This window comes from Mytilus edulis, chromosome 3, assembly GCF_963676685.1.
Source record: "Mytilus edulis chromosome 3, xbMytEdul2.2, whole genome shotgun sequence".
NCBI classification, from domain to species: Eukaryota; Metazoa; Mollusca; class Bivalvia; order Mytilida; family Mytilidae; genus Mytilus; species Mytilus edulis.
In genome coordinates this window covers 74,188,272-74,332,450 of record NC_092346.1, presented here as the reverse complement: position 1 = coordinate 74,332,450, position 144,179 = coordinate 74,188,272, and the positions used below count along the sequence as shown (strand labels likewise).

Here is a 144,179-nt window from a genome sequence, read left to right as displayed (position 1 = left end):
ACGATTTGTCATATGTTTAGAATCTATACTCCTTAGCATGATGAGAAGAGACACGCCCTTTCCTTGCCTTCTTCGTCGTTCGTGGACAAGGTCTACTTCCCACTGACACCATTCACTTTCAGCAAAGTTGTTTGACATAACAACAATTACTTTACGACATTTACCCATGTACTTTTCAATATTTCCTGTTACAGGTTCTCCGATGTCAAAATCCCTATGATGAATGCAAATTTTCATACCCTCTTCGTTTTCGAGCTTTTTAACACAAACGTTATGAACCCAGTTTCTATCTGCATCACAATACACGATGAATGCGTGATATTCATAGTCTTCACAGTTATCTAACTGTATGTAACCAGATTTTTTGTTTTTATAAAATCTACATAAATATAAGTAATTCCGAATATTCGTTTGACATCTGTACATTATGAATATAACTAAAAACGAAAGTATTCCTGCACCCGTAAGAAGTGATATCGTTATGATTAATGGGTTCGCTTGTTGACAGTTATCATCAGTCGGGTTGTAATCTTGTAAGGGCACGCCTCTCATGTCCCCAGGCAGCTTACATTTATAATATTCCGGATAACCAACCAACAATAATTTACTGTAACTTATTTTTGATTCAAAATTCGTCCGTATCCAATCGCGAAACCACATTTGATCGCAACTACAAGAAAAATAGTTTTCACCCAAATCGAGCTTATCAAGCGAGAACAACAGACTTGGCGGGAATGTTGTTTTATTGACAACTCGAATCAAGTTTGATCGTAGATTTAATATTTTTAGTGACGAATTGGTTCCAAACACTCGATTACTTCTGTTCCATCCCTGTAAAAGGTTTTTCTGCAAATCTAGAATTTCCAAGTATTTCATTGTAGGAAATGCATAATATGGCAAAGAACGCATTGATGTACTTTCTAGCCTCAAAATCTTCAGTTTAAGTAGTGGACGAAATATATCTCGGAAATAATTATACTGGTTTCTGGTTGGCAAATTGTTGTATGACATATCTAGTTGTTCTAAATCAGGACATTTCATAAATAAATTCTTCGGGTTATAGTTGTAGTGTATTCCTTTGTTAAACTGATAATGGTTTCGTGTAAAATAGAGAAATTGTAAAGAAGACACATTGAAAGCATAGTCTTCTATTGTTTTAAGTCTGGTATTCTCTGAAATGTACAATGTATTTAGGCTTTGTAGTTCACTGAATGTGTTACTTTGCAACGTGCGGAAGTTATTAGCATCAAGGTTTAATATCTTGAGGTTTCCTAGACATCTAAATGAAAAGCTATCCATTTCAGCAATTGAGTTGTCACTTAAGTATAATTTCTGAAGATTAGGAACCATGGTCTTATTTCTGGGACCACACCAGACAGGAATGTCACGAACAAAGTTACTATTTAGATTGAGAACTCGTACGGATATTGCATTTTCTAGCGTTACATTTTTAATGGAGTTCCAAGCAAGATTTAATGTCTTCAGATTAAGAAGAAATAAAAAAAGTTTAGAATCTATACTTTGAAGTTTGTTTCTGGTCAGGGAAATGCTGAATGAGGTCCTGTAGCTGTTGATGAACGGTAAAAAGAAGTTCGTTGGGAGAGTTCGCCATCCATTCCCAGAAAACTGAATAAAGGACATTTGTCTCACAGGTAAACTGTACAGAGATTGTTGTAGCATAGTAATGTTGAGATTGGGCTCTTTTGAAATATCAAGCGTCATTAAATACTTGAATTCGAGAAAAGCGTTGGTACTAATGTAGTGTATGAGATTATCAGTCAAATTGAGTGTTACAATTCGATTGTAAGAAGTCAGATTCCTGAAAAAGTATTTATCTAGATATGTGAAATTGTTCTGAACAAACTTGACTGTCTTTATGTCTGATGGTAACCTTGGAATATACCGTAAATGACGAGCATTGCAGGTTGCTGATTTAGTCTTGAAGTTACAGCTACATGGGTACTTGCATTGAACTGTATCCATATCCTCACTTGCTATAATTACTATTTGGAGGAGGAATATCCATTTGAACAAGTTACTCATTGTTTCTACAAAAAAGAACACAATAAATTAGCATTAACTGATGCAAGCAAACTCTTTCTCTAATTGACAATGTAGTTGCTCTGGCGTGTATTTATCAAACTTACCTTTCACGAAATAGTTTTACGGACTCGTCATAAGATATCTTTCAATTCATACGATTTAAAATGTATTTGTATGCTTATCGATTGGCCACGAAGTGCAGACTTTTAAGAGTAAAAACACATTTTATTGTAAATAAAAAAGTGATTTACTTTTTATGAAATATAAATACATTAACGGTTGAGTTTTCAATTGAAGGCCACTTATGCATACTTCTACAAAGAAAGTAAAAAATGTTAATATGATATAATACATGTTTTATAATCACATACCGTAGTATCGTCGTCCGCACACCGTTCTAAATATCGAGATAACCTTTTAACAAATTATTATTAGCATTTAGTTTAAATGGTAGGATTTTCCAGTGTCCTTGGTTTTTTGTAAATCAAACTGAGAGAAAATTACCTATCTTGGCAAATTAAAAATGCATTTCGTGTCTTAGTTTTTTTGTTTTGTTTATTTAATTTTTGTTTGTTTTGTTTGTGGTATTTTCCTGTTGCTTTAAATCTGTTTTGTTTTAGTATTTTATTCTGTTTGTAACAGTTGTTGTTATGTTTATAGTATATATTCAAAATATAGAAAATCAATGTAGAAAATTCATATAGGATTTAAGTAATGTCCATTTTCTTCTGTCAAATAATAATATATACAAAGGCGGATGTAGCCCCACTCCCCTTTTCTGGAAATTTGTTTTGGCTGATTATATAGGGCCGGATCACTGAAGCATGACCGGGGCGCCCCCACTCTCAGGCAGACAATGGGCCCCTCGTAGGCAGTCCGTTGGACCCCACTTATGAAAATTCTGGATCCACCACTGATATATGCATCTGGGGAGCTTCGTGTTCATACTCGCATCTTGATTCTTTCGTTATAATGCATTCATATTTCATACTTTTAGGTAGAACAATTTCTTTTGATTAACAATAAAAGAATCATCAATGGAACACAAAAATATAGGTATATGTTTTATGATAGTAGCCGCCCATTCAAATGGTTTTTTTTTTTTAATTTAAAGTAACTTTTTACGCGTTAACAATATTTGCGAATAGAAATTGTCATGACACAATATGTAAAATATAAATAGGTTTGTAAATATCATAGAAGGCAAATACAGAATATGTTTAAAAGGCTGGTAGGCCTATATGCTCTTTAAATACCTCAGTTAAATATAACTTGAACTTTAAATCCTATTTTCAGTTTCATTGATTGTTTCACTTTCGGAATTGTGTCTTGTTGGGACTTTTATAGCTTACATAACGGTGGGTTTTTGTTCATTGTTGAAGACCGTACGATGACCTCTATGTCACTTAGTCTGTAATGGATAGTTGTTTCAATCACAATCATACATCTCCTTATCTTTATTTACTCTTTTTTTTGTACTTAGTCTATGGCAAAAATATATGATTTTGTTTTTAGCTGTAACTGGACTAGACATGTAAAAGTTGTCAGTTTGTCTCAATACCTATAGTGTAATGGAATGAATCTTCTTTAAAAATAGTATAGTATTTTAAGATAAGAAAGTGGTCGATCGTGCAAGTTATACAAGAAGAGACAGGAAGTACTTCAGTTTTAGAGTACTAGAAGTTGAGTCCAATGTTGATTTTATGGAGTTCTTGTTGAGTAGGTCGAGTGTGTATTTATCTAGAGGCAGTTAGTACCGGTACTAACATCTCGGAGTGCTTAGTTCAATGTAGGTTTAAGCTGGTTTATTTTGTTCCAGAATACGTGTTTTTGGAAAAGGTTTAGGTAGTGTATTCCTCGGTGATACCTGGATTATATTTCAATAATGTACAATTGTAATCATTTGTGTTTTGTACCAGGCGGGCGTCGTATCCTCTAGGTTTTGTGAGCATGTTGTTAATGAAGCTGTTGGCTTTGGATGCATTAATTTTTCCATTGAGAAAACTTTATTTTAAAGGTTATTGATATGGCACAGTATCTAGATATTTGGGTAATGTCTTTATCAGTTCTAATAAAATTGAGAATGGAAATGGGGAATGTGTCAAAGAGACAACAACCCGCCCAAATAAAAAACAACAGCAGAGGGTCACCAACAGGTCTTCAATGTAGCGAGAAATTCCCGCACCCGGAGGCGTCCTTCAGCTGGCCCCTAAACAAATATATACTAGTCCAGTGATAATGAACGCCATACTAATTTCCAAATTGTACACAAGAAACTAAAATTAAAATAATACAAGACTAACAAAGGCCAGAGGCTCCTGACTTGGGACAGGCGCAAAAATGCGGCGGGGTTAAACATGTTTGTGAGATCTCAACCCTCCCCCTATACCTCTAACCAATGTAGTAAAGTAAACGCATAACAATACGCACATTAAAATTCAGTTCAAGAGAAATCCGAGTCTGATGTCAGAAGATGTAACCAAAGAAAATAAACAAAATGACAATAATACATAAATAACAACAGACTACTAGCAGTTAACTGACATGCCAGCTCCAGACTTCAACTAAACTGACTGAAAGATTATGATTTCATCATATGAACATCAGGCACAATCCTTCCTGTTAGGGGTTTAGTATCATACCATCATAACATATATGAGAAGAACATAACCCGTGTCATGCCAACAACTGTTTTTAGAATAAATGTGTTTAGTTCCGATGCAAAGACCTTATCAATGACTCAATATTAACGCCAAAATATGCAATCTTTAATGACTTGACAACAGTATCGTAATTATATCCCTTCTTAATAAGTCTATTCAAAGGTTTTGTAAGTTTCTGAGGTGAATACTGACACCTTTGTGCTTTATAAAGAATATTACCATAAAAAATTGGTCTAGTTTAACTTATAGTATTAGTATTATGTATAGCTGGGCGTGTATTTCCAGTATGTTGTTGGTGCTTGTTCTACTGCATCATTTTGATGTTGTGGTTACTAATATACATTATTAGACTAACTTTCAAAAAAGTAGTAAAAAATGTATTTTAAGGGCAATTACCCCTACAAGGAGTCTATTTACTGATTTGCAGATCATGTCTTTATTTCTTAATTTTCTTATTTTTTTTTCAAGATAATTGATGTGAATAATCATAATTTAAATGGTTCGACCCACAGGCACTTGTCTGTGTTATATTAAGTTATATAGGATTTTTATTTCTGAGACAAGTGTCTGTGGTTCGACCTTCAGTTTTCTTGAAAACTAGGCACCAAATGTGTCATTTGGTCGACTCCTGATCCTAACCTATAAAACTTATTATTGGGATTGAACCCACCCCAGCTGACGAATGGTAAAGTTCATTTTCTATTTTAATACCACCTGATGGAGTGTTACAAATGCCTCATGTTGGATTTTTCAAGAAAATACAAGCATTCTGAGAGTATTGCTTGGCAATACATAGTTCCCTACGGGTAAAAATTCATTATACTGGAACAAAATGCTGACTAGTTCTATAACTTGTCATGGTGTTAACAGAAAATACCAAGTCAATATCTTCAAGCACGACTAAAAATGGTATGGGATACTGGTTATATGAGTGAATTTTTCAAGTCCAAGGACCAGGGGCGGATTCAGCCATTTTAAAAAGAGGAATTCCCAACCCAGGACAAAAAGGGGGGGTTCCAACTTTATGTCCCCATTCAAATGCATTGATCGTCCCCCCAAAAAGGGGGGTTCCAACCCTCGGAACCCTCCCCTGGATCCGCCACTGAGGACCATAACTCTGCACAAAATTATCAGACGGAAACAAAAATTCAAACACGATCTGTAACTTGTCATGACGAAACTTTATACCAATTGCCAATCAATATCTATAAAATTTCAACAACTAGTATCTACACATTAAATTCTGATTCGTAAACTCAAACGAACATAAAATATTTATCAAATAACCACAAACTCTTAGGCAGCAACCATTTGATATTCTGGGGGTGCGGGGGGGGGGGGGGGGGGGGGGGGCTATGGCTTTATTTTCTGGACAAAAACAATCTGTTTTTTTCGCGACAAGTAGAAAAAAATTTTTTCTTTCAATTTTAGCATTACATGTAGTGGCAGTTGAGGGTGAAACAAACAAATTTTTTTTCTCAGAATCAAAAACAAATTATTTTTTTCTCCAAAAAATGGAAACAAACTTTTTTTTCCAAAAAAAAACATAACCCCCCCCCCCCTCCCCCTAGAAAATCGAATGGTTGCTGCCTTACATGTCCTTACATGGAAGACGCCACTTGCAGAGACAAGTGCTATCGAAACACAAAGAACGGGAAAATAGCATTGAATATTTATTTGAATTTCTTAATTTCGATGAACAGATAACTGTGCTGGAAAGTCTTCTCTAACGTAACCGTTCTTTTCGCTGTCCGATTTTTAACTTAACCTGTTATGCTTCAGAAAAATCTTAGCAGAAGTACAGGTTTTAGCACTGGCTCTTGTATATGAGAGACGAATCATTTCGAAACTTGTGAATATTTGACTACTTGCTGAATGTTATTCTAACTAAATATTAATCAAGGTGTATGTCAGCATCTTTAATATAACTATTTAAAGAAATTTATTTTGTTAAATAATATACCAATATGCATGTCTGAAATTCAGCCTAATAGCTTCAATAACAATCAGTATTGTCTAAACATTCTCCCTAGTGACTTAAATAATAATATGCTTAGTTACTTAAATAATAAACAGCCTAGTTGGGTCATCAACAGCCACCTGCCAAGTATCTTCAACAACAACCAGCCCAGTGTCTGTAATAACAACCTGTCCAGTGTTTTTGAACAACAACCCAACAAGTGTCTGTAATAACAACATGTCCAGTGTTTTTGAACAATAGCCAGCCCATTGTCTTCCAAAACAACATACCAAGTGTCATCAACAACAACCAGACAAGTGCCTTTAATTAAAACTGGCCCAGTGTTTTCAACGACAACCACCTCAGTGTCAGTAATAACATCTCCAGTGGCTTACACAAAAACTGATCCAGTGTCTTCAACAACAACCAGCCCAGTATCTTTATCAACCAGCCGAGAATTTTAACAACCAGCTCAGTGTCTTCAATAACAACAAGCCCAGTGTCTTCAATAACTAAACAACCTGCCCAATGTCTTCAACAACAATCAGCAGTGTTTTAATTAACAACATACCCTGAGGCTTCAACAACAAACCTGCCAAGTGTCATCAACAATAACCTTCCCAGTGTTTTCAACATCAACATATCCAGTGTCTTGAATAACTACCAGCCAAGTGTTTGTAATAAAAACCTGCCCAGTGGCCTCAACAACAACCAGCCAAGGCACTGCAAGTGTCTTCAACATCTACCAACCCAATGTACTTAACACCAAGCCCAGTGTCTTCAACATCTATCAACCCAATGTCCTCAACACCAAGCCCAGTGTCTTCAACGTCTACCAACCCAGTGTCCTCAACATCTACAAACCCAATGTCCCCAACACCAAGCCCAGTGTCTTCAGTATCTACCAACCCAATTTCCTCAACACCAAGCCCAGTGTCTTCAACAAAAACTACCAAAGAGTCTTCAATAACTACAAGTCCATTATCTTCAGCAGCAACCTGGCCAATGGCATCAATAACAACATGCCGAGTGGCTTAAATAACTGTAACTATCAACCCAGTAGCTTCAATTACTTAATGCCGAGTGTTTTCAAGAACAAGGCAAGTGTCTTCAACAACATGCTGCTCACTGATGTCAATAAGAACCTGCCCAGTGTCTTCAAAAACAACCGACCCATTGGCGTTACAAACAACCTGCCCAGTGGCTTCAATACCAACCTGCCCATTGGCATTTATAACATGCCCATTGGCTTAATATAACTATCAGCCTACATCTTTTATAACGACATGCCCAGTGGCTTTAACAACATCATGCCCTTATGTATTATTAATAATATGTCCAGTTGCGTCAATAATAACATGTCCAGTGGCTTAATTAACTATCAGCCCGTTGGCTTTAGTTACCAATTTGCCAAGTTGCCTAGTTGCGTTAACAACGACCTGACCATGGGCGTCAATAAGAACAAGCCAAGTGTCTTCAACAACAGACTGCCCACTGGCTTTATAAACAACCTGTCCAGTGGCTTCAATACCAACCCGCCCAGTGGCGTCTATAACAATCTACCCAGTGGCGTCAATAATAAATGTCCAGTGGTTTAAATAACTATTAGCCCATGGCTTTAACTACGACATGCCCAGTGACTTCAACAGCATCATTCTCCTTGGCATTAATAATTGTTTTGCCCAGTTGTGTCAATAACAACATGCCCAGTGGCGTAAATAACAACATGTCCAGTGGAGTCAATAACAACAAGCCCAGTGGCTCAATTAACAATCAGCCTTGTGGTTTTTATAACAATTTGTCTAGTGTCTTCAATATCAACACGCCCAGCTTGGTCAACAACAACCTGTCCATCGGCATCAATAACAACCAGTGGCTGCACTAATAACCAACCAAGTGTCTTCAACAACAACTTGCCAAGTGGTTTTACAAACAACTTGCTCAGTGGCTTCAATACCAACCTGCCAAGTGGCGTCTATAACAACCTGCCCAGTGGCTTCAATATCAATTTGCCCAGTGGCGTCTATAACAACATACCCAGTGTGTTAATAAAAACATGCATAATGGCTTAGATAACTTCAGCCATGGCTTGAATATTGACGTGCCCAGTGGCTACAATGTCAACCTGCCCAGTGGCTTTAAAAACACGCCCAGGGGCGTCAATAACAACACGCCCAGTGGCGTCAATAACAACACGTCCAGTGGCGTCAATAACAACACGACTAGTGGCGTCGATAACAACACGCCCAGTGGCTTCAATAACAACACGCCCAGTGGCTTCAATAACAACACGCCCAGTGGCTTCAATAACAACACGCCCAGTGGCGACAATAACAACACGCCCAGTGGCGACAATAATAACTCGCCCAGTGGTGTTAATAACAACATGCCCAGTGGCGTCAAAAACAAGCCAAGAGGCGGCAATAATACCACGCCCTGTGGCGTCATTAACACACCCAGTGGCGTCAATAACACGAAAGGAGGCGTCAATAATAACAGGCCCAGTGGCGTCAATAAAAACTCGCCCAGTGGCGTCAATAACAACACGCCCAGTGGGGTCAATAATAACACGCCAAGAGGCGTCAAAAATAACACGCCCAGTTGCGTCAATAACAACACGCCCAGTGGCGTCGATTATCACGCCCAGTGGAGTCAATAATAACTCGCCAAGTGGCGTCAATAACAACACGCCAAGTGGCGTCAATAATAATACCACGCCTAGTGGCGTCAATAACACGCCAAGAGGCGGCAGGAATACCACGCCCTGTGGCGTCAATAACACGCCAGGAGGCCATAATAACAGGCCCAGTGGCGTCAATAAAAACGCCAGGAGGCCATAACAGGCCCAGTGGCGTCAATAAAAACGCCCAGTGGCGTCAATAACAACACGCCCAGTGGCGTTAATAATAACCCGCCAAGAGGCGTCAATAATAACACGCACAGTGGCGTCAAAAACACGCCAAGAGGCATCAATAATTACACGCCCAGTGGCGTCAATGACAACATACCCAGTCGCTTAATTAAGTATCAGCCTAGTGGCTATAATTACAATAGACCACTTTCGAGTTCATCCGTCACCGGAAAAAACTCGTCAATTATACGCGCTTTTATCACCGTCATTTGTGCGTTTTGGGGCGTCGTCACTTCCCTTCCAATGTTGAGCGAGTGGTTGGAAAACTATAATTCTATATTATACGAATTATTCGGCAAATTGAATTCTCAAAATTGACAATCAACACTGCTGTCATTAGGGAATTGTCAGTAAGTACCTACAGAGCAACCATTATTTCTAGTTTATCCTGCACAAAGACGATCACTAAGACGCTTGATGAACGTAAATAGTGCAGGGATACAGGCGACCCCCTCTATCTGGTAAATGACGTCATAAAGGCGTGCATAATTGACGAGTTTTTGCCGGTGACGGATGAACTCGAAAGTGGTCTATTTGGGCAGTGTCTTCAATTACAACACACTCAGTTCCGTCACCAGCAACATGCCCAGTCGCTTAATTAGCTATCAACCCAGTGGCTTTAATTACAATTTTTCCAGTGTCTTCAATAATAAGACGCACAGTTGCGTCAACAACAACCTGTCCATTGGCGTCAATAAGAACTAGTCAAGTGACTTCAACAATAACCGGACAAATGTCTTCAACGGCAACCTCCCCAATGGTTTTACAAACAACCTGCTCAGTGGCTTTCCAACTGTACATTGGCTTTACAAACATCCTGCCCAATGGCTTTTACAAACAGCCTGCCCAGTGGCTTCAATACCAACCTAAAAAGTGGCTTTACAAACAACCTGCCCAGTGGCGTCTATAATAACCTGCTGATGTGGCGTCAAATCACTACCAGCCCATGGCTTTAAATACGACATGCCCAGTGGCTTCAACAGCATTCTGCCTATTGGCGTCAATAAAAACATGTCCAGTGGCTTTAATTACAACTTGTACTATGCCTTCAATAACAACACGACTAGTGGCTTCAATAAAACCCGCCCAGTAGTTTCAATAACAACATGCCCAGCGATTTGAATAACTATCCGCCAAGTTGCTTATATTACGATATGCCCAGTGGATTAAATGATTAATAGCCCAGTGCCTTAATATAAATATCAGTAGATTTAACAATCAATCAGCCCAGCGATTAAGACAAATAGTTACTCAAAAAGTACTAAACCTAAAATAATTATACTAGTATCATTCCCAGTGGTAAATTAGGCAACAATAATCAAATTGAAACTCTTGGTTACTGTATTATATTTTAGCTAAAACTCATGATAACTATATATTTTATTTGCTGCACATGTCAGATATCTTTTCATCCTTTACTAACTTTTTTAATAGTTAGTACTCATTAAAAATCTGATGTATACTGAACTGGATACCATGAAAAGAAGAACTGAATTATTTATTCCCAAAGTGTTGTTTAACTACATGTAGATAAAAAATGATCCCCTTTACAAATCCTTTCTCTGGATTAGCTTCTGAAACAAATTCAGCATTTGTATATAGTTCTTGTTAAATATAACAGTATAACTGGTTGAATCGTCATAAACGGGATAGAATAACCATTATCAATGCAATCATGTCTAAAACGAATGAATTTGTATCATTATCTTTCAAATATATATATGTGTTCTTCTCATTTCCCTAAAACAAATCATGAAGAGGGATTCTTTTCATATTCAAATGACATGTACTGAATTGTATCTAAATGTTCATTTTATATAATAAATTTTTATATTCAATATGATGAAAAACCATACATTATGTAAACAATACTTATCACCTTGATCTTTTTAAAAAACGCTCTTGCTACTTGTGCTACTTGGTGCGTCAAGGTCCGTGTTTATACAGCGGACCATTCACATAATTTTCTTCTCATCATCGGAAACCTAAGCAAGCTCATCCGACAGGTATTCTTTGACTGTAAATCAATCGTAATAAACTTGTTCCACTTAAGAAATTGTTCAAGGTTATTGTCTGCAATTTTGGTTAACATGTCTCTATCTGTTATGTCAGTATAAAGTCATAGAGGTGACTTTCTTCACGTTCACAACTTGCCATATTACAAAAAGTACAAGTTGAAGAGAAACTGACAAAATGGTACTGTACATTTTGACTGCAATGGCTCGAATGACTGAAGGAGGTAGACCTAGGTTAAGGGAAATAACTCTTAAAATCATTAGTACGTTTGTGTCAACCATTTTCAAAAATATATTCTAATTAAGCTTCTAGGTTACATAGATTATTTTCAATCTGTTTCAGGTGAATGCTTAAAATACACTGATGAACTTGAATTTTACAAACGCTTAACTGATTTAAAGAGTTATCTCCCTGAACCAAGGTCTACCCCCTTAAAGCCACCTGAGTTCACTCGTGCATGAACTCAATATCCCAATCGAACCGACCTTACTATACTTAACCAAACCAAGTAACATGTTCGATTTTGTACAACTTTGATAAATACATATGTAATGTAAGGAAGTATATACAATAATGATTTTTTTATTATAGCATTGAGAAAATTAGTTTATACAAAGGGAGATAACTCTTTTTTGTTTGTTAAATTATTTGGAAGAATTTTGTACAGAAATTTGGTTTAAGATTAATGACTCCATCTGAGGCCCGTCAATTACGAAAATTTCAGACTGAAATATTATCTAAGCAAAGACCACGAATAATAGAGATGGGCCATTCTGTACATATATCAAGGGGAAACTTCGTGCAAGCAATATTATTTAGTTTATAAGAGAATTTGGCGAAAATAAAACCCAAGATTTTTGTAGAAAATCCAGACTTTACAAAGATTTTTGTTATAAAATGTTGAACAAAGATTACTCATTTATTTTAATACAAAGATTTTAGTTATAAAATTTTAAACAGATTATTCAGTTATTTTTCTATGATCAGCTAGAGTTTAATTGTTTATAAAAAGTCATAAACAACCTTTAAGGTTCATGTGGACCCTTTGAAAAAAATGGCTGCATTTTCACCTCAAAATTCACTTCGAGTACAAACAAACCTAAGCACCTCACTGTCCTTGAAAAGCTTTAAAGAAGATGATAACATTAACAAACAGTTGAATTTCGTTTGATATGGTCCATGTTTAAATCACCAATTATTGTCAGGTACCCCACCCCCCCACCCCCACCCCCACACACACACCGTTTATTTTGACACCTTCTTGAGGAATGAAAAAAAGTGCACTGCAAAATCCTGCCAAGTTTTAATTTTTCCAGATGCACAGGTTTGTCTGTACGAGTAAATTTTGAGGTGAAAATGCAGCCATTTTAGCCAAAGGGTCCACACGAATCTTAAATTCCAAAACACCTCGTGCCCAGGAATTCTAGTTATCCCGTACAATTGTAAACTCGTACCACTAAAAAAATACTCGTACCAACTTATTCAAATGCATTTAAATCGTGTTTAATGATGAATATATACTTTACTTTCACTCAATACCTCTCAAGTCTGTAAAATGTATATAATTTGAAAGTACAATGACCAGTTTGTAGCAAATGTTCTTGGTCTATTGGATAGAAAATACCGTGGCAGATTTGCTCCGTCTCCCTTGAATAGACTCATGTTTAAACTTTTACTGACAACTACACGGCCGACACTCGGCTAACCGAGAGATTGGTCGGTTAATATATATTGAGTATGCGGCTATATCGGTGGTTGGTCTGTTAATCGGGTTGGCTAAAGTCTGTTAATCAGGTGTTATCGAGAAAATCATTGAAAGTTCAGCATGTTTCATTGTATAACTTTCGAAATATATTTTCATCATAAAAAGTATTCATGTCTAACAAAACAATTCAATGTACTGAATTCAGTGGTGTAATTATTATTTTTCTAGCTTCGATGTACGATCTATAAAATGAAAAGGCGGGTTACTCATAAAAAAAATTTATACACATTTTACACACATAAAATGTACACAAAATGACACATTGGATAAATTTACTTGCATTCAATATTTTGAACATCGAAAAAAGAAAGGCATTATGTTTGTTAACCATATTGATATCATTGTGAGAAAAATCTACACGAAAATCTGTATTTTGGTGACATAAATCAATCTTTATTTAAACCTGGTCTGTTAATGGGTCGGATGTGTAAAACCCGGTCTGTTAATTGATCTGTTAAGAGTTATGAATGGCTGGCAATACAAGTATAGTTTTATTGCTATATGGGGTGTTATCGGATCAAATGGGTAGGCTCAAGAAGAGCGGCTAAAATATACGAAAACAACACATGAGCAATGAAACATAACATATACGGAAACAACACATGAAATTGAAAATTGATAAAAATGGTTTCAAAAAGTGTAATATTAAAGTAATATTGATTTCATCCAAGAATGATCGCATATATCATGTTGATTCTATATAATTGTCATGAATGACACAAATTTGTCATCTACATTGGTAACCAGTATAAAATCAGAGATAAACGTCGTAATGTAACTAAATTTCAGTAAGTAAAATATATTGGGATGACAAAATATGAAAAATAAAGAAAGAATAATGAGTAAGATAAATAAAATGTAGAAAAAAATGACAAGAATACAGAAATAAACAATACCCCCAATCCTGACCCTCATGGTATACACGAGAATCTGGATGGAAACGCAGAATATAGAATGATAGATAAGGACAGTAGAGAGTGATACATTGCTAAAAACGAGAGAAAAATAATACTTGTTTAAGAATAAACACATGAAACACCGATGGCTGTTGATACATTAACGGATTGCGATGTACTTATATTGGTGACAAATTCTAGAAGTTTACATGCGGACAACTATGGTGGCAGGTTAATGCCATTTTGAGTTTTCGCCTTTCATATTCAATGCCTTTTCCACTTCGCGATGTCGCGTTTTCGCCCTATAGAATATGAAAGGCGAAAAACGGGAAAACGCGAAAAAGCGAATGAACTTCACCGGCCACCATAGACAACTGTAGTTCTCCTCTGCACTTATGTAGAAAGGAACTAAACGGAACAAAATGAATTGAAACTTAAAATAACCAAATGTAGCTGCATTCGCTCCTTCCCGTTTACTTCTTTAGAGTGATTTGTAAACAACATATGATTAAGTAATAGAAGAAAAGAACAAATTGGATGATACTGACGAATTAGGGTTTAACGTCCAGTGAACAATATCATGTTCATATGTGAACAAGGAACACGTTATATGTATCCTGTGTTGTATTAGAAAGACACTTTCATTCGGAATTGATAACGTGATACTTCGAACAGACACAAAAATTATTGCTGATTGAAAACGTCAATAAAAAATTCATGCATATTCCAGAGACCAATCCATATCACGCTTTATTGAAGTGACACACCCTTCAATAAAATGCAAAGAAATTCAAAATAAAAATGCTCATTCTAGGATACTGTGGCACCGTATTGTCATTTTTGTTTACTTAGGAACATCTCATTCTTAAATTTTTCAAGGGGAAAATATAAAGGTAGCAAAATTATTGTCGTGGCTAAATAACTCTTAACTGACACAATTTCAATTGTCCAACCCATTAACAGACTTTATTCCCATAATTTTCACTAAAACGTGGTATTATTCACGTTATTTTACAATTATGAAATATTTACTAATGTTAATTTATTTTTTAGAAACACAGTACTATTTTTTGTCCTTTAAATGATATCTAAATTTGTTTGTTTCGCCTTTTATTAAAAAAATTGCTATGCGTATAAGCATAAATACTACATACTTGCGCGACGCCTTTTAGTTTTACTGAAAACTGCGCAGATTAAGAAATGTTTTTACAAGTGCAAAAAGTACTATGATAGATATCATTTTGTCAGACACTTTTCTTTTTTTGATTTGGTTCTTATAACATGCCAAAAATCTGTATATTTAATAGAGTTTAACATTAAATTAAGCGTTTTACTCTTAACAGACGTATAACCAACCCGATTAACAGACCAATCGCCCATATAGCCGCATACTCAATATAGATTAACCGACCAATCTCTCGGTTAGCCGAGTGTCGGCCGTGAAGGGGAAAATATAAAGGTAGCAAAATTATTGTCGTGGCTAAATAACTCTTAACTGACACAATTTCAATTGTCCAACCCATTAACAGACTTTATTCCCATAATTTTCACTAAAACGTAGTATTATTCACGTTATTTTACAATTATGAAATATTTACTAATGTCAATTTATTTTTTAGAACCACAGTACTATTTTTTGTCCTTTAAATGATATCTTAATTTGTTTGTTTCGCCTTTTATTAAAAAATTATTAAAAAGCATAAATACTACATACTTGCTCGACGCCTTTTAGTTTTACTGAAAACTGCGCAGACTAAGAAATGTTTCTACAAGTGCAAAATGTTCTATGATAGATATCATTTTGTCAGACACTTTTCTTTATTTGATTTGGTTCTTATAACATGCCAAAAATCTGTATATTTAATAGAGTTTAACATTAAATTAAGCGTTTTACTCTTAACAGACGTATAACTAACCCGATTAACAGACCAATCGCCCATATAGCCGCATACTCAATATAGATTAACCGACCAATCTCTCGATTAGCCGTGAACTATTTGATTTAATTTTTAATCATTCCAAATCAGTAACATTGAATAGATTTGGGTACTTCTCTTTTGTTGTTAAAAGGAATTTTTATTTAATGAAAATTTATTAATTGCATTTCATATAATATATAGGTCATTATCATTCTTCTTATAAAAATATGTGACCTGCAATGTCAAGATTCGATTCTTTATTTCTCAAACACCATAAAATTACAATGTCAGTTATGCTTCGCTTCAAGTAACAGATAAAGGAAATGGTACCTGAAATCATCTCAGTTTAAATTGGGGTTTGTGAAGCTTAGACTTTCGTTTTCTATATTGTGTCTTGTGTGTTGTTATTTGTCTGTTTGCACGGTCAATTTATTTATTGGACATGGCGTTGTCAGTTTATTTCTATCTATGAGTTTGACTGTCCATCCGGTATCTTTTTTTTTAATGCTGGTTCTAATGGCCAGTAGACGTAATGGAAGTGTTGGCAGCATTATATTGTCAGTTTATTTATTTATAAAAGATATTTTAATGTTTTGTATACAGCTGAAAAATACATTCATATTTTTGTCCAAGTTTTAAATAAAATCCAGTATAAAATTCAAGTACATTGTAATTAAACTTCTTTTTTTTTTAAGTTTACCAAACAAGAGGCTCTCAAGAGCCTAAATCGCTCACCTTAATTCTTTTGGTTAAATCTCTCATCAATGATTATTTTGGCTTTTCAATTTTATTTAAATGTTTTTTGGATCGTCCTATTTTCTTCAAAAGCCAAAAAAAAATAATCATTTTCTCCTATGTTTTATTTTAGCCATAGGAGCTATGTTTCTTGACATACAAGGAAATAAAATATAAAATTTATACTAGATACTCTGAAACTCATTTAGCCTAAGTTTGGCTGAAATTGATACAGCAGTTTCAAAGGAGAAGATTTTTTAAAGTAAGTCAACATGATGAACAAATTGTGAAAAAAGTTTTTAAAGGGCAATAACTCCTTAAGTGGTCAATTGACAATTTTGGTCAATTTGACTTAATTGAAGATCTTACTTTGCTGAACATTATTGCAGTTTACAGTTTATTTCTATCTATAATTATATTCAAGATAATAAACAAAAACAGCAAAATTTCCTTAAAATTATCAATTCAGGGGCAGCAACCCAACAACAGATTGTCTGATTCATCTGAAAATTTCAGGGCAGATAGATCTTGACCTGATAAACATTATTACCCAACGTCAGATTTGCTCTAAATGCTTTGGTTTTTGAGTTATAAGCCAAAAAATGCATTTGACCCCTATGTTCTATTTTTAGCAATGGCGACCATGTTTGTTGATAGATCATAACTTCGGATACAATTTACAAACTAGATACCCTAAGGAACATTCAGTTAAAGTTTGGAAGTATTTGGCCCAGTAGTTTCAGAGGAGAAGATTTTTGTAAAAGATTACTAAGATTTACGAAAAATGGTTAAAAATTGACTATAAAGGGCAATAACTCCTAAAGGGGTCAACTGACCATTTCTGTTATGTTGACTTATTTGTAAATCTTACTTTGCTGAACATTATTGCTGTTTACAGTTTATCTCTATAATGATATTCAAGATAATAACCAAAAACAGCAAAATTTCTTTAAAATTACCAATTCAGGGGCAGTAACCCAACAACAGGTTGTCTGATTCATCTGAAAATTTCAGGGCAGATAGATCTTGACCTGATAAACAACATTACCCCATGTCAGATTTGCTCTAAATGCTTTGGTTTTTGAGTTATAAGCCAAAAACTGCATTTGACCCCTATGTTCTATTTTTAGCAATGGCGACCATGTTTGTTGATAGATCAAAACTTCGGATACAATTTATAAATAAGTTACCCTAAGGAACATTCAGTTAAAGTTTGAAAGTATTTGGCCCAGTAGTTTCAGAGGAGAAGATTCTTGAAATAGTTTACGACGACAGACGACGGACGCCAAGTGATGGCATAAGCTCACTTGTCCCTTCGGGACAGGTGAGCTAAAAAAAGAGTTCCGATTGGTACGAGTCACAAAAGTCGAGCACACCCTAAAAGGTGAACTTTGAATAGGTCCAAATTTTTTATGAATAATTTTGTGTATAAATAGTTTATAATTAAGTTTCAACCAATATCTACATTATAAACTTGTTTTAAGGATATCATTGCTCTCACTGCATGCAATAATCTTCGATTTTCTATAAAATTTCCATCTTTAGCATTGAACCTGCGCAAGGGTACATAATCCTTAACATCTCTACAACTTGTCATGATAAACCTATATACAAAATCAATATCTTCAAGAACGAAGGAAAAGTGTGGAAACTGATTTGTTTGCAAATCTCCAAGTCCCCTTTGTCGATATGGGACTAATTCTCGAGTGAATTGTTTTGATTATGAAATACACGGGGTACATAATTAAAGAACCAATTTCAACCTTATTTTAGCAACCAACTCTTGGATGTTTTCTCCTCTATCCAAATTGTCTGGAAACGGCCTTTTCTGCACAGACTAATTTCTGTGCAATTAGGTCTCATCGGCAATCACACCTAATCTTTTTTTTCATATAAAAGTTGAAACAAAGGGCGTCTTCAACGAAAGTCAGCACGTTTTTAGTTTTAGCTGGGACTATTAGTAGGTGTTAGTTCGGTTGTGTTATCTTTTGCCGATCTTCATAATTTTTGTACCAGTGTTGAATTTCATTTGTAAATCGGTAATTTTGTTTTAAACAGTTTCATTATAGGCAGTGTCTGCGCGTACCCGCATAGTCAAAACGTACCCACATCCGGTTTTATAATAAAATGCAATCAAATCGGGAATTAAACGTAAAATATATACAGAAATTATCGCAATTAGTGAAAAAAATTGATCAACTACTTAGAAGTTTTGTAGACATTTAAATATATACTAGAACACACCCGCGAAATCGCGGGCATTCAGAGCGTAGTTTAAAGTATGTAAAGTGTTGTTGGAAGAATTTTGTGAAATATTGAATGACTGTAGAATTTCAGCAAAATTGTCATAAATCATAGGTTATTGGGGACAGGAATTTTTTTTTTTAATCCCCCCTCCTTTATTTCCAAAATTCCCAATGTGTGGTTTTCTATCAATTTCAATATGAATATACATTTAGTATGTTATGAACATTTAAGTAAGGAGCCTGTGCTTCAGTGGTTGTCGTTTGTTTATGCGTTACATATTTGTTTTTCGTTCATTGTTTGTACATAAATAAGGCCGCTAGTTTTCTCGTTTGAATTGTTTTACATTTTCATTTCGGTGCCTTTTAAAGCTGAGTATGCGGTATGGTCTTTGCTCGTTGTTGAAGGCCATACGATGACCTATAGTTGTTAATTTCTGTGTCATTTTGGTCTCTTGTGGAGAGTTGTCAACATGGCAATCATACCACATCTTCTTTTTTTGTAATCAATGAATTTTGTAAAAGATTTAATGACTGGAGAATTTCAGAAAAGGTATCAAAAGTGCACATGAATAATTTTAGCGCTTATCTGTATATTATGAACATTCACTATATAAATAAAGTGTATTTACTTTCAATTCTAAGTTTTCTAATCGATCCATGGTGGTCATTGATATAGTATACAGACCCTCTCTATTTAATAAACTCTGTGACCACCGTGGATAGTAAACTTGAAAAGGTAGCAGATAGAATTCTGAAAATACACTTTATTCGTAGTATATGTATGTTCAAAGTATACAGAAAAACGCAAACCGGAAGTATAATCTGACTTAAAATTTTGTCCAATGACGGGACAATATCCGGATGCCCTTTTTCTCGATTTTCTCCCAAAATAATCATATGAATGGATGACAAATGCAACTATGCACTGTACCTATAGGACACAGAGGCGTGTTGATTAATTTATTGTGGAAAGAAGAGAAGCGACACCCAAAATTAGGTCTTCTCGTTTAATAGTATAGATGTGAGTGAACAGTTTTTCTCAGTTAATAAATATTCTTAAAATGGGAAAAGAGTGATATACAATGTCGAATTTTGAAATTGAAAAATTTATTAAAAGTTACTTAGTAACCCTCTACATAAGCAAATCAAAAGTACTTTAAGAACAACATATTAAAAGATGCAATCTTAATGATGTCAGACGTTATAACGATAAGATGAGTTCAAACAATGAAATATTTCATTCGTTTTCCACCTATACATGTTAAGATAAAAAAAAAATAACGACGTCAAGTTTTGTCTATAATTGTCTATCCTGGGTTTTTTTTCACTATATGTCTTGAAATTTCTTTTCTCTACACTGTCGTTCAAGAAACGAGGCGTTTTAAATGTAAAGATTACTTTGCATTTTTTAAATCAACACCGACTGATTCAATATTCATAGGGAGAATAATTTAACGACTGATTTAAGTAGCGGTAACAGGATAGACATGAACCTCCTGTACGCTGATTGAATTTAGTTTGTAGATAATCTGTTACATACAATGATAAAGAAGCTACGATTTTTCGTTAGAATTATAATTAACGTTCTTAGAAAGTCCCTTTTGCGGATATCAAGGCGATCAGAAAATCGGAAAAAAATTGTTTGAAATGTGTTTTTCTGACAATGTACGCACACAAATACCCCCAAAATCGGCCTTAAATACAGTTTAATCTTATCAAAATAGATGTAAGGTGTGTTTATTATTAATGTTCTGAATCACAAATCCGACAAGCTTTCATTTAAACCATTACAAGTCAACTGAAATTTCCATTAGAAATAAAAAATTTTAGCATGGGTGTACTGAAAATTCGACATTTTTTGAAAATGACCCATATATATAAACTAAGTAGTTGATCAATTTTATTCACTAATTGCGATAATTTTAGTATATATTTTACGTTTAATTCCCGATCAGATGGCAATTTATTATAAAACCGGATTTGGGTACGCGTAGCCTACGAACGGCAATTTTGCTATTCGTACCCACATGCGGGTACGCGCAGACACTGCCTTCATTATACTAGAAGATATGTAAGGACCGTGCTATAATGATCCTGAAAAATAATGGCATGTAGAGTAAAAGACCCAGTAAACCGATAGCAGCGCAAGCCCAACACTGAATTGGTACAAAGTAGGGTTCATATTCATATTAAAATGTTCTCCCAATTCCTTAATATGCATTTCATTTGCCACTACCACCAAATATAATCGACCTATTAGAGTATCAGAGAAGAAGAATAAATCCAAGAAATTTGATGTTAACAAAAAAACTGGTCCAGGAAGGTCGTCTGGTGCCACCTGAATGATTAAGAAACATGACCATTGCCTAAAAAATTCCAGCAGTATCAAGTGATTACCAGAAATATTCTTCCTTTCCATGAACCATCAAAGATTGGAACACACTCCCTCCTTGGATTGTATCAGCATGGTGGCAAGGCTTAAATAAATTGAAATAAGGGGGAGGAGTCTGTATATGCACTGAAATCATTCCATAATATTCAGTTTGTCATTTGTGGCCAATATCTGGTATGGTAGAAGGTCCAAATTATATAAGCTCTGCGATATGCACACAGTAATAGTTGACCTTTTACTTGTAGTTTTTAGAGAAATAAACAAATAACATTGATCACAGAACCATGAAAATATTCTTACTGCTGAACGAATAATTAATGGGAGATGAATGTGAAAATACATTACAGGGTATAATCATTTGAAACAGGCTACAATCTAAGATTTGAAGTACCGAGATTTTTTCAACTCAATGACACAACAGAGCAGATATATAATATCAAATTGACTGAAAACAGTTTTAAAGCCACCTCATCCTAAAACAATTGTTTTGACAGCAAATTTAACAATCCACTGTTTTAGGGAAATGTTTAAATCTAGGTAAATACTTCAGATTGACTAAGTGAAAGCAAAGTTTAGTTAACAAACCATTTCACTATGCAATGTATAGTACATCATGACAGTACATGTATGTTTTGCAAATGATACCAACACAAGACTCCTTTTCTTTTACATCAGTCTTTTTTTTTTTACATTCATGATTTACAGAATAAATACAGCTCAATTTTTTAAGAAAAAAATAATAAATATACATCCACCTGTTTGGTAACAACACTGTCACAGATATTAAGAAACAAATAGTACAAGCCATCCTTTTCCAAGACGGCTATTAGTAAGTACTTGTGAAATCATTTCCACCCTCCCCAAAAATCATTTCTGTTGTCACACATATTTTCCAAGGAAATTTCCTTGTACACTTGTTGATTTGAACATGAACACAATTTTTAATGCTGCAACACTTGACATTTGTATATTTTATTCCTTGCATTCATTTTCCTTTTATCCAAATCAGTCAAATTTAAATACAAGAACATGACCTACAACCTTATACAAAAAATTGAAAAAATGACTAGAATTGAAGTGCACAGGGTAGCACAATGCTGGTATTAATGAATGGAAGCTATGAAAAATGAAGAATGGTAACAAATCCTTCCATCGGTTACTTCGAGGTCATCATCGTTACGAACTCTGGAAAAAAAGAGAAAGAAAACATAAGTTTATGCAATTCAAGAAACTAAAGACTCACAAAAACTAAATAAATGTGTTACTGATAATAGCTTTGTACAAATATAAATAAAATCCTACATGTATCACACTGCCTGGAATCTATAAGATGTGAAAAGTGATGGCATGTGTTATTTTGCCCAAGTTAGTATTAGCATAGTTACTTCACAGAATCTATCATCTTACTCTCAAATTAGGGACTTATAAATGAGCTATTCAAAATGTCCTTGTCTGTATGATCTTATACATAAGTTTATCCATAGAAATTCATAAATATTGTATAGGCATTGGTCTATCAACGATTTTGTTGCGGTTTCATTAATGTATGTACTCCACATCTTTTATTCATCACCCCTAACCTACAGCCTTGCATTGCATGAATTTACAGATGTCACCTTAATAAAATTATGGCCAATACGGCCAGTTAGAGCGAAAATTTAACGGCCCTACTCAATTAAAATATGCCCTAGTAATGAAATCTATATAAATACACACCTTCATAATTAACTTGTCCATCACCATCTATATCTGCTTCACGAATCATTTCATCTACTTCTTCATCTGTTAATTTTTCACCCAAATTTGTCATTACATGTCTCAATTCTGCTGCACTAATGAAACCATTGCCATCTTTGTCAAACACACGGAATGCTTCCCTGATTTCTTCTTCACTGTCTGTGTCCTTCATTTTTCTGGCCATCATTGTCAAAAACTCTGGAAAGTCTATTGTTCCATTGCCTAAAAAGAAAGAAAAATCCAATAGACATCTAGAGAGAAACCAGTCAGTGATTTGTGTCAAGCTCTAATTTGTGTAGCCAGAAAACAAACTCAGTTGCTGTATTTTTAATATTATGAAATCACATCACAAAAGTATCAAATTTTTATGGCATATGATATTTAAAATGAATAACCTTTCATGCAAACAAATTGAATATATTATCTTACTTCCAGTACCTGTTAAAATGAGGATTTTTCAAAAGATTCCTATTTTGGCAAAATAAATTGGCTACTTTATTAAAATATGATTAACATAGCATTTATTTTATTAAAAATGTTAATTGTCTTCATGTCAGAGATTTTTTAGTAAAATTTCTACAGCTGCCATAGAAATTGATACTTACAACAGACCAAAATATGAAATTAATAGGGAATCTGTTAATGTGACATAGATAATGCACTTGCTTGTACATGATATAAAGGGACACAACTCAAGAGCTGTATAAGTGACACTACCCATATTGTTACTTCATCCGAGTTTTCTAGTAATAAGCCTTGTGTATAAGTTTCATAACATTTGGTTGATGCAAACTTGTGTACGAGAAGGCCAACAAATGTTCATACATATGAATATAAAAAAAACCATGCTGGATCACCCCCCAAAAAGTTCCATTTGTATGAATATATAGAACATAATTTTTTATACCATCAGCATCAACTTCATTGATCATATCTTGGAGTTCAGCTTCGGTTGGATTCTGTCCCAAGGACCTCATAACTGTACCAAGTTCTTTAGTGGTAATGGTTCCATCACCATCTTTATCGAACAAGCTGAAAGCTTCCTTAAATTCTACAAAATGGAAAAAAAATATTTATTCATTTATCATATTTATAGATAAAACACAAGTGGACTCACAATATAATACCATACAATTAAAAAAAATATGCAGCTTGTCTACATGTATTTAACCATCTACATTTGGTGTTAAGTCCCTTGTATTAAATTGTTCTCAACCACAAAAACTAAACGTTGTACATGCATGCACTTCTAACATTTGACAGTGAAAATTTACATTATTTTATTTTATAGCATTACAAGCAATGTGTCTATCTGGCTGCAATGAGGACAAAAATTAATTAATGTGCTTCAGTTTCTGTTCAAAGGGGAATAACCAACATTTTAAAAATATTGGACCAAGTTTTAAATTGTTTTACAAATTAACATTCATGTCATTGTTTAATTCTATAGGTTAACTAACCACAGGCCCACCAATCTAGGTTGCAAAATCACCATTAGGCCTCTAAAACATCTAATTTTCATGTTTGGCCTTAAGCTTGTCACTTATACATTGTGGGTTCAATGATCAGAAATTAGAACAACCATTACATTTGTGAGTCAGTTCCTGAGATGCAATGCAAGACAACTGCACCACCACCTACATTGTACACTGTATACTATGAAAAATGCTATATTCTGGCATATATACCTGCGATTTGTTCTTCTGTAAGCTGATCAGCCTGAAATTTAAAACTAGAGGCTCTAAAGAGCCTGTGTCGCTCACCTTGGTCTATGTGCATATTAAACAAAGGACACAGATGGATTCATGACAAAATTGTGTTTTGCTGATAGTGATGTGCTTGTAGATCTTACTTTACTGAACATTCTTGGTACTTAGAATTTTCTCTATCCATAATAAACTTGGACCTTTAGATACAGTGAAAAATATTATGTAAAAATTTACAAAAATTTACCAAATTAGTGAAAATTGTTAAAAATTGAATAAAATGGGCAACAACTCCTTAAGGGGTCAACTGACGATTTTGGTCATGTTGACTTATTTCTAGATCTTATTTAGCTGAACATTATTGCTGTTTACAAGTTATCTCTATCTATAACAATATTCAAGATAATAACCAAAAACAGCAAAATTTCCTTAAAATTACTAATTCAGGGGCAGCAACCCAACAACAGGTTATCCGATTTATCTGAAAATTTCAAGGCAGATAGATCTTGACCTGTTACACAATTTTACCCCTTGTCAGATTTGCTCTAAATGCTTTTGTTTTTGAGTTATAAGCCCAAAACTGCATTTTACCCCTATGTTCTATTTTTAGCCATGGCGGCCATCTTGGATGGTTGGCCCGGTCACCGGACACATTTTTTAAACAAGATACCCCAATGATGATTTTGGCCAAGTAGTTTCAGAGGAGAAGATGTAAAAGATTACTAAGATTTACGAAAAATGGTTAAAAATTGACTATTAAGGGCAATAACTCCTAAAGGGGTCAACTGACCATTTCGGTCATGTTGACTTATTTGTAAATATTACTTTGCTGAACATTATTGCTGTTTACAGTTTATCTTTATCTATAATAATATTCAAGATAATAACCAAAAACAGCAAAATTTCATTAAAATTACTTATTCTGGGGCAGCAACCCAAAACCGGGTTGTCCAATTCATCTGAAAATTTCAGGGCAGGTAGATCTTGACCTGATAAACAAATTTACCTCATGTCAGATTTACTCTAAATGCTTTGGTTTTTGAGTTATAAGCCAAAAACTGCATTTTACCCAAGGTTCTATTTTTAGCCATGGCGGCCATCTTGATTGGATGGCTGGGTCACTGGACACATTTTTCAAACTACATACCCCAAAGATGGTTGTGGCCAAGTTTGGATTGATTTGGCCAAGTAGTTTCAGAGGAGAAGATTTTTGTAAAAGATTACTAAGATTTACGAAAAATGGTTAAAAATTGACTATAAAGGGCAATAACTCCTAATGGGGTCAACTGACCATTTCGGTCATGTTGACTTATTTGTAAATATTACTTTGCTGAACATTATTGCTGTTTACAGTTTATCTCTATCTATAATAATATTCAAGATAATAACCAAAAACAGCAAAATTTCCTTAAAATTACTAATTCAGGGGCAGCAACCCAACATTAGGTTATCCGATTTACCTAAAAAAATTCAGGGCAGATAGATCTTGACCTGTTACACAAGTTTACCCCTTGTCAGATTTGCTCTAAATGCTTTGGTTTTTGAGTTATAAGCCAAAAACTGCATTTTACCCCTATGTTCTATTTTTAGCCATGGCGGCCATCTTGGATGGTTGGCCGGGTCACCGGACACATTTTTTAAACTAGATACCCCAATGATGATTTTGGCCAAGTTTGGTGTAATTTGGCCCAGTAGTTTCAGAGGAGAAGATTTTTGTAAAAGTTAACGACGCAGGACGACGACGGACGACGGACGACGGACGCCAAGTGATGGGAAAAGCTCACTTGGCCCTTTGGGCCAGGTGAGCTAAAAAAGTATAGAAAAACTTGATTCATCAGTTTAAATAAATCAAAATGAGAAAATTTAAACATACATGCAAGAAGTGGTATGATTGCCAATCAGAGATGATTCTCCACCAGAGTTTAATTTAATAAATTTTATAACTAATTCATGTTGTATGAATTGTCTATGTTGGTTTAATATTATGTATTAGCACTACCTGTTATAACTCAAGTTTCCAAACCAAACAAGTTGCAACTCCTTAATAGGTAAGCTTGCCATAGAAACAGCTTATTATTATATTTTCGAGTCTTGATAGACCAAGATGGAATGTTGAAACCAACAGCCCTTGTCAATGATATGGATCAATCCCTTCAGATGAAGTATATACATGTAAATGATCAATCTCCCAAGTTGGTGAATACTGAGCTTGTAGTAAACAAAATGATGAAGTTGAAACTTAAGGTAATCCAAGGAAATCTTCCATTTTATGAATAAATGCATTTTTCTTTAATTTCTTTTGGTATTCTCTGTTCGACTGGGACTAATACTAACAGAGGAGGATTTAGGGAGGGCCCCCCCTTTTTGGAAAAAAATTTGGTTGCTTATATAGGGAATCACTGAAGCGTGACTGGAGCGGCCCCCCACTTATGAAAATTTCTGGATCCGCCACCGACTAATGTATTGTTAAAGGTCCAGAGTGTTTAACGAAGAGTTGAAACTTTAAGGTAATCCAGGGATAACAACAATATGTATACACGATCTTTTGTTTCAATTTGAATTAATGTATTTTACCTGGTCCTTTATGTGATTCCGAGTCCTGAAGGACCAACAATTATTTTGTTTATGTTTTAGGCCCAGGTCCTGTGTGACTTTCTGATTTGGCATACTAAGGCCTAAGCAACCAAAAAATAATTGCTCTTGCAGTCTTGGCTCAGGGATTAATACATGTACATTTTCCTTGAAAAATCTATATCACAGAGTAATTATCAAAAGCTACAACACCTTTTACCTCAATTAACCTCAGGTCAACGGAGCAGTTGAAATGGAAAAGTTTCTAATTCTTAGACACAAATTCCAAAAATTATATGGAGCAGGATCTGCTTAGCCCACCTGACATTACCCCAGATTTTGGTAGGGTTTTGTTGATGTCTGTTTTCTTTGTTGCGTTTTGTGTAATTTTTATTCCTTTTATTTCATGTATGTTTGTTTTCTACTTGGGTACGTGCAACTGTCTTAAATGTTCATAACAAAAAAAGGGGGGGGGGGGGGGCAATCCTGGTCTACAGAGTATGTGCATCCAACTAAAATTTGACAAGAACCGCTGCCCGCTCCTTTTGTGTATTCCAAAATAAGTCAATTTTGTATTCTTTCAATAAATCATTAAATGTCTCTAGATTTTTCACTAATATTCTAAACGAGAGCGGCGCGAAATAATTAAAAATTGCATGTACTTGTAACACTATTTTACACGAACTTCTATGTAAATAAAATTGCACGATTTTCTTCCTGACCTCCTTCTTTATATTTGTCAAATGAAAAATATCTCACTATCGCTTTATTTGTTTCCCCAAAAAAATATTAAGCGGATTGTATCAAGCACTTCATTCACAACTATAAAAGGTATTAAAATTATTAAACGAACGCATTAAAACAGAAACTACAGGCTAAATCTATTAAAACAAATATATTTTAACACAAATTGAAATATTTCATGTCTCGATGTCTCATTTTACGCACTTACCATGATAGATTGTGATTTTTGGCAGACGAATCTTCTTCCTGACGATGTTAGAATCTGCAAGTATCTTTTCCGGTTTCACCTATATTTATGCAGGTTACACGAGTAAGAGCTCCTGTTACCTTTAAATTAATGTAACAATGAGTTAACTTTGACAAATTAGTTATGTGTCCCTAAAAATATATTTAAATCCGAGTTTTAAGTTGGGACTACTTTTCCAGCAGCCTGTTTGATTTGAGTATCCCTCATCGATTTCTCGTCGTGATTATTATTGTATATTTGTTACGATGAATTTGATTGGTTGAGGTATACCTGCATTGCGACACTTGCACTGCGGCAGACGAAATTTTCAAAATAAAGAAAAGCATTGTCCAGTTGGGGAGCATTTGGGGTTTGATCAATCATTGGCATTTAATTAGAATGACGACTTTATATAATGCGTCATTTTTCTAAAACAAGCTTTAATGTCTCATAATTTCGACTTTTTTTTAATAAAACAAGAGGCCCATATAAACTTCTTGCGGCCTAGCTGTGATGGGGAAGGGTAGAGGGGTCCTGATCCCGGAATCCCGGGCTTACAAACATGAAATCCCGAGGTCCCGAAATGGTCAATCCTGAGCTTAAAAACACCCGATTCCGGAGTCCCGATAAAGGTCCTATCCCCCATCTGTGATGATCAAAATGTGCATTTTTAAAAAATGCGTTGACGCCTTCCTAAAACAAAACCATAAATAAAATAGCCTTTCAAGGCGTCATAATTATTGGACTTGTTGTCTGAGGGGCATATAATATATGTCTACATCGACCGTACAGGCCGCTGTAACTATCCTGCTCAGTCATTAGTTTATTAACCCTTTCACTGCCAAATTTTGGGTATTCAAAAAACACTTTACCTCTTATGGGGAGGGGAAGGTGGTTCTGATCCCGAAATCCCGGGCTTGAGAACATCAATGAAATACCGAGGTCCCGAATTTAAATAAATTTAAATCCCGAAATCCGAAAAAAGAATTCCCGGATCCCGAAATGGTTAATCCCGCAATCCCGAGCTTAAAAGCACCCGACCGCGGAGTCCCGTTAAAGGTCCTATCCCACTCTCTTATGACGTCCACACATTTGAAAGGAGTTCAAATATACTGATAGGCTTTACGGCATAGCATAGATGTAATGGGTAATGGGTATTACATCTATGGGCATAGTAGGGGTTAAAAAGGCAAAATTTACGCCGATCGCCGGAATAGATGATTCGGCTAGGGGTGTGAGGGTCAGATGCTCTGGAAACAAAATTACGCTAATAGCTGCATTCTCAGCGTTTCCCGTAGCTTTTCTTAATTAATATAATTTAATTTTAATTTTCCATAAAAAAAACGTCAATTTTCATCATAGATAGATAGATGACATAGATAGATAATTTTATTAACCAATCATGGTGCGCGCGCCCAATGTCTGATAGCATCGTATTTTCTCAAAACATTTTCTTAAACAATATCTGGACATCGAAAGGCATGTAATACACATTGCCACTCCGTATTGTACCCAGCCATTTGATACTTTTACTAAATATCCGTGTACTAGATATTGAAGAAGATGTGGTTTGAGTGCCATTAATGAGGGGGAGGACAGGGGGGTACCCTTCTCCCTTATCCCACCCCTCTTCTCCTTTCTCCTACCCCTGTTCTCCTTTCTCCCATTAGAATAAAACATCTCCTTTTGAGATATTTTTTCTTGAAATATTAGAAATTTTTTTAAAAGGAGAGATATTTTATTTTTTCTCCTTTCTCAAACTTTTTCTCCTTTCTCCCAGCCTTCCTCTCCTTTCTCCTACCCCCTTTCTCCTTTCTCCCACCCCTTTCTCCTTTCTCCTACACCCTTTCTCCCTGTCTCCCTTACCCCTGTCCTCCCCCTCATTAATGAGATAACTCTCCATCCAATTCTTAATTTGTAAAACTTGGTAGCGTTCCGCGGAACCCAGTGTCTCGCCTACTTTTGCTGTAAATTGCAGGATCAACAAAAATGAGGGAAAAAATCAATAAAAATATTCCGCTTGATACAATGTTTGGATTGTAGGAAGCTTCTGTCCATGTTTGGTAAAAAATCCTGGATAGTTTATGAATCTAATAAATGTTTTAAAAACTTTAACTGCAGACTGCCGGGATGTAATGTTAACTGGAAGAAAAACTAAGTCCATTTATAAGTAAAATACATATACACAGGTACAAAATATTCAAAATTTCCTTCTAGATACTAGCTTTTGATCACAAACAAGCTTCTGTCTTAGTTTGGTACAAATAAAAAATAGTATTAGAAAGTTATCAAAATTTTTAAAAATTTAACCACAGAGTGAATGTGTTGTTTCCTGGCAGAAAAAAAAAGTCAATTTAAAGTAAAATATGGAAAAAATGGATTTGTCATTTTACAAAATTTACTTCTGGATACTATCTTATGATCATAAACAAGCTTCTGTCCAAGTTTGGTACAAACCAAGGATAGTTTAAGAAAGTTATTAAAATTTTAAAAACTACAACCACAGAGTGATGTAATGTTTTCCCGCAGAAAAAAACTAAGTGCATTTATAAGTAAAATACGGAAAAAATGGAATTTCATTTTCACAAAATTTACTTCTGGATACTATCTTATGATTATAAATAAGCTTCTGTCCAAGTTTGGTAGAAATCCAGGATAGTTTAAGAAAGTTATTTAAATTTTAAAAACTTTAACCACAGAGTGTATGTATTTGTTTTCCCGCAGAAAAACTAAGTCCATTTATAAGTAAAATACAGAAAAAATGGAATTTTATTGTCACAAAATTAACGTCTGGATACTATCTTATGATGATAAACAAGCTTCTGTCGAAGTTTGGTTTAAGAGAGTTCTTAAAATTTCAAAAACTTTAACCACAGACAACTTATCGAATTTCGACAGGCACTAGTAAATCAACCACTGCTTAATCTTCCTGGGCACATGGAATCCGTCACATTAAGGGGTTATTGTGTTCAATCTTTTATTTCTAACTTATTATTTTGTGGACTTTTCCTCGACTATTCGTCTTTCTTCTTTGGTGTGGTATTGCCTTGGATTTAAATTTTTGCCCAGAGATATTTTTCTGAATTCTCCGACGGTCGGACATACTCTAAAAAAAAAATGCATGGTCAAATTTCAGCAATATCATTGCTATAACTTACATAGAATTCAACTCATCTGCCGCTGACTTTTTGTTTTTATTTTTAGCGAGTTTAGATACATTAATGTAGGATAGAAATCTTTGTTCAATAATTATGCTCTTTGAAGTAACATCACTAAATGTGGGTCAAAGGCTTTTAGCAGAGACATATGTATTATGTCTCTGGTCAAAGTAACAACGATTTCCTTTTTTTCTACATTTTCGCCTTTATGCATTTCTCTGTACCTGTTTTTTTTTTATGTACCTTCATGATTTTATAAACTGCAGAGGGTTGCTGCATGGTACAAAGGAAATTTTAAACCAAGGGTTCCAAGTAAGTTGAATTCTGATTTGCAAACGCCATCATCGGAAATGTTTCTCAGATGACGACGAATATGTTCCAAGTAACCAATCCAATCCCATTTTCTTCTAATGTTACATCAATAAATCTGACTTATCATAGAGTTTGTACTTGCATGAGCAACACGTTTGTGCCACATGTGAGGGGGATAGGACCTTTATCGGCACTCCGGGATTGGGTGTTTTTAAGCTCGGGATTTCGGGATTGAACCTGTCGGGATCCGGGAATTCTTTTTTTTTTAATTTTGGGATGTCGGGATTTCGTGTTTATAGGCCCGGGATTTCGGGATCAGGAACCCTCTTATCCCCCTCACATGTGGAGTATGATCATCTTGCATTCCGGGATCACCACAGTTTTAGGAGGGTTTGTCCAGTTCAATTTTATAATTTGTATTGTGTCTTTCGATCGTTCTTTTTGTTGTTGCAATGATGTTTGAATATCCCTTTGGTATCTTGCCATGACCTCTATTTTAATTTTGTCAATTGGTGCAACTTTAAAAGGCATTTTGTTTCTTTTCCTTCCAAATCGAAAACTGCTACTACACTTGAACAGACCTGAGACTACTATAGTCTCAGAACAGACTAATAAGGCTTTTGTCAGGATGGTAAAGGTTACTGTGCCAATAAGACAACTATCCATCGAAGTCGCAATGTATAACACGTTAATAATACAGGTACGGCCTTTAACATAGAGCCTTGACTCACACCGAAAAGAAAGCTACAAAGGGCCCCAAGGTGAATAGTGTAAAACAATTCTAAAAGGAAAACCAACGGTCTAATCTATATAACGAGAAACACTTGTGAATCACACCAACAAACGATAACATGATGCACTGAACAACAGGCTCATGACTTAGGACAAGTGCATACAATTGCAGCAGGTTCAGTTTAACAGGCATCAAGTTCACATTTTTAGACAGTAGTGTTAACATTATAACATAAAAAGTCTTTTTTTTAACGTTTGTTTTGTTAGGTAGAGGTCAATTATGACTTAAGGTATAGATAAATGAGGACAACATTTAGAGCCAGTAGATTTCTGAAGACTAGGATAAATCAGAAGAACACAGTACTGAAATTTTCAGATTCTGTTTTTCTGCATGTCAGTAGTTATTCCCTTTAACAAAAACATCTAATTCATTGATTTTAATGCAAACTAAAGTGAAAATGTTCAACTCAGGTTTAAAAAAAAACACCATATAATTCAAGTTGCAATTTAAGATTATTTTCAAATTTTAAAAAAGTTGGTTCAGCAGGTTTTTTTTCATGCTCAAAACATATCAACAGTGTCAACAAATTTTTATGAGACAAAACGAATTTGAAATATAAATTAGAAAAAAAAATATGTCCTTATTACCGGTAAATCTATATATATGGTTATAGAATATCCAGATTCTAGACATATGAAACACCAGTTCTTTTATTCAAAATTAAAACAATTAAAAAAAATTTAATCTAGAATACTTTGAGGCAACTTTTCCTTTATACTTTGTATTTTTTTTTATTAATTCTTAGTGATTTGACCCCTGTATCAATCATAATCAAGATCCCATTTTAATATTTCTGAAGGACATAGCCCAATTTGGTATTCACTTTGCTTCTCTTTTTTTTTTTATTAAGATGAAGGTCACCTAAACGATCAAACTTATGTAGTCCTGGAATCTAGACCTAAATGCAAATGTCTGATGTTTAAGTTTGACTCCAGAACAGGACATGTGATGTCATACTGGTATGTTTAAACGACTAAACCAAAGTTTGTGGAATTTTAATTTAATGCAATGAGTGTGTTGACCATTAGAGAATTAGGTTCAACAACTCTGGAGAATTGGATATCACCTGATATAAAACTTCCCTTTAATCATGTGTAGTTGTGGGTGCTGTCCCTTTGATGTAAACAATTAATTTTGGTTCTGTTGAGTCAAAACATACTCTTGCTGTACTATTAGGCTATTGTGATTAGCCAAATCATGCACAAACATTATGCAAAGTTGCAGCAACAGTTATGTAAAGGAATGCCATTTAAAAAAAAAAAAAAAACACGAAAGTAATACAAGAATAGTCTTTAATTTAAAAAATACAATTGCAAGTTACAACTATTTTATATTTTCATTTAAGTAAACCAATCAGTTTCAAGATAAATATGGTTATCCAGCTCATTTAAAACATCCAATTATATACCTTCTCCTAAAATGATCTTGATCAAACCAAACTAATACATTTTTAAAACGCAAGAAGTCCTTTGGCAAATTAATCTTAAAAGAAAATTTTAAATGTAAAGAATAGGGGATACATTTTTAAAAAGCGAGAAGTCCTTTGGCAAATTAATCTTAAATAATATTTTAAATGTAAAGATTCAAACATTGTACTTAAATACAGCTCATTGTTTATGTAAATATTAATGTATATAAAATAAAAATAATGAATAAATATATATGGTTTATTAAAAAAATTTACAGCACATGCTTCAATAGCCAAATAGTTGCTTTCTCAATGCCAAAGACTGCAAAGATGTACAGATGACAATATATTATATACCTCATGACTAGATTCATATTCTTATTTTTATGTTATTCTTTTTCAATATGTAATTGAACATTTGAAGAATGATTGGATGATTGGATGATATTAAATATGGGAAAAAACTTGCTTCTATCCTTATGATTTAATTACTGTAAACTCAGAAATTATTGCCAGGTTTTTATTATTGTAAAAAAAGCGACAGAATTGTAAACGCAATAATTTAAACTCGCATTTTGAAATATTTTATTTGAATTAAACAGGATTTTTCTCAAAATCGTAATAATTAAAATTGCATTTAAGTCTAAAATGACAAAATCGCAATAATAAATGCACGCAATAAATTCTGAATTTACAATAACTTTATAATCAGTCATGAGTAGAAGGCAGTAGACCCCTTTTGACTTTGATATTAAATCATTGCTAGTTTTGTTCTAAATACAGTACAGGTGTGGATCCAGGGGATTCAAAAAAAAAGGGGGGGAGGAGGTTGTCTGCTGACAAGCCAATATTATGAAGTAATCCAAGAGATACATGTAAAAGTGCATTTATATTTATATTAATGTGGAATGTTTCATGTAACATATTATACACCATGACCAACATAAACAGTGACATCAAAATATGTTTCAATGTCATGAATTTTTTATAGACTTGTCAAACCACATAGCTATGTGATTAACTAAATCAAAACAATTAGATTAATTCTAGTTCTATAGGTAAACATGTTTAATAACAAGGAATGAGTTGTCAAGTTGACAGCAAACTTGGTTTTCTGTATTTTGAAAGATGCTTTTAAGTTTTTATGACCAGTAACATTCTATGTCTATAATCCAATCTATCAAGGACTATAACTCCTCAACGACAAAAAGGAAAATTGTCAATATGCAACTTAACCTCCATTTCGTCAACAGTAACAGCATATTGAAATTTTTAGAGCCCAATGCTTAGAATGATTCATAAGTAATTGCATGGGAAAAACACGTAGTGCAAGATTCCAAAACATCAAGGACCATGACTTTTGAATGGCAAAAATGAATTCATAAGTTGTTGAACAAAAACGACATAAAGTGAAATTTTAAAGGTATTAAGGACCATGACTTCTGAGCTATAAAAATGAAAATTGACAATATTGATTTGACCTCCATTTTATTATCAGTATCAACATATGAAAATTTGACAAGAGTGCACATGCTAAAATGTCATACCCGTTTTACTTATTGAATTTATGTTGAATGTCTGAAACATGAAGGTTTTGTTACAAATATCACATAAATTAATCATTAACAATGTTGTTTGATAATGAGGTCATGGTCAGATGAACCAGACCTTACAGCCATTCCATACAAGACATAGGCGTAGCATGCCGAAAAATAATGGTACGGTTTCTGCAAATTAGAATCAGACATATGGGACACGAAGTGGCCCATCCAGCCTCGCATAGCGAGGCTGCATTACTGCAGGGGATATGGGGGCCGCTCAAGGCCCCCAGAAGCTCTGGCGTTTATAGCGTTAAAATCCTGCATTCTGAGTGTTTCCTGGCACTAACAAATGTTTTTGAGCAGCAGCATTTTTTACAAGACAATTTGAAAAAAAATGAATGTCTGTGTCTTGCAGGTTTTGTAGTTTTTCTATTTTTGTGTCATTTACATAGCAAGATTGTTGAATGAGAACAACACTGTCATACTATACCTCGCGACAAATCATTGTGCAAAATTCATGATTTACAAGTGATTTCTGTCAGTTTATTTATTATAAGATCTTAATATTATTATTTTTAATGATTAAAATAAAACAATCAAAGTGCGGCTAGCAACTTTAGAGCTATAGTGAATAGAAAAATGAATGAGGATCGGGAATGGGTAAAAAAACTATGACAATCCTCACACACTGCATGCATGGGATAAGCTGCGGCCGGTCTGGTAGTCCTATAATATAAGACTTCCGAGGTCCATATCATTTACATTCAACGTTTTTTAGCGGAGATTTTTTTTATTATCAATGTTGAACCCGAATTCGTATAGTATCTATTTTTTTTTACTATCAAACCCCAACTCGGGTTAAACATTGATAGTAAAAAAAATACATGATAAAAAACGTTGAGTGTAAATGATATGAACCTCAGAAGTCTTTTATTATAGGACTGCCGGTGCAGAAACAACGTGTTTTGGGGGATGCAACCTTTTCTAGACCCCATAACACACGAAAGAACTAAAATTGAAAACAAACAAGAAAAACAAAGGCCAGAGGTTCCTGACTTGGGACAGGCACAAAATTGCGGCAGGGTTAACATGTTAAATGTTTTAATGTGAACGTTCACTTAAGTCGACACTAGGGGGTCATCTTGACCTGGTAGGATATAAATATTTTAAATGATCATGCAGCGACTGTCAAGATGAAGAACTGAAATAAATCACTGTGTTCTTGATAATTTGTATCTTGTTTATATGTATTGTGTACGATTTTTTCATATGCACATTTATTAGAGAGCCTGTCGCAATTACCGTGATTTTTTGGACAACGGTTGTCTTGCAAGAAGGACCTGCTTACGCTTCTGGAGCACATTTAGTTGCACCAGTTTTTTTAGGGGTCCGTGTTTCTAATTTGATGTTATAGTTTTCAATGTTGAATGGTGTTTGTTGTCCTTGTGTGTCTTATTTGTTCTCTGGTTTGTCTTTTGTCCCTTGATCTCGATTCTTTTTTAAAAATACAATGTATTTTCTACATAAATTCTACACCATTCCTATAGGTTTTCTAAATAATTGTAATAAACAATGGAAAGAGTAAATCGGCGGTCTCACGAAAACCGCCTCCTAGTGAAGTATAGATATGTGAAATAATGTTGATTTTTTGTTCGGGTTTTGTGTTACGGAAGGGCACTCAAAGAAAGGCACAGTGCAGAAAGGGGTATGAAGCCTTAGAGTTCTTACGAAGTCCCGAACATAACCAATCCCGACTTTTAATGAACAATTCCGGAGTCCCGATAAAGATTATATCCCCTTTTGCAATACGGTATCTTACATTATAAAAAAAAGCCCTCACCTCTGATTTCAATTGACATTATGCTCGAAATATTTGCAACTGTACGTTAAGAAAATAAACAATCAATCAACTGATTTTGAACTTGACTTGTGGTGGTTTTATTAAAAAAAAAACGAGTGAAATCATTACATATATCGTTTACCTGCAAACCTAAGGATATGGCATTGTGCAAACAATAATATTACTATTTCCAATTGTTTTGAGGTTTATATCTACATCATCTGGAATCAAAACTTGCAACAATTAATCAAAAAAAAAAACTGCTGGCTTCTTCGGCCTTGAAAATGTTTCCAAACTGATGCGTTAAACTTAAAGAGCTAGTAACATCATGTGGAGATTTTCCGAATTAGCTGGCGATTGTTGCTGGCTATAGCATTCTTCAGATTATCCATCCGTTTCAGTTTATTCAGTCTGTGTCAGATTGGCACATGAACCAATAACAACACCCAACATTACCCGCAACAGCATCTTTAACAATTTCATTAATTAATCATTAATTGGTAATCAATAAACTGATTACGGTACTGCATGCTCAGTACTTTTAACGTCTTTCTTTAAGAAAACAGGCAGGGGTAAATGTAAAACATTTATTGTATGGAAGTTTGCATACTATTCTAGCATATTTTTTTTTTAATATTTTGATTTTTTTGGTACGGTTTTCCGTACCTGCAGTAAAAATTGGTACGGTCGGAACCGTACCAACCGTACCGTGTGCTACGCCAGTGCAAGAAATATAGGTTACTTGTTGCTTGTATTATCTAATAAACTGACAAAATTACAAAAACTTATCATTGACCAATGTTTTGTGCTAATGCGGCGTAAAGCAACCAACAATCAATCAATCAATCATTGACCAATGAACCATGAAAATGAGGTCAAGGTTAGATGATACTGGCTACACCAACATGTTCACATTACATTAGTTCCATACACCATACATAGCTGACCTGTACTATTAGATTTTGAAAAACTGACCTAAACTCACACCTAACATTGTCCATTGGATGAACTATTAAAGGAGGTCAAGGTCAGTTGAACATGTACACCGATCGGCAACCACCCCCATACTTCACAAAATTAATAACTGTTTATTTCCTTCAGAAAACCAGTTAAAAATATCATAAAAAAATGTCATTGTAGCCAGATGTATGGAACAATTACACATAAATTCACAAGATTATTTTTACAATCCAGTAAATCATATTGTTTTTTGGACAGATATTTTTTTTTCAACTTTGAATACGTTCGGGATTCAGAGATCTGTGGCAATTATGGATAAATTAAAAAACCTATTGAGGCTTAAAAGGTTTTCTCAGTTTCTCTGTTTTGTTTTTTACATAAATGTCAACAAAATCAAAGAACAGTGGATAAATTTTGTTTTTCTTTAACAATAATCAATAAATAAATCAATTAATTCTTAACACCTATAGTTCAAGAGCAAAATTTCTTTTCTAGCATTACAATTTCTAAAGAGGTGAATAAGTATGGATATATTGAAAAGAATCATATATTATATCACAAAATTATAGATTTAAGATCTATATTAAACATCTTTTTTAATAAGTACAGTGAGTATTGACATTGTAGCATACATAACTGAAAAAACTGTAATGCGAAACTTCACAGTACATAATTGTGACTTCTTAACAACAAATAATTACATTCTGATTATCAAAAGCATATATATTAACTAACTAATTGATCTATTGTGTAGGGGCTGTCACAAGGTATGAACGACATTAATCTTTGTGATCTTTGTTGCTTCCTTAATCAATGTAAACACATATGTTGAACTTTGAAACACTCTAGATAAACTATTTTTCTATCTTTCCAAGTATAAACAGTTTCTTCTAATAGTGCACGAAGTGATAATATAACTAACTGGGGCCAATTGAAGTAAGGGGGAGGGGGTTCAGAGTTTAACATGGTGTGCACTCCCCTAAGATTAAAAAAAAAAGATATGGTCATTAAACACGAAAAGATCAATTTTCTTTAGGGTCATGCCCCTTTCAACCTTAGGGACAGATCATTTCTGGACTACAAAAAGAGACTATTTAGGAATTAAAAGGTTCTCGAGATAAATTTTTCTTTGTGCTACAAGGTCATTAAAACAATTTCAAAGAAAGATGGTACATGTAATAAAATATAAATGCTAATATCACAGTCCACCTCTTTAGCCAGAAAAAAACTACTTTATTACAGAAACATAATAAAATTGCCCTCTGTCAACCCATGGATGATCATAATAACCAACTAGTGAAGATGAATTGGAAAACAAATTATGTAAATCCATATACATCAATTTATTTAGCATATATAAAACATATTATTTACATTCTATTTACTCCACTTATTCTTGCTTTCTTGCACAACCTATATTATGAGTAATATGTTACCCAAAACTTAATAACAATTTCTTTTCTTGCGTGGAACACAAGGTTTTTTTAACAATTACTTTTTCTAGTGTGCAATTTATCACAATTTACTATTATAGTGGACAACTTAAAACTAGAGGCTCTAAAGAGCCTGTGTCGCTCACCTTGGTCTATGTGCATATTAAACAAAGGACACAAATGGATTCATGACAAAATTGTATTTTGGTGATGGTGATGTGTTTGAAGTTCTTACTTTACTGAACGATTTTGCTTCTTACAATTATATCTATAATGAACTTTGCCCATTAGTAACAGAAGACTATATTTGGTAAAAATTTACATAAATTTACCAAATTAATGAAAATTGTTAAAAATTGACTATAAAGGGCAATAACTCCTTAAGGGGTCAATTGACCATTTAGGTCATGTTGACTTATTTGTAGATCTTACTTTGCTGAACATTATTGCTGTTTACAGTTTATCGCTATCTATAATAGTATTCAAGATAACCAAAAACGGCAAAACTTCTTTAAAAATTACCAATTGGAGGGCAGCAACCCAACAACCAGTTGTCCAATTCATCTGAAAAATTCAGGGCAGATAGATATTGACTTGATTAACAATTTAACTTCTTGTCAGATTTGCTCTAGATGCTTTGGTTTCATAGTTATAAGCCAAAAACTGCATTTTACCCCTATGTTCTATTTTTAGCCGTGGCGGCCATCTTGGTTGAATGGCCAGGTCATCGGACACATTTTTCAAACTAGATACCCCAAAGATGATTGTGGCCTAGTAGTTTCAGTGGAGATTTTGTAAAAGATTACTTAGATTTATGAAAAATGGTTAAAGATTGACTATAAAGGGCAATAACTCCTAAAGGGGTCAACTGACCATTTTGGTCATGTTGACTTATTTGTAGATCTTACTTTGCTGAACATTATTGCTGTTTACAATTTATCTCTATCTATAATAATATTCAAGATAATAACCAAAAACAGCAAAATTTCCTCAAAATTACCAATTCAGGGGCAGCAACCCAACAACCGATTGACCGATTCATCTGAAAATTTCAGGGCAGATAGATCTTGACCTGATAAACATTTTTATCCCATGTCAGATTTCCTCAAAATGCTTTGGTTTTTGAGTTATAAGCCAAAAACTGCATTTTACCCCTATGTTCTATTTTTAGCGGTGGCGGCCATCTTGGTTGGTTGACCAGGTCACGCCACACCTTTTTTAAACTAGATACCCCAAAGATGATTGTGGCCAAGTTTGAATTAATTTGGCCCAGTAGTTTCAGAGGAGAAGATTTTTGTAAAAGATTACTTTAATTTACGAAAAATGGTTAAAAATTGACTATAAAGGGCAATAACTCCTAAACGGGTCAACTGACCATTTTGGTCATGTTGACTTATTTGTAAATCTTACTTTGCTGAACATTATTGCTGTTTACAGTTTATCTCTATCTATAATAATATTCAAGATAATAACCAAAAACAGCAAAATTTCCTCAAAATTACCAATTCAGGGGCAGCAACCCAACAACCGATTGACCGATTCATCTGAAAATTTCAGGGCAGATAGATCTTGACCTGATAAACATTTTTACCCCATGTCAGATTTGCTCTAAATGCTTTGGTTTCTGAGTTATAAGCCAAAAACTGCATTTTACCCCTATGTTCTATTTTTAGCCGTGGTGGCCATCTTGGTTGGTTGACCGGGTCACGCCACACATTTTTTAAACTAGATACCCCAATGATGATTGTGGCTAAGTTTGGTTTGATTTGGCCCAGTAGTTTCAGAGGAGAAGATTTTTGTAAAAGTTAACGACGACGGACGACGACGCCGGACGCAAAGTGATGGGAATAGCTCACTTGGCCCTTCGGGCCAGGTGAGCTAAAAATCTATTCTAGTATGGAACTTTTTCTATTCCAATGTTAAACATTTTCCAGTTTCTTTTTTAAGGTGTAACACCACTAATTCAGACCCGGCCAGAAAGCAGATACCAGAAAGTAGTATATATTTAACACAAAATAGCTCCTACGCATGAGTGTAACTTTCATAATATGTAGAATATTTAGGTATTTTTGGTATCAAATGAAAACTGAAGGACTGGTGATCATTGTAAAACACTTTTGGACTTTTGATTTTGAATATTAAAAAAACTGCACCAAATTTTAAAAAGAGGGTACATTTTGTGTGTTTGTCAGATCTGAAGTACCTGTTTTGGTACATCTGAAGTTTTGGGAACCAGTTCTTTCTTAAATGCCATTAAAGGTATGTTGATTTTTTCAGTACAAGACACCATAATGTGTTGCTTTGACATGAAATGATTGCCACTTTATTTGATCTTAAAACAAAAGAGGTGTGCCTGCTTGAAACGGAGGAATTTAACATAGAAAGCAATGGGACCATGAATTAGTGGTGTACTTCCTTAATAGTATGCAACTTATTTTACATTTTTCTTTTCTAGTGTACATCTATTATTCAGAATCATCTACCGGTATTCTATTATGGGACTTTATTCACAATGGTACTGGTCAGTGTTTATAAAATACCAATGAGTTATCCTGTATAAAATGTGCATTTCAAGGATACATGGAATTAATCTAAACTTTGCATGTGATTTTTTAAATTTAGCTTATACAGGGCAGATTCTGTGGAGAACTGTCACTTTTTTTTTAATTGTACAAAAAAATGCAAAATCCCACATAAGAAAAGGTCCAAAACTGGTCAAAAACTGGAAATCAGAAAACAGAAGTCTTGTACAACTATTTTTCAAAATCTGGAGATTTATACAATGACAACTTTTCATGATACATTTTTAAGATAATTTGAAATAGATATATAAGAGAGGGGTGGGAGGGGTCCTGATCCCGAAATCCCGGGCTTAAAAAAATGAAAATCCCAAGGTTCCATCCTGAAATTTGAAAAAAAAATTCCTGGATCCTGAAAGGCCTGAAATCCCGAGCTTAAAAACACTCGATCCCAAAGTCCCAATAAAGGTCCTATCCCCCCTCATATAAATATTCAACTATAACAAAGCACAATAAATGTGTAAATAGAAAAATCTAATGAACAAATAAAGATTTACAAGGGGTTTTCTTGTGTAATTTTGCACCTGATATGATATGTGAAAATACTAAAAAAAAATATGTATTCATGATCTATATCTTCCATCTGAGGTCTGCTTGTTTGGCTTTGGTTATAAGTCCCAGGATTCCATCCATTTGATGTTTCTCCATAGACTTCCCTCTTCCATTGATGATGGACCATACATCCCATAAGATAATGGATAAAACAAGTAAAAGCTGAAAAAAAAAAGAAAATGCTAAATATCAAACTACTGAAACAGAAAATAATATTCCAGTGACAATTTATAATATTCCTCCAAATTAAAAGATTGAAATTTTTCTCATATTCCACAGGAGCATTTGCCCTTCCAAGGCACAAGGACAGACAGACAGAGAGATGGTCTGAAAGGGTGAATTCTATAGCCATATAGCCATCTAACCTGCGTTTCCACAGTGTAAAATATCAGAATTTTTAAGGAGTTTAATTTAAGAAGACAATTGAAACTTGGTTGTCCTTGTCAGTATTTGGGACTATCAACAAAACAATTACAGATATGAAATGTACTTCACACATACAATGTACATTAAAGCACCTTTATCACAATAAATAAAACCAATTTTATAAGGCACCTTTAATGTAGATAGTAAATCTAATGTTTGTCATGCACTTACACATGTTTGAACTTGAACTAAAACCATTGATATTTTTTATAAATTTTAACCACAGATATCAAATGTTAGATTTAGTGGATGTTGTTGTCATGGAAACAAAGCATGGATTCCTATTTATTTCAGCAAACAAAAATACCTTTGAGTTAAATAGACACTTCCTTATTTGCAAACATACTGATTTGATAAAAGAGAAAAATAACTGAATGCAACAGTATGTAACCATTAATAAATAATATCTGTTATAGCTTTAACTGTGAAAATATTTTTATTATTGAACCAGACAAGAACACCATCAATGGAAAACCTTGAATATCCAACACCATACTGATCAAAATAATTAATCAATTCAAAGTAGTGATATAGGTTTATATATATGTAAAAATTAATTATCTGTAAAAATATTGATGGCAGCCTTTGGTTAGTAACAAAAATGTTTGCTAAGCATTTAAAGGAATCAATTTTCAAACCACATGTGATTTGTGATGTCAATTTATTTTGAAAGCTTTTAGTATAGTAAACAATTGATTATTTTATTTCATTAAATTCCACTGTTTAATATTGATTATAAAATAAACAAGACAATTCTGTTGATTACACATACAACATGGGAAATGGATATTAAATTCTGTGTGTCTTCTGATGTGTGAAAATCTAGAGTGTTTTATTGAAAGAGAACAACACATCATGTTTTATTCAAACTTCAACATAGACATGTTATATAAAATAATCAATTAGAACGACCTGTTAATTTTACAGCTGGTGTCTGCATAGTTACATCTGTTTCCAATATAAATCCTATTCATGTTTGATGTATATAAAATAAAACCTTAATGGGTAAAGATGAATGGGTTGTGATAATGCATGGTCTTCAATCAATGAAAATTCAGAAACATTAAAGATAATATAGATATCAGTATAATATTACAAAACATTAAAGATAATATAGATATCAGTATAATATTACAAAACATTAAAGATAATATAGATATCAGTATAATATTACAAAACATTAAAGATAATATAGATATCAGTATAACATTACAAAACATTAAAGGTAATATAGATATCAGTATAACCATGGAAGTATTATATCAATATAATACTTCCATGGTATAACATTACAAAACACATAGTAATGCACCACAAAAATCTTATATATAATTTAGACAGGAATATTTGCAAAAAAAAAAACCCAAACAATTAAATAATATTTGGTAGGGCAAATTAACAAGTGCTTCACTATAGCTAATTTTAACAAAAAGTCAGGGTTCATTCTCGACCTATTTAAAAAACAAAAATGATCATGACTGCAGACGGAAATTATGCTTAGATTTCCCAAACTCCTTGGTCTCTTTACTTTTGATCTTGCACATGTTAATATCATACCAAATATGACTACAGGTAGTTTTGTAAAGGGGAAAAGAATAGCTTTCCAAGCAGTCTTAACTTGCATGTCTCTTTAACCAAAGTGATGATGAAAATAGCCTATTTGAAAATACATAACATATTGAATATGAAAAAAAGTTGTTACATATATAAGGTTGATTTGCCCATACAAGCTTCATTTCATGTATCTTTCAAATAAGATAACTCAAATAACAAGAATATGTCCATAGTACACGGATGCCCCACTTGCACTATCATTTTCTATGTTCATTGAACCATGAAATTGGGCTCAAAACTTTAATTTGGAATTATAATTAGAAAGATCATATCATAGGGAACATGTGTACTAAGTTTCAAGTTGATGTAACTTTAACTTCATCAAAAACTACCTTGACCAAAAACTTTAACCTGAACTTCACACTATCATTTTCTATGTTCAGTAGACCATGAAATTGGGATCAAAACTATAATTTGACATTAAAATTAGAAAGATCATATCATTGGGAACATGTGTACTAAGTTTCAAGTTGATTGGACTTCAACTTCTTCAAAAAATATCTTGACCAAAAACTTTAACCTGAAGCGAACGGACGGACGCACAGACGGACGCACAGACGAACGGAGGCACAGACCAGAAAACATAATGCCCCTCTACTATCGTAGGTGGGGCATAAAAATAGACAAGATAGGAGAAGGAACAATTAGCACCCTATTTCACATTATTAAACTTTATTAAATGTCCTTTTTTTTTAAAAACGATAAATCTTTTATTGCACATTTCTCTGCTGTTTAACAAATTACTGGACTCACTTTATTAAATGTCAAAGTAAATAATGAGACCAATTCTGTGACTGGAAACTTTGATGAGTTTTTCATTTTACACTGAGCATTCTAATATTTCAAACTATTGTCAAAAAGGAAGTGGCTGCACAGCAGATGTATATCAAGGGGGCATAACTCTAGAAAGGTAAATGACTCATTACCAAAATTTGAACTCTGTCTGTGTGTTGTCAACTTGTGATTAATGGCATTGTGTATGAATTTATCGGAAGAGGCAAACATTAAGTTAAGAGTGGAAACTGAAAAATTTGCAATAAGTTAAGTTACAACAGGGCATGACTCTAAAACAGTTAACGACATACTTCCAAAATTTAAGCTTTGTCTGGGTGTTGTGTTTTTTAGCATTGTGTAAAAGTTTCATAAAATTTGGGTGAGGGAAATAAAGTTAAAAGTGTAAAAACCAATAAATTAGCAATTTTCCAATCTAAAATGAGGTACAACTCTAGAATGGTAAGTGATTCACTGCCCAAATTTGAACTCTGTCTGAGAGTTTGGTTCTTAGCATTGTACACCAGTTTTATAAAATTTGAATGAGGAAAACTTAAATTAAACCAAAATGAGATGGACAGACGGACATAAAGATGGACAGATGGAATGATGGAAGAATTGTCAAGGGTAACACTTCATGCAATCTTTGCTTATGCTGGTCATTATGGGGAATGAAAAACACTACAACACAACTTTCTCAATCTACAAACTTAATATAAAATCATTTCGTTCAATTGAAGCAAAGAGAAGCTTTACAGAATTTGTCCATGTACAATGAGTGTTTTAAAATTTTAAACTATCAGCAAAAAAGGTATGACTACAAAAACTCTCACTCACTACATCTGAATATTTTCAAGCTGCTGACCTCATAGAAAATTATTCCCTTTCATATCATAGAAGGCAAGAAAACTACACTATTTCAGGCAGTTGGACAGTCAGACGGAATAACAGACGGTTATAAATCTAGTTTTCAATATTGTGGTGAAAACAAATATGGGTGACAATTATTAAAGGCAAACAACCTAAAAAAAAAAAAGGCCTGAAAATTTTCATTTGTGAGTAAAATTACTCCTTTAATGAGTAAGCTGGATTTCTTTTAATCAAAGTTCATCTATTTGTAGATTGTGCTGGTAATTTGCAATTTAAAATTTCTGTCTATCTACTATAGTATTCATGCAGAAAACACAGAGAAAAATTTGTCCAAATGGTTTGTCTCATTAACATGAAAATTTCAATGTGTAGATTCACCAGAGTTCCCCTAACTGCTTTAGTATTTGAAATATTAGGCAAAACCTGCTTTAACCCCTATCTTCTAGTTTTACCTAAAGGTAGACATGTTTTCATAAAATAAACATTTGTTGAGAACACACAATCTGTTTCAAAGTTTCAAAATTGGCTATGTAGTTTCAGAGAATATATTTGAAAGTGTATGATGGGGATAGACGCACAATGACAACAGATGCCAAGCAATAACAATAGCTCACATGAGATGAACCTAATATATGTGTTGAGCTAATAAAAACACATAAATAGCATAACCTTTCTTTTATTAAAGGGGCATTTATTACAAGATATATATTTTCAATTATCAATGAAGTGAAATAGTGAAATCATCACTTGCTTTTATCAGCCAATTTGGCTCAATTTTGTCAAAATAAGCTAAGAATCATTGCTGATGAAACATATACTTGCAAGCTCGACCTTATCGAATCTGTATTTGTGTGACCTTCAATTTAACCCCTTAGCTGGAGATGGGTAACCCTCATATACAGCATTCAAAAGGAAAAAAATGTTAACATTAAAAGTGAAACAAGGACGAACTATTTAGTTGACTGATTTGACTCACAAATAAATCATTCGTATACAGGTAAAAATTATGATAAACAATTTTTTGAACCTAGAACATGAAATCAAACATATAGAAAAATATAGATTGCATGTGGTCGCTATCTATATATAATTTATATCAAGTTATATGACCGTCAGCATTCTTCCAAGGTCATCTACATGGTTACTCAGATGGTGTCTAGTCAAAAATACAAACAGAATATTGGTACATATTATTGAGTCCATCCATTGTTAATTGTTTATTTCAGACTTTTTGTAATTTTGAGATACGTTTTAGTTAGTTCAAATATGATGAGATTTTAGTCAAATCAGTGAACATGAATTTGACAGCTAGTGCCCCTTTAAAAAAAAATTGCTTTCATTAATTTAGCTTATGATTAGGTTATCAATGGAAGATATCTTTAACAAAATTGAATTTCATTGTATATTCAGATATTAAAAATCAGGTTAAAATACAGATCCTGTGCCCATGCCTTTTTTACAAGCATCTGACAAGGCTCTGTTCTAGTGATTATAACATCACAATATAAGGATAATTTCCACCTATTTTACATAAATAGTCCTAACATGTTTCTAAACAAAAGTAATGCCAACTATTAATCTTTTGAGAAAATTATGATTTTTTCATGATCACTAAATTTTTGTTTTAAAGTATGAAATTTAACTTCATCATGATATAAATAAACAAAGATTTAAACTACTTGGAACAAAATTATATCCAAAAAATTGTGCAACCTACTTCAGGGATCAGTGATTATGGTCATGCAAAAAATTTAATTTCAGGCATAGACAGTTTGATGTAAAGATCATGTCATTTTGTATCTCCTTGCAGTGCCACCTTTCAAACTTGAAGTTGTGATCTACAGAAACTTAAGCAGATTCATTATTTTCGTAGGTACCAATTTTTGTTGATATTTTAAATCATTGTATGCCAAAGTCTGCATACAAGCCTATAAGCAAGAATGTGTCCATAGTTCTTTTTCTATGTTCAGTGGACCATGAAATTTGGATCAAACTTAATCTGGCATTAAAATTATAAAGATCATATCATAGCGAACATGTGTACTAAGAGTCAAGTTGATTGGACTTCAACATCATCAAAAATTACCTTGACCAAAAACTCAACCTGAAGCGGGACAGATGGATGAATGGACGAATGAATGGATGCACGAACTAACGATTGGATGCACATACCAAAAAACACTATGCTAAAAAATGGGGCATAAAAATGTGAGCTTTACGTAACAGATTGCGGATAAGTCAGATTACTTTTAAACATCAAAAGCAAAATATCTGTTCACATTTTTTTGCAAGGTTCTGTATTCATTAAACACAGTGATATTAAGAAAGTGAATAACATACCTCCAACATAAGACAGCAAATATAGCTGCTATACAACCTTGGAATACAATAAGGGAAAACTGTTCTGGTACACTTATACAACACCATGTCAAGATGTAGTCTAGAACAACACCTACAAAACAATACATACATCTAAAGTAAAACTTAACAAGGTAATCTGTATTTCATCATATCAACAAAAGTAAAGTGTAAATCAGAAATTCATTCAGAATTCATAATCCATTAGAAACAGGTTTATTTCCAAGAAATTTGCAATTTCAATTTATCAAAATCATTGCAGTTTTAAATGGTTGCATCCTATAAATTACACTTAATTCTTTTTTTCAAAATAGGTATAGAACTTCCTACATTCTGCAGCAAGATGGTTGAAAAAGGTATCTTTATGTCTTGACTTCCTGGATGAAGTTTGTTGACAGTAAATATAAATAAATGACCTTGACTTTCAAATGAACAAAGGACAAAAATCACACGAAAAAATTCCTGATCCTTGATCTTCAAAATTTGTTTTCTGACTTTGTTCGTCATAATCTTATACATTTTACTGTGTTTCTGATTTCCAAATAAATTTTTCACTTTATATTAATAAGTGTTACTGAGTTGTTGTAAATATTAATTACCTGACAACATGGCACTAAATAGGAATGCTGGGAAATAATGATGGAAGTATAAAACTCTAGTCATTGGCCAGAATGGAAAGTAATGAAGCATCCAGCCTAAAAATAACCACCATCCAGCACTAAACATTCTATCTTTATAAGCTGAAATATCAAAAAAACTCATTAAACTTCACTATCAAAGCATAATAAAATGCTTCACAGCCCAATACGACTGCAGAGGTTGAACCCTGAACAGTTGGGACAAATTTGGACACAATATTTAAGCTTGATACTGTCTGAATTTGGATTGTGATCAAAATTTTGAGATAATATAGGTTTGACAAAATAAATGTGGTCAAAGATCTTACAAATTTATTGCGCAATACTGTGCAATTGAAGATTTCTTCTTGAAACTTTTCAAAAATCCATAATTTGAAAAATCCCCCCCCCCCCCTACTTGTTTGAAACCCCCTTTCAAGCCATGACCCCAAAACACAATCCCAGTTTTTCCTTTATAGTATGGAACCTTGTAGTACAATTTCACAGAGATTCATATACTTATTGGCCCTTTTTTGGCCACTTATTCCTATATGTTTGGTGCAATTAACCCCAAACTCAATCTCAGCTTTCCCTTTGTTAAATGGAATCTTGTGGTACAATGTCAGAGAGATCCATACATTTACCCAGTTATTGTCTGGAAACTAGGAAAATGCTTGTTTTTGGCCCCTTTTTGGCCCTTGATTCCTAAACTGTTAGCCCCATAATCCCTTAAATGAATCCCAACCTTCTACTTGTGGTATTGTACCGTGGTACAATGTCAGAGCAATCTAAATACTTATACACAAGTTATTATCCTGACACTAGAAAAATGCGTTTTGGGCCCCTTTGGACCCCTAATTCCTAAACTGTTGGGACCATCATCCCCAATATCAATCTCCACCTTCCTTTTTTTGGTATTGAACCTTCTTAAATAATTTCGAAGAGATCCATTCACTTAAAATAAAGTTATTGTCCGGAAACCAATGTGTCTTCGAACAATGACGCAGGCGACAACATCATACAATTTTTTTTTTGAGTCGTATAAAAAGAAATACATATTTTTATATAATGCAAAACTTTATCATATTTATACTAGAAATTTATGTTACCAACGAAAACATGTTTCAACATGCTTGGTTCGTTTAAAGTATTCAAATTAATATAGGGTTGACTTTCATAAGTTTCAAGTTAAAAGATCATCTTGATGTGTATCTTTGCACCAGATATTGATGAATTTTGACATCAAATATATAACATAAATATGAATATGCACACAAAATTATCTGACTGCTTTCAAATTTATATAGAATTTATTACTGTGGATGCATTATTATTCGTTGGATACCAATTTTTTTCGTGGATTTTGTTGGTACAGAAAAACCATGCATTTAAATGTTCAACAAATTGCAAATTTGCTCTATGATCAAATGCAGATTTTTGGAAAACAACGATATATCAAAAATCCACGAAAATGCAAGTTTTCCATAACCACAAAAATTGTTACCCACAAAATAAATGAATCCACAGTATATAAAAATAAGGACATTTGGTATGATTACCAAAGTTCAAATGAGGTGGATGTTAGCAGCTATAGGCAAACGTGCGTCCTTAAACAATGAGAAAAATATGTATCCTATAGGGTGCTATAAACAGTTTCGTATAAAAAAACTAGGGGTTATTCCCCAAGTAAAAATAGACATGGAGGGAAGTCCCTTTTTATCAACATAATTGGTGAAAATGTATCATGTTTTTTGTATTTGGTTGTAAAGATATATGTTAATTAACTTCAATTAAAGCAGGTTGAATGATTAAAATAATTTTAAAAATTAGATTAAATATACATGTTTTGAGGGGAGACAACACTGTAAACAGTCTGTTTTTTTGGCAGTGAAAATTGAAAACTTATTTGCAGCCACTGTAGCTCTTTTCGGAGCAGGCGAGCGTACCCTGAAGCATGAATTTTTTGAAAGACCAGGTAAAAATCTATGAAATTCATACAACTTTGATTATTAAAAAATGTGCAGGTATCATGTCTTCAGGGGTGTGCACATGACCTGATTTCAGTTTTTTTAAGCTTAAATTATGTTTTTCCCAGTTTCTCTGGATAAAACTTTTTTATACTATTAAAAGTACACTTTTTTTTTATTCCATTATAAACTAGAGAACATTCTGATTCCAGTGATATCTAGTTTTATACAAGTATCTTTATTAATCAGTCCACCACTAAGGGTCACTTATACATGGTCCCTCAAAATATGACGTCATAGAAAAAAACTGTTGATTGCACCCATAGTCAGCTTTAAATGGCCCAGAAAAGAAAAATTTTGAAACTATTCAATTGAGAAAACTAACAGCCTAATAAATAACAAAACAATTTACAAAAACCAAACATGATATTATCATTATGTCCATTTTCATTCTCAATAATCTAACTGTAATATTCTAAAATCTTTAAAAAAACAATGAGGTGAAACTTTGCTTAGAACATTTAGCATAATATTACCTCTCCAGTATTTATTATTCCTCAAACCTCTCCTTGATTTGACTGTATCAATAGCATATGCAATTATGAACACAAAAGTTAATCCTAGACAACCCCAAAATATCACAGGGTTTCCTAATAGGTAAATTCTGTGATCTTTTCCTGAAAATATCTGTCCCTAAAAAAGAATAAAAATATTTGACAAATATTATAACACAGAAGTGATCACAAAAAAAATGCCCTTGTTATGATGTTTACACAAAATTATGTAAGCACTTAACTTATCTTAAAATATCCTTTATTTGCAATTGAGGGGGCTTCAGTAGCCCATTGGTCGAGGTAGTTCATTATCTGTCTCAATTGAGGGGGCTTCAGTAGCACATTGGTCGAGGTAGTTCATTATCTGTCTCAATTGAGGGGGCTTCAGTAGCCCATTGGTCGAGGTAGTTCATTATCTGTCTCAATTGAGGGGGCTTCAGTAGCCCATTGGTCGAGGTAGTTCATTATCTGTCTCAATTGAGGGGGCTTCAGTAGCACATTGGTCGAGGTAGTTCATTATCTGTCTCAATTGAGGGGGCTTCAGTAGCCCATTGGTCGAGGTAGTTCATTATCTGTCTCAATTGAGGGAGCTTCAGTAGCCCATTGGTCGAGGTAGTTCATTATCTGTCTCAATTGAGGGGGCTTCAGTAGCCCATTGGTCGAGGTAGTTCATTATCTGTTTCAATTGAGGGGGCTTCAGTAGCCCATTGGTCGAGGTAGTTCATTATCTGTCTCACTACACTGTTAACACTAGGATTGTGATTTGCTTTTGACACAAAATCTTATATGATAAGAATTGCCAGTTTTTCTTTCCAAAGGTCAGTAGTTCTCTCTGGCTGCCTTCAATAAAAAATAGCCACCAGGAAATAGTCCAATAGTACCGAAAGTGGTGTTAAACACCTAAATTTAATCAACCAATCTTAACATATCTAGCTGCAAAGGGATCAATGCATTAATTATATAATAGTCAAAAGAAATAAGATTTCATTCAGAAAATAATTCAACCAAAAGAAAAAAAAATTGTCAAACTCAGTGTCTCGCCTACTTTTGCTGTTAATCGCAGACTCAACAAAAATGAGAAAAAATATCAATAAAAATATTCCTCTTGATACTATCTTTTGATTTTAAGAAGCTTCTGTCCAAGTTTGGTAAAAATCCAGGATAGTTTATGAATCTAATAAATGTTTTAAAAACTTTAACTGCAGACTGTACTTGTTAACTGGAAGAAAAACTAAGTCCATTTATAAGTAAAATACAGATGCACAGGTTCAAAATTTTAGCCAAATTTCCTTCTAGATACTAGCTTTAGATCATAAACAAGCTTCTGTCCAAGTTTGGTACAAATTAAAAATAGTATAAGAAAGTAATGGAAATTTTAAACTTAAACCACAGAGTGAATGTGTTGTTTCTGTCCAAGTTTGGTACAAACCCAGGATAGTTTAAGAAAGTTATTAAAATTTTAAAAACTTTAACCACAGAGTTAATGTAAGGTTTCCTGGCAGAAAAACTAAGCCCATTTATAAGTAAAATACAGAAAAAATAGAATTTTATTTTTACAAAATTTATTTTTGGATACTATCTTATGATTATAATCAAGCTTTTGTCCAAGTTTGGTAAAAATCCAGGATAGTTTAAGAAAGTTATTAAAATTTAAAAAACTTTAACCACAGAGTGAATGTTATTTTTCCTGGCAGAAAAACTAAGTCCATTTATAAGTCAAATACGGAAAATGGAATTTTATTTTTACAAAATTTTCTTCCAGATACTAGGTTATGATCATAGACAAGCTTCTGTCCGAGATCAATACAAATCCAGGATAGTTTAAGAAAGTTATTAAAATTTAAAAAACTTTAACCACAGAGTGAATGTTATTTTTCCTGGCAGAAAAACTAAGTCCATTTATAAGTCAAATACGGAAAATGGAATTTTATTTTTACAAAATTTTCTTCCAGATACTAGGTTATGATCATAGACAAGCTTCTGTCCGAGATCAATACAAATCCAGGATAGTTTAAGAAAGTTATTAAAATTTAAAAAACTTTAACCACAGAGTGAATGTTATTTTTCCTGGCAGAAAAACTAAGTCCATTTATAAGTCAAATACGGAAAATGGAATTTTATTTTTACAAAATTTTCTTCCAGATACTAGGTTATGATCATAGACAAGCTTCTGTCCGAGATCAATACAAATCCAGGATAGTTTAAGAAAGTTATTAAAATTTCAAAAACTTTAACCACAGAGTAAATATTTGTGGCCGCCGCTGCTGCTGCAGCTGCCGGAATGTAGGATAGTCATGTCTCACATTTTTTTACTAAAGTTTAAGGCTCGACAAAAATAATAGTCCTCAGAGGTTTTAATAACCATATCAAGTCTTCAAGTATATATACTAGCACCACTTACTCTGTAATTTATAGGCCACTGCCATGGTCTAGATGTTATTTCCCCTTCCTTTGGTTTCAGTCCACTGTTACCCTTAAAAATAAAAGGACTGAATATCATACACAAATATAAACAAATACACGTCTCTTATCTAACAACAATTAATAGCATCAAAACTTTTCTATACCAAATAGGACACACCTTTGTCAAATATTGCTCAACAGGAATGAAACTTAAGCTAGATCTGTAAATTCTTCTAATGTGATATTAGCATACGTGGTATTATTGGGTAGTGCTATCTATGAAAGATGTCAAGTTTATTCAACTAGTGTATTATCATAATTCTTTTTTTCAATCAGAAAACCCAAATATGTTAATCATTTGTGCAAACAATTTGTTTCTGAAAAATGAATTGAAAAGATTCTGGATATGAAAATAATATAAATTACCTCCCTTTCATATACATGGCACTGTGCTGTTCCAGCAACACTAGTATATTGACTTGGTTCTTTGTCAGTTTATTTTTTTTCAGTTTATGTCTTCAAAATATTTACTTGAGAAATTAAAAGACTTTCAAAATCTGTATGCATTGTAAGATAAAACTGTGTCTTCTTCTTTTCAATCTTGTTAAATAAATATTTTATACATACTTGTGTCATGACTGCATGACTTTCAATGAACCTTTCCAAGAAGCTTGGGGAATATAACTCAAAACTGGCATTAGGTACTGAAACAAAAACAAACAGTACATTTTAAGTCATCAAACTTTTTGTCCAGTTAATTAAATTTAATAATAAGATGAGAATGATAAACCAGATGCTCCGCAGGGCGCAGCTATATACTATCGCAGAGGTTGAACCCTGAACAGTTGGGGCAAGTATGGACACAACATTTAAGCTGGATTGCTCAAAATTTGGATTGTGATTAAATAGTTGACGCAGCATAGGTTTCTGACACAGAATGAATGTGGTCTAATGAACTTAAAATATTTTTTTTGCCTTTGAGCAATTCACTATGCTGTTGAATATTAATCCTCTCAAAAAAATGTTTGAAGAAATTTTCTTTTTATTTATGAAATCTGAAATGAGAAAAATTTAACCCCCCCCCCCCATTTTTTTTTCACATCTCCCTTTCCCTTCTCATCTGATCTCAATTCAAATTCCTAATGGAGTTTGCAACAATAACTACTCATTTAAATACATCATAAAATATTAAAATGTAAAATAAAGTGCTTGTAATCACTGAGTGGTAAAGATTGTTTTAATTTATCAGTTGGTAGTAAAAGTGAATATACATTGTATATTGTATAAAACAATGATTTAAGTTGATTCAACTACTATTCTGGACAAAGAAAGATAACTCCAATTGAAAATTTCTTGCTATTGCACATTATTGTGCAATTAGATATTTCTTGCTATTGCATAATACTGTGCAATTGAAAATATTTGCTATTGCACAATACTGTGCAATTGAAGATTTCTTGCTATTGCCCAATACTGTGCAATTGAAAATTGCTTGCTATTGCACAATACTGTGCAATTAAAGATTTCTTGCTATTGCTGAATACTGTGCAATTGAAAATTTCTTGCTATTGCACAATACTTATTATAATAATTTTGGATCCTGATTTGAACCAACTTGAAAACTGGGCCCATAATCAAAAATCTAAGTATATGTTTAGATTCAGCATATCAAAAAAGCCCAAGAATTCAATTTTTGTTAAAATCAAACTTAGTTTAATTTTAGACCCTTTGGACTTTAATGTAGACCAATTTGAAAACGGGACCAAAAATTAAGAATCTACATACACAGTTAGATTTGGCATATCAAAGAACCCCAATTATTCAATTTTTGATGAAATCAAACAAAGTTTAATTTTGGACCCCGATTTGGACCAACTTGAAAACGGGGCCAATAATAAAAAATCTAAGTACATTTTTAGATTCAGCATATCAAAGAACCCCAAGGATTCAATTTTTGTTAAAATCAAACTAAGTTTAATTTTGGACCCTTTGGACCTTAATGTAGACCAATTTGAAAACGGGACCAAAAATTAAGAATCTACATACACAGTTAGATTCGGCATATCAAAGAACCCCAATTATTCAATTTTTGATGAAATCAAACAAAGTTCAATTTTGGACCCTTTGGGCCCCTTATTCCTAAACTGTTGGGACCAAACCTCCGAAAATCAAACCCAACCTTCCTTTTATGGTCACAAACCTTGTGTTTAAATTTCATAGATTTCTATTGACTAATTCTAAAGTTATGGTGCGAAAACCAAGAATAATGCTTATTTGGGCCCCTTTTTGGCCCCTAATTCCTAAACTGTTGGGACCAAAACTCCCAAAATCAATCCCAACCTTCCTTTTGTGTTCATAAACCTTGTGTTTAAATTTCATTGATTTCTATTTACTTATACTAAAGTTATTGTACGAAAACCAAGAATAATGCTTATTTGGGCCCTTTTTTGGCCCCTAATTCCTAAACTGTTGGAACCAAAACACCCAAAATCAATCCCAACCTTCCTTTTGTGGTCATAAACCTTGTGTCAAAATTTCATAGATTTCAATTTACTTAAACTAAAGTTATAGTGTGAAAACCAAGAAAATGCTTATTTGGGCCCTTTTTGGCCCCTAATTCCTAAAATGTTGGGACCAAAACTCCCAAAATCAATCCCAACCTTCCTTTCGTGGTCATAAACCTTGTGTTAAAATTTCATAGATTTCTATTCTCTTTTACTAAAGTTAGAGTGCGAAAACTAAAAGTATTCGGACGACGATGACGCAAGACGACGACGCCAACGTGATAGCAATATACGACGAAAAATTAAAATTTTTGCGGTCGTATAAAAAGTACATGCATATTAATTATGAACCAGATGCTCCACAGGGCGCAGCTTTATACAACCGCAGAGGTAGAAACCTGAACAGTTGGGGTAGTATGGACACAACATTCAAGCTGGATACAGCTCTGAATTTGGATTGGATTGTGATTAAATAGTTGACACAGCAAAGGTTTCTGACACAGAATGAATGTGGTCTAATGAATTTTTTAATTTTTTTTGCTTTTGAGCAATACACTATGTGGTTGAGTATTAATCCCCTCAAAAAAAGATTTGAAGAAAAATTCTTTTTAATTTCTGAAATCTGAAATGAGAAAAATTTTACCCCCCTTTTTTTCACCTCTCTCTTTCCCTTATTCAAAAAATAATCTCAATTAAAATTTCTAACGGAGTTGGCAACAATAACTACTCATTTAAATACATCATAAAATCATAAAATATCAAGATATAAAATGACATACAGTCATGGTTAAAATTAATATTAATTAATAGTAACTTTTAAAAATAAATTTACAAATACACACCTCAAAACAATCATAATTTCTTAATACATAATTTCAAGCAATGTATGGGAGGTAAGCAAACATAAATATATAACAGTATTCTTTAAATTATAATTGGATTACCTCCCTTACACTGCTTTAAAATTGCTTTTAAATTGTCTAAATTGTTTTTTCAACCAGAAAAACCCTTGTTTTTCCCCCTTTTTTGTCCCTAATTGCTAAATGATTTTAAGTGATAACAATAAACGACAATTTTTTTTCTAATTTTTGCGGTTTTATAAAAAGATTATCAGCTTGGCACCATGATATAAGAACTTTTACAAATCTGACAACAATGCAAGCAGATACTTTCATAAGCATTAAATGAAAATGAAAGAATTGGAGCTGTTGTAGCCATCAATGCAGCTAACACCCTCAACTATTATTGATTTCATCTTCTTTTATATAAATCTTAAAAATTTGTTTTGATATATTTCATAATGTAGAAATAGAATGACACTGTAGAACATATGAACTGCTTGTTCTTGCATATCTTACATCTTTGATCTGTTACTTCTTCAACACTCCATAAAGTCTTTTTATCTTTTATATTAGGGTTACATGTAACTTCTAGCTGCTCCCATCCCCTGTAAAATTGAATATAATAAAATTCAATAGTTTTACATATCCACAATAAATGTAAGAGTCTAGAGAGATCATAGATTAAGGAATTTCATTCCAATATTTACTGTACAATCTGTATAAAGTCAACTATATATCAACTATAGTTGACTTTATACAGATTGTGTAGTGAATATTGGAATGAAATTCTTTGATCAATGATCTCTCTAGACTAAATTGTGCAAGTAACCAAGGATTCAAATTGAATGATTCCTTTTAATTCTTTAAAGTGTTAATCTGGTTTTGGAATTTAAAAGTACTATCTGGCAAAAAATGAAAGGAACATGTCGATAATATGATTTGTTTGGAATAGCTGCAAAACTATTTGTTTCTATTTCAAATACTATTGATAATTTAACTAATTACAAAAGCTTGATAATCAAAATGAATCAAGTTTTTATGAGGCAACAGAAAATCATTGACAGATTGAGGGAGAGAGCCAAAAAAAAATGATACAAAAGAAGAAAACAGAAGCTTTACTTGAAAGCATCGCTATAAGAATATTTATACATGGTTGATGTAGATAGCTCTACTGACTAACAGTTTTGATCATTGCAGTTATCATTGAAGTGTTTTAAACATATATTAAATATCAATGGCTTCAAAGTATGCAAGTTTATTATTGATCAAATAACAATATTTATAAATAAGGCAGTTAAAACATGAAGTGTTCTTGTATATAATTGCTAGTACAGTAACTCTATAACATTCATACCATTTCAGTAAAATTAGAACTATAAGCCAATACATTACAATTGAACATACCATTTTGGCAGTTTTTTATCATGTGACTGTAAAGCACACCTCACATGGTAGTGTATCAGTCTGACCTGTGACCTGACTGTCTGTACAACAGCCCCTGTAGACCCTCCCACCACTTCAAGGATCCATACATCATTAGCATCACCTGAACCATTCTGTAAACATATAATTTCTCTGTTATGATCTTAGTAAAACAATAAAATGAAATAATTCTAATTAAGTATTAAACTGCTAATTTAGTCTTGTATATATTCATAACAAGAATGTGTCCATAGTACACGAATGCCCCACTCGCACTATCATTTTCTATGTTCAGTGGACCATGAAATTGGGGTCAAAACTTTAATTTGGAATTAAAATTAGAAAGATCATATCATAGGGAACATGTGTACTAAGTTTCAAGTTGATGGAACTTTAACTTCATCAAAAACTACCTTGACCAAAAAATTTAACCTGCACTTTGCACTATTATTTTCTATGTTCAGTGAACCATGAAATTGGGGTCAAAACTATAATTTGGCATTAAAATTAGAAAGATCATATCATGGGGAACATGTGTATAAAGTTTCAAGTTGATTGGACTTCAGCTTCATCAAAAACTACCTCGACCAAAAACTTTAACCTGAAGCTAACGGACGCACAGACGGACGAACGAACGGAGGCACAGACCAGAAAACATAATGCCCCTCTACTATCGTAGGTGGGGCATAATAAAACTTCCTAAATGTCGAAGTAATCAAAAGTGCCCAACAATTTGTTTGACATGGTGATAGATGTAAAAGAGATGCATCAAATTAAAATATTCCCAACAACAGGGTAACTGAGCTTAATTTCATTAAATATTGCATTTGACCATGTCACTTGTCACTTATGGTTGATCTGTAGTACTTTGTAACTGCACAGATTGAGATTAAGGTTACAAAAATCCTTAAACATTTGTCCCACAATGTTCTTTGCAACTTATGTGATATAGCCATGTACCTAAGATATCAGTAAGTAAGTAAGTAAGTAAGTAAATTTTATTTAGAGTCGGCATATATATACATAATAACAGACAAAACATGAGCACTAGTGAGCTCTTTAACCAACTATCAGGAAACAGAAACACTATTGGAAGTAACCAGTATCTATTTGTGCTTTTTCACAAATGATTTCTGTATATTAATTTGTATGTTTCATGTCAGTTGAAAAATACCCAAATTGAATGTATCATTGAAGTATCAAGGATTTCTTTTCTTAATGTTATTAACATTTCACTTCTTGTAATGGTTAAATAAAGTTACATACCACTCCATAACCTGCTACTTGATAGTGTCTCTTTGTTAAAGGTGCAGGTTCTCGGTGAGAATGTAACAGCCTCTTTGTTCTGTAATAGTTCCACATACATGTAGTTAAGTTTTCTAAATATGAACTTGCATAAGAATTTAACTATATAGTTTAAGTATTAGAGAATTGATAAGAAGTAGTGGATTCGTAAACGATAATCAACGAGCGACTTTAGTCGCGAGTTGATTATCGTTTTCGAATTCACTACTTCTTATCAATTCTCTAGCTTAACCCATTTCTAGTAAAACGACTATCTGTTTCATCATCTGACAATGAATCAACGAAATTTCATGAAAATAATTTCGTATTTTGTCTTTTTTATTCTCTAATAGCTGGAAATGGTTAGATCCACACGGTTCACATTTATATTTAACTTAATATAAGTTTAATTTAACTTAAATCGGTTGTTATCGACCCTTATAAATTCCAGATTGTATATTTGTAAATAATTATGTCATTCAATGTTTAATCATTACAATTTTTTTATATTGATTAGATTCTAGTATTCATAATTTATTCAAAAAGATATATAATTATTGTACGGATTTTTTTGTAATCTTGTTAGGAAAGTTTAAATAAAATAGTTACCAACATTTGGAAACCTTGAATATTTACATATATAGCATTTAGCAACCAAAATGAGCTAGTCAATAGTATTAATACAATTCAATTGTTTGTATTTGCAATATATTTACAAACGGACTAAGATTATTTAAAATCTGAATGAAATATAAATGCCACAATAAAACCACCTCACAGTTGATGACAAAATAAATACATTGGTTGGTCTTCATTGAACAATAATATTTAAATATTGTGTAAACTGGTTCGCTTTCATTATGTTTAGATTATTTCAACGTTATTACATTTGGCATCCATCTTCAATCATTAAATAAACTAGTAATATTTGTAGTACGCATTCTGAAACCCAATCAGAATTGTTCATGCTACAAATGTACAATATATAAGTATGTCAGTTTTAAAATTTGTCATGCAATCTGTTCATAGCCGTGATCTTCTAGTCGTTGGCACAGAAAGAAACAACTTGGATACCAACAGTACCAAGTTTAAACCTAGGACCGGGAATATTTTTTTTCATTTTTACTTTTTTTCTCTACCAAAATACTTTTTTTAATCTGAGAGGTATTTATATTTCATTTTTCATAACAAGTTGACGATTTTGTTTCTGGTTTTAGAGTCAAAGAAGTAGTTTTACAGTTGTAGCTTATTTCAATTTATTCACATTAGAGACAGTTAAATGTTAATGTAAATTTGGACCATTTATAATCAAACAAACAAAACGTGATGGTATGGTAGCATTATAATACTAATTCCAAAAGTAACGTAAAAGTGATAAGTGTAATGTGTACATGGATGTTTATTTTATAAAGGAACTGTACTAATAAATAATACTTAGAATTCCTTGATTGTATGACTTAGAGTTCCTTGATTGTATGGTGTCATTTATCTTATCATATATCAAAAAGACATAAATACAGTTTATTGACATGTATTGACCAATATACGCTTTAAGAGTGATATTAAAATATTGTTTTATATAAGTGCTCGTGGTCTAGTGGTATCATGCATAGACTACAATCTTCACTGACGAAAATACGCGCGGGTTCGAACCTTTCATCTGTCACTCGTTTTTGAGAGGATTATATTTCGTAAGTTAAAATCTTAAAGATATGACATAAGTTATCTTAAGTTAACATGGTGGTCAGTGGATTCTTAAAAATTAATCCACTGTTAGAACAATAGACTGACGTCAGAGAAATGGGTTAATATAATGCTATATAAAAAGTCTTTAAACAAAGTAAAAAAAATATCATTAATCTAAATATGATTGCAACTTTTTGAAGAATATTTGCTAGCGTCTCTAACACTCATTGACAATTAGAATCATTATTATTTGTATCCATATTCATCAATGTAATTTGACTACATGAATACCATAGTTGCAATTTTAACAGTATTAACTGGCTAGAAGTTGACTGTTCTCACTATGAATTTATGTTGTCATGATAGAACCAGATATAAGAAAATATCAGCCATTATTATGAAACCAAGTTATTTAGACTTATGTTACTAAAAAATCAGATATTTGACCTTTAAAAGATACATCTTATCAAATGTTGTTTTTCAATGTAAATTTTAGCTATAAATCTATTGGATAATTTTCATAGTTGAATTTATAAAATGCAAAATTTTCTTCTAAGGACTATTGTTTTTGAATTGTAAGTAAAACCCATATCATCATACTGTAAAAAATATCTACAGGTATTTTTTTTTTAATTCTGCAGAATTAGGGTTTTTTGTTTGTTTCCATGACAACCATTTTCAATGATTCCATTAAAAACTATGATATTGCTGCAATTAATTTTACATATTTTGTTTGAATTGTTTAAACAATACATTGAGAATTTGTATGTTTAATGCTGTTGGTCAAACTCCATTTTTTGTCTCCATGGTAACCATGTATTTTTAAAATTTTTCACAAAATTACAGAATTTTTTAAGTAAAATATTAATTTGGTTAGTAATTTGTACAGATAACAGGATTTTATATATTTTTTTAATTGTTGATTGATACATTCTACATATAGATCTATTAACATTGTAAAAATCATCTTCGAAATTTTGCAAAATTATGATTTTTGGTGCTAACACACATCATTTGAGAAAATTTGTTTAATTTTAGCATGATATTGTTTTGTTATAAATTTTTTTACAATTTTATTCATAAATGGTACATTTTGTGTATTAGTGTATTGTTTTTCAAGCATTTTTGAAACTCTATGATTAAATATATTGGAAAAGATGCAAATTTAAGGAAATTCATAGGTGGATTCATTATTTATTTTTTCATTTGTTTTCAATTTAAATTAGTTTATGTATATTTTTTAACAATAAAATGTTTTAACAAAAGGATTGCTTCAATTTTGATGCATATACCTGCAAAATTTTATTCATTTTTCAACAATGCATGTAATTAATTGCACCTTTTCTACCTAAAAAATATGAAACTTTGGTTGCTTAGCAACCAGAAATAAATTGGAGTCCGAGAGTTTTAAGATGAGTTTAGTTATATATCAACCTTATATTTTCTTAAAAATAAGGTCAATATTAACATGATTAAATAACTTGTTGGTAATTATTGCTATGAAGATTTAAATATTGGTCAAAACTTGAAAAAATGGAAAATAGCTAAATATGAAAAATGGCTTATTTTAGACCTCTTATAGCTTGGTGATGAAAAAAATTAAAATGGATGTAAATGATTTTTTTTATTCATTTTGTATTATTGTTTTAGTATATAAATACAATCTGAGTTCTAATACTTACATATATACTAAATTGATTAATAAAATATGTCAATTTTAGCCTTGGATTGTTGATTTTTTAGACTCATTTGGTAGGAAATGTGAGATTTCAGTTTCCATAGCAACCATTTATTTATGTCAAATTTTTTTTTCCTGATGACTTATATCATTAATACCTTTCACCAAGTTCAGTTTTTAACAGATTCTGAAAACCTCAGTATATCACCCTTTGCATGATTCTTAGGTGGACTGGTACATAATTTATAAATCTTATACTAGAAAAAAAAGGTTCCCTCTGATTTCAAAGCAAATATCTTTATACCTCATGTCTATACTTTATTGTAGTTTTAACATGGGTAGGCATTATATTCGTGATTTTTTTGCCTGAGCAAAAGTGAGGGCTAAAATAACCCAGTATAGCCTGTATCAATTATTTCAATTCTGATAGGGCAATTAAGGTAATTTCTATGTCCGATGTGTATAAATGTAGAGCGTTTGTGTAGGCTCTACCATGAACCTCTCTTTTTTGTTTGTAAACAAGCAAACGAGTGGCCATGTGATTTTTCAGAGGAAGGAGTTTTGAACAGCTGGCATGAACGGTTGTCATATCTAGGTCAAATATGTCAATTTCCAATTGCAACACATAACAGTCATAATAAATGAATAAGTAACAACATGTGCATCATTTAGGAGTTTGGAACTGTTTTAAGTTAATGAAATATATTAAATGCATGCCAATTTGATCAAATTCATTATTCTGCAGTCAATGTTTGCATGTGCAAACAAATTTTATTGGATTTAGAGCATGGGTTTATTCACAAAGCGAAAGAAGCATGTCATATAAGAATATCACATTGATCCAAGAAATACATGTGTACTAAGTTTAAGGTTGATATGACCACAGATTCATGAGAAACTATCTTAACCCAAACTTTTTCCCAAGATTCTACTGATTTTAAAACATAACATTTCAATATTCCATAAACTGGTTTCGGGGTCAAAATTGTCATCTACCACATAATTATTTAAAATTCATAGTATAATAAATATGTTAGACTCAGATCGATGTCCGGCCTCTATTCGACGTCCGTTCCTCAAATCGACGTCCGTTTCTCAAATCGACGTCCAAATCTGACGTCACATTCTCAAATCGACGTCCAATATTTTTATACTCTAATCGGACGTAATGTATTGCCCAAAACGACGTCCGATTGATGTTGATTGTGGTCGTCTTTAATCCATGTTCAATATCAATGAATAATAAATTAATGGACTTGACTTACACTTATATACATATACATGTTTTTGTAGGGTTCTTATGACAACTAAACTTTCAAACATTATACATACTTTTCATATACATTTCTTCAACCAGAAAACATATCTTGATAAAAAAGTTAATCAATTGATCCACATAATAGTATATCATTCCTATTCATAATAATAAATTACATGCATGTAAATGTATGGCAATTTGTTAGCAACCAAACAACAAAGAAAACCAAACGAAATCTAGGAGCTTTATTCAGTCTTCAACAATAGACAAAATAAAGAAGCATGTTACCAATTGTTTTTGAGAATATTATAATTCGGACTCTGTATGTTTTTTTTCCAACAAATTTTTTGAGTTTTACACCTGAGTAGAGAACAGAAGTTACAGAGTATACAATAAAATTATGACATTATATTTGATCTAATTTTCCAAGCGGCTGCATTTGAATAAATGCATAGTTTTACTGTCAGAGATTTGGCAAAGAATAGTAGAATAAATATAAAATTCTATACGCACAGATCTCATACATGTACGTTGGACATGATAAAACAAAATGATATTCGTCCTCCAAAACATTCATATTGCAACATATACAAATTCTATTTTCAGATTTTATAAAGAAGACTGTTAATTTTCTTATTTGAATTGTTTACATTATTTCTGTCGTGGCCTTTTATAGCCTTTGCGGTATGGGTTTTTATCATTGTTGAAAGCCGTATAACTTATAATTGCTCACATCCATTTTATTTGAACTCTGTGTATAGTTGTCTCTCTGAAAATCATACCAATCTCTAAAATTTAAAAATTAATATCACAACATAATATGTTCAAAGGTGTAAAAATGTTTCAGTTACTATCGGTTCACTTCAGTTTTGTATTCTGTGTCAAAAACGGACGTTGATTAAAGAAGCTCAAAATCGAACGTCGATTAGAGAATGCCAAAAAATGGACGTCAATTAGATAGGCATAAAATTGGCCGTCGATTTGGAAGGATATTTTATTGTGACGTCAGATTTGGACGTCGATTTGAGGAACGGACGTCGATTAGAGACCGGACGTCGATCTGAGTCTTACATATATATCAACTATATTTCAAGTTGATGTGACCTACTATTGTAGGCAATACATGCAAATGAAAATTATAAATACAAAATCCATAAAAAATCTTACACTATATGTTCTAATCTAACAAGATCTCCACTCTTAACTAGCTCTGGAGAGTCTGTTTTAGTCCACTGTGTATCGGCTGGTTTTATTATCCACATGTTGTTTTCATCTTTGTGAGCATATGTTGTAACCTACAATTGAAATTGGTCAATACTAATTCTATCATTTACATTTAACTCTGTCAATATATATAACATACATTTGTCTTCAATAAGTAACAGAAATTATACAACTATCAACAATAAAAGTGCCACTTCCTTGGCATCTTATCAACTTTCTAAATTATTGAATTTTCTCCAAATAATGGAAAATAATTTGTAAATTGGTGAAAATTATAACAAAGGTGTAAAATGTTAAATCTCTGTGGTATGGCATTACTTCAATTTTTTTTAATAATAAGACCATATTACTAGTAAATGGTTTCACTAGAAAAATTGTCGGCTGACATTGTTGTTCTTCCATCATGTACTGAATTGTGATGATCGCATTTCTAACAAAGTAACCGTGGAAAAAAAACACCAAATCTCCAGTTAATTGCTGACCTGTTGTTGTTGTGGAGGATGTTCTTCAGGATAGAGGTGCCAATGTGAATGTAAATAGGCTCCTCCTGTTCTCCTCTGTTTCAGGGTAAACTCGCTGCCATAGGCAATATCTAAAACAATAAAGATTTGGAAATGAACAAATAATTTTTGTCATTTCTATACAATAAAGTGTGTTTTGTCCCAAACTTTTAATGAGTTAGAAAAATATATCTTTAGAAATTTGTCTTGAGAAATATATGTTGCTGAGATGTTCCCCATAGAAGAATTAAGAAACATTATTATTCTTCTCAATTAATATAATCAAACATCAGAGTCGCAATGTTTTTAAAATACCTACTATATGTCACTTAACATATCCCATATTGTTGACAATAGCAATCAAAAGGGAGCTTAAGTCAATAAATATAATCAATTCTACAAAGTTTCATGAGAACAGATCTAAGCAATTTTGAATTTTTGTATGAAAACTGGAAAATCACAATTTTTTAATGAAAAAAACCCCAAAACTCGGAAACCTAAAATCTAAAATTTGTAAAAATCGAAAGGGAGCGCACGTCAATAGATATATTCAATCCACCAAAATTTTATACAAACTGGATTAAGTGTTTTTGAGTTATTGTACGACATGTGGAAGGCGGACGGACAACGGTATACCATAATACGTCCTATAAACGGGTGTATAAAAAACATGAAATCAAGCATCTCACGAAAATGTGATTATTCCTGCGTCCATGAAAAAAATTGAATGAATCCACATTAGATAATCTGTTACATTTCTTACTTTCAGGCATGCTGACATTATATAATCTGTTACCAATCAACTGCGACTGAAATCCTGAACTGTAAAAACCATCACCGGAACCACTGCAATTAGTTAAAATGCTGTTATACAAATGTACTTATAACATAATAAATTACAACATTTTTATTGGGTATACATCAAACAGACAGCATTCCAAAGTTTAAAGCAACAAGCATGCTACATTCTTCAACAATAGACAGGTGCCCCTTTAATATGTCAAGCTGTAAATTGTCATGTGTATACAAAGTTGTAAATAAATTTCTTCCTTCTCCAGTTCCTGCTCAGTACACTATCTAGTGTATTATCAAACTGATGCATGCTGCAGACTTTTTGAGCAAATAGTCCCAACCCAAGCACTTATAGGTTATAAATAAGAAGATGTGATATGAGTGCCAATAAATAACTCTCCATCCAAGTCACAATGTATAAAAAGTAAACAATAATAGGTAAAAGTTCAGTCTTCAACACGGAACACAAGGATTCAAACTGTTATGTAGATTTCTTTTACTTAATGACCCTATGTGTTAGTTTGGTATTAACAATCATATAAGGCTACAAGGTTAACAGATGTTTTATTTCAGAATATAATTAACATCTTTTTACAAATGATTGACAAACTGTTACTAAAACCTGGTTAGGAGTGTCTCATAGATTAACTTTTCTTACAAATAGAAAGTTTTGTAATAATGTTGCTCTTAAAACCTTGTGTTTTATTTCAGTAATGATAAACAACACATGCACATTTACCTGCGATTCAATATCTTAAGATGAACTGCAAAAACCATCATATAAACAATGGCTGGTAAAATAATCAGACAAAGTACTCTGGCTAGGAAATGTTTCACAATTAAAACCTGGAAAACAATTATTAATATGCAAACATAATTTTAATATCACACAACAAAAAGAATAAACAATATAAACAAGGAAAAAAAGCATTCAAGCATGACGAAAAAAAAAGTGTTGAAAACTGATTATTTAAGTGAATCTTCCAGGTCCAAGGACCATAACTCTGCACAAAATCATCAGACAGGAACAAAATTCAAATTGATCTGCTTGTCATGATAAAACTTGTCATAATAAAACTATATACCATCTTTCAAATCAATTTCTTCAAGCATATTTTGCAATAAACTTGTAGCAAACAATTCTCAATAACCATATTTCATCACATTTTGAGCAGCTCTAAAGTACAAATGCAGGTACAACATGCATGCTAATAAACATCACCAAAGTATTTCTGGCATGCAACACAGTTATTTCCTGATAAAATTAGCATTTTATTACAAAACTATTTCTTAGTTTTAAAGTTCTCTCATCAAAATTAACATACAAAAGAAATACTTTACCATAGTTAAACATTTTTCTCCCACAAGGCACCATAGATCTGCTGCTGTAGAATATCCAGCAAATAATATAATAAATAAACCAACAAACTTAACACTGAAAATATAGAAAATCAACCATTTTAAATAAAAAATAAAACAAACATCTTCAACTTCCACTCTGTGTTTTTGTTAGATGTATTTCTATTTGTATCAATCTAACGAGTAAATCCTTTTTCAACTGATTTATATAGTTTGTTCTTAAGCTTTACTGTTACGCCACTGTCCAAGGTTAGGGGGGTATGTGCCTGTCCAAAGTCAGGACTCTGTAATTGAGTGGTTGTTGTTTTTTGCTGTTTTTCATATTTGTTTTTTGTATATTGTTTGCATAGTTTGTTCTTATGTTGTGCTAGTGCATCACTGTCCCAGACTAGGGGAAGTGTTTGGCACCAACTAACTAGTTTTACAACGCCACACTCTGTATGTGCCTGTCCCAAGTCAAGTTTCTGACACCATTGTTGAGAAATAAATTTTATAAATACACATGATGGTACTTTAATTACATGCAAGTTTAGGTATCTTGTAATTTTTCATAAATCTCTATATATGTTAAATCTTGCTGCACTATTTTTATGCCCCATTTTTATGCCCCATTTATGGGCATAATGTTTTATGGTCTGTGCGTCCGTTCGTTCGTCTGTCTGTTCTGCTTCAGGTTAAAGTTTTTAGTCGAGGTAGTTTTTGATGAAGTTGAAGTCCAATCAAATTGAAACTTAGTACACATGTTCTGTATGATATGATCTTTCTAATTTTAATGCCAAATTAAAGATTTTACCCCATTTTCACGGTCCACTGAACATAGAAATGATAGTGCGGATGGGGCATCCGTGTACTGGGGACACATTCTTGTTTTCCTATGTGAGATACTCAACACTATACTGCTTTTTTTTTTTTTTTTATCATATATACATACCCAATAGCAAAAGCTAAAAATATTCCAGTCTGGGCCAGCCAGAACCACCAATAAATACTAAATGATCTGTAAAATATATGATAAAATTGTTTTTCAGTTTTTAAAGATCAGAACCCTCATTCAATCCTAGATCAAAACATATCAATTTTATAAGTAAAAAGAATCCTCACATACTCTATTTATAAATGTTACAACATTCCAGTTAGTTGAAAGAGTTATGCTAGACAACACGTCAAATTTTTCATAAAAAATGACTTTTATATTGTTCATGGTAAATTTCTTTAAAATCTATTACCGGTAGAAGCTTTTTATTCAAACTGTTTATGGAAATACAAAACTAGAAGCAAGCAAGTTATGGGAAATCTCTTTCAAAAAATGTTGTCTTACTAGATGTGGTAGAGGTTTAGCACTTCAGATTCAATAAATTATATTTAAACTGTTTAAGAAAATATGTAACTGTAAAGAAGCAAGACATTGGAAATCCTCTTTCAAAAATATTAAGTCCTACACTATGTGTTATTTCCAATAAAAATACTCACTCTTGTCTATATGAAGAAAACTTTAACAAACAATAAACGGACATCATGATGAAGAACAGTAAAATTGGATCCAATAGGATATGTCTTGACAATGTTAATGTACCAACATCTAAAACAGAAATATATATATATGAATAGTCTTGAAATTAAAAGATGGGAATTCGTTAGTATTTGACAGTTCTATTTGAAAAGTTTGGTATTTATATGTGTTGGACTGAGATCATTATGCAGTCTCAAATGGATATATTTTTCTCAAATTGACATCCAATCTGACATCATAATAATGTAAGGGATATCATATTGATGGCTGATTTTATTTGTTGTTCCTTTCCATTGTACATAAGTCATTATACATGCTATATTTACTGTATTAGATTAAAAAAACCAATAAGTATATGAAGGCAGCATTACGTGTAAACAAAACATTCAGTACATACAAAATAAATAAATCAACTTTGTATATTTATATGAACGATAATACTTGTACTAAAATAAATAAATACTTACCTAATAATATAAGTGTAGCAGATAAAGATGAGGCTAGTAGAGATTCTGTCAATAACCAAACAGACATATAACTTAATGGCACTAAACTTCCTCCAAGTATGGCACAAAACTGTAAATAAACACTTAAAAGTATAAATATTACATAAGTTATGCATCTGGTGAATATATACATTTATAAAAAATCTACAGTGGCTGCCTTTGGTTCATTGCTGTCTGCTAATTTTGTTATTCCGGTTTCCATTTATTACTTTCAGAAAAAGTTAGGCCGTTCATTTACACACAAATTTTTTATTTGTATGCACAACATTTAGATATTTAACCATTTAAACATGTTATAAGTAGTTTCAAAATCAAATGTCAAATGAAATTTCAATGAAAATAATAATTGTTCACTGTAAATTGGGATATAAATGTGTGCATATATTATTGCAAATCACTGATTACTTGTAAAATATGAGATTTATTTCATGCGATTCCATAAAACTTGTATATAGAGGAAATTCACCACTGAGATTAGGAAGGCATGTTATCATTTATATTGATAAACTGATACTGTTGCATTTTTCAAATGAATAAAAAAAATCGTGATAATTTCTTAATGTACAGTAAATTACTCTATCATTTATCTCATTATTTCAATACAATGAAAAGGTCAGAAAAGATAATTTTGTCAAGATTTTGTTTGTTTTCACAAGTCAGTTTAATCTAAGTACTATAGATTCATTTATTTTTGTGTGTACCAAATTTTGTGGGATACAATTGTTTTCTCATGTATATTTGATTTTGTCGTTTTACAGAATTTTGTACCTCTTAAACATTTAACTTTCTGGTTCATCTGTACTCATGAAATCAATGAAAATTGGTATCCAACAGATAAAATAAATAAATCCACATCATTTCAAGAAAATAATTATTCTAAACCAATAACTTCTACTGGAATTACTAACTCAATTAAAACAGTTTTTAAACCTCAAATTCAGAAATCTCTGTGTGCATTTATTACAGTTATTTTTAAAGAACAACAAAATAGATATTTATCATTGCAATTTCAGGAAAAGCTGCATACAGATAAATGTATCAGATATCAAAAGGTGAGGTCTCATTATAGTAATTCTCACCCAGTCACATTTATAACAAGAGTGCACACGCTGAAATGTCTCGCCTTCTTTACTAATCATTGATATTATGTTGATAGTCCTAAGTATAAAGCTAACCTTTATTACAACTATCACACAAACAGAACATTAACCAAGATAACTAAACATAGACCAATGAACCTTGAAAATGAGGTCAAGGTCAGATGAACCATGCCAGGCAGACATGTACAGCTAACAATGCTTCTCTACAACATATATAGTTGACCTATTACTTATAGTTTAAGAAAAATAGACCAAAACACAAAAACTTAACACTGTGCAATGAACCGTGAAAATGAGGTCACGGTCAAATAAAACCTGCGTGACTGACATTAAGATCATAAAATATTTCCATTCACCAAATATAGTTGACCTATGGCATATAGAATTAGATAAAAAGACCAAAACTCAAAAACTTAACTTTGACCACTGAACCATGAAAATGAGGTCAAGGTCACATGACATCTGCCCGCTAGACATGTACACCTTACAATCATTCTATACAACAAATATAGTAGACCTATTGCATATAGTATGAGAAAACAGACCAAAACACAAAAATTTAACTATAACCACTGAACCATGAAAATGAGGTCAAGGTCAGATGACTTCTGCCAGTTGGACATGTACACCTTACAGTCCTTCCATACACCGAATATACTAGCTCTATTGCTTATAGTATCTGAGATATGGACTTGACCACCAAAACTTAACCTTGTTCACTGATCCATGGAATTAGGTCGAGGTCAAGTGAAAACTGTCTGACAGACATGAGGACCTTGCAAGGTACACACATATCAAATATAGTTATCCTATTACTTATAATAAGAGAGAATTCAACATTACAAAAAATCTGAACTTTTTTTTCAAGTGGACACTGAACCATGAAAATGAGGTCAAGGTCATTGGACATGTGACTGACGGAAACTTCATAACATGAGGCATCTATATACAAAGTATGAAGCATCCAGGTCTTCCACCTTCTAAGATATAAAGCTTTTAAGAAGTTAGCTAACACCGCCGCCGCCGCCACCAGATCACTATCCCTATTTCGAGCTTTCTGCAACAAAAGTTGCAGGCTCGACAATAAAACCATTGCAATGACATGAATTTACAGTGTACTTAAACTGTAATATTGAGCATCATCATGTAAACTTTTAGGAAAAAAGTTCACTACAACTTGTACCTTAATCATTTCTTCAATAAACTAAAGAGGAATGCAACTATAGAAATATCATATTCTAATATGATTATATTTGTATGTCCTTTTTTTTTTTTAACATTTGACAAAAAACTTACCATTCTCATACCAATATAGTTAGTATCACCATACTCATCTCCTGGTTTGGCAAACGGGAACTCTCCATCATAGCCAGTTAAAACACCAGACAAAGCTATCAACATCTGTTAAAGGTAAACTTAATCATTCATTTTAATAATACATTTACTTTATATTAAGAAATTCTCATTTTTAATTTCATTTGATATTCAGTGGCGGATCCAATGGCTGGATCCGCCCCTGGATATTACATGTATTCTGGAATATTATTTCCTCTGGGATAAATATTACAGTAAATGTTCCTAACGTAATATATGGTATAGAATATTTGTTCCAACAAGAACAGATATTATGACATTGTTTCCAGTGGAACTTGTCAGGCGGAACAAATATACATTGACAGTCCTACGGTCGGAAGGTCGGCTGGTCGCCTAAGATTGCTTACATCCACTTCATTTGAACTTTAATCTACATGTGTAATCAAAATTTAATAATTACCTTTCCTAGTGGTGGATGAACATCAAAGAAAAAAGTCCTCTTAATATACCAACTTCCCATTTTTCCAAAATGAGTTTCATCCCAGCTGAAATAAATATCAATCAAAATATTTAATTGACAAATAAATTAAGTTTGTTAAATAAATTAATAATGAATTCAACAAACAAAAAAAATCTAACATATTCAGAATCAACTTCAATAAGGGAATAAATTAAGTTTTATAACAATTTTTTTGTTTTTATTAAGTTGAAATTTGGATTCACATTGAACACAGATTCCTTTGATTTTTTTGTTGAATTCAATGGAATTTTTTGTATGATAATGTGGATTCATTATCATTCGTTGGATAACACTTTTTGTGGATTTCACAGGAATAGGTGAATCACAAAATTAAATGTTAAACAAATTTTCTATACTAAGGCATGTATGCAGACTTTGGCAAAACCATGAAATTAAATATCTACGAACATGCAAGTTTTCCTTAATCCAAGAAAATTGATGAATCCAGTATTACATGTACATGTAACATTGAATAATACATAATCATTGTCTCCTGGGCCAAGTTCATTGAGTTTTCCAATTTTAGTGAATTATTTAATTTTAAGCTATAATCAAATTTTGAAAATATATGTTGCTTGGTTAAATAGATGCTAAATATATATCGTTATCAGAGAATAAGCGTGGATCTCGCCACACTTTAATGAAACTATAATACTACAACTCAGCCCAATAAAGTCCTATGAAGCAGTAAGCGTGGGTACGTGGCCACACTACACTGTATACAGACAAAGGTTAACTATCCTAAATAAAATCAGCAAACAGCAGCAGAAGAACGATTTATGCTGATCATATATATATATACATGTAAATAAACTGTAAATATCGAGGAAGTATTTTAAACTTTAAATTTAATGACGTTGAACTAGCTCATATTTTTATGCCGATACATGTGTATATACAAAACATTTTAAATATTCCTTTTAATGATGATAGATATCTACCTGTGTGACTTTTATATTTTAAAGATTAAGATATATGTACTTTCGAACTGGTGGTGGAATACTCATTGATTGAGGTGCTCCTTTATTGGAGGAAGTTATGCAATACAAGTTACAAGTTACAAGTTCATGCTTAGTCAGGCACTTACTTAAATGTATATTATTAATCTGTCAAGCAACATGTATATATTATTTCTTCGACTTATAAAATTGTAAACCAACTTTATCATGTACATGTGCATCTTTTTAAGATATATATATATTTTAATGATTTTCAGATAGATCATATAACAAATACATTTAGATAATGTACTTATAATATCTAAAATCAATAAAAGTATAAGTAAACAAATTTAGAAAAATTAACCTACCACACATGTGTTGGATTTTCGATATTATAAAATCTCGTTATAATGGACAAAATAGTAAACAGTAATAACAACAGAATATACATTCTTTCAGTAGTTCTAAAACTTTCATTTTCATCTTCAGTTTTTCTATTGTCAACATTTTTTAAATTTGTTTTAGTCGTCTCTTTAAAATCAGTAATAATCTGTTCATGTTTCTTGGTTGAGATATATCTGTCGGAGCATATCTCCTCTTTTCTCTTCCTTAACCCATCAGATGACATCTTTTTTTACTGCTTTTGTAAACGCCTCGGGAAAGGGTGGACAAAACACAAATTTTTAGTTTATGCTCATCTTCATTTACGATAATTTTAAACAAATTTAAATGTAATTTGGCACTATCTGTCTTGTAAACTATTCAAACGTTATGTTTCCTTCAACATTTTTGATATAAAACAAACTTTCGCATCGGACTTCTACAACAAAATTTCTTTGATGACATACAGGTAAAGGGAGATAATAATAGTATAATTATTTTCTTGATTACTTTCGTAAATATATTGAATTTCCTATATCGAATTACAACCTACAACTGAACTTGAAAGATTTATTTGATGAATCGTAGTTAGATGAAATTAAAAAAAAAGAATAAAAATAATCCGAAACCACAATTTGGGGTCATCATTCAGGACAAACTGGTCAACACGATTTTATTATTTCCCTGATTTATTCAATATGTCAAAGGTATGTATGCTTAGCTGATAGGCCCAAATCCTTGCATATCATTAAAGCCAACAATTTGTGAGGCTATTAATCACTGACAATTATGCAAATTGGAATGGAATGATTGCAAAGTGCAGAAGCTTGTCTGCAGTGTTTATGTGACCTTGACCTCATTTTCATGGCTAAGTGGTCAATGTTGTGTTCTCCCTGCATAGTTGCCAACTGACATCATATGATATTCACGTGTAATACATGCGTTTTAAACTGTTTTATCACATGACGTGTACAAGCTTTTCACCACTTTTACAGAGAGGGTAGTACTAGTAAAGGGGGGTATCTGCGAGAAGAAAGCGAAATAAAAGTGCCATTTTACTATGAATGAACAATCAAAAATGTCTTGCCGAATTAGAATTTAAATGTATTTATCAAAGTTGTACAAAATCGAACATGTAAAATGTTGTTTGTTTATAGTGACATTGATCTTTTTACCGATTTCACGAAACACAGTGAATAAAAAACCATTTTCACGGCTGCACATGAAATAAAAATGGCAAAACACGTTGCACGAAAATAACCCTTTATCACCCTCATTACAGGCAATTACACCCTTTTTCGTTGTTTTGAATATTTGGTCATTAGTGATATCACACTTGTACCTGGGTAAGTTTAAGTATAAATTTGACTTCTCTAGAACAAAAGTTTCTTATCCTGAATTTCTTGGTAATATATAAGTATTTTATTGTAAGCTTGTATGATTCTTTTTTTTTGTTTTTGTAAAATACATGAATAAATGCTTAGGTGTCTAGATAAAAGGATTGATTGATTGATTGGTGCTAATATCCACTCTTTTGTGATATTTCGTGGTAATCAGATTTTATTGGTTAAGCTACCCAGAGTATCCGGAGAGAACAAAAGTAGTTATGGGGTTAACATAAATGAGACAGAACCAAAACAGCAAAACAATCAAATGACATCGAGAAGACAATTTCACATTTTTATATTGCTAGCTAGCCAATGCCAGTTTTCATCACTTGTGCTTAATTTCAAGCCAGTAAAGAAATGAAACTAAATGATAGATCATTTATGGAATTTTTAATCCAAATATTATTTGATTTAAAAAAACAACCAACATTTTTATTGAATAACTAAAAATTTCAATGAAATTGCTATTCTTGCTTCCTTTCCCCCCCTTCATATTCTCTGTTCAAATAAACTAGTAGGGGTGAGCCGATTTTCTGTATTTTATTGTTAATAGAAACAGTTTTTTTTTTTATTAAAGTTAAAAAAACATGCCATTTCAAATGTTGACTGGTCCGTCCATAGTAAAAAGATACCAAGTGGGCAATAAAAACCACATGTTAAAGTAAGGAAGACAAAATCATGGCCGAAAGAAAATAAGATATGAAAAAACAAACTACAATCCACAAAACACTACACTGAAAATCTAAGATTGAGCAACACAAAACCAATACAGTTACCATGTTTACTGGCAATTAACACTGAACTCTGAGGTGTACTGTGCCACATCAAATTCAATCTTTTCTTTTAAGGACATTTTCTATTTCATGCAGTTAAAGGATGCAACACAATGACCTGCATAGATTTGTAGGAGTGAAAATCGATCAAAACTTTCAAATTTTCAGAAAAACAACTTGAAAATATACTTTATTTGTTTTCCTTTGCCATGCTCTGCAACAAAATAGTTTAGCCCCATGAGGGAACGAAATTCTGTGTTCCAGATCTAAAATTGTTTTTATCTAGTTAGCAGTTTCAGTTAAATAAACCTCATTATTTTCACTGTTACTGGACTTATTTTATAGAACATTTTTTTCAGGCATATTTTATCACATTTTTTTATAACCTATATATATATATATATATATATATATATATATATATATAACTCGTCTAAACATCAACCCAACAATGTTAGATCTGTAAATTTGCTTTCGCAAATTTTTGGTTCTTCCCTCGCCGGGATTCGAACCCATGCTACTGTGATATCGTGACACCAAATCGCCTGCACTGCAGCCGTCCCGCTAGACCACACGACCACCTGGGCTCTCATTAAAAGAGCTTTCGGTGGGCATGTGTTACCTTTCCACGTCAGTTTTAATCTAGCGGCGTACTACAGTACATGATATATAAGGCATGAAAATGTTATGTTTACAGATCAGCTAAATTATCTATAGTAAAGGATCCTACAAATTAATGTAAGATACAGTCACAGAAAATAATTATATTCATAAGTACGTCTGAGTCAGTGACAACCCTACAACAGATGTATCCATCGGATCGCCATCAATGATGGTGATACATGGCTGTGTACATAATGTATATACAACTCGTCTAAACATCAACCCAACAATGTTAGATCTGTAAATTTGCTTTCGCAAATTTTTGGTTCTTCCCTCGCCGGGATTCGAACCCATGCTACTGTGATATCGTGACACCAAATTGCCTGCACTGCAGCCGTCCCGCTAGACCACACGACCACCTGGGCTCTCATTAAAAGAGCTTTCGGTGGGCATGTGTTACCTTTCCACGTCAGTTTTAATCTAGCGGCGTACTACAGTACATGATATATAAGGCATGATATATATATATACATGTCATCATCACAATATAAATCATGATTTACATGCTTTATTTCATGTTTTTTTCTTCTATCTATTTTCAGCCAGTTTTGTACTCCTACTTCAGAAGCTCCTGTTCATGGAGGGTTAGAATAGGCAAGAAGACTTTTAAAATATTCCCATGATTAAAGCAATTTTTACTACAGGGATAAAGAAATCAAATTTCAAAAAGTTTATCACATTAATAGGAGTTAAAGATCAACCCACTGACAGGAATGTGATAAAAAGGAATACTTCAAACCATCTTTTTATGGTATCAAATATTATTTATAAAACAAACAAGTTTAGGAATTGTCCTTTATATCTTTATGTTCAGCTTGATATACAGTTGTTTGTATTTATTGACAAATGTCACAATTATAATTTATTTTTATATCACAGTGTCTGGTATTTACAATGTATATAAACATAATATGATGTGATATAATTGCTCAATGAGACAACTCTCCACTAGATACCAAACCACATAGAAATAAAAAACACACAAGGCCTTCAACAATGAGCAAACCGGCATATAGTTTTTAAATGAATGTTTAGTGAAATACATTTGTACTCAGATTTTCATTTGATGGTTGTGCATTGAGATGAAACATGTTTTAATTTCTGTTGTATATTGTTTTCCAGCTTTGTTGATGAAGAAAATTGATTTTGAATACTCAGCTGTACATTTAGTAAAAGATGGAGGACAACAGGTAAACAAACAAATTGTATTGTATTTATAGATTTTTATGCACCTGCCGTAGCAGAGGGGGCATTACTTATTACCTTTGTCCTCATGTACATACAAACGTCAGAAAATTTGGTTTCCGTTCTCTATCTTCAGTTTGCCTCAACCAAATATTATGAAACTGACACACAATGCTTTAATATTACCACAAAACACAGATTGAGTTTGAATTTTGGTAGTGTCACTTTAATGGTTCTATATTTTTAGTTTGCGTTCTCTAACTTTGGTTTGAATGTTGATGGCTTCATCGTAACCATTCTAGAGTTATGCCCCTTTATAAATGAAAAAATTGCTACATTTTTTGTTTCCGTTCTCTAACTTTAGTTTGCCTAAACCCATTGTTATGAAACTTATACATAATGCTTATTACCGCTAAACACAGATCAAGTTTGAATGTTGGTTGTGTCCCTTTAAGTGTTCTAAAGTAACACATTTGGGTAGGTTCATTTTTACTATTTTTCAGGTATGTTCCTCTATAACTTTATATGATATGCAAGCGGGGGCATCATTCCCCATTTATTTAAATATTTTAAGCCCCACCTACTATATAGAGCTATTTTTCCCAAGTTATGAGTTTGTCTGTCTGATATCATGTTAAAATTTTGGCTTAATGTAGTTGATAATGTATTTGTTATCAACAATGAAATTGTAGTCACATCAACTTGAAAGGTAGTGCACATCTTGATTATGATATGAACAACTTTAGGTCCCCGCTGGTCACTTAAATATTCAAGTACTTAAACATCTGTGGCTTCCAAAATTTCGGTATAAGTATTCCTGATGAAAGTACATGTATATCCAGAAAAATGCTACAGACACACCAAATTAAGTTACAATGTACATGCATTTGCATATATGTATGGATTGGAAACAGCATCTTTCTTAGATTTGATTTCCATTAGTTAAAATGGTGAAACATATTACCTTTTTAGTATAACTATGGCAACAATCTGCATTTATTTGAAACAAAGTAGTGCAAATAGGTTGCTGAAAATGTCATGAATGTCCCCAAATTTTGGTCAAAGTAGAATTACAATCAATATGACAGATACCTTTTCTGAAGCCATTGACATTTATCTGTCAAACAAATAAAAAGCATGCATTTCACCTCATTTTTCAACAAAATTGAAAGGAACATTTTAGGGTAATAAATTTGTTGGAAAACGTAGCAATTATTTTTTTTACCTATGACTGGTACAGATGTGAAAATATGGAATGTCAAACAGGCTAAAAACAATCTTAATTTTTTTCGAGCCTGTGACTTATGTTGGCATTAGCTCACTTATTTCAAAGCTTTATATTTTAAAAGGTGGAAGACCTGGATGCTTCATACTTTGTATATAGATGCCTCATGTTAAGAAGTTTTATTCTGTCACATGTTCATGGTCCTTGACCTCATTTTCATAGTTCAGTGACTTCTTGAAAAAAAAGTGAAGATTTGTTGTAATGTTGATTTTCTTCTTATTATGAGTAATAGGATAACAATATTTTGTATGTGCATACCTTGCAAGGTCCTCATGCTCGTCAACCTTATTTCATAGATCAGTGAACAAGGTTAAGTTTTGGTGGTTAAATCCATATCTCAGATACTATAAGCAATAGGACTAGTATATATTTTGTATGGAAGAATTGTCTGCCTGGCATGGTTCATCTGACCTTGACCTCATTTTCATGGTTCATTGGTCAATGTTTAGTTTTCATAGTTAAGTCTGTTTCTTAGAAACTATAAGCAATAGGTCAACTATATTGAGTGTAATGAATAATTGTGAGGTGTACATGTATTTCTTGTTTGGTTTATATGACCTTGACCTAATATTTTGGGATCATGTTAAGTTAATGTGATAATTGTAGTAAAGCTTTATATTAAGGATTATCAACATAATATCAATGATTAGTAAAGAAGGCGAGACATTTAAGTGTGTGCACTCTTGTCTTATAGACCTACTGTGGGGGCTATATAATTCTAAGCTATCTGAAAAAATATTTTTTGCTTGATAACTTATGGTTAATATTAAATGAGATAACAGAAACCCTGCAATGAGTTAATTAGACTAATATACATGTAATTTCAGAGATCAGAAGAATACAGTACTCTTAATCCAATGCAGCAAGTTCCTACTCTGGTCATCAATGGTCAACCAATAGCACAATCAGTAAGTTTCAATGGTCAGTCATAATCACAATCAGTAGTATCAATGGTCAGTCATAATCACAATCAGTAGTATCAATGGTCAGTCATAATCACATTCAGTAGTATCAATGGTCAGTCATAATCACAATCAGTAAGTAAAGTATCAATGGTCAGTCATAATCACAATCAGTAGTATCAATGGTCAGTCATAATCACAATCAGTAGTATCAATGGTCAGTCATAATCACAATCAGTAGTATCAATGGTCAGGCATAATCACCAATCAGTAAGTTTCAATGGTCAGTCATAATCACAATCAGTAAGTTTCAATGGTCAGTCATAATCACAATCAGTAAGTTTCAATGGTCAGTCATAATCATAATCAGTAAGTTTCAATGGTCAGTCATAATCACTATCAGTAAGTTTCAATGGTCAGTCATGATCACAATCAGTAAGTTTCAATGGTCAGTCATAATAACAATCAGTAAATATCAATGGTCAGTCATAATCACAATCAGTAAGTTTCAATGGTCAGTCATAATCACAATCAGTAAGTTTCAATGGTCAGTCATAATCACAATCAGTAAGTTTCAATGGTCAGTCATTACCCCAATCAGTTAGCATCAACGGTCAGGCATAATCACAATCAGTTAGCATCAATGGTCAGGCATAATCACCAATCAGTAAGTTTCAATGGTCAGTCATAATCACAATCAGTAAATTTCAATGGTCAGTCATAATCACAATTAGTAAATATCAATGGTCAGTCATAATCACAATCAGTAAGTTTCAATGGTCAGTCATAATTACAATCAGTAGTATCAATGGTCAGTCATAATCACAATCAGTAAGTTTCAACGGTCAGTCATAATCACAATCAGTTAGCATCAATGGTCAGGCATAATCACCAATCAGTAAGTATCAACGGTCAGTCATAATCACAATCAGTAAGTATCAATGGTCAGTCATAATCACAATCAGTAAGTTTCAATGGTCAGTCATAATCACAATCAGTAAGCATCAATGGTCAGGCATAATCACAATCAGTAAGTTTCAATGGTCAGTCATAATCACAATCAGTAAATTTCAATGGTCAGTCATAATCACAATTAGTAAATATCAATGGTCAGTCATAATCACAATCAGTAAGTTTCAATGGTCAGTCATAATCACAATCAGTAAGTTTCAATGGTCAGTCATAATCACAATCAGTAATTTTCAATGGTCAGTCATAATCACAATCAGTAAGTTTAAGTGGTCACTTTGCTTTGAGATAAAGAACAGCAATACTAGTGTTGTTTGTTTGAAAAGATTTTTTTTTTATGAATTAATACTCTATATGCCTTATTTATTCTTTTACATAGTGTTAACATACAGAATATCATGCATTTTATGAAACTAGCTGGATGTTATATGAAAGCTTTAACATGTCAGTGCTGATTGTTTAGCTTAGAAATTCTTCCTTTTTTTCTCTTTCATTTAGGTTGCTGTATTAGAATATTTGGAGGAAGCTTATCCAGATCCTCCATTATTACCAAAAGATTCCTTACAAAGAGCTAAGGTAAGACATTCAGAAACAATTATAAATATAGGCTACTTCATTATTGAACTTTAGTATTCTGTTACAAGAAACCATTTTAAAACAAAGTTCTAGGGACATATTATCATATGAAGAAACAGATTTTTTTGTTGCTTTTATGTATATGCTATACATTAATTGTTCTATTTTTCAAAATTTTAATTGACTTTTTCACACCATGGGTAAATTATCCTGTAGTAATTGGTTAAACACCATCACGTGTTGACCCCCTATGGATTTGCAGGGGCTAGTAAATTTCATAGGGGGTTCATGACATCACATATTTCTTTGGAACAATTCCTTTACTCATTTTTAAACCAGGATGTAAAATTGAAAATTAATAATGAAAAATTTCCAGTGTAACATATTTTTAACTTCAATGTTGCTGCGTGTTGTCAAATTTATACTTGTTTTCTTTATTTTGGGGAAAATTCAGAAAAAAATTGCGTTCTCTTGAATTTTTTTAATATTTTTGTCCTCAAGTTTATAAATTTTTTATTTTTGACATTATATTTTTTTTTTTTTTTTACATTAAATTATTTTTTTTTACATTTTTTTTTTTATTTTGGCAAATTTTTTTTTATTTACATTTTTTTTTAAATTTCGCCAAAATTTTATTTATCCTGGGTTGAACAAGGGTGGGGTGTTATTTACACCTGGGTAATTAACCAATCAGATTGCAGGATATTTGCTGCATAAGAAATAAGAAACTTTACAACACTCATTGTGCAAAGTATTTTTTTGTCACTTATCCTTTTGGTCCTAAAACCATTAGAATTTGTTACAACAGGTATCCAAAATGTATATGATATCTTTAAAATTACTGCATTTTTACAGTTTAAAAAAATCACGACTTTCATAGATACTGCCTCTTTAAAATTAAAATTCTTTATGTTGATTATTTTGTAGGTAAGGGAGATAACTGAGACAATTTGTTCTGGAATCCAGCCATTGCAGAATTTAGTTGTTCTTCAGAAAATTGGAGATGAAAAGAAGAATGAATGGGGACAATTTTGGATAAACAAAGGATTTGTAGGTAAGAACAACATACTATTTTAAGATGTAGCTATTTTGGTCAATTATTTGTAAAACAATAGAAAATTATCATTTTTATACACATTGTCATTGGATTCATTACACACTGTTTTCACTGAATATATTATGTTTCTATTTTCCAAAAAACATTCTTTATACAGAAAGCAATTTCTTTATAGACTTAAATCATATCTAGAAAGAGAGTTTTTTCTATATGTTATATGCATCACAAATTGGAGATTAATAGATATTTCATATTTTTGGCAAATATAACAATTGCTCTCTATGAGTTCTGATCCTTCAATTCCTGAAAAAAACGTCTCTTATCGATGATAGAACACAAGCTACATTGCCTTGTTGTAAATGCTGCTGTATTAGATATTTCTGATTGATGATAGAACACAAGCTACATTGCCTTGTTGTAAATGCTGCTGTATTAGATATTTCTGATTGTAGCCTCTCTTATTGATGATAGAACACAAGCTACATTGCCTTTTTGTAAATGCTGCTGTATTAGATATTTCTGATGCCTTTTTGTAGATGCTGCTGTATTAGATATTTCTGATGCCTTTTTGTAGATGCTGCTGTATTAGATATTTCTGATGCCTTGTTGTAAATGCTGCTGTATTAGATATTTCTGATGCCTTGTTGTAGATGCTGCTGTATTAGATATTTCTGATGCCTTGTTGTAGATGCTGCTGTATTAGATATTTCTGATGCCTTGTTGTAGATGCTGCTGTATTAGATATTTCTGATGCCTTGTTGTAAATGCTGCTGTATTAGATATTTCTGATGCCTTGTTGTAGATGCTGCTGTATTAGATATTTCTGATGCCTTGTTGTAGATGCTGCTGTATTAGATATTTCTGATGCCTTGTTGTAGATGCTGCTGTATTAGATATTTCTGATGCCTTGTTGTAAATGCTGCTGTATTAGATATTTCTGATGCCTTGTTGTAGATGCTGCTGTATTAGATATTTCTGATGCCTTGTTGTAGATGCTGCTGTATTAGATATTTCTGATGCCTTGTTGTAGATGCTGCTGTATTAGATATTTCTGATGCCTTGTTGTAGATGCTGCTGTATTAGATATTTCTGATGCCTTGTTGTAGATGCTGCTGTATTAGATATTTCTGATGCCTTGTTGTAGATGCTGCTGTATTAGATATTTCTGATGCCTTGTTGTAGATGCTGCTGTATTAGATATTTCTGATGCCTTGTTGTAAATGCTGCTGTATTAGATATTTCTGATGCCTTGTTGTAAATGCTGCTGTATTAGATATTTCTGTAGCTTACAACTAAAGGATAATACTAAGTTTTGAGGTTTTTATTAGACAATAAAGATTGTGTCAATGATTTGATTTAATTTGACTAATCATAGTTTGTATTACTGTTTGCTTTTTTCACTTAAAGCTTTGGAACAATTACTCAATAAAACTGCAGGAAAATATTGTTTAGGGGATGAAGTAACCATGGCAGATTTATGTTTAGTGCCACAAGTTGGTAATGCTATAAGGTAAAGTAGGTCAAATAAATAAATTAAGAATTTATATTGCTATATGTAGTTATGAGAACTCATGATCCTTCTTCATGTTGATACTGTTTGCTTATATTTTGGCATAGCACAAAGTCATGTATTTGTCAGACTGTTTATGAAGCCTTACACTAAATACATTGGATATATAATACTGATTGATACTTGGTCTAGGAAATTTAATTGATATATTAGTTGTAATTGGTTTTATATGCGGATCCTGGGTGGCCCCCCTTTTGTGGGAAAAATTTGGTTGATTATATATTTCTTTCTGTCTGTTCATAAAACAACAAAAATTTCAATGGACAATCTTCTAAAAGAACAGAACATGATAAGATAGCTTCAGTCCATGTGTATTTGTGCAGCTTAACATTTACTTTTGATCACATTTAATGACGTATGAGATTGCAATAGCAATATGTTGACCTTATAATTTTCTATAAGGGATGGAGATATCACTATATGTTGCATGAGATATAAAGTTTAAGTGTACTTAAAACATAAGTCTTAAGCATAAAACAGGATTGACATAGTTTTTATTTGTTTTGAATGTTATACAAGTAAATATTATACTCTCGGACATGATAAAGTTATTTTTTATTCGGTTACAATTGGTAAATTTTGCATTTGAAGGTGTATACTTTTCAAGTGTGTTTTATGGAGATTCAGAATTTTCCTCACATACATATGGCATATGAAAGCATGATTTAAACAATTTTTGAAAAAGTATGATCTGTTTGTTACAATGATTAGTGATTTATAAAGTATCTCTTTTCAGATTCAATGTAGATATGTCAAAGTTTCCATTGATATCAAAAATCAATGAAGAATTATCTAAACTGGAAGCATTTAAAAAAGCTCATCCATTTGCTCAGCCAGACTGTCCAGAAGATCTCAGACAGAAATAAAAAGGTGACTGCAGTTAAAAACATTGAATTACATTCATGGTAATACAATATTGTTATAACCCATTGTATACTGGGTATGGACAACACATATGAATTTTAAAGTCATAATAAACGAGTGACCGGTGAAAAATAATGTTATTCCAATTCTTGAACCAATGCGTACAAACACCATAAACTTGGTCTTCTGTGCACGATTTTATCATTTTTTTTTTTCAATCGGTCAGTGTGGTTGTGAAAATATGGCAGGTAATTAAAGTTCGTGTTTTTTAGCCGAAGTTTAACGATTGTCACCTGTTTGTCAACAAACAACAAAAAAGCATGGACATTGAGCACGTGTTTAACATTTTCAATCAGATAATAGTTTATTTTTAAAAGGACATCCATGCGTATTGCGCAGACCGGATTTTTACGAGATGAGTCACACTGAGGTCACTTTGCATACGGAAAATATGTAGGGGAATTGCTTCCTGGAAGGGAGCAATTAAAATAAAGTAAACTTCTTCTATATATGAACAAATTAAAGAATTTTCTTCATCAAAAAATAAATGTACATAATTTTTATAATGAAAACTATCCTTTGAGTTATAAAAAAACATATGCATTATTTTTTTTAATTTGAGGTTTCTTATGACTTTAAGAAGACAGATATAAAATATAATGATTTTCTCACATTATTATTTGTGTGAAAGATGCATGAATTATGGTGTAGTGATGTCTATTTGTCCATTCAAGCATGCATTCTGATAGCAGGAATGGCTTTAACAAATGTTTACACAATGCTAAGTTTCAATAAGACAAATAACTACTTTTGATTTTTTTTCTAATCAGCTGTTCCAGAGTTATGAATTATACTTTTGTCTTTTGTGTAATGATAATTTTAATATGCTTATTCTACATTGCCTAGAGTTTAGGGGACGGTTAAGATCTCATAATACATGTTTTATTTGTCACATTTTGTACCTGTCCCTTGTCAGGCCCTGCCTCTGGGTGCAGGATTTCGCTGTGTTGAAGACTCATTTTTGGCCTTTCACTGTTTTCTGCTGGGTTGTTGTCACTTTGACACATTCCCAATTTCCTTTCTCTATTTTATTTCACGATTCCTCATAGCATTTTTACACAAAGTTAGGTTTTATCAAAACACTTGGTATGGTTGGATTCTGAGGATAATCAGATTATCATTCCTGAGTCATGATAAACTATTTTATACTGCAATTGGGTGTTCTACTATACAGATACAGCCCTACAGATATCGCTATGCTGTATCTGTATACTATACAGATATCGCTTCAAAGCTCCGCCCACTGCCGGACTGAGTATTGTATGAACCGGCATGACCTCAGGATGTGTATTGCTATCGCATTCCAATGACGTAGCAATTGCGAATGAACTACTGTAAACCAACTTATTTTCGCGGATACTTTATTTCGCGTATTGCCATTTAAAGTCCACTTCGCGGCTACTTAATTTCGCGAATTTCTAATTTATATAATGTAGTTCAGTAAGGAAAGATCCAAGTGTAACATATTGGCGACGATTTATATTCGCGTTATTTTTCTACTCGCGAAAGTCGCGAAAGTCGCGAAAATAAATCGCTCGCGAAAATAAGTTGGTTTACAGTATTACTTTTATACGTTCTGTTTGTTTTCAAGCATTTCTTTAGAGCAATAAGAATCACACCAATTTTCTCATAACATACACACATGAACAACAGTCTTTTCTATTGATTTCAAAACTTGAATGTGTATGATTGTGTTACAAAAACAACCATGTCAATTTCAGCATGCATGTTTAGTGAATGTAGAGTCTGAAGCATAGGACAACTGGTACACTCCTGTTTCAAATTGGACAATGTTTTTTTATTTGTTTTAACTGTTGAAATTTAATGTTATGTTAAAATAGATAATTATTCACCTTGAGCGATGTATTATTGTTGACCATTCGTGATTCTTTTTTTGTGAACCCGTCTTCAGCTAAATGTGTGATTACTGTATCGTATTACTACACAGGCCTCAAGGGGTTTCAAATCGAAAATAAATGCAAAACAAGTGTTTTTGTGTCTTTCAAAACACAAATAATATACAGAATTAATTGCAGGATAAAGACAATAACTGTTTAGTGTCTTTAAATATCAGCTGTATTATTTTGTACTCGGCTCGAAACAGGTGTAATAGCTGGCTAAAAGCTCGCATACACCTTGTTTCCTAGCCTCGTACAAATACAGCTGATATTTAAAGACACTAAACAGTTATTGTCTATTTATACTGCAACTTCCTGTGTTTATTTCCTAAATATAGTAAAATAGCTATATTTTGTATAATGTCAATTTTATCATGGAACACTTTTTCCACAATCAGGGGTCCATTAAGGGATGGAAATAAGTTTGAATATTGTGTTACAATTTAAATAGCTATGAATTTATTTATTTAAGTTGCAGTATAAAAACAATATTAAGTCAATGTCAGAAAAATATAAACTTTTTTGTACTCTGCGCAAAACTGAGGAAGGGCTCGGTAGAACCTTGCCCTTCCCCAGTTTCTCAGCCTCATACAAAAAAGTTGATATTTTTCTGACATTGACCTAATATTGTATATCTATTTGATATTTATCTGTAAAACAAGACTGACATTTTATTTTATTTTTCAGCAACAGATTTTTGATGGAAAAACTACAATTAGCCAAATAAGTATTGGATGGACAGCTGGACACTGTTCAGACATTTACCAGATTTATGGCAGCTATATTATGATCCTGTATTATGATTTCGACTATGAATCTCAGTTTTCTCTTCATTTATACTTATATACCCAAAATAATGACTGTAATTTATTTTAATCATTTATATTCTGATATATATGCAGTTTATATAGATATTGAATTTGAGAGGGTTTACTAATCATGAGAAAATATATCCTTGCCTACCCAAAGCATTTATGGTATGAGAAATAATTATGTTATCCTGAACTGATTGGAAATTTAGTTAAGTATAACAAATTGACATGTTTTTTAATCAGCCAGGCTGAATGTTTTGGTTGAGTAGTTTACAGTGAGCATAATAAAATCTTGTTATAAAAATTTGTACTAATCAACTTTTTTGAAATAAAACATATGTTTAGCAATGTAATTATGTTTGTTCAATGTTTTCCTCCCTCAAGGACATGGTTCTATTACTGTGAATTTAGAAATTATTGCTGTTTTTATTATTGCGAAAAATGCAGTAGGGTTATAATCACAATAGTTACTATCATTTTGCAATTTTTTTTATATGAATGGAACAAAACATTTCTCAATATTGCAAAAATTAAAATCATATTTAAATTGCAATAATAAATGCACAGATAATTTCTGAATTTACAGTATACACCTGCCTGTAGACTTGTGGTTAAACTGTATTGCTTCTGTTCACTATCCCATAGAACATAATCTTGCATTTTCAACATTTCATTTTTTATTGGATTTAGTTCATATTTAGTATGATGGCATGTTATAATTTAAAAATGAACTTATCCTTTGCATTTTTATGCCCCACCTAGGGCATTATGTTTTAGGGTCTGTGCATGTTAGTTTGTTCGTCTGTCCATTTGTTTGTTTGTCTGTCCATTTGTTTGTTCATCAGTCTTTCTATTCCTCCATTCGTCCGTCAGTCCAGCTTCAGGTTAAAATTTGGGCAAAGCAGTTTTTGATGAAGTTGAATTCCAATCAACTTGAAACTTAGAACACATGTTACCTATGATATGAACTTTCTAATTTTAATGCCAAATTAGAGTTTTAACCCAAATTTTAAGGTCCATTGAATATAGAAAATGATAGTACCAGTGGGGCATCTGTGTACTATCTACACATTCTTGTCATTTTTGATTTTGTAAACCCAGCTATGTTTTAATTCCTAGAAAAAAACCTATTGTACATGTGCTTGACATCAGTTTGATTCACCTTATCAGTTGTATTTTGAACAGCCCTAGTGATAAAAATATTTATCTCTATGAGAGTTAGTGAAATTGAAAAAAATCTTTCATTAAAAGAATAAGTCTACATTTAGGAATCCATCCTCATGAACCAATGTTAGATGTGTTGTAGTGAGGTGGGGATTACTGCTCCATGTTGAGCCTCACTTTGTCTTAGATATGAAACAGAAATAAAATGCTATTCAGCTGCTTTTTTCATGTGTGTGTAGGAATTTTATGCCATAAAATATCCTTTCTATTCTTTTAAGACTTATGGACTGGACATATAAAGAACATTTGGATTTCTGAAAACCCTTTTACGAGCATTTACTTCTCAGATCATATTTAAGCATATATAGATGTAAAGCTTTGCCAAAAAGAATAATGTACAAGTCCAAAAATTGCTTACATGCTAGTTTCTTGGTTTTAATGAAAGGGAATGATTTTTTTGGTCTGCAGCTTAATTATTTCAAATTGTAGCATGTTAGCAGTTTTAAAATCTACAGTGCAACAACTTACTGTTTGCCAATAGTTTGAAATTTTACACAGAGTTGTCCTATTGTCGGAGTTGAACAACTACTAGATCTGTTTTCGATATTGGCAATACAGGTTAATACAACACAGGAAATAGTTGATCTATTGATATTTTTATTCCAATTGACATCATACCATACACAATTGATTAACATTTTTGTTTGTTTCCCAAGACCTGCTTAAAATTTGTGAGAAAGAGATAATATTCTGATCAGCATTAAAAAAAAAAACATCTTATAAGATCTTATAACTTCACAAGAATCTGTGTCCTTAGAACACCATGCCTGACCACTGTCTCACACTATATATATGTTCATATATGAATACTTGTGGTACTTGTACATCCTGTCATTATTGTTTATGATATTGACGTATTCTTGTCTTTTATTTTTGCTAATGTGCATTGTCTATATGCCTTTGGTGTTACTTGGATACATATACTCTGTACTTATTTTCCTCTGAGTTCAGCATTTTTGTGATTTTACTTTTTTCTATGTAAGGTGGACTGAAAGTCAAAACCTAAAAATTCACATTATAAAGAACATGTGTCAAATTCAAAAGACTTTTATAACAACTTCATGACAAACTACTGTAACACATTTATTTAACTTAATACTGTAAACACTATCACATTACCTTGTTCAGTGAACCATGAAACCTAGGTCAAAACTCTTTTTGGCATATTTGGAAAATTGCTTTTGATGCTACTCTCCTAAATATGCAGCATTTAGGTTTATGAGCAAAATCAGCTGAATGTATGGAGTAGGATGGCAGGCTTTTCTGCATAGCTCTACCTTTTTAAATACCATGTTACCAAAACTGGCTCTGAAGTCTTTCTAGTACAAATCAAAGTAAAAACTTACATCATATTAATATATCTTTGTCTAAAATTAGTATGTACTACTGTGGATTTATTTATTTTGTGGGTAACAATTTTCGTGGTTTGAGGAAACTTGCATTTGCCTGGATATTTAATTTTGTTGTTTTTGCAGAGTCTTCATACATTACTGTGGAAAATTTGTAATTCATATAACATTTAAATTAGTGGTTCCACTGTACCCTCGAAGTCCAGGAACATTGGTATCCAACGAATATTAATGAATCGACAGTAATAGCAACTGTTACAGCCACCAATCCATCCATCACAGATAAAAAAAAACAAAAAAAATATTTGTAACTGTAATAATAAATTTGTTTATTTAATAATCAAATTTAACAACATAATCAAATAATGCAATGTAGTCAACACAAATAATTTTACTTATAAAGCTAATTGCTTATGAATCTGAATGCATACATGAATATTTTAAAAGAATAGTTAATATTTGTTTCTGTGCAACTAGCACCAAAAGATCAATTAATGAACACAATTAGGAATAGAAATGAAGAAGTAAAAAATAAACAGGAGATCTAAATATCTGACTATTTACTGAAAACTAAAAAAGTTGAGTAAAGAATGGGACTTCATAACTATGTTTATACATATAATCTGAAATTACTGAACTGACAAATGTTAAATACTGGTAATGTTCATACATATGTATTTGTATTAGAAAAACTACATAATAAAAAGTTGATTTAAAAAAATCCACATACTTTACCAAGCAAACAAAGATGTGTACCTACTAACTAAAAAAGTCTTTCTACACTTTTTACAATACTTTGCATTTTAATTTATGGAGTCAGAGAGATACTTGTGTGCTTTTGTAAGAAATGTGTATTCAAAACTTTTATGAACCATTTATGAATAAAGTTAGACAAAAAATAATGGTAAAATGAAGGGGGAATATACATACGAGTGATAATGTTAAGAAAAAGAAACTACAAATGTATTATGCTTCATACAAAAAACAAATAATTTGAGCAAATGATAATAATATATCAATTTGACTGGAATTGTGACATTCAAACAACAAAGACACAAAGCACTATTGTCATAACATTTGTATTGCCAAGGAATGTTGAACAAATATTATAACATCACAAACTGTGAACTATACATTGTAAATCCTATCAATAGGAATATGTCAATTTTTGGTTGTCATGATATTGACCAATAAATTAAAACTTAAATATAACACTCGAATCATTACACTTTAGCATAACTGTAACATGGAAGTAGAAGAAAACCTTATATGAATTACGAAAAACATACAAAAATCAGGTTAATATTGTGTGATTTTTTAATAAAAGTTTTTGAATTCTTATCAACCCAAAAAATAAAAGGCATAATTTTATTTTAATATAGATATTCACAAGAAATTCTCACATGTGAATTTTGAGTAAAGTGTAATTTCACAATAATTTGACAGTGTTGCAAACATGTGATATTTAAGCTTCTCACTTTTGAACAGTCTTGTACCTTAAAGCACCAACTTGACTAGGTAACTCTTATTGCCATATTTAAACAAAATATCAGTATCATAACCTAGGCAGTATAATTTACCTTTGGCTGGTATGGTATAAAAATAACTTGATAACGTTGTTAAAAAAATCATAAAACTGATTGGAAGGTTATAAACTCAAATCCTATTGTAACATCAGTGTTCTCCCCAGGGCCTTTTAGCATCATGGTAATGTGATGCTATATTTCTTAAATGTCATGCTATATGAAGTGGTTTTCTTATAGATTGTGTTATGGATGTGATGCTTTAATTTTTAGAAACAAGATGGTATATCAAATTTCCCTGTTAACCAGGATGCTAAATGAATTATCTGGGGAGAACTTGTGTATTAATGTTACTAGTAGATAGAATCTTAAATGTCATGGCACCCATCTGATGCCAACAGAAAATTCATCAATTTCACAAACTATTGAGATAAATAGTATTGTAGGTTTAAATTTAAATTTCAAAAAAGTGTTTCCCTTTCTCGAAAAAATGACTATTTATCTGAACAACAATAACAAAATATGAAGTTTTTACTTTCTGCATTGTGTTTTTGATCAATTTTCTGTGATACATGTACTGTTTCCCTTTTTTTGACACATCAATACATCTCTCTGTAGAACTATAAGTTTAAATACCAAGCAGTATTATACTCCTGCCTAGTTGTGTATAATTGAGACAATATAATATCACATATAAAATGCCCAACTATGAACATTATATTAGAAAAACATAGCACCTTATTGCAAAAAATACAGTACTAAACTGGCTGCATGGTATAATATGCACCACTACACTCATAGCAAGCAATCTAATGCCCGAAAGTATTTTTGTAAGGAGGTTTTACAATACTTGCTTCTTATCATGATATCTTTTGACATTTAGCAAAAACCTTTAGATAATGAGTGTCACAGACAAGAACAAATCTTTGAACAGAAGCACTGGATTTAACATAGTTCTGTCTTGAGTGAAACGTTGCTGTAATAATTTGAGTAATCAGCAATGTTAAACAATTTAATCTAAGAAAATTCTCTGTTGAACAATTTCCTTCACGTGTTTCCACCAAAACTCTCCCTGGGACATAACCATAAGAAGATTTTGCAATATCTGTTACTTTTCCCTGCGACAGCCCCTGAACATATACAATGATATTTAACTGTTTTAAAGTCTGTCTGTGAAGGTCTTCTCACTTCCATTCTTGTATATAATCCATTCACTACTGAACAATATGCTGACATCACAACCTTTGTCTGAAAGTAAAAGGATTGTAAATTAATGAGTAAAATTGTAAAGGTGGCTATTGTTTTTATATGACCCCAAAATTTTTTTGGGATCATATAATGGTATGATGTCATCGTCTGGTTGTCGTGTCTTCGGACGAAGACACATTGGTTTCCGGATAATAACTTAAGTTTAAGTGAATAGATCGTTATGAAATTTTTCCAGAAGGTTCAATACCACAAAATGAAGGTTGAGAACAATTTTGGGGATGATGGTCCCAACCGTTTAGGAATTAGGGGCCCAAAACAAGCAATTTTCTAGTTTCAGGATAATTACTTGTGTTCAAGTATTTCAATTGCTCTGAAATTAAATTGCAATATTTACAACCACAAGTAGAAGGTTTGGACTAATATTAGGGGTTATGGGGCCAAAGTTTAGGAATTAAGGGCCCAAAAGGGACCAAAACAAGTATTTTTCTAGTTTCCAGACAATAACTTGTGTGTAATTGTATGGATCTCTCTGAAATTGTACCACAATGTACCATATAACAAAGGGGAGTCTAAGATTAAGTTTTGGGTTTATTGCCCAAAATATGTAGGAATTAGGGGGCCAAAAAGAAGCATGTTTCTAGTTTCCAAACAATCATGACAATAACTTTTGTTTAAGTGTATGGATCTCTCTGAAATTGTTCTACAAGGTTCAATACTACAAAGGAAAGCATGGGATTGAGTTAAAAGGTTATTGATCCAAGGGGGGTTTCAATAAGTGGTAGGAGGGGGGTTTGTTTACGTTTTTTTTTTAAGGGATTCCCTTTTTTTTCAAAATTTGCCAAATTTGCCCTAACTGTTCAGGGTTCAACCACTGGGGTCGTATAAAGCTGTGCCCTGCAGAGCACCTGGTTATTACCTTAAATAGATATCAAAAAAAAAAATAAAGTCTCAATTTTTGTCTCACAAATGCAATCTATTTGCATAAATATTCCATAAAAAACAGGAAATTTATTTACAATTGGTGCACTGATCATCAGAAACATCAACTTGGTTGCTGTTGGTTCCTTGATTCTATGATCAATTTGTAATTTAAGAGATAAATTCTGGCATTTTTTTTATGTTTTGAAAGCTAAAACTGTTATCTTTGTAGCTTGCTTATAAAAAATACTGTAATAAGACTTAAAAATTTACCTTTAAATCACTATCTAATGGAAACTCATCAGTCTCTGTTTGAGCTTCTTGTATTCGTGATCCTTGGGAATATTCCTGCAGGAAACATGCTGTCAAATTGCCTACACCTTCAGGTCCCTAAAAATTCCACAAACAAAATGTTTTTAATAAATACTGATCACAAAAAAACTATTCTAAGAGCATGTTACAAATTCATTGACAAATTGATGATGGTGAATTGTCTAACGATATTGTTTCAAATCATAATCAATCATTTTAAAATAATTTCATAAATTTGATTCTATTTTCAATATTTCATGGATATTTCCACCATGTAAAATAAATGAATGGTAGAAGATTGTTCTTAAAATACTGAAAAAACTGTGGTTGTTTGTACCTTTCCAAAGTCAGGAAGCTGTTGTTCAGTAATTGTCATTTGTTGGTGTGGGTCATAAGTGTTTCTTGTTTCTGGTATTTTATATAGATTAGACCTTTGGTTTGTCTGTTTGAATGGTTTTACACTAGTCATTTTTGGGGCCCTTTAAAGCTTGCAGTGAGGCAAGGCTTCAGGTAGAAGGCTGTACATTAACCTCTTTATGTTTCACTTTTTACTAATTGTGACCTGGATTGAGAGTTGTCTCATTGGCACTCATACCACATCTTCTTATATCTATACTATGATAAACCTTTATAAACATTTTCCCAGGTTCACATCATCTGATTCTGGTTCTGTTACTTGACAATCACATACCTGGGTTCTATGCTTGTCAGCAGGTGTAAATTTTATCAAATTAATTAAGATTGAAACTGGTGTTCAGGCACAAAATTTTCACACACATCATTTTTTTCCCATGCAGCTGATGATTTTGACAAACTTATCACATTTCCGTATATAGTAAGCTTGCAAAATTTAGCAGTATATAAATAGATCATGAAATGTAATAACTAGAGGCTCTAAAGAGCCTGTGTCGCTCACCTTGGTCTATGTGAATATTAAAGGAAGCAGATGGATTCATGACAAAATTGTGTTTTGGTGATGGTGATGTGTTTGTACATCTTACTTTACTGAACATTCTTGCTGCTTAAAATTATCTCTATCTATAATGAACTTGGCCCATTAGTTTCAGTGGAAAATGTTAGTAAAAATTTACAAATTTTATGAAAATTGTTAAAAATTGACTATAAAGAACAATAACTCCTAAGGGGGTCAATTGACCATTTCAGTCATGTTGACTTATTTGTAAATCTTACTTAGCTGAACATTATTGTTGTTTACAGTTTATCTCTATCAATAATAATATTCAAGATAATGACCAAAAACAGCAAAATTTCCTTAAAACTAACAATCCAGGGTCAGCAACCCAACAACGGGTTGTCCGATTCATCTAAAAATTTCAGAGCAGATAAATGTTGACCTGATAAACAATTTTACTCCATGTCAGATTTGCTCTAAATGCTTTGGGTTTTGAGTTATAAGCCAAAAACTGCATTTTACCCCATGTTCTATTTTTAGCCATGGCGGCCATCTTGGTTGGATGGCCGGGTCACCGGACACATTTTTCAAACTACTAACCCAAAAGATGATTGTGGCCAAGTTTGGATTAATTTGGCCAAGTAGTTTCAGAGGAGAAGATTTTTGTAAAAGATTACTAAGATTTACGAAAAATGGTTAAAAATTGACTATAAAGGGCAATAACTCCTAAAGGGGTCAACTGACCATTTCAGTCATGTTGACTTATTTGTAAATCTTACTTTGGTGAACATTATTGCTGTTTATAGTTTATCTCTATCTATAATTATATTCAAGATAATAACCAAAAAGAGCAAAATTTCCTTAAAATTACTAATTCAGGGCCAGCAACCCAACAACGGGTTGTCCGATTCATCTGAAAATTTCAGGGCAGATAGATCTTGAACTGATAAACAATTTTACCCCATGTCAGATTTGCTCTAAATGCTTTGGGTTTTGAGTTATAAGCCAAAAACTGCATTTTACCCCATGTTCTATGTTTAGCCATGGCGGCCATCTTGGTTTGATGGCCGGGTCACCGGACACATTTTTCAAACTACTAACCTAAAAGATGATTGTGGCCAAGTTTGGATTAATTTGGTCCAGTAGTTTCAGAGGAGAAGATTTTTGTAAAATATTACTAAGATTTACGAAAAATGGTTAAAAATTGACTATAAAGGGCAATAACTCCTAAAGGGGTCAACTGACCATTTCAGTCATGTAGACTTATTTGTAAATCTTACTTTGCTGAACATTATTGCTGTTTACTGTTTATCTCTATCTATAATAATATTCAAGATAATAACCAAAAACAGCAAAATTTCCTTAAAATTACTAATTCAGGGGCAGCAACCCAACAACGGGTTATCTGATTCATCTGAAAATTTCAGGGCAGATAGATCTTCACCTGTTTAACAATTCTACCCCATGTCAGATTTGCTCTAAATGCTTTGGTTTTTGAGTTATAAGCCAAAAACTGCATTTTACCCCTATGTTCTATTTTTAGCCATGGCGGCCATCTTGGATGGTTGGCCGGGTCACCGGACACATTTTTTAAACTAGATACCCCAATGATGATTGTGGCCAAGTTTGGTTTAATTTGGCCCAGTAGTTTCAGAGGAGAAGATTTTTGTAAAAGTTAACGACGACGACGGACGACGAACGACGACGGACGCCGGACGCCAAGTGATGAGAAAAGCTCACTTGGGCTTTTAGGCCAGGTGAGCTAAAAAACAAGAGATTGAAATTATTGAACTAGTTACCTGCGGTCCAGGCATTTTGCTGATTATATCCAATTGATCCTGCACAGTATTGTTCATTTCACTAAGAGAAGATGTAAAGTTCTGAGACACAGATAAAATATTTCCCTGATTTAAAGTCACAGCACTATTTGTTATTTGAATTTTTTTATCTACTGTAGTAAAGTTTGATAACACTGCTGATTCAAGGTCATATACCTAAAACAGAAATATTGCACAGTATAGATTTAACAATTCATTCGACATCTGATGTTAAGATTATAAAGATTTTTATTCATTTGTCTCAAAGTGATTGCAACCATTGTAATAAAAAACCAATGTCTGCTCTATTACCTCTCTATCACTCTGCAGTATAAAACTAGGATTAGAAATGAGCTTGCTTCAAGTTAACTTGCAAACTCAATATAACTTAAGACAAATAGAGTTTCTATAAGTTTTATAACAGTTTTGGAGGCAGTCAGGTGGAATGACACTATAAATTATAAATGAGATTTTTTTTAATTTCTGCAAAATAATTGAATGTATGTACAATCAAAATTGATTTATGAAAGAAATTGAGTTATTTTTCTTATAAATAATAAATCTATAAATTTCATCATTTTGGAAAATAAAAGCTTTATAAATAAAGTAAATAAATACTTTAGGGAACATAATCACTGCATATATAACAAAATAAACAGAAATGCTGTAAAATTTCATTGATTTGCAATACTATCCACTTTAATTATCTCTCCTGAATTTGACACATTTATCTCTCCTGAATATGACACATTTATCTCTCCTGAATATGACACAATTATCTCTCCTGAATGTGACACATTTAACTCTCCTGAATTTGACACATTTATCTCCCCATAGCACAAGCCCATATTTATTGATAAATGATGAAGTGTACAATTATAAAATTTTTCTTCAATTTTTGTGGATAAGACATAACATTGATTGATTGATTGTTGGTTGCTTTACGCCGTATAAGACATAACATGTTGAGCAAGTACATCATTGTGAAAATAGAAAATTATTCAGTTTATGAAAATAACGAGTAAAACTGCATTTGCCGAATAGATATTTTAATACTAATAGGCTAAATAGTAAGTTTTAAGACACTTTAGATGTGACAGAAGGAAGTGGTCTATAAAGGTGAATTCTAACCCAGTAACAGTAGAACCTTAAATAATCTGATCTATTAGTGTTAATTTTATGCAAGGTTTTTTTATACATATATATCAATTAAAAAATAAACATGGAATTTTCTTACCTTTTCACCCAATCGTGCCAAATGTTCAAATGACAAATTACCAGCCATTAAACTCTCAACTTGCTTTATCTGAAAAAGGAAGTAAAAATATTGTATTAAAAATTAATAAACTAAACATCTTGACATACTGAAACATCTATTTAGTCCCTTAAAAAACTGTCTCTATATCAACAAGCTCAATATAACATAAGATTCCAAACTTTTTTTAAACTGAGTTTTACTGTGCGTATTGTTGTGCGTTTTTTATCCCACTTTGGCTAGAAGTGTGGGGTAGGATTGAGATCTCACAAAAATTTGTTTAACCCCGATGCATTTTTTGTTCCTTTCAGTTATTCACTTCTCCTTGATTATTCTATAATAAAACTTACTCTGTTTTGTATACTGTTGTATTTTTTTTTCAATGATGATACTTCACTTTGGAGATTCTGTACTGATGAGTCTGAAAATAGAAGGGAACACTTTGTATGGAATAGTTTTAGATAATGATAAACTGTCAATCAACCATCTTTTAAAAATAAAAGGAAACTTGTTATGATTTTTTATTTTTAAATATGCAAGAAATATAAATATTAACAAGGCTGATTGCTGGACAAAACATTGCACTTTCAAACTAACATACAATTTGAAGGTTAATCAACGCCCTCAAAATAAACTAAATTTCACAAAAATTATCATCTTTTATACTCAAACAAATAAAGCATTTTTCCATGTACTTTATAAAATTCTGTTCATTCCCATACTTTTGGTTTATCAGTGTTTTGTCGTTTTTATAATAATAACAATAAATGCAATTGTGAGAGCTATTACTTCAATTAAATTTGTATTTTGTTCTTCTAGCCCTTTTCTACACATATCACACCATAAGTATGGTTAAAACAGTTTTATTCAGTTAAATAGAATTGGATTGGGCAACAGGCAACGCCTATGTTTAAAGTAAAAAAAAAAACAAAAAAATTAACTCCATGGAATTCAAAACGAAAAATCCTTTATGAAATGGCAAACTCAAAAACTCAAACACAGCAAATATATTTGAAAACAATTGTCGTATACCTGACTTGGTATAGACATTTCCTCATGTAGAAAATGGTAGCCAGCTTAGCCTGATAGCCTCTCACTTGTATGACAGTTGAATAAAATTCCCTTACAAGCTCTCTCCACACCTATTAGAACTATCATTTGTCATATGACGTATTTGTTGGACATTCTCTGAAATGTTTGACATCTTTGAGCTTATTTGGAAATATCACTGAATTTATTATTAATAAAACTAAGGATTTTGTAAAGTATAACCTATGTATATTTACTCCAAATAAGCTGGTGGTACGTAGTTTTCATGCTTTAATATCTATTGGACAAAAACCTTTGAAAATATCTACAATTGGTTGCCATTGGAGAAAAATTGTCAATAATTCATCAATAACCAGCAGAAGTAAACATGTTTACCACAAAAAGTTCATCTTTGATCGACACAGAAAATCTATAACCATGTTAAGTGTCTGCAATGCATATGAAAAGACAAAAAGTCAAAGAATTGATTATGGAAGAGCTTTTCCGGACAGGATATTTCCATTTATTTTACACTCCATTTAATTAATTTCTGTTACTGATGAAATTGATTTGCCATTTCAATAATCGGTAATATTATATAACATTAAACAAGATAATGACAAGGTGAAGGACATTGACATGGCTTACATCAGACAATCAAAATCAATAGCAGACTTAACTGTTGATTAAAATTGTATAACATAAAATGTTAATACAGAGATATGTCTACTGGACCTATTAACAACCTTTTTAAACTTGTTAATACAAAGTGAAACCTTACTTAAATCTCTCTGCCAATACCTAAGTCTTGTCACCACTTATTTGTAAAGGCCAATAATAAATCAGGAAGAATATCTAATTCACCTAACCCAATATTATAGTCTTCTGAATATATAAGTTAAGCCACCAAACACTTTTAAAACGTAGTTAAATTTTACTTGTTTCTCATAATTTTTCTGAAAAAAAAGGTTAACTGAAAAATTAAATGAAATCAGTTAAAAACTAAAAGCAATTTTTGATTTCATTGACCAAACATAAAGATATGAACTATTGGAACTACCTCATCTTCAAATTTCAACAGCAAACAAACAAAAAACAAACAGAGAAAGATTCACATTGTTTATAGTGGTGCCATTTAAGGCCTTTTAAGATTGAGGCTAGAACCAGAACAATATATAAAATCAATGTAAAACTTTAGTATTTCAACAATTATTAAGAAGTTGTGAAGTATGAATATATGTGGTAATCATCAAGAGGACAGCAACCCAACAACACACTGAAATAAACAGAAGTGTCACCCTTACAATTAGTGAATGAACATTAAATCATTGTATAAGATTTCCATACCTGATGAATTTGAGATGATGAGGTATAAACTGATAGAGAGTGAGACACAGGAGATGAAGATCAAAAACACTACAATTATTCTAAGGAGTCTGATCTGGGTCTGTAACATGCTTTCTCTTGTGACTCTGACTTTGTTGTAAATACTGGGTGTTGCATTGATCATTGTATCATACAGTGGATTGTATCTTTTCCTGAAATGTACACAAATAAATGAGCAAAATATAAAAATATCATAGTTTTAAAAAAAAGTTAATAATCTGTAAGCAGCTTTTTCAATATTTTCCCCTTCTATATATTATCATAGGCTTTGCAAAGCCTACAATGTGTATTTTTCTACCTTGATTTTGTATCAACATTGATGAAGAAAGCTATATACCAGTAGTTTTGTTTGTTTGTTATGCTGAAGTGGATTACACTGTGTGCTAGTAACTTTTTTTTTATTACTTTTATTCAATACAAGTAATACCAATAAGAAATATGAACAAAAGATGTCTGTTTGTATCAAGTACCCATAAAATGATCATGTCAGCTACCCATTACGTAACCCCTTAAAATCATTTATCAGTATTACATGCCAAATGACCTTTCTGTTGATAACTAAATAGCCTAAGTTGAAGCCAACTTAATATAAACTAGAGACTCTCCTGAGCCTGTATTTGAGAGCCTGTATCGCTCACCTGACTCTACTTGGGTTTTTGAAATCATATATAAAAAGATAAAATTTGGCTACAAATTAACAACACTTGGCTAGCACATGATTAGGAAAGGAGCATTCATGCTATGTTTTGTTTCATTTAATTCAATGGTTCTCTAGAAGAAGACTTTTGTATGCATTTCCCATAGGGTCCTATGTTAAACTAAGGCCTCACTGGCGGCCATCTTGGATGATGGATCGGCTACAAAGTAACAACACTTGGTCAGCATCTCATCAGGAACATTCATGCTATGTTTGGTTTCATTCCATTCACTGGTTCTCTAAAAGAAGAAATTTGTATGTATTTCCTATAGGGTCCTGTGTTAAACTCAGTTGTCCCACTGGCAGCTATCTTGGACGTTGGATTGGCGACAAAGTAACAACACTTGGAAAGCATCTCATCAGGAACATTCATGCAATGTTTGGTTTCATTCCATTCAGCAGTTCTCTAAAAGAAGACAATTGTATGTATTTCCAATAGGGTCCTATGTTAAACCAAGTCCCCCGCTGGCGGCCATTTTGAATGATGGATCGACTACAAAGTGACAACACTTTAATAGGCAGCACCTCATAAGGAGCATTCATGCTATGTTTGGTTTCATTCCATTCAGTGGTTCTCTAATAGAAGTCATTTGTATGCATTTCCTTTAGAGTCCTATGTTAAACCAAGTCATCCCACTGGTGGCTATCATGGATGTTGGATCAGCAACAAAGTGACAACACTTGGTCAGCATCTCATAAGGAACATTCATGCTATGTAAAAGAAGACATTTATATGTATTTCCCATTGGGTCCTATGTTAAACTAAGTCCCCCACTGGCAGCAATCTTGGATGATGGATCGGCTACAAAGTAACAACACTTGGTCAGCACCTCATAAGGAACATTCATGCTATGTTTGGTTTCATTCCATTCAGTGGTTCTCTAAGAAAAGTCTTTTGTATGCATTTCCCGTAGGGTCCTATGTTAAACTAAGTCCCCTCGCTAGCGGCCATCTTGGATGATGGATTGGCTACAAAGTAACAACACTTGGTCAGCACCTCATAAGGAACATTCATGCCATGTTTGGTTTCATTCCATTTAGTGGTTTTCTAAAAGAAGTCATTTGTTTGCATTTCCCATAGGGTCCTATGTTAAACTAAGTCCCCCGCTGGTGGCCATCTTGGATGATGGATCAGCGTCGACGGACTACGACGGACACCAAGTGATGAGAAAAGCTCACTTGGCCAGGTGAGCTAAAAAGTATTAAATACATATACTGGTCTGCATGTACCTTATTTTTTTTTTATAATAAAAACATCTACAGGAGTGTAACAACAGTAACCAACTAAGAACTCTTGTTGCATTATGGGTACTTAATAAATTGGTGTGTAGCATATTTGTTTTTTGTTCATTATATTGTACATAAATTAGGTCGTTATTTTTCTTGTTTGAATTGTTTTACATTTGCCATTTCAGGGCTTTTTATATCTGACTATATTGTATAAGCTATACTCATTGTTGAAAGCGGTACAGTGACCTATAGTTGTTAATTTCTGTGTCATTTGGTCTGTTGTGGAGTTGTCTTATCTCCTTATTTCTATATTTACATCGCTAATATATATATGTTCAGATCAGTGTAACTACAGCAGTGGAAATATTTTAAAGTAGAGGATATGATAAATGTACTGGAAAGTTTCAGATAAAAATTAAAGAGCAGCATTAAATTATTCCCGCTGATGAATATATTTTATCTGTCTAAGGGCAATAACTCCATAACAAATTTTTGCTTCTCTTAATTTTTTTCCTGATAATATAAATATCCTGCAGGAAATGTAGGCATGAGGAGATCAATTACATTTTCATTTTCTGCATAATTTATATTTCCACAGGGAATTATTTACAAACAGTTATTTGGCATTCATTTCTTTAAATTTCTGTAAGGGACAATTCTGGTATAAAGATTTGATACATGCATAAATTTTAAAACAATCTTGCACAGATTGTACATGGGAAAGGGCTTCCAAGACAGGATAGACAGAGAGAGGAAATGAGACCATATTTCTACTACAGAAAAACTTATAACACAACTGTTCCCTAGCATCATATACCATATGACCCTTACCTTTGCTCCTCATCTTTCTGACTCTGACTTCTAACAATATTTGCTGTGTCTCCAGCATCTGAAGGGACATCAGAAATCGTCACGTTGGTACCAGTAGATGACTGATTATCAGATGATGAAGAACATGGTGACATTTGTGGCCCATTGGGTTGTAATCTAGAAGAAAAATAAATAGTTTAATACTTGTATGCAGTAAATCATTGGTTTGAGTTGTAACTGAGATGATGATGTTTTCTGTTTGTCAACAAATAAAAGGCATAAAGATTACGAGGAATACTACTTTTACAATTGTATTGTTGTAGTCCATGTGACACATTTAGAATCTGATCATGTGCCAGTTCAGGAACAATTTATGACAATCTGACATAACAATATTAATTTGTCAATCAGCAACAGCTGTGATGGTGACAATATGTTTGCAGTACAAAGTTCATTCAAAAAAGCAAAAATAGAATTGCATGTTGCTCTGGTTTTATATGCTCAGAATATATATGGGCTGAAAGGTTCAAACTGTTTATTTTCATATTGTTTCACCATTATCAATATGCTTTTCTCATAAATTCCATCATATGTATTTAAAGCTTGCTGTGTTGAATGCCGTATTTGACCTATAATGGTTTACTTAACAAATTTCTAAGAGTTGTCTCATTGACACTCATACCACATCTTCTTATATCTATATTCACTTTAGGCTCAATTTTATAATATTGACTTAATCTATGCAAAATATGATAGAACTATAGAACTAGACATTCTCATGAAGGCATTAACCTACACTGCAATTTAAGGCAAAATAAGCTACAGTGATCTAATTTTGAAGAGAAAAATTAGGGTAGATTTACCAAGTAACCTTGAAACATTACATATATATTTTATTCATTTAAAATACCTTGAATGTGGCAGTTCCTCATATTGATGTGATCCATACTCAGCATAATCATAGGTTTTATTTGTACTTATAGGACGAAAGGTTGCATTGGGTGATGGGGTACCAGTCACAGGAGAAAGGGACTGGTCAAGGTCAGACACACCTGAAAAAAATAGGACATTATAATATCGATCAACAGTTATGATTTTATCAAAAATATTTTGATATTAATATTATGTACAGACCACCATGAAGAGATTGAAGAATTTAATAAAGTTTTGGTTTACAATGTAAGCAAACATCAAATAAGAGAACTTCAATGAATGGCTTTTAAATATAAATAAAAAGATTCTTATAATAGTTGAACAGGACAATATGAAGGACTGCTGGAGTCAAGAAACCTGACATTTAAACCTTTTCTGTGGTTTCAGTAATTGTGTAGGCCTAATCCCCACTGGATAATGGTCAAATTACTATTTAACTTGGCTATTTTACACAAATGTTCTGTACAGGTGTTTCTAATACTGGTAGGATGGTTTAACACCCACTTGCACAGTAGCAGATAACAATTGATGGTATTACAAGTAGTCTATCTGTCAGACATGCAACCTTTGACATTTATGTTGATACTATTGTTAAACATAACCCTCCACTAATGTAACTATTTCCCACTGAAGTCACCTATTCAATCAAATATGACAAGAATGGAGTTTGGGGATAATTTAAATAGAGTTATATCTTTATATCATAAAATTTGTATTCGATTTCATATGAAAGTATATAGAAAAGCATAGAATGAGCGAGAAAAAAGAAGTTTGTGTGTTCTTATATTCAATTGGCTTTTTAAATGATTTTATGGATGATATCATACAAATAAACAATTATCTGACCTAAATTACATCATACCAATTTAGTTACATGCTACATGATTCATGTTTTATAATATACATTTGTATGATGATATATTTTATAGTCTTTAATTTTACATGTTTGAGAGAATAAATCATTAGCATTAAGTATGTTGACTATTGATAAAGTAGGTCAAATATAAGTTGCTATTAGCTCATCTATTGACCAAAATGTTTGACTGAGGTTAACCTTAGTCACCACAAATACCATTACAGAAGTAATTAACAAGAATCAATACCTCTGAAAAAGCGGCATGATGATAGTAAGGCTTACAAGTGGGTAGGAATATTAGAAATATGCAGTGGTCAGTATATTAAATACTTCTTGTAATACATCTATGGTTTAACCATTATCCATAATATTATGAATAATACATTTACATATTTACCTTATATATTTTATTTGCAAAGTTTCTTTAGATGAAAAAAACCTAAGACCCTGAACCATTATATACCCAAAAAAAGGAATCAATTTTATCAAACTTTATAATATGAAGAAAAAAGACAATCAAGAAATGAAAACCCTATCTTAAAGATGATGTTATTAGTAAGACAGTTGAATGGACAGGTTAGAAACATTTAAAAATTTTCCATTGAGTGCAACTACTGTTGACAATATCAAAACCGTAAAAAAGTACTATATATGTATAAAATACTATTTGAAAAGTTCATATATGACATGTATGACTAATAGTTTTTTTTTAAATTACTCATTTCTAAAATGCTATCCTGATTTAAAAAATAAAAGTTATACCTTTAAAATGCATACAACCACACTTTCTCCCTGAACACAATGGATGATAACCATTTAGCTTTTTATTCTAAATGGTTTTTTTTATATCTGAATGATTTTTTGTTGATTCTAGTATTAATTACCATAAACATACTTTCATTAAAATATTGAGAAACAAGAATGTGTCCAAAGTACACGGATGCCCCACTCGCACTATCCTTTACCATGTTCCATGGACCGTGAAATTGGGTAATAACCTAATTTGGCATTAAAATAAGAAAGATTATACTATAGGGAACATATGTACTAAGTTTCAAGTTGATTGGACTTCAATTTTATCAAAAACTACCTTGACCAAAAACTTTAACCTGAAACTCCCACTTTCATTTTCTATGTTTAGTGGACCGTGAAATTGGGGTCAAAAGTCTAATTTGGCTTTAAAATTAAAAAAATCATATCATAAGCAACAAGTGTACTAAGTTTCAAGTTGATTGGACTTCAGCTTCATCGAAAACTACCTTGACCAAAAACTTTAACCTGAACGGACGGACGAACGAACGGAAGCACAGACGGACAGACAAACGGAGCCACAGACCAGAAAACATAATGCCCCTCTACTATCGTAGGTGGGGCATAAAAAGTTGATGCAACTATAAAATAAAATTGAGAATGGAAATGGGAAATGTGTCAAAGAGACAACAACCCGACCATAGAACAGACAACAGCAGAAGATCACCAACAGTTCTTCAATGCAGCGAGAAATTCCCGCATACAGAGGCGTCCTTCAGCTGGCCCCAAAACAAATATATATACTAGTTCAGTGATAATGAAAGCCATACTAAAATCCAAATTGTACACAAGAAACTAAAATTAAAAATAATACAAGACTAACAAAGGCCAGAGGCTCACGACTTGGGACAGGTGCAAATGTGGCGGGGTTAAACATGTTTATGAGATCTCAACCCTCCCCCTATACCTCTAGCCAATGTAGAAAAGTAAAAGCATATTCAGTTCAAGAGAAGTCTGTGTCTGTTTTCCATTTCTGATGGGGAAAAATTATTAAAAGGATTTTTTTTCAATGGGAAACTTTGAATTTAATAGTAACAAATTATATAAATTTTACTCTAGATCATTTGTCTATGGAAATAAACCTATCATAACTTAAAAATAAAAAAAAACTGCTGATAGCTTATCAACATCAACCATATATCTTGTTTTATTCAAAATTACCAACTGCAGATGTTAAGTTACTAAAGCCAGATACATGAAATAAATAATGGTACTTTCTGGTCATTCTTCATGTGCAAATATGAAATTTGGATGAAAGAATAAATGTAAAGTACGGAAATCTGCATGTACTCTACATGCATAAGATAAATTGTTATCACAGGAAACAGGCTGGTTTCTGATGTAAATTTAATTATACAATATTTATTTACATTTCAAAAGATTTAGTGCAATGTAAATGAACCAAAAGGTTTCTGGTGTTTCATGATCTGTAAAACTAATTACAATCATGAATTCTTGAAAAGATATTTACCATTCAATTACTAAAACTGTTATTAAAATTAAATAAGTATATCTTTTATTTCACTTGAGTGTAGATCTATTGTCAGTAACCAGTAAATAATGGTTATGTGGTAAGAATTAAAATGTTTAAATAAATTATCAGAATTTTTGAGAGTGCAGTTGACTAATTTTGTTATTTTGTTGATTTAAAGACAAAGTTTATCTCCTAAGAAGCTGTCATGGCTGTTGTGTTTGGGTGGTTTGGGTTTGGATTCCTGTCTTGTTTTACATTAAATGAAAGATTAGACTACTTTAAGTATTAATTTTTCTTCTTTTCCAGGTCACATTCCTGCAAATGATGTAGAATTTTCTTTACTTATTTGCTAGATTGCTGACTATCATTCACATAGAATATTTCATCCATAACTACGGCATGATAAAAATCTGTGTATACTTCTAAACGTTTTAAATATTTACAATGACTAGACCTTTTTTAATCTTAGATTAAGAGAAGGTTTCAACATTAAGGTATATCAAATTCTGTGATAGTTAAAATAATTCTCTCAATTTGACATTATATATAATACAGTAGGTTACTTTAACGTGTTTAAACTGACATTTAATAACTGTCTTCTACAAAACTATGAATAAAAGTTTATCTTACTCACCACATTTCTCATATGGTATATCATTTTGCTTTTTATATCTAAAGTCATTGTAATATTCCGGCATGATTGAATTGAAGATTTCACACGTAATAATCTATATTGCTACAACACTACAACAATACACTTAATGAACATCTATAGCCTCAATAAAATATCCCACACAAATACTTCTATGCAAAATATGCAGTAAATGTACTATCAACCAGCGAATGTCAATATCACTTCAAATCAAATTATTTTGCAGGGTACACTAAATGTGAACCATGTGTGTGAGTGTCTTGTTTACTGAATACAAATAAATTGTACACTGAATATTGTATACCAAACATAACATATATCAATCAACTTGTTTTGAATAGCATTAGTGACCTCTGACCCTTATCTTCTCTATCCTTGAATGATTATCTATAATTTTTCTAGCAATTAAGTTTTATTTGCTTCAGGTTAAAAAAAAAAAACGTTTTTTAACAATTTTCTTTAAAATAAAATTGTAAAGGAAATTAGAAAATAGCTCCTTAGCAAAGATATTTAAATTGGATACACAAGTCCCACACAGTTGGATAATAATTATATCCTAATGGTAAAGAAACAGTTTATATTATAATAAACCACATGTACTTCCGAGGACCAAACAAGTGTACTAGTTTGTATCAAATGAACTCTGTCTATTATCATTATGTACATCATTTATTCATCTTTTGTATAACACTTTTGTAAATCATCCATGGTAGACAGACTTTTCTTTAAAACTAAACTGGCCCCTTAAATCAAAGAAAGGAAAAAAACATATGATATCACAACACTTTTTCTTGCTTCTGCTTCTTTGCTGTTTTGGTATTAGAACAGAGGGGTAGAAAAATGGACCAAGAATTAAAGAAAGGAGACCAAATGAGCAAAATTTAGAATTAAATCTTACTTTAAAATCATAAGAAAGAACATAATTTCACTAGTGTTATAAAAAAATATTTGAATAATAGGAAAAGACAAAAATATATTGAATATTATAAACTATTATAATAAAATGTCAAATATGTTCTTCAAAAAATGATTTAATCATAGATATTAAAAATGTATGTGAGTTGCTAGGAAGAGTTGCAATAACATTAAGATAAAGTCAAAAGTATATTATTAGTCCCTATTTATAAGGGAGAGGACTAAAGAATAAGATCTACCTTGAGGATCTACCCTAACACTGTTAGATTGATTTTCTATGCACTATAAAAGAATCGAACTGATTTAAATTAGAGGCAACAGTAATAAACAGATGTTTAAATCTCATAAATCAATTAAGATGATACAAGTTGAGGTAAAAAACTCATAGTGAGAGTAGACCGACCACACCTGACCTAGGTTCTTTTGGAGTTTCTAAGATATCCCACTCAAAATGTCAATACCTGAGAAAGACTAGTGTAACCTTACCTTAATTTAAATAAGATTGTCTAATCTATTAAAAATAAATGTCTATGTTTTGACAGATTAACACAATTTCAATTTACATAAAATCTAACCTTAAATACAAAGACATGGTTTCAGGTTTAAAAAATTCCAGTTAATATTTGATGAAGAAATTATTTTTCCTATAGAGTGGGGTGCGCATATTCGCCGTGGACACAATTTCTCCGTTTTATAATTTTGAGGTGTAAATACTTCATAAGATGGCTGAAATGGAAGAAATATGCCAGTAACTTAGATTTTTATAACAAATATGATTATTTTTTAAACTACGACAAAATTGCAGCACTTACCGCAAAGGACTGAAAAACGGACAACGATTTTCGGCCAATTTCCTGAATGACAAACACGATTTCAAAGAAGTATTTCTTAGTGAATCTTTGACTGATTCCCCTAAATTTCAATTCTGTACACCTTTAAAATGTCTTTTATTGCCAACTATAATGAAATTGATTTCAAAAATATTGTTTAAAGCTGCAGTTATTTGGGTTTCATTAGATGTATAAAAACGGCGAATATGTGTCCCCCATCGACAAAACATCAGGCAATTTCAAACACCCTTTAATCTAACTTGTCAGATGAATATTTTCAAACAAACACGTTTTCAAGCTTAAGAATATTTTGCATTTTAAGTTATCTTCATATAGAAATATCAGTATACTTCAAAAACGTATTGACCTGAACATAAACTGTAGAAAACATGGAAAGATAAGGCGAAAATGAGCACCCCACTCTACATGTTAAAAAATAAAATTGACTATATTTGTAAATTGCCATTATCATATTCTTGTCCTTTACTGGCATAAATATCATATTCATGGTTTATAGAAGTGTTCAATATTATCTGTAGTGTTTGGGAAGGGAATTGTAATTGAATTATAAAATCATGCAATCAAGGAGTGGGAAATCCTTAAAGATCTCCTATCGTCATGATTATATTCTGCAGGAATAAATGTGCTAAAAATTTCTCTCAAAGGAAAACCCACTTCATCCATCTTTTAGCCTTGATGTGCATTTAGAATTAACTGAATTGTATTAACAAGAATGTGTCCATAGAACAGGGTTGCCCCACTCACACTATCATTTTCTGTGTTCAGTGGACCAAAAATTGGTGTTAAAAGTCTAATTTGGCATTAAAATTAGAAAGATCATATCATAGGGAACATGTGCACTAAGTTTTATGTTGATTGGACTTCAACTTCATCAAAAACTACCATGACCAAAAACTTTTACCTGAAGCAGGACAGATGGACAGACGAACGAATGGATGAATGCACGAACAGACAGATGGACCAGAAAACATAATGCCCTCTATTATGGTAGGTTGGGCTTAAAAATCTTTTAAAAAAATTATATGATTTCCATCTCACTTTACAACACATGATTGTGGAATAACCCTCTTCCACTCCATCCACCCCAACCCCCAAAGTAATATTTTTTTTCTATCAATGTTATATATATATTTACACACAAAAATATATGAGCATATATAAATATTTACTTGGAAAAGAAATTCTATTTCTTCAAATTGTTGTAAATCAAATGAAGTGTGTCAAAAGTGCTTTTTCTTAATAAGGATAAAAACAAAACCTAATATGGATAACTTATAATGTAAATTAAGAAAACTTTTGACAAGGATTAAATTAAGTGCTTCTATGAACATTTTACATACAAAGTTTATCTGAGAGAATTGTATCAAATCTCCTTGAGAATAAACCAATCAATTGTTGTGTGGTAAACACAATATGTAAGTACTTTACACAGAACCTGGAATGTGGACATCTCTAACACATATTTACATGTTGTACAATGCTTCCTCCCTAACACAAGCCACTTACAAAGATTGACAATCATTCATTAAAGAAGAGAAATCACTTAAGTGGACTCTTCTCTTATCAACCTAGGGATGAAGCTTAGTCTATTTTATTTATTTAACAATAAATGTTACATAATATGGGTTTTTGTCTCATTGAAGTATACTATCTTTTTTAAAATAGCATCAAATGGATTACAAGTGAACAAGGTACATTTGTAAAAACAGCAACCCTAAAATACAATAAAGCCAGACATATATCTGGAGAGCAACATTAATTCTTCAATAATGAGCAGGTGTTTATACCCATATGTCAAGATCTTAATCAACCTAGGTCATGAGGAGCTGTAAAACTACCAAAGACATCAACATCAACTTACTTAATGACAAATAACAGATAAAAACAGACAACCACTGACAAGATGTCTGAACTCTTACAAGCACTTTACAAGAAGCAAAGGTTAACTAGTGTATTGAGTACTGAACTACCCTATTTCTATCCTGATCAGAAGATTCAAGCTGTATGTGTAAGATGGTACAGTACAAAACATTGCATAAAAAGCATCGCATTTGTGAGTTATCATCTGAAAACTGGAAAATCCCTTCTTTTTATGAATAAAATCCATTCACTTAGATACATACAGTAAAAAACTTATAAATATCAAAAGGGAGCTTACGCCAAGATTAAGGCCCAGAAGGAAAAATATTGAAAATTGAATTCAACTATGTCATAAAATGCCTAATACATGTATAACATTGTTATTACAATCTTTTGAACTGCATGTTTTGCCTATACTATAGATGCCTATGCGATGGTATGGTGTGATTTGCAATGAGGCTGTAGTGACCTTCAGTTGCTGTCATCCTCGCGATTTTCCAATATATGGTATTCCAAAATGCAATTAACAATACCATCAACTTGTTTGTATATTATCTCTGAAGAAAAAACTGGATGATACTCAAGACCAATTTACCAGGAAATCAATCACTGCTGTTTTCTTTTGTTGCCAATATCATTTCTTAATAATAATCATCATGCCAGGAAAATAAAAATGTTATTAGAAAAATCCATCTTATTTGAGTTTATATACAAATTACTTTAGAAAATACACAATTTTCTTTTTTGGTTAGTTATTGCATAAGAAAGGATAATTTTTATTTTATCAAAATAAACTTTTCAGAAATAGACAATGATGATGCGTAAATAAAAACCCAAATAAAACTTTACACCCAAACAATACTTAATCTGCTACTTCAAACTAATTTAACATATAACATGTCAAGTGGTACAATCAGACAATTAGTCATGAGTCCTGGTCCATTTAGGAGACACTCATTTCATGACCTTATAAAACATAAACAGAAAATTTTAAATAAACCAAATCAGAGCAAAAATTTTCCATTTCTGTTCTTGACCATTTGTCCTCAAAATTATGACTATCATATTGAAAAACTTAAAAAACTTAAAGATGTTACTTTGAACCCTATTACCTTTCTAGATTACCTTATACAGGGTTACAGAAGGTTCCTAGTCTTTATTTGAAAGACTCATTGATTGTTGGTTGTTTAACGTCCAGTGGCAAATATTTCATGCATGATCACAACAAGTATATATTCAAAAGACAATAGGATGTAAAGGCATGCAATTTGTACGTTTCTTGTCAGTATAAAAATAAGTTTGTGTGGTATGAATACCAGTCTGAGAGTTCAAATGACATAGATGTAAGCAATTATAGGTAACCCTTGTCGGACCTATTCATATTCAGCATTATCATCATTTCAATACTGTGAAGAACTGAATATTTTTAAAACCAGCAACAGGGCATTGGGATATATTTTCTTTGGCCAATGATTTATATTTGGTATTGAAATTAGCTCATCAGATACATTGAACATGACAAATTTAGGAACGCTCTAAAATTACATGACCTAAAGATAATTGCTATAAAAGGGCAATGTTCTTGATTTAAGTTGAGCAATTTACACCTATACAACTCAAGTACAACATATATATATGAGATTTATACACATCAAACTTGGGATTTTCATAATTAACGAAAAATGTATAATATTTTTTTTTTATTCTAATGTGACCACAATAATTACCCATAGCAACAAAAATATTGTGATTTATATATAAATAAAGTAAAATAAAATAAAAGAGTAATACATGTATATGCATCCTCGTTTTTCTGTATTGTTTGATGTTTGTCTAATTGAAGTACACAATGAATTCTCTAAGTTGGAAGTTTCAAGGTTTTTGTAGAATTTACCAAGTTATTTGGGACCTGCAGAGATCTTTGAACTGGTAAAATCCTTGTCTCTATCTAAAATTCTTTAATTTTTCTAGTAGCAGTCAAAGTTTTCAATATTTCTCTATTCTTCTTATCAATTTTTTATGAAAGCTACTTTTTATATGAAGTTCAGCATTGCTATCAAGGCATGTATCACTCCATAACATAATATATAGAGATTTATTAATTATAACTTCAAACAATTTATTACATTAATATAATTGTACACTGAGGCAAAATCAAATTTCTTACTCTAAGATATTTATTTTTATTTGCAAACCTTTGTGATAGAAAAACAACAATAATCAAAACAGACAGATACTGTATTGTATTATTTATCAAGAGATCAGTCAGTTCACCTTAAGTACATAGATAGGTAACTTATACCCTTATCTACTTATAGTACTGTAGATACAACAATGTAAATAAGTAGAACATGTAGTTTAAAAAGTAAACGACTTATAGGTAAAATAAAAATACCTTCTTTTCCTGACGTGTTATATCTTTTACGAAATCATGTTTTATTGATTTTTAAAAGAATTCTTTAAAACTACTTAAATAAATGATATAGATCTTAGGATTTATAGAAATCTGATCCTACATACCTTGATTATTTAAAAGCGGGACTTGCACATGGTTTTCCATATCATAATAATCGTCATCTGGTAGTAATTCCAAGTAAATAACGGGTTCATCCATATGAAATTGTATTGGTCCACAAAATCACATGATGAAGGCTTTTTACTTATTCAGATATTGATTATCAAAGAATTGATAAACTATCACTGATTTAAATGTGATTGACCAAATAATTCACTATACAATTTTAAAATGTCTATTATGTCTTTTGAGTAAAACCAAATAATAATTTTTGACGGAAAAATTCAGTGTTTTCTGACAATTGTATTGCTGATTAATCTGCCGTGAATTCTCAATAACGTGCAACAAACTACAATGATAACTTCATTTAATGTAACAACGGGGGCAAAAATCTGTCCACGCAAAATCATTATTTAAAATGAAGGACGTTCCCTGTCTACCCTAATTACTGACCACAGCCAGTGAATTGGACTTTCTCCAGTATTGTATAGCCTACTGTTCACCAAAGGTTACCACTAGATTATACAAATATCTTCACAGCTTTTTTTAATAATACTTGATAAAGGGTAAACAAACTACAGGTTATAGATTAAATGTTTCAATTCTAAATATTTTTTCAAATAGATAAATGATACTCCCAATGAATTCTACCCATCCTCAAATGTTTTAAGAAAATATCAATATTAATGAATTACAATATTTCTCCACATCATATATGAGCCTAAAGAAAAAATCGCCCAACCAGTGTGACCAGTAAAGTTCAAGGTTATTCTAGATATACATTGCAACATACGGTAGTCAAAACATAACTGTTATCAATGTTTGCAGATTTATAATATTCAAAGAAGGAGCATGACAGTTCATATTACTTTTCTAGTTACTTTATATCATTTGCACCTTACTCATCAAATTCATCAAAAGTTACTTGTACTATTATATCATCAGCATGTATTTTATACAAAGCAAACATATTCCTTTATAAACTAAACAACCACTTACTAGTAATAATACTGAACTCAGTGCACTTAATGAACTTTCTGGCTGTGGTTTAAAATAGCAATTACGATACGACTTTTAAAAAACTTTCTTTATAAAATATATTCTCAAATCAAATAACCAGAAACAAAAGTTGTAGTTGTAGTTATGTTTTTAATCTTCATCTTTATTTTTGAATTATTTTTTAACAGTCCAGGCATAAATCATTTCCTAATTTGTATTGTTATATTTCTAAGCTTATAATTTTTAACATATAAATCCATTGAATTTATTAATCCATTACATAAACTTTTTAATAACCTTCATCTAGATAATACTGTTGTAAGATATTTGATTATAGTCCCTTATCTTTTTTGTCATTCATCATTTCAAACTTTTTTTAAACATCAATAGTTTATCACATATCCAAACTTATATGACTGTATCTAAATATTTCTTTTTACAAAGGTTTAGCAAAGAGTTTGGTAAGACACCAAAGTCTACAGCTATATAAGCATGATTAGTCCTCCTATTCATACGGCCAAAAGAAGGTAAAATGTAAAATAACAAAAATACCAACCTTGAAGGAAAATTCAAATCTGAAAAGTACCTTATCAAATGGCAAATTCAAAAGCCCAGACACATCAAATGAATGGAAAACAACTGTCATATTTCTGACATTTTCTTATACAAAAAATAGTGAATTAAACCTAGCTAGCTAAATCTCTAACTCTAAGTCATTATCAAATAATATTTCAAGGGAACAAAGCCTAGGTAAAGTCATTATTGGGTCTATTTATATGAAATGATAGAGATAATCACTGAATATAAAATTATATCAAAATTCTCGACTAGAAGAAAAGAATTGTAAAGAATAACATCATAATTGTAATGGCTAACCAGATGCTCTGCAGGGCGCAGCTTTATACGACCGCAGAGGTTGAACCCTGAACGGTTGGGGCAAGTATGGACACAACATTCAAGCTGGATTCAGCTCTAAATTTGGATTGTGATTAAATAGTTGACACAGCATAGGTTTCTGACACAGAATGAATGTGGTCTAATGAACTTAAAATATTTTTTTTGCCTTTGAGCAATTCACTATGCTGTTGAATATTAATCCTCTCGAAAAAATGTTTGAAGAAATTTTCTTTTTATTTATGAAATCTGAAATGAGAAAAATTTAACCCCCACCCCCATTTGTTTTCACATCCCCCTTTCCCTTTTTCCAAAATTGATCTCAATTCAAATTTCTAATGGAGTTTGCAACAATAACTACTCATTTAAATACATCATAAAATATTAAAATGTAACAAAAGGTGCTTGTTATCACTGAATGGTAAAGATTGTTTTAATTTATCAGTTGGTAGAAAAAGTGAATATACATTGTATATTGTATAAAACAATGATTTAAATTGAATCAACTACTATTCTGGACAAAGAAAGATAACTCCAATTGAAATATCAATTATATATCTGTATTGTATAAAACAAAGATTTAAGTTGATTCAACTACTATTCTGGACAAAGAAAGATAACTCCAATTGAAATTGCAATTAGATATTTCTTTCTATTGTGCAATACTGAGTAATTGAAAATATTTGCTATTGCACAATACTGTGCAATTGAATATTTCTTGTTATTGCGCAATACTGTGCAATTGAAAATTTCTTGCTATTGCACAATACTGTGCAATTGAAGATTTCTTGCTATTGGTGAATACTGTGCAATTGAAAATTTCTTGCTATTGCACAAAACTTAATATAATAATTTTGGATCCTGATTTGAACCAACTTGAAAACTGGGCCCATAATCAAAATTCTAAGTACATGTTTAGATTCAGCATATCAAAAAAGCCCAAGAATTCAATTTTTGTTAAAATCAAACTTAGTTTAATTTTGGGCCCTTTAGACTTTAATGTAGACCAATTTGATAACGGGACCAAAAATTAAGAATCTACATACACAGTTAGATTTGGCATATCAAAGAACCCCAATTATTCAATTTTTGATGAAATCAAACAAAGTTTAATTTTGGACCGCGATTTGGACCAACTTGAAAACTGGGCCAATAATAAAAAATCTGAGTACATTTTTAGATTCAGCATATCAAAGAACCCCAAGGATTCAATTTTTGTTAAAACCAAACTAAGTTTAATTTTGGACCCTTTGGACCTTAATGTAGACCAATTTGAAAACGGGACCAAAAATTAAGAATCTACATACACATTTAGATTCGGCATATCAAAGAACCCCAATTATTCAATTATTGATGAAATCAAACAAAGTTCAATTTTGAACCCTTTGGGCCCCTTATTCCTAAACTGTTGGGACCAAAACTCCAAAAATCAAACCCAACCTTCCCTTTATGGTCATAAACCTTGTGTTTAAATTTCATAGATTTCTATTTACTTTTACTAAAGCTATTGTGCGAAAACCAAGAATAATGCTTATTTGGGCCCTTTTTTGGTCCCTAATTCCAAAACTGTAGGAACCAAAACTCCCAAAATCAATCCCAACCTTCCTATTGTGGTCATAAACCTTGTGTCAAAATTTCATAGATTTCTATTCACTTAAACTAAAGTTATAGTGCGAAAACCAAGAAAATGCTTATTTGGGCCCTTTTTGGCCCCTAATTCCTAAAATGTTGGGACCAAAACTCCCAAAATCAATCCCAACCTTCCTTTTGTGGTCATAAACCTTGTGTTAAAATTTCATTGATTTCTATTCACTTTTACTAAAGTTAGAGTGCGAATACTAAAAGTATTCGGACGACGACGACGACGACGACGCAGACGACGACGCCAACGTGATAGCAATATACGACGAAAAAATTAAAATTTTTGCGGTCGTATAAAAAACTCTAAAGCTATTCTTCTGTTTCTAAATGTGAACGTGATAAGAAATTTCTTCAGACTATAATCTTAAAGTCAAAAGCATTGTACTATATAGTTTTATAAAGTTTAATCATCCAACTTAAATTTTTGAGTTACATTCTGATGAATGAAATCTTTACATATTGAAAGATTACTCTGCATGAAATCAATGTCATGAATATGTTTTATCTTCATCAAAAAATATGTCATAAGGTGAATGCATGTATATTTTCATAAGAACAATATGCATTTGTCTGTTTTAATTTTATCTTTAAATATCTAAAAACAAAATTGGGGCAAAAGTCAATGTGATAGCAACCAAATGAAACAAAGAAACCAAAAGGCATTCACTCCAGTCAATACAAGGTAAAATAAAAATAAAATATTAAATTCAACTTAATATTACTCTAGCTTAAACCAAAACTTTAACCTGAAACAGGATGAATGGACTAGAGAAGGGATGGATGCACACCAATAAATATAATGTGCCCTACAGTGGTGTATCCAGAAATTTTCATTAGTGGGGGCCTGATGAGGTAAACGGACAGAAAATCACAGGACAAAAAGTCACAAATTCGATAGGACAAAAAGTCACAGGACATAAAGTCACAAATAATATGGTGACAATTGTTTGAATATATAAGAGAAATATTTTGAAATATTTACTTTTTAATACATATATTCATATTAAAGTTTAGGAAATGTTTCATTATACTTGAAAAATCAAGATTTATTTAATTTTAATCAGGCAAAAGATACATTTCTTGGCACCATGAAGCCATTTAAGTGCCAAACCACTTTGACATATTTTTTTTTTAACAATTATTTGATCATCTTTGATATTTTTTTGATAAATTTTGTTAACAAAGTTGGTTTATATACAATTGTTTATAAAAAATACAAAAATATTTTTGTAGAAATAAGCGGTTTTTATTCAAGGAAAATAATCAGAAAAAATGAATTGTGACTTTTTGTCCTTGACTTTTTGTCTGTGACTTTTTGTCTGTGACTTTTTGTCTGTGACTTTTTGTCCTGTGACTTTCTGTCCTACATTCCCTGATGACTGCCTAAAAGGGGGGCACTCCTGTCATGCTTCAGTGATTCCCTAAATAACCAACCAAAATTTTCCCACAGAAGGGGGGACAGCCCCCCACCCCACACACCCCTAAATCTGCAACTGCCCTACTATAGAACCAGGGCATCAAATATCTATAAATATATAAATTAAAAAATCTTCTGATAATGTTTTCACCCTGTCCACTGTCCACTAAGTTAAAAAAAAAAAAAAAAACAGTTTGAGATTTATAATTCCTAAATTCCTAATAAAGTTTCCTTTTGGATTTTATTTTCAGGTTAAAAATTTCTACTATTAAATTATTTGCTTAAAAGTGTATATATATGTAGCATTTTGTACTAACCAGAATCAAATCTTAACTCCCTCATATTCACTGGTTTCTTCTGAACACTGTTAATCTGTGGATATCTGATTTCTTTGTGTGGATGTTGTGGAACTGGTCCTGTTTTCCTATCCACGTCCTGTGAATCTCTTGCTAAAGGATGTAGGTAGTCTGTAAATTTAACATCTGCCGTGGAAACTGCAACATTAAGTGGATCATGTCCAAGGTATCCACTGTAGTTGTCGGCAGGTTCTTTTTGATCCATTGGACTATGAAGTAGACTTAATCCACTTGACACAATTTATCACTACCAATCCTGCAGTCTTTAAAGTGAAACGCAAATATATGTCATTTACCACAACAGTATATTATTAATGGCCATCAAAACAAAGAAACAACTTATAATACATAAAAGATAAATATTTATACTTAATTACACCCTCATCAATGATAAGACAGGAAAAATCACAACATAATTATCTCTTATTTGAAACACTATCTATCTGATTAGTTTGAATTCATTGAGACATGATATAAAATTTTATTTGGGTCCAATTAAGGATTGTTAATATGAACAGTAGTGATTGATTTACTGACATTAACTGATTTATGATCTACATCCAATATATTTTTACTCATCCTTCAATTTTTTATAAATTATAGTATAAAAAATAATAAGGTATACATATTCATTAGTTTCACTTTTATTACACTTCCATTTGAATTTAATAAAAGAATCTTAAAATTAGCATATAATAGTCTCATTAATTAGCCATATGTGTTGTTGCCCATTAAAGGCCTTGTACAAAAGTCAATCTGCACCAATGTCAAGAGGTGGAAAAATATTTGTACATTTCTTACTATAACAAAGGGAAACAACTCAAACAATTTGACAGTGGCAAGTTTAAGATAAAGATAAAGATAAATATAAAGATATAGGAATATATACATACTTTTTAATCTGTAGTTTTTTCTGATCTGAACTGTATGAACATTTGATTTTATTCATTTTAATACATTTGTGACTTAAACAGTTCCAGGATATATAATTCTTACCTGTTGTGAAGAGACAGATTTATGGTTTTCTCAATAAACCACAAGTTATATAGGTTGCACATGACTTGTTTCAAAAATCACTTATACATTATATAGATTTATGTAGGTAAATTTGTTAAATGTGTAGTCATTTCACTGTTTGACATTCATAACAAGTTTAATACAATGATCTGGTTCAGCACATGGGAAAATATTAAGAAGGAAAAAAAATTCACACTGAATGCTGTGTCCTGTATTTTTTTATTTTTTTATTTAGATATTTTTTGCTGCTTTTTTAAAAATGTATTTGCAGAGGTATAATGACCAGAGGACTTGAAAAGGAGTGGTCCAAAGGTTTTGACCATAAAATTTGGCAAAGGACGGACACAGTTTGGTATATTGCAATAGAAATAATAGTAAGAACCATCAGATTTTCTTCAAGGACTACTGGAACTTGGAAGAAAAAAGAGTTCCAGAACTCTGGACATGTAATGAAATTATGTGTCTAGTATTTGTTAATCAGAAATAAAAAAATTAATAACATTTTGTTTATTGCATTGACATTGCAAGCAAGATTGCTGCAATAAACTCTGTTGCTGGTCACAATGTTTGATGAATACATGTTTTATTACTTATTTAAAAAAGTTACAGGCCAACTTTTCTCCAACAGAAAAATACATTGATAAAATTGAGAATGGAAATGGGAAATGTGTAAAAGAGACAACAACCCAACCAAATAGCAGATAGCAGCCGAAGGCCACTAATGAGTCTTCAATGCAGCGAGAAAATCCCTCACTTGGAGGGGTGTTTCAGCTGGCCAATATTAAAGTCAAAATATACAATTTTAATGACCTGACAACAGTATCATAACTATATCCCTTCCTAATACTATATATCTTTTCATTCATTCCATTAGTAATTGATGAACAGATATTTCGAAATTTTAACTGTCAGGCTACAAATGAAATATACAGGTATAGAAATTTTCACTTACACTACTTACCTTAAAGGTGATATAGTTTCCTCTTTGTTCAGTTGTAAAATCCAGTTTTTCACCACAACCTCAAAATGATAGATATGAATGCATATTCTATCACATAACACAATGTAACATTATAATGACTAGACGTGCACCAAAATTTCTCTGTGTACTTTCACCTACACAACTTTATTTAGTCATTTTCACCTGATCGTCATTGTTGACAGATTGATGGCAGCCCCTGGCAAAAAACAAATCGTAAGAAAATATACAATGTATTATAGGTAGTTAACTCTGTAGGTGTCGTTAGATAGGTTAATACGTTTAACCTCTTTATTACAATTTTTCAGATTTGACATTTTATTTTCAGATTATAAAATTGCACAAAATTAGATTACAGGGATTTACTAATAAGCCAATCAAATGTTATTTATCTAACGTAGGTCATATATTCTCATTTATAAACTGGCAGACAAAATTATATTCACATTTCTATACATACTTATGTAGAAAGTAAAAATAGATGATTTATATATTTTTCAAATTCTCATCCCCCCCCTTTTTTTATGATACACATTTAAAAAGTGAAAGTGATCTGGCAGTCCAAAGGCCTCTTACATAGAGAAAAAACTTTAAAAATGAAATATTGTTAAAGAGAAGGTGTTTTGGATACAAATCTGGTCTTGGGAGCATAAGGCATTCACAAAATATTGAAATAGAAACCCTATTCAGAAAAATTTTTGGGCTAGGATTACCTATGCCAATGTAGTAAATCTCCAACAAAACTGCAGAAAAATTTACATCAATCATGAAAAGTTTTAGTTGCATCTATTTGAACCATTACATTCAAGTAACTTCTGAAAAAAATGACATTCAGTGACATTTGTTGTAATAATTGATTATAAATTAATAAACCATGAATTTGAAGTTTTAGTCAGGTGTTCAATCACAAGGCTTGTCATACTGATGTGTACATCTTTTCACCATAAACAAAGCTCCCAACCAGCAATTGGAAAAGAACTCCATGAACAATAATTATAGCAGTAATTTGAATAAAATTTAGAAATGAGGCTGAAGGTAAATGACCCCTTTAACACCATATTTTAAACCAAATCTAATATTTAATTAAGCTCTTTAGTCGGGTTGTTGTCTCTTTGACACTTTCCCCATTTCCATTTTCAATTTTATTAATTGATTGAAAGTTGTTTGCCTTACGTCCAGTGGCAAATATTTTATGCATGTTCAGAACAAGGACAAATTAACTAGACAATTACACTAATACTAAGTAGATATTGACCCGATCATGTACAAAAATACAGAATAACTAGGGTGCACCAGCTGAGTTGTGATTTTTATTGGTTTGTAGTAAAAGAAACAGAATTTTGAATCAGAAATTGTTTATTTCTGATATTTAATGAAGACTGTGAAGTATACTGAAAATGTATGTCAAATGATAGAACATCAAACATTTGCCATAATTTCAGACAATTGATTGCTTGTGACAGTGACCTTAAACCAAGTAATAAAAAACAATAGGGGGACTTTTTTCACAAACCAAGGCACATCATCTACTACAAGTTGAAACACCAACAATTGATCAATAAATCAAGGATCTGTTTGTTCAAGAATGACATGGGTTCTTATCTTCCTAGTGAAGCATTTAAAGATAAAACTCTGCTGTACATGTTATCCCACACTGACAATACAACAAGTTATCAATTATGAAGACATTCATTATAGTAATCATAATACTTAGAAATACACATATTTTGGAACAACAAATAGCCTTGTCCTTGTTTGTCTTTTTTAATATTGACACTGACATATAAAATGGCATTTTTTTGTGTCAAAATATTTGCATTTAGAACTATACAATCTAATTTCATATTTTTTTTACTATATTTCTTATAGGTTTCCATGTAAAAAAAAATAAAAGAGTGTGATAAATATTCAAACCCATAATCGAAAACAAACTGACAATGCTATTACAAAAAATAAAAAACCACAAAAAGACAAACAGTACACAAAACACAACATAGAAAAAGACTTAGCAACTCAAACCCCACCACAAATCAAAGGTGATTTCAGGTGCTCAGGAAGGGTAAGTTTGTATACTTAGCAACTCAAACCCCACCACAAAACAAAGGTGATTTCAGGTGCTCAGGAAGGGTAAGTTTGTATGCTTGCTTGAATGCGTACCATAATTTCAGGGCTATTACATACCTATAAGACTTTGATTGTTGGCTGTTTTCTGATGACTCTTGTGTATTTATCATATAAACTAGTTTTAGTGGTTATTTACTATACATACGTTTTCAACAGGTTCTCCATAAAATACAAAGCAGCCCATACATTGTTCTTTCCCATCTGCTCCACGTTGTTAACACCAATTTGTTTTACACTGTATCTCTGGCTTTTGTTTAGGTGAACGATGAAACAATTCATTTCAACATCTAGCTTTTTACATTACTAACCCTTTATATTTTTTCATGTAACTATCTCTTAATCACTTATGAAGGTGGTTATTTCTCCAATGTGTGTGTTGGCTTGTGGAATTCTTCTTTGCAGTACCCTTACAAAAAGGGGAATACAAATTATATGTATATTCACATGTACTTTAATTTAAATAACACCATTAACACTCTGAAACAAACCTTTATACAAATGAATCCAGATAGTCAAACATTTGAAACTAAAAACATTCACTTTGAACAATAAATGTCACTTACTACAAATTTACACTTTTCAGGCCAGTCAAATAGTTTTATATCACAAGTTTTGCTTTGATATATCCTTAAAGGTATCACATAATACCTAGAGAACTTGGTTTATAAATCATTAAATGTTGAAAAGCTGATATTGTTAAAAATAAATTGCTTCGCTGAGTGCAGCAGGATATGACTGCAGAGGTCCAGCCCTGAACAGTTGGGACAAAAATGGACACAATATTCGCAATTGATACAGGTCTGAATTTGGATTGTAATCAAATATTTGACACAAAATAGGTTTCTGACACAGAATAACTGTAGTCAAAGAACTAAGAATTGGTTATATGATTAGAATTTATATTTAATTTTTTGCTTTTGTGCAATACATTATGCTGTTGCTAATTGACCCCCCTTTTTTTACCTATTTTTTTTTATTTCAGTGGGAAAGGCTTTAGTTAAGAAACAAAATAAGCTAAAAATATTGATAGGTCATGGAGCTCCTTTTCGAGATATTTGATTTAAAAAATAAGGCGGGAAAAGGCTGACTTGGACTTTAACCTTACATTTGCATTGCTATTATTTGGGTCTCAAATCATAAGAAAAAAAATGACCTTTTATGAGCTATAAAATCTTATATAAAAAGATAAATGGGTGTTATGGGGCAAAATATTTTACCTTCTATCGTATGGTAAAAAATCAACAATTCCTAACATCTAACACAAGTTGTAAAACCTCACCTAAGTACATCCTTAAATACATTGTTCTTTAAATGTGATTGTCTTACCTCCCTTACACTGCTTTAAAATTGTCTTAATTGTCAATTTACCAGGGAACCCTTGTTTTCCCCCCTTTTTTGCCCCCAATTTCTAAATGGTTTGACCCATAACCCCCCCCCCCCCCCCCCCACCAAAGTCAATCCTCACCATCCCTCTCTGGTATGGAAACTTGTGGTAGCAATACACAGTTAGGAGTTTAGTTTCGCATTTTGGCCCTTGTGGATTTTTCAAATAGGAAAGATATTGTGTAATAAAATTCATTTTTAGACAGCTGAGTGCTAATTTAGCCTTCAAAGATGGTTTATAAGAGCATCAGGATTATTTTTTACATGTTTTATGGGCGTTTGACAGTATTTTCATAGCTAGACCGGCAATCGCTCCAGAAATTAATGTAATGTTTACAAACACTTTTTTTCTACACGAAGTTTTTGACGCAATTTTACAAAAAAATGAGATGAAAGACATATGATTTTCATTGGATTTGCTGAATGATATATGTACACAGTTTTAGAAAAGGTATTACTTCAAGCGATTGAAATTCTACTTTAAGTCAAATTTTGGGGAAATATTTGACATCTTTTCCCCCCTTTTTGCAATGTTTTATAACAAATAAATGCAGATTGTTGCCATGGATACACCCAAAAGAAATTATATTTTACCATTTTATATACTGGATATAAAATCTATGGAAGATTCTGATTACATACATATGCCCATATATGACACAAACAGTAAGCTTGATATTGCAAGAAAGCAATGAAAAGGGGATGGTAAAATTTATAAGGGCAAATTTTATTGTTTATTGCTACCTGTGGTAAAATTTCAAAGAGATTCATGCACTTAAACACAAGTTATTGTCTGGAAACTACTAAAATGCTAATTTTGAGCCCCTTTTTTGCCCCTTATTCCTAAACTGTTTGGACCATAACCCCCAAAATCAATCCCAACCTTTCTTTTGAGGTTATAAACCTTGTGCTTCAATTTCATGGATTTCTATTTACTTATACTTAAGTTACTGTCCAGAAACCAACTGTCATAGGATGACGCTCATGACGAAGAAGACGACAACAACGTGATACCAATATATGACCACAATAATTTTTTCTGTAGTATAATAAACATACATGATAGAAATACAGATATTGTGTCCAAGCTTCCTCTGCAAGAACCTGACAACACTCAATTCTACTTACTGTTATTATATCAGCCAATGACATTTTGGCCTTTACATTTTGATTTACAATAAAACCAGAGAATCTGAATGGTCTCTAAATTAGAAAGTAGAACAGAGCATTGTCGTATTCTAGTAAGAAACACATGGATACATGGTCTGTTTTAATCAAATTGTATTAAAATGCACAACCTTGTCAGGAAAAAGCATGTTCACTTTCTTTATTAATTTTTATATATATATATATTCTTATTCATGTTAAATAAACTATTTACAATGCATGGACTTGATACTATGTTTTAACATTTCATGTATATTTGAGTCTAGATGTCACATATTTAACCATGGAGTTAACCTCCGAAGACTGTCGACGGACATTTACAGGTAGTTCTTATGTGCAATTGAATTTTTCTAGGTCTGTTTGAATTCATATTGAAGATTAAACAAGAATGTGTCCATAGTACATGGATTCCCAACTCACAGTCATTTTCTATGTTCAATGGACTATGAAATTGGAATCAAAAATCTAATTTGAAATTAAAATTAGAAAGATCATTTTATAGGGTACATGTAACCAAATTTTCAAGTTTGACTTCATCTTTATCAATACTACCTTGACCAAAACCTTCAACCAAAAACTTTAACCTGAAGAGGAACAGATGGACGGATGAAATATAGAAGGTATGCACAAACCAAAAAACATAAAAATATGTTTATCATCTATTTTACCTGTATCAGAATGATTTTTTTGTGGATCCTTTCAGTCAACCAAATGGTTAATCTTTGTTTCAATTTCAATGTTAACATTCTTTTGTTACCTTCCATATGAATTACTATTGTTTAAATCATGCAGCGTTCAAACAGTGTCTTGCATTTGCTCTTTCAGTTACCCCATACACCAAAGTTTATACAAATTGGTTAAAGCGTTTTTGCATTAATGTCCCACATGTTGACGACAGACGGATAGATGGACTGACGGACAGACAGACAACAGTATACCAAAATATAGCCATTGATAGATTTAAGTAATGTGTAAGTATATGAGAGGGGGTAGGAGGGGTCCTGATCCCGAAATCCCGGGCTTAAAAACACGAAATCCCAAATCCCGGACTGAAAAACACGAAATCCTGAGGTCCTGAAATTCGAAAAAAAGAATTCCCGGACCCCGAAAGGGTCAATCCCGAAATCCTGAGCTTAAAAACACCCGATCCCGGAGTCCCGATAAAGGTCATATCCCCCCTCGTATATGGCAAGCCAAAGTGGACAAAAAGAGATTTTTGTTATATTAAAAAATAGCTTTCTAATAACGAAGAAATCCTTTTCTAATATTACAAAATAATTTTTTAATATTAAAAAATACTGTAATTTCTAATATTAGAAAATGACTTTTTAATATTAGAAAATGAATTAACAATATTAGAAAATCCTTTTTTGATATTAAAAATTGATTTCTCAACATAAAAAATATATAAAAAATGATTTTTTAATACATCATGTACATGTATTAGCAAATGATTTTTTAATACATGTATTAGCAAATGATTTTTTAATACATTGTATTAGCAAATGATTTTTTAATACATGTATTAGCAAATGATTTTTTAATACATGTATTAGCAAATGATTTTTTAATATTAGGAAATGATTTGGCGATTAAAAAGATAATAAACAAGTGATAAGTCAAAACTCTTTAGGTCAAACATAAAAATATGTGTGTTTCCTATTTCCCTACCTATCCAATATTTTAGGCTTACAATAAAGTTTGTATATCACTTTACAATGTCAGAATTCCTCTCTCATAGACTCAATGTAAAAAAAAAATGTAAAATTTAAAAAAAAAAATCCTTACCCTATTTTTTTCAAAGATATAGAAAAACACACATATTATTTTTACTTGAAAATTAATTTTTTAATATTAGAAAAATGTTTTTTTAATATTAGAAATTGATTTCTTAATATTAAAAAGTGAATTTCTAATATTAAAAATCATTTATTAATATAAGAAAATGAATTATGAATATATAAGAAAATAATTTAATTTGGATGTAACATGTCTTCAGATTGGCTGACATCGTTTTGTTTATCATATCATAGACACAATTTTGTCATGTGACCATGACTTCATCAACATGATTTACGCAGGTTTAAAATGGAATTTAGAATTAAATTATAAGAAATAACTAATATTTGTGAGTCTATTCGAAATAACATAAAAAATGTGGTGCACACTGTTAAATAACACCCTACACACGTTATTCAATGTGCACCACATTTTTTTATATTATTTCTTCATAGACAGTAAAAATATTACAGTCATTCCTTAAATACTTTCGAATTTCTAATATTAAAAAATGAATTTCTAATATTAAAAAAGGAATTTCTAATATTAAAAAAGAAATTTCTAATATTAATAAATGATGTTTGATATTAGAAATTCATTTTCTAATATCAAAAATTGATTTTTGAATATACAGAATATAAGTGTTTTTGTTTTTTAATATTAAAAAATATTGTTCTTATAATATATTTAAAAAAGATTTTTTTATATTAGAATGATTTTTAAATATAAAAAAAAAGCTCTTTTCGTTCACTTTGGCTTGCTATATTAGTAAATATGTGTATTAAATATATTAAATTATCCTCGTTAATTAGTTCCCGGTCTGGTGGTATTTCCATTAGCACCGCTCCAAACAAGCAAAAATTCACGTGTTGTTTGTGATTTAAGTTGTTAGGCTAATTGGTTAATCAATTCATTTTACCAGTATATTTAGCATTAATTAATAGATGCATTCATTCCAAGGCCTGTGTAATTCTCGTTATTGTTTACTGGAAAGAAAATGACTAATTTTCAACATACACCGGAATTTTGTCCAATCAAATTACTGGATTTTCAAACACGTGATCACCAAAGCGCGAAGCCCAAAAACAACAACCGTTAGTTGGAAGAAAGACACAAACACCCCGTGTGATTACGCTGGAAATGGCAAGGAGGGCGTCGTCGGCACTAGAAGAAATACAAAACAATTATGAACAAAGGTCTGATTCATTTTTCAACACATTCAATAATATTGTTTGGAGATGCAGGTTCATTGATGCTTTCACTTTTCGGCTTTATTTTATTTTTATGAGGACTTATAATTATGTCATGAGTGCCAACAAAATTGTATATTGCTATACGTTGTACCTTACTACAACTCTTACTGTTTATCTAACCCTTAGGGCTGACCTTATCCTTACAATGAATGAAGGCTAATCTTTAAAATCATAGAGCAAGGACCTCAGGTTCTGTCTCTGAGTGTCTGTTTTTAAACCCAAACTAGACTCCTGTTGTGGTCACACAATGCTACACTGTCACTAACAACATGTACGGCCTAAATCCAGTGTTTCTGCTTTCAGTCTACATTATTTCATATGACAAAAAGACTAGTACTTAATGTGATGTGTTTATACACTTTATCGCTATTTACACAGGTTCCTTTAAAATTCTGAAGTCATAATGCAAAATATCTGACGCCACAATGGAAAAGTGATTGTTGTTCGACGTTAATAGTTCAAGCGGGACAGATTCTCAGGTCAGCCAGGAATACACCTTATCTCTATTCCTGTCAGATATTTTGTATTATGATGTCAAAATTTCATGGGAACCTGTGTGATACAGTAACATGTACAGGGATCTCCATGGCCTGTTTAACGATGGCGCCCCGCCATCGTTCAAATGTCTTGCGCCATCGTCAAATGACTTGCGCCATCGTTAAATTGTTTTGCGCCATCGTTAAATTGTCTTCCGCCATCGTTCAAAACTTCATCATTTTTTGCAGCCCGACGCCATTTTTTTATCAATTATTATCAAATGCATGTAATTGCATAACCCTTAGGCTTTTTATGTTATAATCCAATACAGTTCTAACGCCTGAGGGATATCCGGATTAACATCGCTAATCAGTTGTACCTGAGCTTGTACAGGTAGATCAACAAACCACACAGGAGAATACTTATCTGAGGATAGCAATCCATTTGTCGAATTAATCAACTAAGTTTTAGCAAATGATTATGATAATTAAGATTAAACAAAAAAATTAATAATCCAGTTACAAAGAAAACAGTTTAACAAGTAGAACACGTGCTTTATTTTGACTTACGCAATCAGCATCCCCCTTTTTTAAGAAGTACAAAATAAGACGCAAAACAGTAAATATTATTTCATTGCAAATAACTTGAATACTGCTGTAACGATAATTTAGAATTACTTTAAAAGTTTAAAAGTAAAAACTTAAATATTTCCTGTAAAGAAATATCGTATCGTAATTCCGAATTCATTTCGTATATTACAATCAAATTGATACATCCGCGTTTCCGGTTTCTATTCAGACTCGAAAGATGCATGTTGCACAGCATCAATTTGACAGATAAAGTCATTAAAAATGTTTTCATTTGTCAATGTTTGCTTTACAAATCTCTGTAACCTTTTACATAACCCGTACGAATCGTTTTGTTGTTGCTGCAAATCAGCCATACCGGTAATGGGTTCTGAATTTGACAACTGTCCATGATAAATAAGCTCCACATCATTTGATTTTTAACCCCCATAACAATTACCAAAAATACAAGAAATCTACATGGGGACCTTCATGACAGCTTTTGGTCATTCTCGACTAAAGGGGGACCATGAATACTTGGCATTTGAATGGTTAAAAACGGCAATAAATGAAAATATTGATACTTCTAATTCTATAAGGCCAATTAAAATTAATTGATAGATTTTCATCCCCGCCCGCCCCTCTGAAATCACCCCGCCCCGAATTTTTTTATTTTATAAAATTTACGATTTCCGGATTTTGTTCATTCCTGTTACCGGTAACCGTTAAAATTTCGTTTCATTCAATGCTTCCTGTTTCAAATTTCGGTTTTGTACCTCGAGTAAATCTAACCAAAATGATTAAGTCTACCTTTCCGCTGCTCTATGATGACAACATCATCTTCCCAGAGTAAAGATTGATAACGAGAATGACATGAAATATTGGTGTTACGAGAAAAACGCTTTTTCCAAGACTGCAAATCGCGGTATGTCACAAATTTCTGTGATTAGAAAACTGCGGACTTTTTTATTTATGCAATGACTTTGTCTCAGGAAATTTAAACTGTAAATGATACCCAAATCACAAGATTCGTGGAAACCATTGATACAGAAAACATGACTGAATTATAGATATTGAAACACAAGCACGAACTTGTCAGATTTATGACCGTTTATTGAATTTAAAAAGTCGACTAACATACGCATTTTATTTATGCAAGCCCTTTGATTTTACCCATGGCTGTCTTTTTATGTTGACAAACAGCAAATGTCCCAATACAGCCAAAAGGATTCATTCAACAACAACTTTTTTTTCATTATTAAGTTCATGTTTTACATGATAATTATATTTTCATCTTGCATATAAAGTACCAACCCTATTATTTTCAACACTCTCTGAGCTATTTTATTCTGTACTCATAATAATTGTGTTGCATACCAATGCATTTGCTTCATTTTATGGTAATACAAACCATTGTTTAGAAACCCAAATACATTTTGTGTAGGTAGTCTAACTGAAGAGAGTATTTCTCGCACGTTTTTGTTGTTTAAAAGTTTTTAAAGCCGCAATTAGATATATTTTCAAGGATTTGAAATATGTAAGATTCCTCATACTTGTGTATACATGATATAAGCTTATTATTACACTTGCATATACGAAGAACTTGTCACAAAAGGGTGTTCATATGAAATAAAATTTAAAAAATAAAATCCTCCCACCCGCCCCATTATTTTCAAAAATTTGGATGAAAATCTACTAATTAATTTTAGTTGGCCTAATGAAAATTCAAATAAATATAATTTAAATAAGCAATGATTTAGCATGTTCACCATTCCTTGTATAGATGGATAAAATACTTCCGATCGCGCTACACTGTACAGCGTAGACACGGTTTGTAATGTGTAAGTTCCTCCATCGTTCAATTTTCATCCATGGAGATCCCTGATGTATCAAGTAATCAATGGCAGACAAATATCGATAAGGTGTTTTAAGTATTGTATTGATAGGAAATCAAATGAGAAATTAGCACATTAAATTATATCCTTACTGGGTTCATAAGTAAATGACAAGGATATCGATAGAAGATACATTGTGTACCGGCTCAGTTTGTCAAGAATATGATAACATGCTTCCGGGACATTTATCTGCACTCCCACCATGGACACGAGTTTAATGAACAGTTATAATTACTTATTCATTTTTCAGCACCGCAGTATTATCATTTGAGGTCAAGTTTATAGATATAGGAAGATGTGGTGTGAGTGCCAATGAGGCTTAAATTAGAATATTGTTTGTTTGCAGTTTACCGACCGACCCTTGAAAATCCTCCCAACTGAAAATTTTATTGCTTTAAATTTGAAGAATTTTTTTTTAATACTTCTATTGACGCGATCCGGAACTTTGGGTCCTTTCCGGAAATGATTTAAAGTCTGGGTCAATTACGCATTTCAAGTTCGGTTTTTCTTAGCTTCCCGTCAAGCGTTCATGTGACCATTCAATGATAAAGCACATGGAAATTGTTTACAGGTATCCATGAAGTCACGGAGGAGTACTTAACGCTGTCATTTCGTGTCAATTTTAAGACAAATAACAAACAAAAAAGTTTATTAGTAAACTGTTTATACAGATTCAGGCACATGTAATGATGTGTGATGATATCATTGACGATGATGCAGCGGATATTCATAACTGAAACGATAACCATTCTGTCTCAAACAAATTGGGTACATAATCAGTGGTTAAATAATTCGACAGCAGCTTGAAGTATGGCATGTTTTCTACAAATCGTTGTGAAGACGACAAAGATGAAACCACTCCTCCGTGACTTAAATCTTCATGGATATCTGTAAACATGCCTGTACGGAGAAAGGGCTCATTTGAAATGTTAATGGATATAGATCATGCCAAATCAATAAGAAGCAACCCTAACTACACAAAGATGTAGAGAAAATGAATGGTTAGCTTGAAAAATAAATATACTCTCTCTATATTAAATATCTTCGATTGCAATGAGTATGCTCCTTTATGATAAAGGGGGCTGCCCCACTCATTGCAATTATTCTCTTTCTTACAATATTAAATATACCCAAACTGTGTGGCCTGTGTGAATTCAATTAAAAGATGTCCTTAGGAGCTATGCTGCCAATTTTTTTTATGCATTAAAAACATTTCAGTACAGACCATTTACTTTTAATGGGGTGCTGTGGATTTCACCCCAAACTTAATCACATATAATTAAATATTGTTAGAAATATGAAAACAGTCGAATGTCTTGATACTTTTTTTTCAAGTTGCCTTTTTTTCAATTGAGGAAGATTCAGTGGTTATTTTTTTTTATTAAAAATACACTCTTTAATGCATTGTCTTATAAATCTTTAATATCTACATTTTTCTGATGAAAATACTCTACTCATGAAAACATTCTAGTCAAGAAGCATACATGTCTGAATATATTTCTTTAAAACAGTTCTAGTCATAATGACATTCCTTGTTTATAAGTGTTCCAGTATTTAATAATTATACCATATTTTATGTCATAAATTGGATAATGACACTATGTTCAAGTTTCAGTTTTGGTTAAAAAGTTTTTTATCTGAAAATGCCTGTTCATTTGATGTTGGTTTTCAGCATGTCCAGTGTTTGTTGTTTTAAAATGGTTTTTTTTCTTCACAAAAAACTTGGTTTAGTGTAACTGCTTGTTTAAACTGTATTTTGGCTGATAAAATAAAATATTTTTCCTACCTACCGACCCTTCAGTCTGAAGGTACAGTCGGAAAACTGCAAACAAACATATTTTTAAGGTTGGCCTGAGACAACCCTCCATCCAAATAACAATTTAAAAAAAATCCATTATAGGTCAATGTATGACCTTCAACACGGAGCCTTGGCTCACACCGAACAACAAGCTATAAAGGGCCCCAAAATTACTAGTGTAAAACCATTCAAACGGGAAAACCAACAGTCTAATCTATATAAAAAAATGAGAAACGCGTATGAATTACATAAACAAACGACAAATACTGTCCTTTTGATTCCTGACTTAGGACAGGTGCAAACATTTGCAGCGGGATTAAACGTTTTAATGGTACCAAACCTCCCTTTTTCTGAAACAATAGCATAACATCACAACATAGAAAAACATACAATAAAATATCAATTGGCAGGCTTAACTCAATCAAAAAATGTAAATTAATACACTATGAACGAATAAATTTGATCTGCAATATCTGAATGTAAATGCACAGTTAATAAAATATTAGGGATAAACAAACAAGTCCAAACAAAGCCATTGCAAGACACCACTGTGAAATATTTATCCTACGAAAATTATCACATTTAAAAAAAAATATAAATAATACAGGTAAATCTTGAAGTTTATACAAATATAGTGAAAATTAGAAGATATTCCAAATAATCAAAGCTGGTATATAGACAAGTTCCATATAAATATAAAATAACAAAAAGGCATTATAAACAGTATCAACAGGTCGAATTAACAAGAAAATACGATTTTGAGAGTACTCTCAGTTACTGACAGCTAGTTAAAAGCCAAAAACAATTAACAATAAAAAATCATGCATCAGGGACTTAGCATTTTAACGTCATGAACAGTCAGAGAAGACATGACTTGTGCAATGCCAAAAATAATTATATCGACAGGCAGTAGGATAGTGAGGAGCGACTTCTACAGAGACAAAAATCAACGTGTCTATGTCTCTATACATCCCGCCTCAAAAGAAGACACAATTTCGTTATGTTTTAATTTGCTAATGACAAAATCGATATTAGTGCCAATGTAAACTATATTCAGAGATCTAATTACAATATTGGTACGATAACTTTACTTGTAAGTTTGTTTAAAGGTTAGATAAGTTTACACGGATCACATAGTAATTTCCTCGCTTTAAGTACAATATTACCATAAAATTTAGGATGTGAAAAACCATTTTTAATAAGTTATCTGCAGGTACAGCCAAATTTACTAATCAAATCTTTGTATCTATGAAAGAATTTATGTCAATATAATTGTTCAATTTCCTAGCCAATCGTTGAATATGTAAGACTCATCCAATTAATGCAAATGTGACTATTTCTCCAACCATTTCCTTTGGTTTGGAAGGAATGGTGGACCAGTTTATCAAAACACACTAATCAATTTGACCTGATGAAATATTCCCTAGGTCAGCCACTGTCAACATATATTTGTTCCGCCTAACAAAAGTTCCCCTGTAATCTTTGTTATAATGTAAAGAATGTCATGACATCTATTCCGCAAAGAAATAATATTACAAATTGTTTCTTCGCTCATTACTTCTATTTCATGACATCACCAACAGTGGTCTACCTGTCTTAATGTAAAGTATCTTCTATTCAAAGAAAGCAATCCTGTCGCACTACAATTATTCATTAATAGCAATTGAAAGTGAAATGTCCGCTAAAGGTTTTTAAAAAAGCAGTATAAAGGGATTATTCAGTCATCAAATAGAAATTACTCTGATCTGTTATTCATTCATTTCTTGGCTTTTACATGTGTATAAATTAATACCTTATTTTATCAAATTTCCTACAAGACGCTATCGTCTTCCACATTTTTCAAAAAAAAAAAAGTCTCTAAACTATTTCATTTTGCAAACATGGCAAATACAAATGTATGTTATTTTAAAAATTGACATACATGCTTTCTTCCTATTATTTTATGGTCATTCAAAAGATGTTCTAGACATGTTACTTCTTATCATACATGAAGCACATGTCTTTTATAATTGTCCAGAAAGAAAGTTGAAAGTGAAAATGGAAGTGTATATTATATATGACTTCTGACAACAAAGTAGGTAAAATAGTGGGATAACATCAAAAAATGATGAATGAGAATAATCAATTTAATGTCTATAAATCATTTAATTTTGACATTTTTTTTATTATAGGTTTAACTGTGGTATTTGTATGTGTCCTAAACTGAAGATGGTGTATGGAACATGTCAACATAGAATATGTGTAGATTGTTTATATTGTAACTATGACAACAGGAGACCCAGCATGGACAAATGTCCAACCTGTCAGAAAGATGATGCATTTCCACCTTTTAGGTAAATACACTGTATAAATCTATTCACTTTTTAATTCGTTGTCTATTATTAAAATCTGGATAAGATTTACATAATGTAGATAGAAATATGTCGCTTCAAATGAGAATGGAACCCAAAATATAGACATCATGCTCTGTTATTGTGATTTGTTTCACATTTAGTTATCTTGTTTGCATTACTAGCTTACTTATATGTTATGGTTTTTTGCTCATAAAAGGCTGTATGAGGACATGTACATGTAGTGTTACAGTACACCCTTCATCTTTAGTGGATAGTTTTCTCTTTTGCAACCAGACCACATAACTCTTAATTTGTCTAATTGGAAAATGCAAACAGAAACCAATTGATTCATACACTTGTAATTAAAGATTGTTATATATATAATTACTAAGAATAGAATACACATGTTGAGTGGTATTTTTTATTTGACAGGCCAGATATTCCCGAAGACAACATAGAAAGTCAGCGGTGTCTTGGTATAAGATCATGTACAAACAGTGGTTGTCCTATTGAAATGTGGGAATGGGAACTAGAGGAACATCTTTTGTGAGTATAACTGGTTATAATATTATTTTTTTTTAAATATTCTAAACATTGCAGAGCTTATTATATATACCCCATGCAACGAAGTTGCGGAGGGTATAATGTTTTTGACCCGTCCGTCTGTCAGTCCGTCCGTCCGTCAGTCCTGTTTCTTGTCATCGCAACTCCTCTCAAACCACACAACAGAATTTCACGAAACCTTTTCAGATAATAAGGACATACTATGTAGTTGTGCATATCGACGGGAAATTGCGATTCAATTTTTTTTCTAGGAGTTACGCCCCTTTGAACTTATTTACTTTAATGTACTACTGCAACAGTCTGTCATCGCAACTTCCTCTCAAACCACACAACAGAATTTCACGAAACCTTTTCAGATAATAAGGACATACTATGTAGTTGTGCATATCGACAGGAAATTGCGATTCAATTTTTTTTCTAGGAGTTACACCCCTTTGAACTTATTTACTTTAATGTACTACTGCAACAGTTTGTCATCGCAACTCCTCTCAAACCACACAACAGAATTTCACGAAACCTTTTTAGATAATAAGGACATACTATGTAGTTGTGCATATCGACGGGAAATTGTGATTCAATTTTTTTTCTAGGAATTACGCCCCTTTGAACTTATTTACTTTAATGTACTACTGCAACAGTTTGTCATCGCAACTCCTCTCAAACCAAACAACAGAATTTCACAAAACCTTTTCAGATAATAAGGACATACTATGTAGTTGTGCATATCGACGGGAAATTGCGATTCATTTTTTTTTTCTAGGAGTTACGCCCCTTTGAACTTATTTACTTTAATGTACTACTGCAACAGTTTGTCATCGCAACTCCTCTCAAACCACACAACAGAATTTCACGAAACCTTTTCAGATAATAAGGACATACTATGTAGTTGTACATATCGACGGGAAATTGTGATTCAATTTTTTTTCTAGGAGTTACGCCCCTTTGAACTTATTTACTTTAATGTACTTCTGCAACAGTTTGTCATCGCAACTCCTCTCAAACCACACAACAGAATTTCACGAAACCTTTTCAGATAATAAGGACATACTATGTAGATGTGCATATCGACAGGAAATACGGTTCAATTTTTTTTCTAGGAGTTATGCCCCTTTGAACTTATTTGCTTCAATGTACTTCTGCAACAGTTTGTCATCTCAACTCCTCTGAAAACACACAACAGAATTTCATGAAATTTTGTAGATAATAAGGACATACTATGTATATTGACAGGAAATTATTATTCAATATATTTTCTTATACAATTTTTTTTCTTATACTTATTTAATTTCTCCAATGACAATGTGGGGACATGGGGTATGTGAGCGTGCTCACTAAGGTTCTTTAATTTTCTCAGAATAAGAGATAAACATACCTTTAATAGATGAATTTTGATTTGAGAGTTTTGATTACAACTAAGTCTGTAACTAGTGAAAACCATGTGCACTATTTTGAATTTAGAATGTATTCATTTTGAATTTTTGCTGAGCCTGGAACATTTTGATGCTGAAGTGAGACATATAAATTCTACATTCCCGTGGCGACACCGCAGTGTCAACAACATTAAGGTTCAGTCTGATTTTCTAATTTAACAACACTAACTTTTTTTTAACCTGCATGAAATTGAATAAATTTGGACAGATTCTTTATTCTGTCAGACCAAAAGACAGTACGTCTCCAGAGCAAAATTTTGAAAATATCCTTTAATTTAAAAAAAAAATGCTTAGTATTTTTTGTTAACATTTACATTTAAAATTTAAAACATTTATTTTCTACCACAAATATAGAAAATAATCCAAAACCACTTTAATAGTTGTAAAAAATACATATTTTCCTGGACTGTTTACATTGCATAAAAAACTTGTTAAAGAATGTGTACTTTCTATTTCATCTGCGTGAAACAAATCTGTTTATCTGATTTCCTACAAAATCTATATACACTAAAATGAGTTTTCATGATATTTTTTTATCTTCAGAATATGTCCAAATAGGGCAGATTCCCCAGCAGCTACAGCCAAACGCAGACGATCACATCCAATTCACACATATGATGAGACGAAACAACAAAAGAAATCTTTACAGCTGAGAATGGCAAGGAGCAGAAGTAATGTTCATGAACTGTCAAGACTGAGACCAAGAAGACAACAAGTTCTAGTTCAGCTGAGATGATGACAACCAACTCCCACAAGTTATCTATAAACATGATGTATCGGCCAGACCAAATGTTTCTCAGAAAATAATTGGTTGTTGAGGTGCTGTGAAGATATCTAATTGTGATATTTAGTGTTAAGCCAAAAGAATATTGAACATATTTTTAAAAACATGAAACCCTAGACTTTATCATTTGTAATGGATTTCTACTTATAACGAGTACTGTTTATTTGTATGTCTTCCAGCTGTATTGTCTCTGGCAAAAAGCTGTTCTATTTCAGATATATAAATGTAGAAAAAGAGAGGTCTGCTCACAATTAAAACATACTGTTTCTGTTTGTGGTTTTGAAAAATTTCCAAAGATTTCCAAGTCTGACATGTCTGAAATGACTGTATGTTTTTCTTTTTTTTAACCTAGCCAACTTTATCACTTCATAACGGGAAAGAGAGGTGAAGATTAGATCAAAATATGAAACAATATTGCTTTTCATTTTACTTGCAATGTAAAAGTTACCAGTCTGTATTTGTTAATAAGTGAAATAAGTTATTAACATTGCTTTTCCCTCGTTTCTTCTTAAACTTACTTATTTATTTATATCATATAACACTCAAATGCTTGTTTTGTGCCTCTTCAGATTTAATAATTAAAAGTAAACAAAGTAGAAAAGGTTAATATTAAAAGTAAAGTTATTTTTGACACACATGTAGACTATGTAGGAAAATGTTCTGGTCTTTTATGGTACTGGCGATTTTTTTGTCTGCCAATCAAAATTAGGGAGGCTTACATGATATCTATGAACTCTGGTGCAATTAATGTACTTCAACTATGAATCATCAAGTTTACTCATCCAACCATCACACATATATCATTTCTGTATTAAGTCGTACAAAGATTTTATATCATGGATATTACAGATTTATGAACAAATGATCAGATATCTTATATGTATACAGATAATTGGTGTCTTAAAATTGAAAGGTTTCAAATATAATGTAAAAAAAAATATAAATGGAGATTGGTTTTGTCAGATCTAATTTGACTTGAAGACCAGAAAATTGTACAAAATGTATTTAAGTATTGACTACCATTTATTTTTTTCTAATCACTGTTGTAACATTGTTAGCTTTCAAACAGTTTCATTCTTCAGAATTAATCTTCTTGTACAAAAGTTTATTATCTTGCTCAAGTTCCAACTTTCAAACAAATTGTGTGCATCCAAAAAGAGTAAAAAGAATACAGGAATTAAGGAATATGCTAATAATGTATTTCCTTAAGTTTTTAATTGTAAACTTTGGTAATATATTTGTTTGCATTGTATGGTTGATATACATCGTACATGTAACGGTTTACACTGAAGTGCAAATGGATTTAGAAACAGTTAATTAGTAGAGATTAAGCACTATTTTATTTCTGTTTATTTTTATCTATATCCAAATGAATTATCATTATATTTTTCATTTTCATGTGTTTTTCATAGATGTATTATTTTCATTGTACATTTCATTGATATTTTTATGAAACATTCAGTTACATGTAGTAGCTTTAAAATGGATAGCTTTTATTGAAAATCATGATATATCTATATTTTGTATTTATATAAATAGAAATGTCTTATTTTTTTATGAAAAAAATATATGGATAAAAAAAAATCAACCAAATCCTTTCTCAATTTTCAAAATGTTTCTTTTTCATAGAGTTTGGCAAGGCCATAATTTGGTTTGAATATTAAGTCCACTGTTTAGAGATTAAAAAAACATGGTTTCAAGATCAGATCAAAAGTGATATAGAACTGTTTTTGTGCAGGTATCTTATATAACATTTACAACCCAGATGTAGGCCTAGGAAATATAGATCAGAGGCACAATCTGATAAAAATACAAATCCTGTGCACCAACTTTGCTCACAAGGAACTAAAAACATACATGCTTTTAGCACAGACTCAAATCAGATATGTAAAATGTTATAACAAACATTATGTTAAAAAATGTTTCTAGTCCAAGCATGGACTCTTATGTTTCCAGTCTAAAAAAATCAATTGAAATTTACCTGCTTACTAGCATCTCAAATAAAACAGGATATCAACTATCTAAATTATTAATGTGTCCCACCTAAAAAAAAAGAGCTTTTAAATCAATCAAAGGTTGAGCAAAAATAAAACCATTAAAATGAGTTTTTACATATTTTTTTTATAGAAGTTCCAAGCATTTTTCTGTGTACTGTTGATAGGAATAACTATCATATTATTTTTTCAGCTGTTTTTGTAGGATGTCTGAATGTTTTTGTTCTTATGTTTGGATGAATGACAGTACTATTTATTATGTTTTCATTAAAATATTTGTCAATGATTTTAGTTAATTGTTTGATTTTGAATATAGCAAGATTAATGGGAGGGGCACCAATGAGACAGCAACCTAAAAAGTGAAGCACCAAAATTGTTTTACAAGCTATAAATGGCACAAGACAATTAAGTGTTATTGAATGAAACAGAGAAAAGAGGGATTTTGACATCAATGAGACAGCAACTAGAATAGAATTTCTCATTTAAAGAGATCTGGAGGTTATAAAGATTTTAATAAAAAATAAACCCTTATCAGCATTGGCAAGCACAAGACTTTTATCAAATATGTTTAAGTTTGGAGCTATATATTTCATTCACTTTGTGCTTCCAAAAATATTTCCATCTCATTTTCCTCTGTTACTACCAAAGAATGAATTCTTATTTGGTCAGCCGCTAAGAGATGAGTTGAAATGTATGAGGACTTTTGGACATCCTTTTTTCCATTTGTTGATGCTTTGAAATCAAACATGGTTAGAAGTTTAAATTTTGTGTCACACATTTCACAAGTACATCATATTTAGTCAGAAGTCACAACCTGTGAGTGGATTTTGAATTTGTCTGACCCTATGTTCCAATATTTTGAATTTTGAGTTTGGTATGCTTAGCAGGACAATGTGTAAAGCATGACCCTATATTTCAATACTTTGAATTATGAGTTTTGGAATGCTTAGCAGGACAATGGGTGTACTGCTAAAACATGATTTTGGTATTGGAAACATCCTTGGCTTCCAAGTATTTGACTTTTGTTCCCTATTAAGGTAAGTCATGTATAGCTACAAAGGAGCATTAACTTAAGTTATTGTCACATATTTCTAACTGATGAGATGTAACATGTACATGCATTTAGCATCTTCCAAAAGACAACTTCCTGTTTGGTATAAGTATATCCTACTAAAGAAGATTTGATATACTTTTCCCCCCTGACTGTTCCTTGAAATTTTCTTTGCATTTTCCTAGAAACTGCAATTGGCTTCATAAAATGTATCAAACTAAATGTACTAGG

At 32.0% G+C, this 144,179-nt stretch overlaps 6 protein-coding genes across 9 annotated transcripts in view; 2 read left to right on the top strand and 4 right to left on the bottom strand.

Annotated features, from left to right (window-relative positions):
• Positions 1 to 2,492, bottom strand: part of LOC139517402 (toll-like receptor 13) — a 2,758-nt gene extending 266 nt beyond the window's left edge. The window contains exons 1-2 of the mRNA XM_071308388.1: positions 2,415 to 2,492; positions 1 to 2,048 (exon numbers count right to left, since the gene is read on the bottom strand). The exon at positions 1 to 2,048 is cut by the window's left edge and continues 266 nt beyond it. Coding sequence (XP_071164489.1) covers positions 1 to 2,043 — 2,043 coding nt within the window. The 5' untranslated portion in view covers positions 2,044 to 2,048; positions 2,415 to 2,492. The remainder of the gene's footprint in view (positions 2,049 to 2,414) is intronic.
• Positions 2,493 to 22,205: 19,713 nt separating this feature from the next.
• LOC139517427 (calmodulin) lies at positions 22,206 to 28,851 on the bottom strand. The gene is made up of 5 exons (XM_071308434.1): positions 28,513 to 28,851; positions 24,972 to 25,002; positions 24,191 to 24,334; positions 23,263 to 23,505; positions 22,206 to 22,731 (listed from the first exon to the last, which is right to left on the bottom strand). Exons 1-5 carry the CDS (start codon positions 28,513 to 28,515, stop codon positions 22,703 to 22,705), a joined length of 450 nt encoding a protein of 149 aa, XP_071164535.1. The 5' UTR covers positions 28,516 to 28,851; the 3' UTR covers positions 22,206 to 22,702.
• Positions 28,852 to 42,416: 13,565 nt separating this feature from the next.
• LOC139517426 (protein O-mannosyl-transferase 2-like) lies at positions 42,417 to 75,999 on the bottom strand. Its single transcript, XM_071308433.1, has 20 exons — positions 75,495 to 75,999; positions 74,126 to 74,210; positions 73,648 to 73,752; positions 71,213 to 71,321; positions 70,706 to 70,814; positions 70,167 to 70,232; positions 69,218 to 69,311; positions 68,616 to 68,722; positions 67,848 to 67,930; positions 67,067 to 67,176; positions 66,528 to 66,655; positions 60,721 to 60,799; positions 59,437 to 59,588; positions 58,549 to 58,637; positions 55,314 to 55,390; positions 54,685 to 54,756; positions 52,266 to 52,422; positions 49,745 to 49,885; positions 49,128 to 49,239; positions 42,417 to 43,268 (listed from the first exon to the last, which is right to left on the bottom strand). Exons 1-20 carry the CDS (start codon positions 75,752 to 75,754, stop codon positions 43,163 to 43,165), a joined length of 2,241 nt encoding a protein of 746 aa, XP_071164534.1. The 5' UTR covers positions 75,755 to 75,999; the 3' UTR covers positions 42,417 to 43,162.
• Positions 76,000 to 76,120: 121 nt separating this feature from the next.
• On the top strand, positions 76,121 to 89,862 carry LOC139517424 (maleylacetoacetate isomerase-like). Of its 2 annotated transcripts, none has more exons than XM_071308431.1 (9): positions 76,121 to 76,214; positions 78,874 to 78,925; positions 79,454 to 79,521; positions 81,629 to 81,709; positions 83,171 to 83,248; positions 84,176 to 84,302; positions 85,713 to 85,815; positions 86,612 to 86,780; positions 89,385 to 89,862. In XM_071308431.1, the coding sequence occupies exons 1-8, from the start codon at positions 76,206 to 76,208 to the stop codon at positions 86,739 to 86,741; spliced, it is 648 nt and encodes a 215-aa protein (XP_071164532.1). In that variant the 5' UTR covers positions 76,121 to 76,205; the 3' UTR covers positions 86,742 to 86,780; positions 89,385 to 89,862. The 2 variants fall into 2 exon arrangements, with proteins under 2 accessions (XP_071164532.1, XP_071164531.1); XM_071308430.1 differs by having other exon boundaries at positions 76,123 to 76,214; positions 86,612 to 86,745.
• Positions 89,863 to 92,386: 2,524 nt separating this feature from the next.
• On the bottom strand, positions 92,387 to 130,837 carry LOC139517423 (uncharacterized). Of its 3 annotated transcripts, XM_071308427.1 has the most exons (12): positions 130,723 to 130,837; positions 125,620 to 125,880; positions 123,333 to 123,549; positions 121,316 to 121,617; positions 106,092 to 106,233; positions 105,203 to 105,358; positions 102,406 to 102,596; positions 100,380 to 100,450; positions 100,012 to 100,080; positions 98,757 to 98,951; positions 96,006 to 96,122; positions 92,387 to 94,853 (listed from the first exon to the last, which is right to left on the bottom strand). In XM_071308427.1, exons 4-12 carry the CDS (start codon positions 121,557 to 121,559, stop codon positions 94,653 to 94,655), a joined length of 1,386 nt encoding a protein of 461 aa, XP_071164528.1. In that variant the 5' UTR covers positions 121,560 to 121,617; positions 123,333 to 123,549; positions 125,620 to 125,880; positions 130,723 to 130,837; the 3' UTR covers positions 92,387 to 94,652. The 3 variants fall into 3 exon arrangements, with proteins under 3 accessions (XP_071164528.1, XP_071164529.1, XP_071164530.1); XM_071308428.1 differs by lacking the exons at positions 121,316 to 121,617; positions 123,333 to 123,549; positions 125,620 to 125,880; positions 130,723 to 130,837 and adding an exon at positions 116,053 to 116,571; XM_071308429.1 differs by lacking the exons at positions 121,316 to 121,617; positions 123,333 to 123,549; positions 125,620 to 125,880; positions 130,723 to 130,837 and adding an exon at positions 109,889 to 110,477.
• Positions 130,832 to 143,183, top strand: LOC139517425 (TNF receptor-associated factor 6-like). Its single transcript, XM_071308432.1, has 4 exons — positions 130,832 to 130,999; positions 137,964 to 138,125; positions 138,558 to 138,671; positions 140,663 to 143,183. The coding sequence occupies exons 1-4, from the start codon at positions 130,944 to 130,946 to the stop codon at positions 140,853 to 140,855; spliced, it is 525 nt and encodes a 174-aa protein (XP_071164533.1). The 5' UTR covers positions 130,832 to 130,943; the 3' UTR covers positions 140,856 to 143,183.
• Positions 143,184 to 144,179: the final 996 nt, after the last annotated feature.

What these genes read in the sequence shown, in the direction of transcription:
- LOC139517423 (XM_071308427.1), bottom strand. Translation starts at nt 121,559, where the DNA reads ATGGATCAAAAAGAACCTGCCGACAACTACAGTGGATACCTTGGACAT. An exon ending in GAGGAACTGCCACATTCAAG is followed by an intron (nt 105,359 to 106,091) that starts GTATTTTAAATG and finishes TTTTTCTTCTAG; the next exon opens with ATTACAACCCAATGGGCCAC. An exon ending in CATCATCTCAAATTCATCAG is followed by an intron (nt 100,451 to 102,405) that starts GTATGGAAATCT and finishes TTCTATTTTCAG; the next exon opens with ACTCATCAGTACAGAATCTC.
- LOC139517424 (XM_071308431.1), top strand. An exon ending in TTCATGGAGGGTTAGAATAG is followed by an intron (nt 78,926 to 79,453) that starts GCAAGAAGACTT and finishes ATTGTTTTCCAG; the next exon opens with CTTTGTTGATGAAGAAAATT. An exon ending in TAAAAGATGGAGGACAACAG is followed by an intron (nt 79,522 to 81,628) that starts GTAAACAAACAA and finishes ATGTAATTTCAG; the next exon opens with AGATCAGAAGAATACAGTAC.
- LOC139517427 (XM_071308434.1), bottom strand. An exon ending in TACAGAAGAACAAATCGCAG is followed by an intron (nt 24,335 to 24,971) that starts GTATATATGCCA and finishes TCCATTTTGTAG; the next exon opens with AATTTAAGGAAGCTTTCAGC. An exon ending in CAATGAAGTTGATGCTGATG is followed by an intron (nt 23,506 to 24,190) that starts GTATAAAAAATT and finishes CTTTCTTTTTAG; the next exon opens with GCAATGGAACAATAGACTTT.
- LOC139517425 (XM_071308432.1), top strand. Translation starts at nt 130,944, where the DNA reads ATGGCAAGGAGGGCGTCGTCGGCACTAGAAGAAATACAAAACAATTAT. An exon ending in GATGCATTTCCACCTTTTAG is followed by an intron (nt 138,126 to 138,557) that starts GTAAATACACTG and finishes TTTATTTGACAG; the next exon opens with GCCAGATATTCCCGAAGACA. An exon ending in GAACTAGAGGAACATCTTTT is followed by an intron (nt 138,672 to 140,662) that starts GTGAGTATAACT and finishes TTTTATCTTCAG; the next exon opens with AATATGTCCAAATAGGGCAG.
- LOC139517426 (XM_071308433.1), bottom strand. Translation starts at nt 75,754, where the DNA reads ATGTCATCTGATGGGTTAAGGAAGAGAAAAGAGGAGATATGCTCCGAC. An exon ending in ACTATATTGGTATGAGAATG is followed by an intron (nt 71,322 to 73,647) that starts GTAAGTTTTTTG and finishes GTTTATTTACAG; the next exon opens with TTTTGTGCCATACTTGGAGG. An exon ending in AGAAGTAACAGATCAAAGAT is followed by an intron (nt 55,391 to 58,548) that starts GTAAGATATGCA and finishes TTTTTGTTTCAG; the next exon opens with TACCTAATGCCAGTTTTGAG.